This window comes from Phaseolus vulgaris, chromosome 3 (genome assembly GCF_051622355.1).
Source record: "Phaseolus vulgaris cultivar YP4 chromosome 3, ASM5162235v1, whole genome shotgun sequence".
NCBI lineage: Eukaryota > Viridiplantae > Streptophyta > Magnoliopsida > Fabales > Fabaceae > Phaseolus > Phaseolus vulgaris.
Window position 1 is genome coordinate 5,430,708 of NC_143500.1, and position 108,532 is coordinate 5,539,239.

Consider the following 108,532-nt stretch of genomic DNA (forward strand, 5'->3'; position numbering starts at 1 on the left):
TTATATAAAGGTAGAAAAGAATAAAGAAACAGATAAAAGAAGAGAAAAATAATAAATTATATAAAGAAAGAAAAGAATAAAGAAATAGATAAAAGAGGAGAGAAATAAGAAATTATATAACATGAATAAAGAGAGAAAAACTAAAACCTGAATGCGAGTTAACTGATATCTCTAACTTTGTTTCTTGGGAGGAAAGAAATCATCTATTTATAAGATTAGATAATGAGATTAGGATAAATGTTGTTGTTATATGATTTCAAATTTTGATTTAGTTATTTAAATTTATTAAAAGTCCAAGCTATTATTATTAATATAATTATTATTACTAATAATAATGACAATATTATTAATAATATAAATCTATAACAATATATAAAGAATAACTCTCTTTAAATCTATAACAATATATAAAGAATAACTCTCTTTAAATCTATAACAATATATAAAGAATAACTCTCTTTAAATCTATAACAATATATAAATCTATAATAATATATAAATCGTCACCTCAAGCACTATACATTTCATCATAAAAAAATCTCTTTAAAATCAAGAAACACTAACAGATATTATTATATTTAGACTTTAGGGAATTTAGGATTTATTCATCTGTCTCCAAACAAATACAAATTAATTCTAAAATCCAATAAAAAAATTCTCTTTAAAATCAAGAAATACTACCCAACTAATATTATATTTATATTTTTTAGGTTTATTCATTCATTCATCCCAAAACAAACACAAATTAATGTCAGAATTTCAAGAAAAGCAAGAAAAAAAAGGCTTGATATAGAAAAGAATAAAGAAACAGATAAAAGAAGAGAAAATTAATAAATTATATAAAGGAAGAAAATAATAAAGAAATAGATAAAATAAGAGAAAAATAATAAATTATATAACATGAATAAAGAGAGAAAAAATTAAAACCTGAATGCGAGTTAACTGATATCTCTAACTTTGTTTCTTGGGAGGAATGAAACCATCTATTTATAAGATTAGATATAGGATGACAAAAATAAGATTATAAATGTTGTTGTCATATTATTTCAAATTTTGATGTCAATACGTAATTTGTTAGTTATTTAAATTTTAAATGCAGTAAATATTCACCTCAATCAATATACATTTTATTCCATCAAATCAAGAAATACCACCACAGTTAATATTATATTGAGATTTAGGATTTAGAGTTTATTTATTCATATCCAAAAGCAAAGACAAATTAATTATAAAATCCAATTGTTGATTTTATTTAATCAATCACAATATCAAAAAGAGAACCCAATTCTGATTTGGGAAAAGCAAAACAGCAAAAAGGCTTCATAGAGAAAAAAAAATAAAGAAATGGATAAAAGATGAGAAAAATAATAAATTACATAACATTAATAAAGGGAGAGAAAATAAAACTTGGATGTGAGATTCTGATTTTAATTTTCGGTAACTACGAAATCTTTATAACCACCACCAGTGCTTAAAAAAAGTAACTTATTTCTTATTTCTACAATCCAAGCAACACTTACAATGTAGTCTACTCTTCCACTTTGTTCGGAACAACTTCAAAAACCTTCCATCAATGGTTGATACTCAATGACGAAGATGAACCATGACAAAAAAAGTTCACCACATGCCCTTTCTCAAATAATAGGTCAAGGTTAATTTTGGATATTCAAAATTGTGGGATGAAAAAGAAAAACGTGGGGTGCAGGAAGAAGAAGCCAACAATCAAACTTGGTTGGGAGTGCATAAGACCATCAATTTTGAACAAATATTAAGATAACTGCAATTTATATATTATTTAAAATTTTAATACAACATAACTTAAATTTGTAGAATTAGTTGAGATTTATTTATTTCTTCTAATAAAAAATTCTCTCACATCAATCCAATAATAAATTTAAAACAAAAACTAACAATTTAAAAAATAACTAACCATCATTTCATATTCCAAACTTATTTCAATCATTCATTCTCATACTACACTACAGATATCTAGATGGTTTAAAGTTAAAAAAAAAAAATCAATTTTGTCATATATAAAAAAAAAATATATTTAACCCATAAAAATTAGTAAAAATAATATTATTATAATTATTTTAATATTATTATTATTATAATTATTATAATTATTAGTATCATTACTATTATTATAAATATAATAATTTTAAAATATTAATAAATATAACAGTTTTTCAAAGAATACTTAAAAAAAACTTGACTAGTCAATAAATATACCGATTAGAATAATTAATATATTAAAAAATAAAGCTAAAAAAATTGGATTCTCTTGTCTCTAGGAGCATCCATAGTAACAAAACAACATTCGTTTTCCATAATATTATCAAATCCCCATTTTTTTACAGTTTTATCCTTTAGATCACTATATTTTTAAAAAATTCAAATAATTCTTCATAAGAAACAACCTACACAATTACTTTCAATAAAAAAAATTATAATTTAATAATATTTTTATTTTAATAGTTATTGTAATAATAATTTTTTGTCAAAAGAATTTTTTTTATCATATTTAGATTATTCATTATTTAATAAAACAAATAATTTATTTATTTATTTAATGTTATACTTATTGAATAATTTATTTTTATTTTAAAATAATTAAAAACTTATCTTTTTAGAATTAACGTTATATATACTAGCGGAAATGTACGTGTGAATGTATCCACATTTTTTTATTTTTATTATTTACATATATTTATATTTAATATTAAAAATTTAATTAAATAAATATGAATATAAATGAGAAACATATAAATTATCTAAGTGTAGACTATTGATATATTGTGAAAAACATAAACCAAAGAAATAATTATATATAATAAATTTGTGAAAAACATAAACCAAAAAAATAATTATATATAGTAAATTTCCAAATATAATGTAATTTACAAAATGTCATGTAATATGATAATTTACAAATGTGATATCATATGATAAATTTATAAATGTCATGCAATTTACATAACATAGCCAACATAATACTTAATCATGAATCTTAACAAATTTAATAATAAAATATAAACTTTATATAAATGAATTGTGTGAGCTGAGGGATCCAGTCCTACCTACAATGAGATGCACAATTAATAATAACCTCAACATCTATTAAAAAATTAAACAAAAGTGAAGAAATATACTGTTCTTTAGGGTGAAGAAACATCTATTAACTTATTTCATAGAACAAATAAGTTTGAAAAACTTGACGATGCAGTTCTTTAGGGTGCGTTTGTATTTGAGGAGATAAAAGGGAAGATATACTGTTAAACGAAGAAAATGCAAAAATCAAACCAATAAAATAGATTAAAACATAGAAATCGAAAAAGTTTTTACTTTCTAAACTTTCTTCTTACATTTGCGGCGAAGAAAGTTCTATATATCTATATATATTTAATTATTAATTGTAAATTATATTTTTATCCTTTTTATTTTAAACTTAAATTATTTTTATTTTTATTTAAGTAAAATTATAATTTAAATATAAAAAATAATTATTATAAAATAACATAATTAATTATATTATATATATAATAAATTATAAATATAAATAATAATAATAAATATATTTTTAAGAATAAAGAAATAAGTTTATATAATAATTATTAATTACAAAAAATAAAGATAAAAATAATAATTTTATATAATATAAATATGAGTTTTTTTTAAATATTTAAATAATATTTTAATTAAAAATAATTATAATTTATAAATAAATAAATAAAATTAATATTTATTCACAACTAATATTTTTAACCTCCACTCAACATAATTTTAAAATTTCAAAAATATCTTTTATTATAAAAATAAAAATTCGCAATTAAAAATAATACATTCTGGAAGGATAGATATGGAAGAACTTAGATTGTTTATTCCTGCACCTCCATACCTTCTTCTTTCACCTCCATAAGTTTTCAAATTTTCAAAAATGTCCCTTTATAATATTCTGGATTACTTAATCCGGAAGTCATTTTTCAAATTTGTAATTAGTTACCGGATTACATAATCCGGAAGCCATTTTTCAGATGCATGATTATTCTCTGGATTACATAATCTGAAAGTCTTATTTAACTTCTGGATTATGTAATCCGGAAGTCTTTTTTTCAAATGAGTTTCCGAATTACATAATTCAGAAACTACTCTATGAGGGTGACACAAAAAGGACAAAAATGTATTTTCATGTTATGTATGGAGGTGACAGAAGAAAATATGGAGGTGCAGGAACTTATTATGTTTCAGAAATAAAATTCTGAACAAAAAATCATCAAAAAGCCCATTCCAGATAATAAAATCTGTAATAAAAAAATAATACGTTAAGGGCCTTTTTGTCTTTTCCCCTAAAATTGGGGGCAGTGATATTGTATTTTTTTTTTTTTTTAGTTTTGTACCAATTGTACAGGTATCCAATTATATTTGGGTTAGTTTTGGGACTTAAATAGTTATATGTGTTCTAATAAAAAATATACATTTGAATATTTATTGAATTTATTTAGATAAATAAAAAATACAAAAGATACTTCTAAATTAATCTCATCATTTCAAAAAATTCTGAATTTTTTTTTTGTGTGTAATAACTTAATTTAATTTTTGCATAAAATTTCTTTGACACAAAAAAAATTACTTTATAATTTTTAAAAATTTAATTACTTCAAAATTTTGTATTTAAATATAGATAATAGTGACTAAAAATTTAAATATCTAATGATATGATAATTAGAAACTAAAAAATTAATTTTTAATTTTATTATTTTTATTGAAAAAAAAAATACTCTCTAAAATTAATTAAAAAATTATTTTTAATTTTATCTTATATAGATACTAAAAAAAATTGTCTCTAAATAAACGTTTATTTCTCTACCTTTACTAATTACTAAAAATATCATATCTAATTATATTATAAATATTTTATTATTAATAAAATTTATTTTAAATACCAATATTTTTAATTTATAAAGTATTATTTTAATTAATAATTAATTATTTTTAAACTTTAAATTAATTGATATTTAATAATTTTCTTATAATATCATATCATTTACTTAGTATTAACAATTGAAAAATCCGATAAGTAAATCTATTAACAAAAGAACTTATATAACTAAAACAAAGGAACAAAATTGAATACAATGAAATAAATAAGAGTATTAAAAATATATGAAGTCATTTTTATTAAAATTAAGACATTATACATGTACAACATTTCATTTGTTCAACATATACATAAAAAATCTCAATCAACTGCGAATTCTTTGTTGTGTTCCAAGATTGCAGCTCTACGTGGTGATTCAGATTGGGATGCAAGCCATTCTACTTGTTTCTTCATATCTCTGAAAATTGAAGAAAAATATATAGCAAAGAATAAATCTATATGTAAAATTAGAGAAAAAAGAGGGTAGATTATGAGAGGTAAAAGTAACTGACATGCATAGGGAATGAGACATGCTGAAAGATGTATGGTGTTTTAAAAACTCAATGAGGGTTGATGAGAAAATCATATGAACTTAAAAACTTAGGAAGTACCTCACAAAGTTTGTGCTTCTCGCCTTTGGCAAAAGTGTGTGAATTAGCAATGTAACATCTGAAATATACATATGAAAAGCAAATGACGTAAGCCACTTTTAGCAATATGTAATAAAATGTAGTGGGGAAAGAAGACAAGTGTGGAAGCAATACTTATATCTAAATAAGTTTGTATATTGTATTTAAATAAGCACACAAGAAAAGTAGTTTGAAATGATTGAAAATGGAAAAGCAGTTCAAATATTTAGTGTTTAAGGTATCTTCATCCTTCACACTCCTGAAATATCTTGCACTCCCTGCAAAATCATCGCTTCCCACACTCTGTGGATGCAAACATATTGAAGTTGAACTACCATAAAATCTTTTTTGAGAGGTGATATGGTTTGTCCCAGCTATGTATAGGGTGGGAAAAAGAAAATGAGGAAAGATCAGCTGATAAATTTGATACAACATTTCATTCAAACGTGCATAAATGAGATTCACTTATGTAAATATACAAAAGATTCATTTTAAAAGATTTGGCTTAACTTAACTAGAATGTCTTTGGCAATTCATTTTAAAAGATTTACATATCCTATAGACTTTAAAAATCTTTTAGGTATTAATTTTAACATCTTTTCACGGTCTCCTCTAGTACATTATCGTACATGTTACATAAACCAACATATGAATATCTTCTTCACCACCTCGTTTCTTGCAAATACAATATCCAATCCGAAGACAAATAGATCACATGAATGGAAGAATGCATACAAGTAATTAGAAACAAATTTTTTGAAAACACATACCAATATCTCGTGGTAAACCAAGCTACGGAGGGATTCATAATATAATAGTGTAGTTTAAAGTCAATTTGTTCATTGTTAATGTAAGAAAATTCTGTAGGATAATTATGCTTCTCAAAGATGTTAATTTCTCCACTCCAATTTTCTTTTCGATATATAAGACAACCTCACAAAAACCTAACAATTTGAGTCACAAGAGACGAATCAGAAAATATGAACTTTCTAAATTAATACATAAGAATCTAAAAAGGATAATAATTAATAAAGATGAATAGTCTTTATTACCTCCTCTCCTCTATGTCATTACTAAGCATGGTTATGGACAAGTCTTTACACACATTAAACCCACTAGAACAAACAACAGTAATCAAATCAAAAAAGTGACTTTGAAGTTATCTACATACTTATGAAGTATAATACAAGGACATTATTAAATTTATTACTTCTTCACATTTTCTGTTCTTCTTGTCAAGATCTCTCTTGGAAATAGTTGTTCCATTGAATGTGTGTTCTCACCTTGGGCATTCTTATAGCATGTGGCGCAAAAACAATTATGCTTATCCTCTTCTTTTTCTCTTTTACAATAATAATGTGCATGCAACAAAAGCAATAAATTGGCGGGGGACAAAGTGTAGCTTTCGCCATTGAACATAATTGGCATTTGTAAGCATCACTCCTCCCTAATTCTCCCTCCATTATATCCTGACCCTTTTTTGCAACAACAACATCAAGCGTAATGCACATTATTACTGTGAAAGAGAAGAAGATGATACACATAATTGCTTTTGCTCTACAAGCTATAAGAATGGTCTCGGTGAAAACATCATTCAATGACACAACTGACTGTTTCCAAGAGAGATATAGCAGAGAATGTGAAGAAGCAGTAAATTTAATAATCAATCTGTATGTATGTAGATAACTTAGACACTTTTCATTAATGTTGTTTGTTGAAGTGGGTTGAATGTAGTAAATGCAAAAAGTGACAACATCAATGATGTGCGTACCTTTGATACCTTCGATGCTAAAGACTTGTCCAGAACCATGCTTAGTGATCGAGAGACTTTTTAAGTGTCTAGCTAGAGGAGGTAAGAAAGACTATTCATCTTTAACAATTACTATCCTTTTCAAATTCTTATATATTAATTGAGAATGTTCATACATATTCTCTTATTCGTTTCTTGGGACTCAAATTGCTAGGTTTTTGTTAGGGTTGTATTATATGTGGACAAACAAATTGAAGTGAAGAAAAAATTTCTCGACATAATTATCCTACAGAGTTTTCTTACACATCAAAAGTAAGTAAAGTGGTTAACGACTTTAAACTACACTGTTCTATTTTAAAAGAACATTTATTTGTGTTTCAGGTTATTCTTCTGTTTCAAAAGATTGATGGAGTGGGTGTATGCCTCTTTGCAATGTTTGCTCAAGTGTCTGACTCGTAGTTATCAAATAAGCTCTCTTTATATTTCATATCTCCATTGGGTGAAGTATTTAAGACCTGAAAAAAATGATCTCAGCTAAATAATAATCTCTCCGTACCTTCATTTACCACAAGATATTGGTATGTGTTCTTCTTTCTTTCCTCAGATTGGATATCTTGATTTTTGCAGGAAACGAAGTTTTACAACTTGCTATATATGGTCCTGTCCGGGAGAAGATTATATATTCTATTGTCCTGAATTTCAAAAAAACTCCGAAGAAAGATCAACTACGATATTGGTATGTCTTTCTTTCTCCTTCTCCTTGCGTGTGTTTTAGTTTACTACTATAAAACTCTTATGTTATATAAGTAATTTATATTATGTATTTGTTTAATTCATCAGGTATCATTCAGCACTAAGAAAGGCTGGTGAAGAGTTAGTTTAACGATTATTTCTGTACTGATAGGGTAAAACCGAGAGGTTCATGCCGAGAACTACATAGTATAACAATTAAGATGATTAAGTTAAAACCGAGAGGTTTTGACCGAAAGCAATAAAGACAAGAATAAAACAAATATAAAAGTTGTAAAAGCCCAATTAGATAAAAACTTGCAAGAGGGGTGCACAAATAATAAAAAAGGTGCAGAAAGAAAGCCCAAGAGTAAAGGGAAAGCCCATTAAAGAAACTCTATAAATAGGAGTTCAGAGATAGAAAGAGGTAGGAGTGATTTTATCTGATGAACGTTAAACCTTTTCTGACTTTGGCATCGGAGCGACTTGCAGGTACCCCCCACCTGTTGTGAGGAGAAGCCGAGAGCACCTGCCGAGAGGAGAAGCCGAGAGCACCAGCCGAGAGGAGAAGCCGAGAGCACCAGCCGAGAGGAGAAGCAAAGAGTTTCCATCAAGGAGAGGAGTACCCGACCCAAGATAGTATTCAGCCCAAGATTGAAGGATTAGTCTTGATTAACCCATTTCAAGTGTTCTTGGTCCTTGTTGTAAGAACATTTTGGCGCCCACCGTGGGGCCGAGGGTCAATTGAGAAGGGTTAAAGACAAGATGAGTCAAGGAGGAGAACAAGGTGGAGATCGGGAAGACAATGTTAACATGCCAATCCAATTACAAAAAGAATTCGAGATGTTAAAAAAGAATAATGAAGAAGAATTGAGTATGTTAAGAGCCGAAAACGCACACATGAGGAGAAAGTTACAAGAGGAAACGGTTTTGAATTCATCTTTCGAAACTGTCCAACCGGGGATACAAGTGAACGAGAGGATATATAATGAAAATTCTCAAACCAGAAGAAGATGGCTTGAAAACTCTGGGGTTTGTGCAGGAACATCTTCCAGAAAACATCCGTTTTATGATGTTATAGTCGATACTCCGTTGCCTGACAACTGGAAGAACTTAACCATTGACAAATATGATAGAAGTACGGATCCTGATGAGCATATTGCAATATATACTACTCAAATCAGCTTGTATACATGGAATGATGCTGTTATGTGCAGAGTATTTCCTACAACTCTGAAAGGGGTAGCATTGAGCTGGTTTACACGCCTCCCACCTTTGAGTATAGATTGTTTTGATACGTTGATAGAAAAGTTCGGTGCTCAATTTGCAACTAGTCGTCCCCATCATTTAACGTCAATCGCCTTAGTGAACATAAGACAAGAGAAAGGAGAGTCTTTAAGAATGTTCATGGAACGTTTTGGAAAGGTTGCTTTGGGAATCCGAAATCTTAGTCCAGAGGTCACCATGCATCATATGATAACGGCATTAAAACCGGGACCATTTGCCGATAGTCTTTGCAAGAAACCTGCGATCAATCTGGATGAACTAAGGCAACGGGCATCAAAATTTATGCAAATGGAAGAATTAAGGGAGTTTCGAAATCAAGTAAGGGTTGATGGAGGCGAGAAGAGGGTGACAGAAAAAGAACACCCGCCTGTTGCAAGAAGAGCCCGAGAAGAATTCAGAAGTCGAAAATTCCAACAATACACACCTTTGAATGCAAACAGAGCTAGAGTTTTACAAGAAGCTATGGCAACAGAAATAATACCACCACTACGAAAAGCACGAACACCAGAAAGAGCAGATCATACCAAGCATTGCGAGTATCATAAAAATCATGGCCATCATACAGAAGAATGCATCGGGTTGAAGGATAGAATAGAAGAATTAATTCAAGCTGGACAGTTGAAACGCTTCGTCCAAGGAGGAAATGTGAGAATAAGGTTAAGTCCTGAGAGAGGATCGAGAGGGGGAGAAATGGGCCAGAGAAGAGTTGAAAGATTTGAAAGAAGAGATGAAAAAAGAGTTGAAAAAAGAAGTGATAGAAGAGATGGAAGGCTAGAAAGAAGAAGTGATAGGGATCATCAAAACACTCAGTCAGTAAGGCGGAGTAGGGAACGAAGTCTGGGTAGGCCGGTCAGAGGATTTATAAACACAATTTCAGGAGGTTTTTCAGGAAAGGAATCCTCATCAGCAAGAAAACAACATTAGAGAAGCATCAGAACAATTAATCATATTTTCAAAAGAAGAACCTTGCCACCAATGCTTTTCACAGATGAAGATTTTCAAGAGATTGATCCCGATCACGATGACCCTACGGTGATAACGGTAGAAATAGCCGAATATGCTGTTATGAAAACCTTAGTTGATCAGGGGAGTTCAGTTGATATCTTGTTTTGGGATACTTTCAAAAGATTACATTTAAGAGAAGAAGATATAGTACCTTTCCGAGAGCAGATCATTGGCTTTTCGGGAGAGAGAGTTAACACTAAGGGGTACATTGATTTGATGACCACGTTTGGAAGAGGCAATAAAACTAAAAAAATCAAAATCAGATATTTGGTGGTGGATGCTACTACATCATATAATGTGTTATTAGGACGATCCTCTTTGAATAAACTGGGAGCAATAGTTTCAACACCGCATTTGGCTATGAAGTTCCCAACAGAAAAAGGTGAGATAGCAACGGTTTATGTCAATCAAAAGGATGCTCGGGAATGTTATGCAGCAGGCTTAAAGATGAATTTAAGAGCAAACCATGATACTGAAAGAATGGTGGCAATGGCCGACTTGGACCCAAGAATAAATGACGAAAGGATAGAGCCAAAAGAAGAGACCACAGCTGTGGTATTGGGTCAAGACGAGAAGCAATGCACTTATGTAAGTGGAAGTTTGCCCAAAGAGTTGTTAAGTAAATTCATCACAGTGTTACGTAACAACAAGGATTTGTTTGCTTGGAAACCATCTGATATACCTGCGATTGATCCGAAAGTAGTTTGTCATAAATTGTCTGTATGTCAAGAAGCACGACCGGTCTCTCAAAAAAGAAGAAAGTTAGGAGAAGAAAGACGAAAAGCGGCAATAGAAGAAACCGAGAAGTTAATGCAAGCTGGTTTCATAAAAGAGGCTCAATACACAACATGGTTATCCAATGTAGTGCTTGTCAAAAAACCAAATGGAAAGTGGAGAATGTGCACAGACTATACAGACTTAAACAAAGCTTGCCCGAAAGATACATACCCACTACCCAACATAGACCGGCTAGTGGATGGGGCGTCTGGACAAGAGATGATGAGCTTTCTTGATGCCTATTCAGGGTATAATCAAATACAAATGTATGAGCCAGATGTTCCAAAAACGGCTTTCACCACAGACACTGCGAATTATTGTTATAAAGTCATGCCTTTTGGTTTGAAGAATGCTGGAGCAACATATCAAAGGTTGATGGACAAGGTGTTTAAGGATCAGATTGGAAAAAATATGGAGGTGTATGTTGATGATATGGTTGTGAAATCAGGGGAGATAGAGAAACACTTGGAAGACCTTGAGGAGGTGTTTGCACAGATAAGAAAATACGAAATTCGGCTTAATCCAGAAAAATGCGTTTTTGGGGTAAGAGGTGGAAAATTTCTAGGTTTTATGTTGACAAACAGAGGCATTGAAGCAAACCCCGACAAGTGCGAAGCAATAATGAAGATGGGAAGCCCAAAGAATTTGAAGGAGGTACAAAGACTAGTGGGAAAACTCAACTCATTATCAAGATTTCTACCAATTCTTGCCGAAAAAACCAAACCAATAGTAAACTTGCTAAAAAAATCCGAAACCTTTGAGTGGGATGAGCGGTGTGAGCAAGCCTTTTCTCAAATCAAAACTATAGTGGCCGAACCACCAATCTTGGTTAAACCAGTGTCAACCCAACCCATCATAGTCTACCTAGCCACCTCAGCTGAAGCCATAGGAGCAGCCTTGATTCAAGAAACCCCAGAGCAAAAACCAATATATTTTGTGAGTAGATCCCTACAGAGTGCCGAAACTAGATATCCCAAAATTGAAAAAGTAACCTTAACCCTGGTGTATGCTGCGAGACGTCTTCGGCCATATTTTCAGAATCATCAGATAATTGTGAGAACAGATTACCCAATATCCAAAATTTTGAGAAAACCCGAACTTGCAGGTAGGATGGTGACGTGGTCGATGGAGCTATCAGAATATGGAATCAAGTACGAGCCAAGAGGACCTATCAAAGCCTAATCCCTTGCGGATTTCATTATTCAAATGCCGACAGCAACACAGCAGGAGCACTGGACATTGTATGTAGATGGAGCATCAAGCAAAAGAGGCAGCGGAGCAGGAATAGTGCTTGAAGGACCAGATAACTTCCAGGTGGAGATGGCGCTAAGATTTGAGTTCAGAACATCCAACAACCAAGCCGAATATGAAGCTCTTGTTGCAGGGTTACTATTAGCCAGAGACATGGGAGTTGAAAATGTCATTTGCAAAAGTGACTCTCAACTTTCGGTGGGACAGGTGCAGGGACAGTATCAGGTAAAAGATCCATTACTGATGAAATATTGTCATAAAGTGTTAAATATTATGCAATGTTTTAATAAGGCCGAAATGAAGTATATCCCGAGAGAACTAAACATGAAAGCAGACTCATTATCCAAGCTAGCAAGCCAACAACGACAGGGCCAACACAACTCCATCATACAGCAAACTCTTAGTCAGCCGACAGTGAGTATGGAAGAATGCTTGAATATCACAACCTCAAAAGATGAATGGATGAAGACTTACATAGAAGTAATAAAGAGCCAAGAACAAGGAGTTGAACCGGATGCAAGAATGGCAAAGAAAGCAGCTAGTTTTGTGTTGATTGGTGATGAATTATACAAAAGAGGATATTCTGTGCCTTTGTTAAAATGTCTTTCAAATGAACAAGCTGAATATGTAATTAAAGAACTCCATGAAGGAATTTGTGGGCTACATTGCGGAGCTCGAACAATGGCAACAAAGATTTGTAGAGCCGGTTACTATTGGCCAACAATCCGAGAAGATTGTGAATTTTATGTCAGGGCATGCAAAAAATGTCAAGAATTCGGAAGTCTAAATCACATACCAGCACAAGAGTTGCACGAAATTGTTTCCCCATGGCCATTTGCAAAATGGGGAATGGATATACTTGGACCATTCCCACTTGGACGAGGACAAACCAAGTTTATGATAGTAGCTGTTGACTACTTTACAAAGTGGATAGAAGCGGAAGCGTTAACTAAGATAACAGCTCAACAGGTCCAATCGTTTGTATGGAAAAATATAATATGTCGATTCGGAATCCCACACACCATTATAACTGACAATGGCAGACAATTCATTGACAAAAAACTTATGGAATTTTATGCAGATTTGGGGATCAAAGCAACAAGCACGTCAGTTGAGCATCCACAAATAAATGGACAAGCTGAAGCCGCAAACAAAGTTATTCTCGGACAGTTAAAGAAGAGGTTAGGAAGTGCTAAAGGACTATGGGCCGAGAAGTTACCAGAAATATTATGGGCATACATATGCACACCACAAACATCAACAGGAGAAACACCATTCAATCTCACATATGGAACAAATGCAATGTTACCAGTAGAAGTTACTGAACCAACACTACGAAGGCAAATGGAAGATTGGAATATTAATAATGAATGCTTAAGAACTGACCTTGATCTTATTGAAGAACTCAGAGAACGAGCAAAGATAAAGGAAGCAGCAGTAAAAAGAAGAGCAATGAAAAGGTTTAATGCGAAAGTGAAGTTCAGGGATTTTAAGGAAGGGGATTTGGTATGGAGAATGCGTACTGATGCTCGGAAAGATCCACGACATGGAAAGTTGGCAGCCAACTGGGAGGGACCATTCAGGATAATAGAAAACTTACACAACGGAGCTTATAGATTAGAAACTTTAGAAGAAAAAGTGATACCGAATACATGGAATGCGAGTCATTTAAAGTTCTATTTTAGTTGAAACAGAAGATGTAAGCCAGAAGCTTGTATACATACTAGTTATCTAATCAAGAAGAATTATCCAGTAACATCATATTTGACTCATGCTTTTCTTTTCGGTCTTGGATGTTGTCACTACAAGTGAAATCCCTTCCGAAATAATACTACCTTTCGGTCTTGGACGCTTTTCACTTCAGGTGAAATCCCTCCCGAAAAAATTTACATCATTCTTTTCGGGCTTGGATGATTTCACTACAGGTGAAATCCCTCCCGAAAAAATTATTGACATAATTCTTTTTGGTCCTGGATGCTTTCACTCCAGGTGAAATCCCTCCCGAAAAGTAGTCTTCGATTCTTTCTTCAATTAGTTCACGAGACATCTCCAAGCAATAGATATAAAACCGAGAGAATCATAGCGTCTAATTCAAACATTGGCAACTAAAGACAAGAGTTAGATCTACCCGCGCAGGTCTACGTTTTCGGTTACTCTAAAAATAGTACAAACCGAAAGGTAGCAACTATCCCAAGGTAATAAAAAACCGAAAAATAAACTTAATGATTAATGATAATACTCATGTCACGTTTCTAAATTAACATTTAAAAGTGTTTAACTAAAATAATCGAAGGTACAATCCTCACAGCGTTCGACCGAAAGGTTTATCATATAGCCGAGAAGACAAAACCGAGAAGTTCTAAACAATTAGCACAGCCGAAAGTAAGAGTCCACATAATACCAAGTGAATAACATAATAACTAGAGCAATAATATTCTTTAGTTTCTGATAAGATCCCAAGCAGACATTACAAAAAGGATTCAAAACTTACACATAAGTTCAACATTTCAAAACCAAAGCAGCCTCCTCATGTAAACTAAAACTATAAACAACATTAACATCTACATCTTCCTAATTTTCGATATTGATATCTTTGGCGTCATTGTCCGAAATTTCATTAACAGGAATTAATTCACCATTATAAAAGTCCTTTTTAACATCAAAATTCCCTTCATCAATAGGAATCTTATAGAAATATTTTGCTTGTTGAAGAGCCTTCTCGAAACCCAGCTTATGTTGTTCAAAAATAAAGCTTTCGGCTTCAAAAACATTAGTCCTCAGCTGATGTATCTCCTCATCCATAGCTTTGATGGTGTTCTTGTCGGAATCATTCGCAGAAGATAATGCCGATACCTTTTCGTTCAAGCCTTGATTTTCTTTACACAGTCGAACATTCTCTTCGACAGATTTCAAGTTTTCGTTCTCCAAATCAGAAATTTTCTTCCCAAGACCTTCTATTTCAATTTCTCGTTCCTTTTTCTGCTTTTTAATATCTTCTAACTGCACCGATAAAGAGCTCATTTTTTCTTTATACTCATCAAAGTCATTCTTCAATTTGTCAAACTCAGATAACGCCACACAGTTTCCATTCTTCTCCTTCAACATCTTTCCAATCAAAAGATTTCTGCTTGATAATTCAATAACAGAATCTGCCAAAGAAGCAGCATCTATAGTCTTCAGCATGTTATAAGACGATTCACCAAAAGATGTCTGAACAAACTTCGCATATTTCGTTGTAGCACTAAATATCATTTCCGAGAGAGGTTCGGAAGAAACATTTTCACTCTGACGATGCCGCCGAGAGGACGAATGCGACCTCTTGCTATTCCTATCACGCTTTTTCGATTTCTTTGAAGGACCGGCAACCTCAGCATTACTTACTGGTTCAACCACTTCCACATTCACAATGGGTTCCACAACTTCTTCCACCACAGGGTTCACCACATTTTCACGACGGGGAGTTACATCACCCACCTTGTTCAGCAATTTCGAAAAATACGAGCGAGCTTTCGGATTAGTGCTCGCCATCAAAGCTGAAAATCAATAAAACATTTAGCTAAGTTAAATGCTTTATCCTATAAAGAGCAAAAATGTGGAACAACCACGTACCAAACAGGTCTTCTCGAGGATTTGGTGAAGTATACAGTTGTAGCAAGGCGCGAGTGGGAACCTGGTACGAGAGCCGACTAAAAACTTCGATAACATGACGATCGGCCACACCCATTGAATGAAATGAAATAGAGTTAAACTTCACAGGATCTTTTGTCCAGTACAGAGGAAACCTTGGAGAATCTCCATCAAAAAAATACTCTCTTCCTACAGGCTCTATTAAAATCTTAAAAAAACTCCCCTTAAAATCTTTGTATGACGATGTAAAAGGTTTAAGGAAACAAACATTGGATTTACTAATAAGGGATAATCACCCTGGCCGCTTCCCAGGCCGAGAACTATAATAATACAAGAAGGAAGCAGGACTAGGAGAAAGCGATAACAGTTTACACAAAATGCTAAATGCTTGCATCGCAGCCCAACCATTCGGATGAAGCTGAGTAGGTGCGACATTAAGGAATTTAAGGACACCTATTTGAAAGTTGTTCAAAGGCAACCGAATATGAAGATCTCTAAAAAAGCAAGCATAAAAATAAAAAAACTCATAACTATCACCCTCTCGACCATGACAAACATTGTCGGCATCCCCAACACGCCGAAAAGAAATAATATCATTTTCAATGTCAGAATAATAAATTTGAGAATGGGAAAGGAAACTACGAAGTTCGATAGCAGAACGATATTTGGACAAATACTCTCGGACTTTAGGATTAACCCATTGGTAACCTGGACGAAGACTTCTCTGAGGCAATACAATGCCGAATTCTTGAGGAGCATCAACAGCCGGTGCTCCATTTGAATCATTCATACAAGAAGGGGTAGCAGATGAAGACTTCGAGTCTTGGCGATCCTCTTCTCGCACCACTCGCCCAGTTGATTCACCACCCGCGCTTGAAAAATCATCAGAAGCAGAAAAACTTGAAAGAGACATTACCTTTGCACGAACTGGTTACAGATTGAAAGAAAGCTGCTTTTCTCAATACACAACGAAACACATTCGTAAAAATTTAGAAGAAGACCCTATTTATAACCCAAAGTTACACCCTAGAATTTGAAACGTTGCAAGCAATCTGAAACCATTCAAAAAGGTATAATCTAACGGTTGCAACAAGAAGTTCACGTCAAATCAACTTAACTCAGCAAGTTAAGGCACAAAAACCGAGGCATTCAATATCAAATCAAATCAAATGTCAAATATACTATAATTTATTAAGACATGAATATTTTATAAGACCTTAAAATATTTCTGTCTTGGGGGGCTAGTGTACTGATAGGGTAAAACCGAGAGGTTCATGCCGAGAACTACATAGTATAACAATTAAGATGATTAAGTTAAAACCGAGAGGTTTTGACCGAAAGCAATAAAGACAAGAATAAAACAAATATAAAAGTTGTAAAAGCCCAATTAGATAAAAACTTGCAAGAGGGGTGCACAAATAATAAAAAAGGTGCAGAAAGAAAGCCCAAGAGTAAAGGGAAAGCCCATTAAAGAAACTCTATAAATAGGAGTTCAGAGATAGAAAGAGGTAAGAGTGATTTTATCTGATGAACGTTAAACCTTTTCTGACTTTGGCATCGGAGCGACTTGCAGGTACCCCCCACCTGTTGTGAGGAGAAGCCGAGAGCACCTGCCGAGAGGAGAAGTCGAGAGCACCAGCCGAGAGGAGAAGCCGAGAGCACCAGCCGAGAGCACCAGCCGAGAGGAGAAGCCGAGAGCACCAGCCGAGAGGAGAAGCAAAGAGTTTCCATCAAGGAGAGGAGTACCCGGCCCAAGATAGTATTCAGCCCAAGATTGAAGGATTAGTCTTGATTAACCCATTTCAAGTGTTCTTGGTCCTTGTTGTAAAAACAATTTCTTTCTTCATACTGAAAACTGTGAATCCAAGGTAATGACTCGTTTACCTTACTTTGATGGGGACTTTTGGTCTGCTGGTCTGGTGCTGCAAAGCCAGCCAGACTGAATAATGTAAGACTGTGAAAAGATGTTTGAAATTAATACCAACAAAATCTTTTAAAGTCTTAAATATGTAAATCTTTCAAAAGAAACGGTCAAAAACATTCTAATTATGAAGAAGGTATGTTTCTATATTTCATCACTAAATGAATCTCATCTATGCATATTTGAATGAAATGTTGTTCCAAATTTATTAGTTGTTCTTTCTTCCTTTTCTTTTTATACACAGTTGGGACAAACCATAAGGACTGCTTTTACTAAATATTTGGACTGCTTTTCCTTTTCCTTTTCAATCATTTCAAACTACTTTTCTTGTATACTTAATTAAATACAATATACAAACGTATTTAGATATAAGTACTTTTAATATACAAACGTATTTAGATATAAGTATCTTTTGTATTTTCTATTTATCTAAATAAATTCAATAAATATTCAAATGTATTTATTTAATTTTTTTTATTAGAACACCTATAACTACTTAAGTCCCAAAACTAACCCAAATACAATTGTATACTCATACAATTGCTACAAAACTAAAAAGAAAAGAAAAAAAAATCCTACTGTTCTACTGTTCTTCAAAGTATAAATTTGATCATTAAGACATCGTCTTTTTCTATCCTTTTAAGCATGGTTTTTGTGACTCGTAATTTTCATCACCTTTCACCATTGGAAAGAATGAAAAGAAGAGAAAGATTGAGCCGAAAAAGGAACCTTGATGCAGAGGAAGGCCACAAGGTCGGACTTGAGCAGGCGCAAGACGCTGGACCGGATGTAGCGGTCGAGGCGGATCGGGTCGGACAGTAGCCTCTTGAGCTCTTTGGCCAGGAGCCCTTCTTTGTCAATCTCTATTCTTCTTCTTAATGCATCTTTAAATGGATGTTAAAGAATATAGCAATTGCAAGTTTGATTTTGGCTGTCGATCGACTTTAACTCACATGAATGTTTTTGTTATGTTTGATGATCTTGATTTTGAAGGATGCATTAAAAGCAGTTGGATGTACTAATATATTAGTGTTTTTACTTTGAATTTATTTAAATAACATAGTTGTTCGAAGGAGATAGTCTTTTTAGAGTTGACAATGGTTAACTTTAGAGAGTTATGGAAGAAAAAACAACTTTAACTTTTCATCCAAAAAATCATTAATGTGACTTGTGCTTGATAAAATCTTCTTGGCAGACAAAACATATGAACATTCCATACAACATAAAATAAGCATATAAAGGTTCGTGTAGTACGAAGTTAACTTAAATCTATGTACATATCGTTTAAGAATTATCATGTTTTATTAGACGTAAAAGAAGACAACATACTGACAAACAAAATCCTTACGTCTCATCTCAATGATTTGTTGTTGAACTAAAACTATCGTTGACAAACGAAACATGATCATGTTTTACAATTAATTATTTTTAGCACTTAATCAAAATTATGGGTGTTGAATTTTTTCCTAAAAAAATATCTTGAATTGTGCCATTTAAAATACATCTTGAAATCACTCATGAATAAATTTTTGGTTTTAATCTTTGATTCTCATGGTAACAAATGAAAATTTAACATACTTAAGAGTCTCAATTTACAATACAATATATAATATATATAATATGAGTGGCTCACTACGAGTGCATTTTGTATATGAAAATGGTAAGACTATAAGTAAACTTTAGATAGTCTCAATGCCTACGCCACTGTACAACTCTTGCGTGCAAATATTTGATAATCTTCCCCGTGGAAAAATCTTGTAAAGCTTTTTATCTAAAGAGCTGGAAGAGTAGACTCAGAATAAATATTTGTAATTCTCCTGAGATTCCTGCTTCTGGTATTCATCTTGCTTTATATTTTGGAGACTACTTGAGTCAAGAGAATGATTGAATGCTTCTGAAAATTCAAGAATACATTATATTATAAAATTCATAGTTTTGGAAAAGGTAAAACAAAAACAAAACATGATAGCAAAACAAAATCCAAAGTACTAACCAGATGACTTAGAGCCAACTTCCAAATTGCTTCTCGCAACAGAAGTTGCATTGTTGATGCAAGAACAGATCATTTTAGATAAATAAAAAATATATTTAACTCATAAAAAATTAATAATAAAATTATAATTATCATCATAATTATTTTTAATATTATTAAGTATCATTACTATTATTATAAATATAACAGTTTTAAAAATATTAATAAATATAACAGTTTTATAAAGAATACTAGGAAAATTTAACTAGTCAATAAATATATCGATCTTTTGCGGTTTTTAAATTCCTAGATCATACTTTTTTTATTGCTTGAATAATAAATCATACTTTTTTTATTGGTTAACTAATATATCATACTTTTTTTATTGGTTGAATAATAAATCATACTTTTTTTATTGGTTGTTGAATAATAGATCATACTTTTTTTCTATTGGTTGAATAATATATCATTATTTTTAATGAAATTGATTGATTTTTTATTAATATGTATATAGCAAAATAATTTGATTAAATGTAGTATTCAATCAAATAAATACGTTCTATCAAAATTTAACAATTATGTTTAAAATCTTTGTTATTTTATTATTTGTTACCTATTTAAATTATCTACCTTTTTTTAATAAAAAACTATTACAAATGAAAGAAAGCAATGATTTTTTTAAAAGTCAAAACAAATTTATAAAGGATACGAAAAAAAAGTAAAAAAATCCAAAAACAAATATCTTTTTCCTAAGAGATTTTTTGCAAAAACAAATATTACAATTTTGGTAAATATTTCTTACAACCAATCATTTTGAACCTGCACCGAATATAATTTAAAAAATTTAAAAATATCATTTTTTTAAAATAAAAATTCAGAATTGAAATCAACACATTCCAGAAAATTATATCCATTAAAAATTATTGTATTTCGGAAACAAAAATCTGGAAATAAAAATCAAAATTCCATTCTAAATAAAAAATTCTGTAAGATAAAAAAAAATTTAAAAAAATTGGAACATATTCCGAAAAAGGGGTGGAGAATGTATTTTTATATATACTTCCGTTTTATCTAACGACATTTTCATAAATTGGGTGCTTTACTATACATAAGATCTTTTTGCAACTTTCAAATAAAATCACAAGGTCAAAATGAATATTTTAAGTTATGGAATGCAGTTAGAAATTATGGGTGTAGGAAGCAAAAGTCTACATATTGTTGTTGTTATTATTATTTTCAAATTACACTACAAGTTTATGACAAAAAAATCTTAATTTTGCACTGTTTAAATGTTTAAAAGTATATATTATATTACTTTTAATGTATATTATTGAAGTATAAAATAACTTTATATATTAATAAAACATGCAGATATGACTTACATGATAAAACCTTTCAATTAAGGTAGATTTTGAAATGAAATACGAAGATATAAAGTAGTTAGTCTATTTTTATTTTTAATTTCTTTTAATATAATGATTTTAATAAATAATTCTTTTTATCGTCAAATTAAAAGATACAAATAAACAATAATTGTAAAATTGTTAAAAGTAATTTGATTATTCCTTTTAATAAAGAGAATATATCCACAACTTTGCTTCTAAGAGTGTAGGAAAATCCTAAATTCAAACCCAGCCAACATATTTTCTCCGCTGAGTCATGTTGAAATAAGAAGAATAATCTTGAATTTTGAATTTAATTCTTCAAAAGCTATACAAGTTACTTTTATGGCTTTTATTTTGGTTAACAATTTTTTGGAAAAAAAAAATTATATTTGGATAATAAGTAAACATTAGGTTTAAGTTGGGTAAAACTTTACACTGACCCATTTAATCATTCAGGAAATGACTTTATAAGTAATTATTGTAAAATATAATAATTCTATAATTAGATAAGAATTGGGAATGCAGTAAGTAAAAAGTCTTCCTTTTTGCATGTATCACAACAATTATGCATAATCACAAACCTTTTAAGAATATTTTTTATATTATATATTAAACAAGAAAAATTCGTAGAAGAAATTTCTCTAATTATATTTATATTCTCTTAGTAGATCAATTTCATCTGAAACTCTCTAAATTATTCAACTCTTGCTCTAGTTAGTAGGTTTCAGTAGCTTTTCAGTTCTCCACATGAAACTAAATTTAGAAAAAGGTGCAAATAACTAGCATTCTTTAATCTTACAACGTTGCAAGTAGACAAACTTCTGCATGTGGAGTAGATATAAGAAATGCTACTACACCCCTAACGGCATGGTTCCTCAATAAGATTGCAATTGTAAAATGTTGAAAAGCAAGAAATGAAATGGCAAGAAAGATAAAAAACAAGTATAGAGAAATAAGGATGAGCTTTCTAAGATTTTGTTAAATCCTTTTTTCTTCCTTTCATCTTAATATTACAAAGATTGCTACATTGAGGCATACTATGGCCACTTGACCAGGCCAACAACGGGATTTCAAGATCGCTAAAGGTAGCTGCTTTTGGAATGAAAAGAGATTTCAATTGATTCATTTTGTGATGTAGGACAAAATGCACATAGCTAAATCATGTTTACACAACCAGTAATTAATTACATTATCAAGATTGCACAGTGACTTCTGAATATCAAGATTCAATCACCTAGTAGGCAAAGTGGCTGTCTCATGCTAAGCTCCAGTTTAAGTGAAGGAAATTGCTCCAAATCATGGGACGCACTTAAAATTTTCTGCAATCAGTCATTTTTGGACAAATGGAAATTAATTTTGTTATAGTTAAAAGAAAAGAAAAGTATATCACTATAACCAGCTCCAATGAAATATAGCATAAACTAGTTCAGCTGGTAAAACCTTTTATAATGGACAGTGGGACTTGGTAATTGGAATGAACTGAAACCCATGTCGACATAGACCATCAAAGTGATTTTGATGTTTCTTGTTTTAAAAACAAACAGTGCATATTTTCCTTTATTTTCTACTGCTTTAGTGTTTGAGAGAAATAAAATAATTTCTCTTAAAGGAAAGATTTTATGGTGGTTGTTTTTTTTCAAAAGAGAATCTTATTGTTTTCTTTTTGGTGTTAGAGAGAAGGTTTGATGTTTCTTGTTTTAAAAACAAACAGTGCATATTTTCCTTTATTTTCTACTGCTTTAGTGTTTGAGAGAAAAATAAAATAATTTCTCTTAAAGGAAGGATTTTATGGTGGTTGTTTTTTTTCAAAAGAGAATCTTATTGTTTTCTTTTTGGTGTTAGAGAGAAGGGTATCGTAATTTTCTTTTGTAAGATTACATTATTGCTTATTGTTTGTCTTGTTCCTCTTTTCACCTTTTGTTACTGTTGCATAATCAGGAGAATTATGCTATAATTAAGTGCAGATTCCATTTTATATTTATTAGGACAGATTTGTTAGTGATTTGATTTTATTTGATTTGTACAGCTTTAAACACTCATTATTTCTGGCTTTCATTGCCTATTATTTCTTTCTTTAATTAGGTTGTAAAACAGTCTATAAATAGAGACGGTAATCACATTTGTAAGATATCTCAGAAATATATTTCATTTATTTCTTTCCACTTGGTATCAGAGCCATTTCGAGCCTATCCTAGCGAGTATTTGTGTTGGGCCTATCGTGCCACCCGCTATCGGGCCGCTATCGGACCACCCATAATATATAGTCCCACGCACGAGTTGGCAGTCTCGACGTGAGGGGGTGTGTTGGAGATCCCACATCGACTAGAGATTAGAGCCTTTCATAGTATATAAGTGGGTGTAAACCTCACCCCATTGAGCCGGTTTTATGGGATTGAGTTAGGCTTATTACAAAGTGGACTTTAAGCCTAACTCAACCCCATAAAACCGGCTCATGAGGTTGAGGTTTGTCAGTTTGCTAAACACCATCGGACAACTTTTCCTCCCAATGGTAATAAAAGTTCAGATGTATGGGGACCTTCACCTATTCCTAATATCTCGGGTGCAAAATGGTTTGTTTCATTTATTGATGATTGTACTCGGGTTACTTGGATATTCCTCATGAAAGATAAGTTTGAAGTTTTTCACTTGTTTGTAAAGTTTTACAAAATGATTCAAACACAATTTGAAAGTCCAATTAAGAGATTGCGTTCTGATAATGGAAGAGAATATGTGAACCAAAACCTTTCCAAGTTCCTTGAGGAAAATGGAGTTGTTCATGAATTAACCTGTGTGGACACTCCTCAACAAAATGGGGTTGCTGAAAGGAAAAATCGTCATCTCCTTGAGGTTACTCGAACTTTACTTTTCCAAACATCTGTTCCTAGATCTTACTGGGGGAAGCAGTCCTGACTGCCACTTATTTGATTAATAGATTACCCTCTCGGGTTCTAGAGGGTGTTACTCCTATTCAGGTTATGACCACATTCTATCCTTCTATTCCCATGTTGAATAGTCTTCAGAATCGTGTCTTTAGTTGTCCTGCTTTTGTTCATGTTCATAATCCTAATCGGGGTAAGTTAGATCCTCGTGCCATCAAATGTGTCTTCATCGGTTATGCCCCCAACAAAAAGGGGTACAAATGTTATCATCCTCAAAGTCGTAAAGTTTATATTTCCAAAGATGTCACATTCCATGAAACAGAGTCTTTCTTTCCTAGTTCTCAGCTTCAGGGGGAGAGTATTCAAGAAGCTGAGGACCTTGAGTTGCCACCTTTTCCTTTGTTGCAGGATTTCGTTCTTAGGGAGGATGACAAAGACCCTGCACCAACATCATTACCAGAGAAGAATAATGAAGACAAATATTTTGGAAAACAATATCAGCGAAGGCAACAAGAACCCGTCCTGGTCGAACAACAACTTCAATTGTCTGAACCGGAGGTAAGAACTCATACCAGTGAGACTCTTGAGGACACCTTAAATACTGCTTTTGAACCTAACCTAAATGATTTACCTATTGCCTTGATAAAAGAAAAAAGATCTTGTGCCAAATATCCTATATCCCAATTTGTGTCTACAAAAAAACTTTCTATGCAGCACCAGAGTTTTCTTTCAGCTATTGATTCTATCAAAATCCCTACATCGGTACAAGAAGCCTTAAAAGATGAGAACTGGATTCGAGCCATGAATGAAGAAATGAGCGCGTTAGAAAGGAATGAGACTTGGGAGATTGTAAAGAGACCAAAAGATAGGAAAGCAGTGGGTTGTAGGTGGATATACACAGTTAAGTATAAGTCTGATGGCACACTAGATCGGTATAAAGCAAGGTTGGTTGCAAAAGGGTACACTCAAACCTATGGGATCAATTATGAGGAGACTTTTGCTCCAGTGGCAAAAATGAATACCGTCAGGATTATTCTCTCCCTGGCAGCACACTTTGGTTGGGCAATGCATCAATTTGATGTTAAAAATGCCTTCTTGCATGGAAGCTTGGAGGAAGAAGTATACATGGAGATTCCACTTGGTTATGGTATTGTTAATGAAGGGAATAAGGCGTGCAGACTTAAGAAGGCCCTATATGGTCTTAAACAATCACCTCGTGCTTGGTTTGGAAGGTTTACTCAAGCTATGGTATCTTTGGGGTACCGACAAAGCCAAGGTGACCATACTCTGTTTATAAAACATTCTCAGAATGGTAAACTCACTCTACTTTTGGTCTATGTAGATGATATGATTATTACAGGTGATGATGAGATTGAAAAACAAAATTTGAGGGAGAGACTAGCTGCTCAATTTGAAATGAATGATCTTGGGAAGCTGAGGTACTTCCTTGGGATAGAGGTTGCTTACTCGAGACAGGGCATCTTTATTTCTCAAACGAAATACATCCTTGATCTTCTCAAAGAGATTGGTAAGTTGGGTTGTAAGCCCACTGGAGTGCCAATAGAGCAAAATCATAGGATTGGGAATGATGAGGAAAACCCAAAAGTGGAGAAGACACAATATCAAAGACTTATGGGAAAACTCATTTATCTTTCACACACTAGGCCAGATATAGCCTATGCAGTTAGTGTGGTTAGTCAATTTATGCATGATCCAAGAGAAAGACACTTGCAGGCAGTAGATAAAATTATTCAGTACTTAAAAGCCTCTCCAGGAAAAGGATTGCTATTCAAAAAGGGGGAAAACTTATCCATGAAAGTATATACTGATGCTGACTATGCAGGATCGATTGTTGATAGGAGGAGCAAGAAGCAAAATGTAGTTGCAAGATCAAGTGCAGAGGCAGAATTTAGAGCCATGGCTCAAGGGGTGTGTGAACTCTTATGGATGAAGATCATACTTGATGACCTAAAAATAAAATATGAAGCTCCTATGGGTTTGGCATGTGATAATAAGTCCGCTATCAGTATTGCACACAATCCGGTTCAACATGATCGAACAAAGCACGTAGAGATAGACCGACACTTTATTAAAGAGAAGTTGGATGATGATCTTATAGCCACTGAGTACATCCCTTCAAGACTCCAATTGGCAGATATGTTTACTAAGGGACTTCCCACAAAACAATTCGAAGATCTTACTTGCAAGTTGGGAATGATAGATATACATTCACCAACTTGAGGGGGAGTGTTGCATAATCAGGAGAATTATGTTATAATTAAGTGCAGATTCCATTTTATATTTATTAGGACAGATTTGTTAGTGATTTGATTTTATTTGATTTGTACAGCTTTAAACACTCATTATTTATGGCTTTCATTGCCTATTATTTCTTTCTTTAATTAGGTTGTAAAACAGTCTATAAATAGAGACTGTAATCACATTTGTAAGATATCTCAGAAATATATTTCATTTATTTCTTTCCACTGTTACTATGATACCCAATAATGATATCAAAGCTTGGTTCCTAATTCTATTGTTGTTAGAATAGTGTTGTAGAAAACAAAACAAAAAATTGAAGTATGTCATGTGATTGCAGCTAGTCTGATCTTTCACATAAAAAAGAATTATTCTTATTATGCAGAGTGTGGTAGTGTAAAAGTGCATGTTTAGAAAAGTTCTAACAAAGGAAATACATGTTAAGTGTGTTTATTTGTGATCCACCTTTCTTTCTTGGGAACTTACATGGTGTATTGGTTCACAGTCACCAATAGACAATACTATTCATAGTGAAAAGAGCATAAGTTTGCTTTAAAGCCATGACAACAAAATATGAGATAGAGAAGTTCAATGAGAATAATTTCTCATTGTGGAAGACATGTCAGAGTATCTCGTTCCAGTGCAAAAGCTGAATTTCAAGCCCTTCCCCAAGGTGTGTGTGAAGGACTTAGGATGAAGATCATACTTGATGACCTTAAAATAAAGATTAGCATCCATATACAATTGTACTATGATAACAAGTCAGCCATGAGCATTGTCCATAATCTAGTCCAACATGATAGGACCAAACATATTGAAATCAACACGCATTTTATCAAAGATAATCTTGATAGGAGTCTAGTGGCTAACACCCATGTCCCTATAGAATTTCAAATGGCGAACATTTACACTAAAAGACTTTCTTGGGACAAATTCAAGGATTTTGTAAGCAAGTTGGGAATGATTGATATTCATTTACCAACTTGAGTGTTGTAAATAGTAGATTTCAATATTTATGATTAGAAAAAATATCTTTAGAATCCTCCAATTCAGTTTAGAATATTTTTTATTTCCTTATTTTTAAGATTTGACTATTATAAATAGAGAAGAAGAGAATGTAATTAGTTTGATTGTTATACTTGAAACGGATTAATCTGAATGAGAGAAGATTTTATTCAATTGAATAATTTGAAACAGTACTTCAACTTCTATATATAGAGAATTCTAATCCTAAAGTATTGATTATAAAGACATCTCTAGAATCCTCTTACAACTTCTAACAATATACTTAATATCCTATTATTAACAACACTCTCCCTCAAGCTAGTGAATAAATATCTATCATTCCGAGCTTGCATATGAGATTATGAAATCGTTCAATGGGAAGATCTTTTGTAAACAAGTATGCTAACTAAAGCCCAAATGGGACATAAGAATAGTGATAAGGCCACTATCCAATTTTTCTTTTTATAACTGGTTGATCTATATCTATGTGTTTGGTACTATCATGCTGAATTGGATTGTGAGCAATGGGAATAACTAATGTATTATAACAAAAAAGAATAATAGACTTTTCACATGCCACTTTAAGATCATTTAGAATAATTCTCAGCCATAAGAATTCACACACCTCATGTGTCATCACTCGGAATTCAGCCTATGTACTAGACTTTGCAACAACATTTTGTTTCTTACTTCTTCAAGTCACCAAATTTCCACCAAAGAACATGCAATATCCTGAGATGGATTTCCTACCTATGACAAACCCTACATAATTTGCATTAGTATACCTCCAATTTTAATTTTTCATTCGTCTTGAACAAAAATCCCCTTCTTGGACTTGTCTTCATTTATTGAAGGATTTTGTTAATTACTTATGTTTGTCCCTTGGATCATGCATGAACGGACTAACTACTCTCACAACATAGGCTATGTAAGGTTTGGTGTGGGCTAAGTAACCCTTATTCATAGTAGAAAAGCTTTCATTACTCCTAGTTCTATGGTTTTGTTCTATAGAAACTTCAGTGGTCTTGCAATCAATCTTACATGTTTCTTTGAGATGATCAGGAACATACTTTCTTTGGGAGATAAAGATGCCTTTCTTTGAGTAAGCAACTTCTATCCAAGGAAGTACTTTAACTTTTTTAGATCCTTCATCTTAAATTGAGCAACAAGCCTTTCTTTCAAGATTTGTTTTACATGTTCATCATCTCCTGCAACAATCATATCACCAGACTAAGACTAGAGTAAGTTTACCTTCTGGGGAATGCTTGAAGAATAGGGTATGCTCACCTTTACTATGTTGATATCCCATGGAGATCATAAATTGAGTGAGTCTACCAAACCAAACACAGGGTGACTACTTAAGTCCTTACAAGGCTTTCTTCAACCTGCACATCTTCTAAATTTCCATGCATGAATGCATTTTTCACATCAAATTGTTGTAATTCCAACCAAGATAATTTGCCAATGAGAGAATGATTCTAACAGTAGTTATCTGTCATTGGAGCAAATGTCTCCTTATAATCAACACCATAAGTCTTAGTATATGCTTTAGCAACCAACCTTACTTTGTAAGGGTCTAATGTACCATTAGATTTATACTTTACATTATAAACCCATCTGCATCCTATTGCCTTTTTATCGAGTGGGCTGTCAACAATTTCACATGTGTGGTTCTTTTCTAAGGCCCCCATTTCTTCATTCATGGCTTGAACCCAGTTCTCATCCTTTAATGCTTCTTGAACTAATGTGGGAACTCTAATTGTATCAATGGCTGAGAGGAAACTGTAGTGGTACATAGAAAGGTGATTAGTGGTCACAAAATGAGAAACAGGATACTTGGTATAGGACCGAGATCCTTTTCTCAAAGCAATGGGCAGGTCATCAAGAACAAGTTCACAATAATTATTCAAGGAATTTTCCAAAGATTCAAGGGTGTGAGGAGAAAGCACATTTATCCATGACTCAGATGATTGGAGTTGTTCTTGGACCAGGTTAGGTTGTTTTTGTCTCCTCTAATATTGTATATAAAAGAAACTCTCCAAACGACTAATTTCTAGAGCTGGAAACAACAGTTACAGAACCATAAGTTGGGTGCACTTCAAGCAACCTTAAAAAAAAGGAAAAGCAGCTAAGACGGTAGAGAAGAAATGCGGAAGCAAAGCCCCCTAGATTGAGAGCTCTAATACCAACTTGAAAAGGATTAATATGAATGAGAGAAGATTTTATAAAATTGATTAATTTGAAACAGTACATCAGCCTCTATATATAGAGAATTCTAGTCCTAAAGTATTGATTACAAAGAGATCTCTAGATCTTCTAACAGCTTCTAACAGTACACTTAATATCCTATTAACAACAGTTATCAATAAAATAACTCTTTGTTTTCTTACAAATTTCAAGTGTCCTCAGCCTTTGAAAAAGGGTACTTGGGAACTGACAACATGAATTTCGTGACTTTTGTCTAGATGATAAGACAACTTCCCTCAGGGGTGGTAGTGATAGGAATATATTCTTTAAATGGGACAGCCCCATAATGTGAATTCCGGAAGGTCCAAACCAACAAAGACTAGTGATTAGATGGATATGTGGTAGTGGAAGTTAGTCAGAGTAGTGAGAAACAAAACATTTCTATTACATGGGGAAAGAGATAATTGGGGATAATAGAGAATTTGGAAATAAAAATGGAAGTCCAAAGTATCATGCTTTGACTTTGGCGGAGTATTTTTCTCTCTTTTACCTATGCCTCTTATCTCTTTCTGCACTTTCTATTTCTTATTGTCTGGCTATTGGAGAAGATATCTTCAGCCAATTTCAAGTGGTAGTTAGCTCAATGAAAGATTTGCAGTAAGAATTTTTTAGATCAGCAATAAATGATTATTTCTTAAAATTAAGTTTAATGAAACGCACTTCAGCCAAATACTAATTCACTATCTGGACAGCCAGTGCAATTAAAAGTAATAAATCACCACAAATAATTAATAGATAAATCAAGAATAACTATGAGTAGCGGAGGGTGTTATTACCAGTGCAGCAACATGGGCGTCTTGTAAAATATTTCCATCAACTTCCAATCTGGCAATAGGAAACTCAGGAAGATGTCCAGATTGTTTCTTACCAAGCAAGTCACCAGGTCCCCGTAAGAGAAGGTCCATATTAGCAAGATAAAACCCATCTGATGATTGTTCTAGTACCTTCAAACGATTTAAGCTACTGGCTGTTGATGTTACTAATATACATTTTGATTGCTTTGTACCACGTCCTACTCGTCCTCGGAGTTGGTGCAGTTGCGCAATTCCAAACCTCTCAGAGTTCAACACAACCATCATAGATGCATCTGGAACATCAACACCAATCTCAATTACTTGAGTGGCAAGTAGTATATGTATTTCTCCGCTTCTAAACTTTCTCAATGTTTCTTCTTTTTCATCACCTCTCATTCTTCCATGTAATAAGCCACAATTATATCCTTGAAATCGGTGTGATATAACTCCAAAATCTGCAGTGGCAGCACGAAGCTGAGGCAACTGCTCAGAAAGTTCAATAATTGGGTAGACAAGATAAACTTTTCCTCCATCTTCTAACTCATCCAACATCATCTGTATCATAAAAAACATTGTTTACATTCATATCATAAGAAAAAAATTGAAAAAAATAAATCCTTTTTCTAAAACATAGAAAACATCGAAGGCCAAGGTAATCAATTGACATAACATGATATTTCTCTATAAAATACATAAGTTACAATTTAGTCATAACTATTGGTTTATGTTGTGTTTTTTCAATAGAAATGAGAATGCTAAGACATCACTATGTTGGCACCACAAACAATGTCAATCATACACAACACCTCAAAATATCATAAGAAAGAAAATACAAAGAATTGTGGGGTGTCCAAAAGTACACAGTAATCCCTAACCCCATAAAAGGGTAAATCAAATCTATTCCCAAAAATCCTAGGACAAATAAAGCAAGAAACATTATCCCACTAAGTCTAACCTTGAGATCTAGTGCCAAACTCAACAAGTTAGGAATGTAGTTGTTATAATATAATAAACTTGAATTGTGGAGAATAAATTCTAATAAATTTGTAAATATAGTTTTATAATAAAATTCAAATTGGCTTAAAAAATTATAATAAATTATAATATTGGTACTAGAATTAAATATTGGTATTTTTTGTTTGTTAAAAACATATCAAAATAATTAATAGCAAATATTAAATAAAATTGTTGGGGTATTTCATAAAAAAATATTAATTGAATGGTTTAAAAAATTATTAATATAAGTGAAGTTATTCATTATGATAGGTATGTATTGATAAAAAAAAATAAGAGAATAAGTGTGTCATTAGGTTTAAAAGAAAAAGTGTGTAAATTATAATTTTAAAATTCTGGGAATTTTTTTTTGCGGAAATAAGAAGCAAAGGTGAAAATTCGCCAAATTCTCACCATGAACAAAAATGTTGCTATTCAAGAATTAAATCTCAAATGGTGCTATCCAAGGAATTAATTCCCAAAATCGTGCCATTTGCGGAAAAAAGTCCAACCAAGACAGCCCTTTGAAAATCAAGTTTCAATGTGAGTCTTGTTAGTTAGAAAAACACAATCAGCAAATTGCTTACATTTTAACAAAGGGTCTACTGAGACAGCCCTTTGAAAATCAAGTCACCAAGTAGAGCATGATTGATATCTTATCACCAACTTGAAGGGAAGTGTGAATTAATTAGGAATATTAGGATTTTATGATTTAAAATAAGTTATGGAGATATGGATAAATTAAGAATGTTACACATGTCCAGATTTGTAAGAACAAGTTAAGGGGAATAGATCTGAATCACAACAGATCAGACTCACTTTAGAAAGATCTCTGTTTTTTTTTTCCCACCTTATTTATAAGAGATTTGTTTCCAGATAATATGTTATTTATTTTCCTAATTTGTAGCGGATTTGATCTGCACAAACACAAGTTTTACCTTCTGTTTTTTGAATTTATTCAATAAGAGAATATTTCTGTACACATCCACTATTTGTTTCCTTAAGTGTTTCTCAAAAAACATTTTCAGCAAACCTAATTAAAGCCATTATCTAGATTTCATCAAATATATGGTGAAATTATCAATTACTTTTAAGAGAAAGGAAAGAAACTGCATAAAAAAGAATGATAAAGACGTAAAGAAGTACAATTTCAGAAGGTCACCTTGTAGACATCCTCAAATCCTTTGTCATTTCCTTCAATGGTAAAAGTTTGAACAGGAATTCTTCCAGGAGGTAAGTCAGTTATCTGTGTTGGAAGAAAGCATTTGCAACACAAAAAATGATTTTACACATTTAAAGTGTGAAAATGGGTAAAAACAAATCAAAGGGAAAACAGTCAACGTATAATATCAGGCTTCTCTTTTTTACAACATTTTTTTTTAAATAAAATCAAAAAAGAAATACCAGAAAAGCTGGAAGGACAATATAATATCATAAACAAGTATGACTGAGTTTTAGGAGTCCTTTGACCCAGTCAGTATGATATTCCACAGAAACTCTGTTTAGATCCCTCTGCAATTTCAGAAACTGATTAATATTCATAAGAAAAAGGTCAAATCTAACCAAAAGATAAATGTTCGATGAATGTGGACATTTCCCTATTTCCAAAGTACCATATTTCTTTGTCTATTCTAATCAGGTTGTCAGTATATATTTGGACTATACGAATTCCAGGCAGTAGCTATAAATAGTTAATACAATCCCTGAAATATAGAATACTTGCAGTAACCTGTATGGGGTTTGTAATCCAGATCCATCAGAAATAATTTATAAGTCAGTTCATATCTTGACCAAGCCTTCAGGTTTCACATTGGAGAGATCGATGACAACTGTATATTTTTTAATTTTGACTAAGGATACAAGTACATTTAGGTAGAAAATATCAAAATCAAAATTTTCAAAAATCTGATTTGATTAATACTCCTTTATTTTAGAAGATTTGGGTGGTTAAGATAGATATCACATTATTTTAATCTGAGGTGATGATGTTTTAAGAGAAGTCTCAAAAGAAAAGACTTTCAACCAGCTTTCGGCAAAGCTTGAAAGTTGGTACTTGACAAAGTCTCTACATAACTGTTTCTTCTTGAAGATAAAGTTATATGCTATCAAAATGCATGAAGGTGAGTCCAATCACAAACATATTGATAATTTCAACCAAGTTGTTCTTAGTGGACCAACTTGCTGTTCTTTGTAGTTCTTTACCAAAAGTTTATGAAAATTTGTCAATACAACTTTTTATAGAAGTTCACTATCGATGGAGGAAGTTAAAGCAACATTATAATCTTTGGAATTAAAAAGGCATATTATTGATTTATTTAGGGGTACCACCTCAGGTAAGGGTCTAATAATAAAAGGAAAGGAAGAACAAACTTGAGAATATTAACCCTGAGCAGAAGAAAATTGATTCTCAATTAGTACAAGAACTTACATTATATAGAACTCTACCACCCTACAAATAAAAACAATAATTAAAAAAAAATCTATGTATCTCTACAATATCTTTAACGAAATAATTACAATAATTGGTAATATCTTTCTAATTCAACACTTGCCCTCAAATTGGTGAATAAATATCTATCATTCCCAATTTGCATATAACATCATGAAACTGTTCTGTGGGAAGTCCTTTTGCAAACAAACTAGCTGAAATTCGGATGGGATGTAGGAAGTAGTTATGATGCCATTATTTAGTTTTTCTTTAATGAAATGTCAATCTATCTTTACGTGCTTGGCCAGATCATGCTTAATTGGAAAGGAAGCAATACTATCAGCTTAGTTATCATCTCTAAGGAAACTCGTAGGTTATTAACATTTGACTCTAAGATCATTCAAAGCAATTTTTAACCATAATAATTCAAACACACCTTGTGCCATAACACAAAATTCAGCCTTCACACCAGACCTTGCAACTATATTTTGTTTTTCACTCCTCCAACTCAACAAATTTCCACCCAAGAATATGCAATATTCTGAGACAAACCTCCTATTAGTAATAAAACCCAACATACACTGCATTAGTATATATTTTTATATTTAATTTTCCATCCTTTTTTAACAATAATCCCCTTCCTAGCCTTGCCTTCAATATTGAAGGTTTTATTAAAAGCTTGTAAATGTCATTCCATTTGATAATGCATGAATTGATTGACCACGCTGACATCATAAGCTATGTTTGGTCTAGTGCAAGCTAAGTAAATGAGCTTCCCTACAAGTCTTTGATATCGGCCCTTGTTCACTGTAGAACTATCTTTATCATTCCCAATTCTATTGTTTTGTTCTATACGAGCTCTACTAGCCATAAAATCAATCTTTATCAATCTCTCTTAAGATGGTCTAAAACATATCTTATATGGAAGACAAAGATAACCCTTTTTGAGTAGGCAAACTTCTGTCCCAAGGAAGTACTTCTCTACACATGATTTTATACAGGTTCATTCCTATGTTCTTTTTTCTCTACACATGATAAATAGAGCCTAATGAGAGGAAATCATTAATCTAAGTTTACCTAGTGGACCTACTTCCAAAGCTCGTTTCCACATCCCTAACTTCCTATTTATTTCCTCTATTGATTCTCCAACTAAAACTATGGACCTACAAAAAGGCATGCATTGTGATACAAGCTTTTGATAAGCCCAGTCAGCACGTCCAATAGTAAGGTAAAGAATAAGTTGACGTTTGGTTCAGTCCTACAGTTATATAGGAGAATCTACTGTGACACAGTTTTGTATACTCACCATAGTTGTGACCTCCTTTAAATATAAATTAGATGATTGATAATTGTTTCTCCCAAGCAAAGTAGAAATCAATGCACAGGTTGACACAAATTCAAAACATACAAGGAAAAAGAACACATCTAGAAGGAGTTAAAAGTTGTCTAGCATCAAAACCATGGACATGAAAAATTAAGCACCTGTGTCAATGACATGTCACCATATAAAGCAAGTGCAAGTGTTCTTGGGATAGGAGTAGCAGACATTGCAAGAACATGTGGGGCCATAAAAGCATCACTCTTTGATGAATCCTCTGTAACGGTCTCGTCCATGTTTGAATTTGATGATGCATAGTATAACTAGAAGAGAAAAGTTAAGAGACCACATCGAAAACATTACTAAAAACTTCAGATAAAAAAGAGAAAAGAGCAATAATATTTCAGGAATAAAAGATGTAAGCCATATGCAAGTTGCAGGGGCAAGTAACACACAATTTCCACAAAAACATAACATGAATGTACATAGTTACATACACTTCTCTAATCTACCCAACTGTAAAACTCTTGTGAAGATTCATGTATGATCATCAATCGGACTCTCGAGAGTTATTCCAAAAGAACTAAATTTAGTAAATATCTTGTTTAATGGACTACATAATTTAGTTAATCAACATATATCTAATATTTCAAAAAACATATACCTTATTCAAAATATTCAAACAATATAAGTCTTTTGTCATTTGGATTAACCTAATGATGGGTATAATCTATATATTTACTTGACTATGCAAATCCTTCTAGTTAATTATTAATGGGAAAACCAAAATTTTATATCAAGAAAAACTATTTCTCCTAAAAGAGGAATTGCTCTTAAATAGAATAAAAAAAACCTAATAATGGAAATTCCTAATTTATGATAGACATAATCTATCCCTATAATTCAATGTCAATGGTCCTGTACACTAAATATAAAATATATTGTCAGTTTATTAATTCTCCTAATTATCCTCCTAATTATGTAATTAAAATTGTACAAGGAAATATTATCTGCAGCATAAATCAAGGGATTCTGACAACATACATAAATAATCATAATATAACCAACATTGGAAAGGAAGCTACTAACTCAAAACATTCCATATAATTATGCAACTAGAATTGAAATATAGCCACATCAATATTTAATTAATGTAAGGGAATATGCTGCATATTAGATATGCAGAATGGAGTGTGACCTATTGTTATTGCTTTGTTCGATGTAACATCAAATTGTGCACTGCATTCACTCCTTTCTATCAATTAAATTGTTTCATTCTGTTCATCATTTTGATACAGCTCAATGACAAAACCGATGCAAAAGATCACATCTAGTGACATTCACAGTATGATCATTTATGCAGCATAATAAAACCATATTTAGATCTTGAAGAAAAAGCTTTGAATCACCTTACTGTTAAATCTTCCTCTTTGAATCACACCAAAGCGATGTTGTTCATCCACCACAGCAATACGTAAGGCTAAGAATTCCACACTTTCTGCTATCAAACTGTGGGTTCCTATGACCATAGAGATTTCTCCAGTCTGGATACCCTTCACACAGTGACAGATAAAATTAAAAGAATACCACACAAGTTCAAGAACAGAATAATTGGATTCACATCATTTGGACATTTCATTCATTTTAGTAAAGCATACCTTACGAATTATTCGTGATTGTTTTAGTGGGGTTGAACCAGTGAGTAAAGCAACATTTGGCTTGCACATGCCATCATCCAAGTTTTCAAGCAATTTAAGCAAATGATCATAATGCTGGATTGCAAGCAACTCAGTTGGAACCATGAAAGCAGCCTATCATGAGACAAGACAACCTAATATTAGTATAATATAAGAAACTTGAAATGTTGTGGCAAGATCTAGTGCTGAAGCGGAATATATAGAGCAATGACTTCAGCTACTTGTGAGCTTATTTGGCTTAAATAGTTACACAAAGAATTGCAATTTGTAGAAGTCAATCAAATGACACTCATTTGTGATAATCAAGCTGCTCTTTATATTAGCTCAAATTCCGTCTTTCATGAAATGACCAAACATATTGAAATTGATTGTCATTTCATTCTAGAAAAGATTGTGTCTGGAGACATCAAGACTGAATTTGTTAATTCGAATGATCAATTAGTAGATATTTTCACTAAACCTTTACAAGGGCCTAGAATTGATTATATTTGTAACAAGCTTAGTACATATGATTTATATGCACCAGCTTGAAGGGGAGTGTTGAATGTAACAGGCTTAGTCCATAGTTTATATTCTTTTGTTATTACATTATTATTTTCATCTATAAATAAACACCCCTATATGTGTATTTTACACAAGGGATATCAATCCTATATTTATTTTCTTCATTCTTAACAATATTTATATACATATTTCTCGGTTCATAATCATGTACATAATTCATACAATTATGTATTTACAAAATTCACCATTTTAATTACATCATATTTAAGAAATTTGATCCACTAGTATAGTATAAAATGGATTAACATATGTTGTGGTTGTTGGAACAATGAAGGTGATAGTAATTGGCCCTGTGATAGAGATGATGGTAGTGTTAACAAGGATGACCCTTGTCCTTTGAATATCACTTTATTATGTTGTGCATCAACGTAATGTGGCATCTACAAGCCTAACCCCCTAGTGTGTTATGTGCACATGGGGATTATGTAATTATAAATATGAAAATACAAAGATATGGGTTAAGCCTGTTACATCTAATAACGATTAACTATATGAATGGATATTGGGTGGACAATTCCCAATGGGATAGATGTTCATAATTTTTATAATATAAAATAGACGCTAAAACAATTGTGTAATGCATAAAACCCCTAATGATAAGTAATAAACACAATTACCATATGCTAAACATCCAAAAATTAATGAGAAATCAAGGAAATAAAGACACATAAAGGAACCAGAATATGGTAGGCACACCAACCTGATAGCCAGAGCCAATAACCTCCATGCATGCAAGAAAAGCTACAACAGTCTTCCCACATCCAACATCACCCTAAAGAAGTCACAAGATAACATCAGATTGTAACATGTCATGTTGTTTTTCTATTCACCACAACACGTCAATATATAGTGCTTCCATTTTGACAAAATATTAGTCCTTTAGTGAAAAATGAATGTTGGAAAAAAAAAACCACAAATCAAATCAAATTTACAAGAAAATGAGCTATTACTATTTAGAGTACACATTCTATTGTGTAAACTAGTTTAAGAAACAAATGAAGTTCAAAGGCTTCCTTGTCATTTCATTTAATATTCCAATAAATGAAAGAAAGAAATACAGGATGGCCCTAAAGTAGCAATATAAAAGACCCATTTTAATAAACATCTCAACAAACAAACACATACGTGAAAAAAGTAAAATGAATTAGGTAAAATAAATTAATCTTCTCCCTTTAAAATAAAATCATGCACAAGTTAACTTTAGAGAAAATCATGGAGGAGAACCAATCAAACAAATCAAATCAAATTTACAAGAAAATGAGCTATTACTATTTAGAGTACACATTCTATTGTGTAAACTAGTTTAAGAAACAAATGAAGTTCAAAGGCTTCCTTGTCATTTCATTTAATATTCCAATAAATGACAGAAAGAAATACAGGATGGCCCTAAAGTAGCAATATAAAAGACCCATTTTAATAAACATCTCAACAAACAAACACATACGTGAAAAAAGTAAAATGAATTAGGTAAAATAAATTAATCTTCTCCCTTTAAAATAAAATCATGCACAAGTTAACTTTAGAGAAAATCATGGAGGAGAACCAATCAAACAAATCAAATCAAATATACAAGAAAATGAGCTATTACTATTTAGAGTACACATTCTATTGTGTAAACTAGTTTAAGAAACAAATGAAGTTCAAAGGCTTCCTTGTCATTTCATTTAATATTCCAATAAATGAAAGAAAGAAATACAGGATGGCCCTAAAGTAGCAATATAAAAGACCCATTTTAATAAACATCTCAACAAACAAACACATACGTGAAAAAAGTAAAATGAATTAGGTAAAATAAATTAATCTTCTCCCTTTAAAATAAAATCATGCACAAGTTAACTTTAGAGAAAATCATGGAGGATAACCAATCAAACAAATCAAATCAAATTTACAAGAAAATGAGCTATTACTATTTAGAGTACACATTCTATTGTGTAAACTAGTTTAAGAAACAAATGAAGTTCAAAGGCTTCCTTGTCATTTCATTTAATATTCCAATAAATGAAAGAAAGAAATACAGGATGGCCCTAATGTAGCAATATAAAAGACCCATTTTAATAAACATCTCAACAAACAAACACATACGTGAAAAAAGTAAAATGAATTAGGTAAAATAAATTAATCTTCTCCCTTTAAAATAAAATCATGCACAAGTTAACTTTAGAGAAAATCATGGAGGATAACCAATCAAACAAATCAAATCAAATTTACAAGAAAATGAGCTATTACTATTTAGAGTACACATTCTATTGTGTAAACTAGTTTAAGAAACAAATGAAGTTCAAAGGTTTCCTTGTCATTTCATTTAATATTCCAATAAATGAAAGAAAGAAATACAGGATGGCCCTAAAGTAGCAATATAAAAGACCCATTTTAATAAACATCTCAACAAACAAACACATACGTGAAAAAAGTAAAATGAATTAGGTAAAATAAATTAATCTTCTCCCTTTAAAATAAAATCATGCACAAGTTAACTTTAGAGAAAATCATGGAGGAGAACCAATCAAACAAATCAAATCAAATTTACAAGAAAATGAGCTATTACTATTTAGAGTACACATTCTATTGTGTAAACTAGTTTAAGAAATAAATGAAGTTCAAAGGCTTCCTTGTCATTTCATTTAATATTCCAATAAATGAAAGAAAGAAATACAGGATGGCCCTAAAGTAGCAATATAAAAGACCCATTTTAATAAACATCTCAACAAACAAACACATACGTGAAAAAAGTAAAATGAATTAGGTAAAATAAATTAATCTTCTCCCTTTAAAATAAAATCATGCACAAGTTAACTTTAGAGAAAATCATGGAGGAGAACCAATCAACCATATCAGCAAGACTTTAAGAACAAGAATCACAATTAATGACATTAGAATTGATGTTGCAAAAATTGTTGGGGACATGGGAAAGGCGCTCTCAGATAAAATAAATAAATGAGAACGAATCAACAAGTGAAAATAACATTAAGAGATCAGGAGATGATATAACTGCAGATTCAGGTGGAAGAGAAAAATGGTCGAAGCTTGACACTCCAACGTTTCAGGGAGAAGATGTGTTTAGGTGGGTAGCAAAGCTTGAACATGATTTTCGTATACGAGCAGTCGTTCTTCCTGGGATAATGGAGGCAGTTATGGTGGAATTAGAAGGTGATGCATTAGGGTTGGGAAGAATTCAAGGAGGCATCAATTGTGAGATTGCAACCTGCATCTGAGTAACCCCTTCCAATCTTAATTAGCACTTGAGCAAGATAATTTGGTGCAAGAATATGTTACTAAGTTTGATAAATATGTTGGATCTGTTCAAGGTCTGGGAGAGTAGTATTTGCTATAAATATTTATAAATGGGTTGAAAGAAGATGAGTAGAGGTTGTATGAAATTCAGAAACTATGGAAGCTATGAACAAAGCAAGGAGAATTGAATAATTGGGCTTGTAAATAATAGGGAAGAGATTCAAGAAGGAAGAAGCAATGGATCTTTCCAAACCTACCCTAGTGAAAGATTTGTAACAAAAGAATGGGTATCTGCCACACCCAAGAATTTGGAGGCAAGAACTATTGCACCTCAAGCCTTTGTTAATAATAAGACTTTTCTTAACAATGTTAAGGAATCCATATCAAAGGTTGACTCATGCAGAGGTATAAGAAAAAGTGAGAAAGGGGGAATGTTTCCTTTGTGATCAAAATTTCGGGCCTAAACATGAATGTAAGAATAAGTAGCTAAATGTGATGATATTAGGAAGGAGTAGGAAGCAAGGATGTTTGAGGAAGGCATAATAGAAGTAGTTGATGAAGTAGTAAAGGCACACTTGTCCTTGCACAACACAATAGTTTTCACCACTAAGAAATCTTTTAAGTTGTGGGCTAGCTGAGGAATTGTAAGGTGATGGTTCTAATAGATTGCGGTGTTAGCCATAATTTCATTTCAACCAAGGTGGCAGATAAGATGCAATTACTTGTGATAGAAACTTCAAGTTATTCTGTGGAAGTGAGAGATGGACATAAGGTGCATTATAGTGGAGTTTGTAAAGCAGATCAACTGGACTTAAATGGTGTTGAAGTCCAACAAGATGTCTATCCATTTGGATTGGGAGGTGCTGAGGTGGTTTTGGGATTAGAACAGTTGGCCAGGTTAAAAGATGTTGTATTATGTGTACTACTAGAACCTATTAGAACTTGTTAGAAGATTCTAGAGTTCTCTCTATAATTATTAGTACAAGGTAAGAGTTCTCTATATATAGAGGTTGATGTAATGTTTCAAATTAATCAATTGAATGAAAATCTTCTTTCTATCAGATTCATCCTTTCAAGTTGGTATCAAAGCTCCAGATCTTGGGAGCCCAACTTCCGCATCTCTTATTTACCGTCTTAGTTACGATTCTTTTTAGGGTTCCCTAAAGTGCACCCTTTTCCTTTAATTATTGGAGTTACCTGAAGTGCACCCAAATTGTTGACGGTTGCCGCAACTGTTGGAGCCGCCACAATCTGTCATCAAACGGAACCACACTACCACAGTCGTCGCCAAAGGTTTCGTCGAAGTTGTCGTTGAAGCTTAAAGGTAGAACAACTATTCTCCCTCCACCAAGTGAGGAAAGGAAAGTACCATTGTCTACCCTAAATTTTCAGGGATATGTCATGTACTGGTGGACTTTCCTAGAGAGAGAGACGCCTCTACAATGACCCTTCCATCCAATATTGGAATGAACTGAGGAGTGCCATGAGGTGTCACAATGTCTCATCCTTCAATAACTAGGAGCTTATGGATACACTTTAACGACTTCATCAGAAAAACATGAGTGTAGAAAAGCATAGGCAGAAGATGGACTTGTACATGATGAGATTCCAGATCAGGGAAGTAGAGAGTACCATCATTGTTAGGTTCATGAGGTGTCCAACTGTGCATTAGAGTTCAGCAACAAAATTTGAAAAAACGATCAAGCAAAAGGGAAAGTTCATACTCTAGTTCCAAGAGAGGGTGGCTTTTCAAAAGGAAAGTATAAGGAAGAACCCTCTAAGAGCCTAGCAAGAGAGAAAGAGAAAGAAAAAAGATTTGCATTCCTCACTCACTCACACTTGTGACATTAAATGTTTTAAATGTCTAGGCCGAGGTCACATTGCATCCCAATGCCCCACTAAAAAGACCATGATCTTAAGGAGTAAGGACATTTATAGCAACCAGGAATATTCCCACTAAGAAACCAAAACCTGAATCTAAGTTAGGAGACCAAACCAAAACCCACTAAGAAAGCATGTAATGTTGAAGACCATATCTATCTCTACAAAAATTAGAGGAGGCACTAAAGCCACATCAAGAGAACACAAATCCAAACCTGAAGAAGCCGATTCATTGGAACTGGTCGTTTTAGATCCCAAATAATTTCTGAAACAGCATGTTGTTGACTGGTTGTAAGAGTATATGGAAGGACCTCCATAACCCTCTTGGTGAGAGAGGACCATTCCTCAGTGCCCACAGCATTATTTTCTGGTCTTCTATACTTATCAAGCAATCCATCCTTTTCTATTTGTGTACCAAGACTTTCCAGCATTTGGAATAAGCGTCCTAACTGACAAATGACAGTAGAGATGTAGTTAGAAAATTATTGAAGCATTTAAAAAGGGTGATAAAGTATTACAAGAAACCTGATAATAAACCACTTGTGATAAGGTCAAACAGTTACTGCACAATGCACACACCCAGCATTCAAATTTCCAAAAGTAAAACTTAAGCATTTTAGAAATCCGGAACATGTAAAGATAAACTTAGGCTTATAAGAAAAGTTGTCAACTTCATCTAAATTTATATTAAACATCAGTTCAAAATCTAAAACCCAAACAAGCAAACTGACTGAGCTACATCAACCAAAATATACTATGTTAACATGCACAGCATGTATTTAATGTGTTTATTTCTTCTATCCCTTTAATTTAATTTATTCCTTATTGTGATTGATGTGGTGACATTTAGAGTTAGTTGTAATCAGGTTTGACTTGATGCCCATAGAGCATATGATTTTAATGACCAATTGATCAAGGCTGTATGAATATACCCTTTGTACACTGGAAATAAAATTATACTATTTCAATGCCTTTACAAATATTTCAAAATGATATTAATGTTTTTTTATCCTAGTCTTTACTTCTACATGTAAATCCTAACCACCTTAACTGCCACATTTGTGTTTGTCCCCCGTCCATTGTTGTTGGGCTTAACCATCCAACCAGTCTAACACCACTGTCATCAATGGCTTGTAACCTGAAGGGCTGAAAAAGCCCCAAATCATACATCTTTCGAGGCTAGAATCACGCACAATTTTGCTGTTTTGCTGCATTCGGATATGCAAGTCAGTGTAGCCTGAAGGACTGAAGAATAAGCCTCAAATCAGTGTTGTTTTAGGTTTCAAATCTTTCTTTCATTACTCTGGAACCATAACATTCATGTTTCCGCAACATTTCAAGCAGAGCTTCTGATGCTGAAAAAAATCCAGTTCTGCATCCTATTTTCATTCATTTCTTCTTTCTTTTTTGTTCTGTTCAGTTGCAATGGCTTATAACCAACCTCTGCCCCTCAAAATAGTCAGCAAGCAAACTATCGTCCTATTCAGCTACCATTATCCTCTTGTGTATTCATCAAGCCAATTGGCCCTAACTTGCCATGGCTTGGTTGTGAAATGGTCTACATGATGAAAATAATAAGCTTGAATTTACGTAATCCCTTAATTTATGCTGCAAAGAATATTTCCTTGTACAGTTTTAATTACATAATTACGAGACTTAATTACACTCCAGTGACTCCATAAATAGAAGGATAATTAGGAGGATTAATAGGCTGACAATATATTTTATACTTATTGTACAGGGTCATTCATCCTAAATTACAGGGATAGATTGTGTCAGTTGAAAGAAAAAGATTGAATGGATTTCTGAATGTATTTACAAATGTGATTACCGTCTAAATTTATAGACTATTTACAACCTAATTAAGGAAAGAAATAATAGGTAATTAAAGCTATGCAAATCAAATCAAATCACCAAAAGATATCAAATTTGTCCTAATAAATAGAAAACGGAATCTGCACTAATTATGAAATAATTATCTCTTAATTACACAACAGTGTCTATCATAAATTAGGAAGTTTTTGCATTCTATTTAAGATCCATTGCTCTTCTATGAGTATTCTCAGAAACAGTTTGTCTGACATGTAAATATATAAAAAGATGAGTAAAAGTATGTCTCAAAGAGGAAGGTTAAAACCTATGTACCTTATCCTCAAACAAGGTACACTACCCAGGAACAACTTTATGTAAGTTGTACACTATTATAACAAACATAATTTGAACACTCTCCCTCAAGCTAAAGCATATAAATTGTATGCACCAAGTTTGGAACATTAATTGAATTCTAGGCCCTTTCAAGGACTAATTGAGAATATCTGCAAGCTAGTTGTTATAAATCCAGTGTACAGTTCCTCGGAAAGCAGCTTTTCCATGATAAAATGACAATCAATCTCAGGATTAGAAGCAATATGAAGAGCTATTTGATTATCACAATACAACTTCATAAAATTTCAACTCTATACAGAGTTGTTCAATCCACACAAGTTCACAAGTAGCCAGTGCAATTGATCTATATTCAACTTTTGCACTTGATCAGACTATAACATTTTGTTTCTTGCTCTTCCAAGAGATAATATCCCTCAAATGAATACACTATCATATGTTGGATCTTCTGTCAATGAGATAGTCAGCCCAATCTGCATCACAATACCCTATAATTTGAGTATTTCTTTTGTCCTCATACAACAATCCTTTTTTATATATTTGGGAATGCAAAATTTTAACATTCCAATTATTAATGTGAAGATTATGCATGAATTGACTAACAACTCCCATTGCATAAGAAATATTAGGAACTTCCATAGAGGACAAGAAAAAGGTGAGTCCTTAAAAATGGTGACAACAACGGACATGTAGTATCTTTTTGTAGCTGAGAGAGTAGCATTTGTATCCTTTTTTAACGTGAGAATATCCTAGAAAAACACATTTAATAGCCTTTGCAAAGATTTTGTTTAAACATGGAGAGACATTACAAACAAAACAAGTACAACCCTAGGAGAGATATGAGATAAAGAATCATATGGAAAAATAGTACAGTGAGGAATTTGATTTTCAAGAGAGTAAGAATGCTTTCTATTTATCAAAGACAGGCTTGCGAACTGCAACTCCCCAATGATGTACAAGAACATTTGAATTCGACATTACAGAGCATTCAATTTCAATGAGACGTATTCTTCCTCTACCATGCCCTTTTGTTGTGCTGTGTGAGGACAAGTGGACTGGTGTAAATACCTTGCAAGGTTAAGGAAGAAAGTTCAATAGAGAAATATTCTTTAGCATTCTCACTTCGGAAGACTTTTTCCCTTTCTCAATGCAATGAGTAAATTCTTAAAACACTTAACTCCTCACTATTACCTTTAGGACTGCTCACCTCCATGTCAGACAACTTTTCTTGCTCCGAAGTCAAAGTGAGTTGTATTCTTTGAAAAAAAAATCAAAGAATTTGTCTCCTTCTTTACTATCAATTGGTTCTATCCCATTTGTGGTGGCTCACTCACTTGGTTATCTTGCAAAGACAAATATGGTAATGACATAAAGGAGAGTTCCTCCGCTTCAAGTGCTTTCTCCCAACTGATGCGAAGAGCTAACAAAACAGAATGCATATTCAAGAAAAGTGATATTCATTGTGATACAGACATAATTTAAGGGTGATATCCACTTGTACCCCTTTTTGTAAAGGACAACCAATAAAGACACATTTAGGATTATAAGAGTGAACAAAAACAACACAACCAAAGACTCGACGAGCTACACTTAACACTAAGGAGGAAGATGGAACAAAAGACAATAGAGAATCAATAGGACTAATCTCATTTAAGACACGAGAGGAAAATTTGTTGACAAGATTGTGGCAGTTTAACAGTTTCTCCCCAATACGTTTTGGGAATAGACAACACTTTTGACAACAGGCCTAATTCTTTTGATGTCTTTTCCAAATTGATTTTTGACAACACTAAAAAAATTAACAAAAATTTAAAATACCTTATACTTACTTTTCATAACATATGTCCATGTGACATGGGTATAATCGTCAATAAAGGTAAAAAAACATTTTACCCTAGAGAGAGATTCCAAAACAAGTCACCAAACATCAAATTGAATTCAATTAAAGGGGAAATTATTCTTTTTATTTCTCCTTGGATAAGATGCATAGTGCTGCTTTGAGAATTGACGAATGTCACAATTGAAAGACTCAACATACTCTTTTGTAAACAAACAAGGGTACAAAGATTTGATAAGGCTGAATAAGGAATATCCAAATCTTCTATGACGAAGCCATATTTGGGAATTTGCCCGTGGTTTTGTTGTTGCTTATTACATTAAGACTTCCCTTGTTTTGTTTGGACTCTAACACAAACAACCCACTTTACTCCTTAGCAATTAAAATCATCTTCCTCGTGGCAAGGTACTGAAAGACACAGTAAGATGAGAAAAACATTAATGACTTGTTCAAGTCTTTTGTAAGTTTCTGTATAGAGATAAAACTATTGGTCAATTGTGAGAGATAAAAGCATCTTTTAATTCAATAGATGATTCTAACATTATATTTCTAGATCCAAATATGGGTATATTTTATCACCATTTAGAACTGTAATGAGTTGTTCTTTTATTCATTTTAATATATGAATTGAAAAACATAGGAAATGGAGTCATGTGATTTGTTGCTCCTGAATAAAGAATTCAAACATCCTTAGAAACATGCCCAACTATATTGAATGAACTCTTGCCTCTCATGGACAAGGTATACAGTCCAAAGGACATTGATTCAATCCTTGTTGTTCTTAAACAATCAAGTTCCCCCCTATAGCTCTGATATCAAGAAATGGTTAAGGAAGACTACTAGATTGATTTGCTTCTACGTTCTAAGGTAGTATTTATGGGTCATATTCATGGTACAGACCATGTGGAAATTTAAAGATTATTCCTCTTTCAATGGCTTCAGCATGTGACAGCATTTGTTTTGCACATCTTCAAATTTTGGTAATGACCTATTTCAATCCACAACCCATTCAAAAATCCATGATATACCGATATAAAGAGAGAACCTTGTTTGGTATTAAACACCCTCCTTTCACTGTCATAACAAGCAGCAAAATCCTTTTTTAAAAAAAAATGTTATTTTTCTTTAGTAGAGGAATAAAACATAATTTCAACTTATCTCAAGGACCATGGAAAGCCACATCTAGGTCATGATTAGTGAATCTTCATTATTCCAAATCTCAAAAATTAGGGTCATATAACCCAGATCCTCCACCATCAATGTGGTCTAATCTTGACAATCCTTTTAGAATCCTCCAAATGTAGTAGTTACACTGCAATAATTATAGCCATCAAACAAGTAGGCACCCACCAATTTGGAAGATCATTAGGACCTACGTGAGTACATTTCGCGTCAACCATTGAGAAAAATGAAAAGTTTCTGTCCCACCACTACCTTCTAGGGTGGCGGCAACGGGCAAAAAGCGAGCAAAGGGTGGTGGGTGGCAAGTGGCGGGTGGCAGGTGGAGGGTGGTAGTGAGCGAAGGATGGCAAGCAGCAACAGCGGAAGCAGGGGAAGGTCGACAGCGGCAATGAAAACAGAGCCCCAAGGTCGGGAGCTCCGATACCAACTTGAATAATGAAGGAGAAAAGAAATATTTTATTGATTACAATCATAATAATTACATTCTCAACACTATTTGTAACAACCACATTCTCTTAAAAAAGAAAGCAAAAATCAATTAAAATGAATGTGTAGATTCTAGGGATATTGTTTCTAACTACTAGCGATATTAGAATATTTTTACCCTAATAATCCCCTTATTTACAATAGGTTACAAGACAACTTGGGAACATTCTTAGAAAACAAACTTTAAGTCTAAATCAGTTACACAAAACCGACTTGTAAAGTGAGGTTTGCATTAACTTATATACTATAATTTGGCCTACATCTCTAGCCAATATGGGATCTCTAACAAACATGAAAAACATTTTGGAGAGTTATTAAAGGTGAGAGAGAGGTGGATAGATCCCCTTCCAGCTATAGTAGAGAGAGTTCCATCAAGAATTCTGATTTCTTTTATTCTCTGCAGGAGGACTATAAGGAGGTAAACAGTTTTAAGTAATTTGTCATGTGATTAGTTGCTCCTGAGACCATAATCCAAGGATTTTGAGAATTTTTAGGTGGAAAGGGTGGTAATCAAATAAAGACCTTTCGGGACCAAGGAGCAAGAAGAGTTGATTGTCATTATTTGAGAAGATGGTCTGTATAAGTGCTCTAGTTGTTTCTTTGTGAACGGGTTTGTCTTTGAAGTAGATGGAGGCTCTTGAATCACCTTGGAAAGCATGACCACCTCTGGAAACAGTGACCACCTATGTGGAAGATCCTGTCTGAAAATTCAGATAGATTTGTTGCTCTTAAATAGGACACAATGAATCTGCATATTCATCGTTATAAAAAAATATATAATGAATCTGGACAAATTCTTCGACCAGGTTCCACAGAGCCTATACAATTTATTAAATTTTAACAAAAACTTCACCTATAATAATGTTTATAAGAGTGTTAGAGAATGTACTGCTAGTATTTCTCACAATGGAAAAATTTTAGAGTTGTCAATTGATGATACTACAAATAAAATCTGAAATAACTCACCTGCAGGTAAAAAAAATCATCAAATATAAGTCTCTTGCGGGCCAAATCAGCTTCACTTATGTCCTTCGGTTTGTGGATTCCAAAATATGCCTACATGGTTATCATTTAAAAATTTTAAATTTCAGTAAAAATATGCAGACGCGGTTGGGATAAAGTTTCAGAAAAATAGGAATGAAAGAGCATTTTATATCTTAGAGAAAGAGACCACCCATATGGGCATTCCTCAATGTGATCCAACCAAAAAAACCATAACACAGCATATAAAGCACAAAAACTAGTACACAGTTTAACATAGTTATTAGAGAATTTTATCGTAGATTCACAAGTGCAGTTTAAACAGATTGATATAAAAGACTCAAGGCTAAATAACACCGTTAAGCAGGGGCATTGTGGAAGTTAGAAGTCCTTCCTAGGTTCAGGAAAACATGCCTAATTCCAGAGACCTAGGATGAGCATCATGGATTTTCAAACATCATAATTACAATTCCAAAGTCCAATGCTAGTTCCAAGTCCTAATAACCAAGTGAAATAACCAGAAAATAATTATACTAAAATTGCAATTAAATTGTAAAAAAATCATGACATCATAAATGCACACAACCACCAAGTCCAAGCCAACCCGTCTCCTTTATTTGTGCAGTTCTACTTCAAAAATCAACTTTGCACCTCAAAATATAAAGTAGAACACTTCCCCTTAATAAATGCACACATGGGAGAAGGGAACTATCAGAAACAGAGAAATTTTGAAAGAAAAAAGACAAATATATAAAAGATTTAAAATATAGAGCACATAACTGGCCACGGCAAGTTTATTTGCAAGTGTACTCTTTCCTTAATTTTTCAATCCTCTTTCTCTGTAATTATTTCTAACTCAGATACTCACTAAATTTCAAATTCGCCTAACACCCCAACACTTTTGCAGTTCATCAGCAAGCAGTAGGCACTAATGTTTATCGCAGACAAAAAGTCTATACTATCAACATAGGTGACTGCTTCATATGGCAGATAGGCAAATAATTTCATAAATAGAATAAAGAATTCTTAAAGTTAGAGACCCTTACATCATGAAGACTTAGTAGTCCAAATTGTTCAGTGATATCTTTAGGAATTGGATCTACATTACCAGGCAAGGCTTGTAAAGCTCTGAAGAAGATAAAAGAGTAACAAATTAGTATACTGCATTTTGTTTCCTTTGTTTAGACAAGAGGATTGTTATAACCCATACTATTAAGAAAACTGGAACTCAAAATAGAAATAGAAACAAATCCACATGTCATATTTCCAAATAGAGAAAAGTTTTGGATGACATAGTTTCCATATAAGCATAAATAAAACAGGTTGTGTAGAATGCATGTTATGAGAGACACGCTACAACCACTTAGAGATAAGAATTTGAGATCATACCAAATCACAAGTCACATTGTCCAAGTATCTTGATCTACCATACAGAGCAACGGATAAAAAGAGATATGTAAATTATAGGATTCAAGATGGGCAGATGAAATGAAAGAAGTTAAGGTATTGTTTTAGGTGGAAACATGCCCTCATCATGTTTATCAAACTTTAGAATCAACTCATAGACATAGACAAGTTCACGAGTCTATTTGTTGGTTGCAGGTCAACTCGCATGTAAACTTGCTTCTGAGGTAGACTCAAGCTTATTCGGTCAAACTCACGTAGACTTGCAAGTTAGTATCAAAGTCCACGTGAGAAAAAAACTAACAAAACAACACTGTTTCATTTTTGTTGTGGAAGATCATTGGTTTGGGGGACAGCGTTTATTCTCCAGGTGGTTGCATCGGTGATTATGCTTTCACAAGAGGATGGAACTGCATTAAAGCCTTTGCATCACAGCTATACTGAGTTCTCCTCTACGACTTGGCCACTGCATTTTTCCCCTCTGAGAAGAGGTTGATTTGGGAAAGCTCCATTCTCCCTTTGTGTTTGTTCTCCTAGGTTTTCCAGCTGTGCTTCTGACTATGCTACTAGCGACAACTTTGGCAAAGAGAGAGATTGGGCATGAGATTTTTCTGAAAGAAGATTGTGGATAGGTGCCAGCCGATGGGAGCAAGAGGAAAAAAAAGACTAGGACTTCTTACCTCTTTGGGTCAGACTTTACAGTGGGACCAGCACCTTGGATTAGCCACTGTCCAACCCAGACAAAGTTAATTAATCATATATATAAATATTATTTTGCTGGGGAGGTTTTTTTAATGATTAATTATACATGATGTAGTATAGATAAATGTATGACAGATAATATAATAAAATATAAGAATATAGAAACGGGGTATATGTGTGTATATATATAATATACACAAATAAAAATGTAATAATTAAATTATGCTATTGTAATAATAATAAGAAGAAGAAATAAAAAGAATATAAAATATTATTAAACAATTATATATATATATATATAATAATATGATACATGTTAGAGATATAATTTAATTATGTTAGAGATATAATTTAATTATGTTATAGAATTGATTTTATTATATTAAATAGGGAGATATGATATAATTTTATAATGATATATCTTAGCAAATAGTTCTCATTACTAGACATTAATTTTGCTCCTTATTATTGTATCTCTTCTTTATTATAAATAAGAATACTCATGTGTCTATACAATACATGGAATTTATTATATTTCTTCTCAGATTGTGTCTCTTCTCGACATGGTGCCCGAGTGGTATCATCATCCATGACCTATTTTGTCACTAATCCTTTCAACAATATGTAATAATATATATATATATATATAATCTATAATATATATGTATATAAAGAGAGAGACAAGAGTCAAGGTACTCAAAGAATAACTTTGAAAGATGTATTTTGCATTCTTAATTATTTTCTTTTAGAAGACTTGAATTGGTTTGTTCTTTATAATTATAATTATTATTTTTATAATGAAGTAGACCCTTTGGAGTCTACAAAGCTCCCATGTGTCCATGTAGACTCTCCAATCTAATAACCTTGCCCTCATAATCTACAAGGAAAAATTTAGTAATAAGACCACAAAGATGCGAAAATAAAGTAACAACTAAGAACGGAACAAAATTGAGATTTTTGAATTTTATAGTAGGTCTATCTAAGACTAAGGTTTTAAACAGAGGTAGGACAAAGTCAACCCATTGGACAACCTGCACATGTACAAGAGACAACATGGTCCTAAACAATCCCTTTAGGACCCATTTGGTAGCCAAGAAGGATATGATAAGATGATTATCCTAGCTTGTTGTAATTCAATGTTTGTTGTGCTAATAGGATACAATAATGGGTACCTATTCGGGATGCCTCCATTATTCCCTAATGCTTTGTTTTCTGAGTCATTTTTGGCCATGAACAAAGCATCACCACTGCTATAGTAATCATATCCTTTATCTACCTTGTGAACTTTATTGCTGCACATGATTGCAGATCATGAGTTTAAATATGACAACTTTCCCCTTGGTACTCAAAGTCTGAATTGGGTTGAGTTTGACTAAAGATTCAGAAATTTATTCTCATCTCCTCCATTGGTCACTCTCCCGTCATTGCCCTCCTCCTTGTAAAGATCTTAGTCTATTGGCTCTAAATCTTCTTATGGTCAGTACACAAAGTATGATCATATCTTTGGAAGACTATTTGATGCCTTTGGTAGCAGTCTCTTGACTGGACAACTTGACATACCAGGTTTTGTGGCCACCGCAAACCAGTGATCACATCCGTTCGCCCATTATGTTCCACCCTCAACATTTGTTCCCCGTAGTGACTGATGAAATTTGATTTACCTACCATGATTAAACCTGTGCATTTTCACCTACAATCTCTTCCATTTCTCCCTCATTACAATGCCCTGTTTCTATATTTTGCACTGAAGCATAATTGTTTTTTGAAATTTCTGTTTTTGATGGGAAGCAATCCTTTTTTAGTCCTCTGATGCCACTACTTCTGATTTTATATTTGTTTCTGATTCCAGCATATCAGTGGACCCAACATCCTTGACTTTCTCTTACCCTCGATTTCACGCTCCCAAAATTCTACTCCATCTTTTTTAAGACTTCTGCAACCCCTTTTTTTGGTTGGAAAACACAAGATGACATCATCTTTAAAGCTTAGACCAGTGTTATCGATATTGAATAATGGATCATATCGGAGACCCAAGAAATCTTCTATAAAGTTATAACAGAAACCATAACGGGTTATGGTGGAAGCATGGCGGTCGAAAGAAATACAATAAATACATATAGACCATTTTTTTATGTTTTGTTGTTATTTTATGTTTTGAACTTAAAATTTGTGGTGTTTTATTAGGTATAACAGTAGTAACTGTTATTAGGTATAACAGTATCAACTGTATATAACAGTCTTAACTGTTTACATTTACTTTGTATTACTACTGCACTGGGTACTATTAATACCCAGCCTTCCCTGTACATCCTGCACTGAATCATATAATAAAGATTACTCATTCTCTATCTTTCTTCTCTCAATCTCTCCTTCTCTCTATACTCTTATATGGTATCCAGAGCCAAAAATGGCCTCATCATCTACCACTGAACCCAATTCTGAAAATTTTTCCTCCAAGCCCGAGGTTCTTCTCCCTCATATCTTTCATACCCCCATCCCTCTGAAACTGGATCCAGACAATTTCCTTGTCTGGCGGCAGCAGGTTAATGCTACCCTTCGCAGCCTTGACCTTCTTTATTTTCTGGATGGTTCTTGCATTCCTCCGCGCTTCATCTCTGCCGACGAAGACTCTTCCCCAATTGTTAATACAAAATACATCCACTATGATCGTCAAGATCAGGCAATCTTGGCCTGGTTATTGGCATCCATGACTGCAGGTATCCTAACTCAGATGGTTGGACTGGACACTTCAAACCAAGTCTGGGAAAAACTCCAGACCCATTATGCATCTCAAACTCGTGCTCAAATAAAGAAGCACAAACAGCAACTGCGTACACCCAAGAAGGATCGCTCCATCTCTGCCTACCTTCTTGATATCAAGAAAACCGTGGACCAATTGGCTGCTGTGGGTTGTCCAATTTCTCCAGAAGATCACATTGAAGCTGTTCTTGATGGGCTATCTGACAAATACGACCCTTTTATCACCTCTGTCACATCTCGCCTTGACCCATACACAGTAGCAGACATTGAAGCGCTGCTTCTTGCCCAAGAAAATCGTATTGAAAGGAATAAACAATCGGTTGATCACATTTTGCAGGCCAATATTGCTTCTGTCCCACATTCTTTCTCTCATTACAACTCCAGTTCTACAAATTATCCCTCCTCCTTCCGCCCCGCTGCTCCTGCTAAACAACGGTTTTATTCAAAACCACGTTTTACACCATCCAAGAACTTCCCCAAAACACCATCTAATTCTTCTTCAACCCGGGTGCAGTGCCAAATTTGTGGAAAATATGGCCACACTGCTCTTCACTGCTGGCATAGATTTGATTCTTCTACCCAATCTCAAGTTACTGCTAATACTGCCCATTTTTCTAGATCTCTTGGTGATGATGAACCTTCGATCCTCGGAACTCCCAATACTCTCCATGACCCGCTTTGGTATCCTGATAGTGGTGCCTCCCACCATCTCACTGCCAACAGCAACAATCTCTCCACAACCACTCCTTACACAGGTTCGGAAAAGGTGGCTGTAGGTAATGGTTTCCAACTTCCTATTACTTCTATTGGATCTGCCAGTTTTACAGATCTTAATACCCATAATACCTTCTCCTTACAACATCTTATGCATGTGCCTACTATTTCTAAAAATTTGTTAAGTGTTTCTAGGTTTGCAAGTGATAACCACGTTTACTTTGAGTTTCATGCTGATGTTTGCCTTGTTAAACGTCAGGGAACCAACGAAATCCTGCTCCAAGGCAAGCTTAAAGATGGTCTTTATATGTTTCCAAATCTTGTTCAAACTGCACTCTATTCTGCTCACAATACTGCTATTACTACTGGCTCTTCTGCTTATCATTTGTGGCACTCCCGGTTTGGTCATGCCCAACCAAGAGTGATTCACCAAATTATGAAGATTTGTAATATACCTTTTACTGCTAAACGTGCATTCTGTGAGTCCTGTGTTGTTGGCAAGTCCCATCAGCTTCCTTTTAATGCTTCTCAAACTATATACTCTAAACCTTTACAGCTTGTTTTCATTGACATTTGGGGGCCGTCTGCTACCCCTGCAACTAATGGTGCTACTTACTACATCTCTTTTGTGGATGCCTATACTAGATATGTTTGGTTCTACTTAATTCATGCTAAATCTCAAGCCCTTACTGTTTTCAAATCTTTCAAATTATATGTGGAAAAACAAACTGGTTTTCCTCTATTAAGCATTCAAACTGACAATGCAAAAGAATTTCTCTGTTTTAAATCTTTCTTGTTATCTAATGGCATATCTCATCGTCTAACCTGCCCTCACACTCATGAACAAAATGGTTCTGTTGAACGTAAGCATAGGCATATTGTTGATATAGGATTAACTTTACTTGCTTGTTCAAAATTACCCATGCATTTTTGGGGCTATGCTTTCACTACTGCTGTTTCCATTATTAATGTGTTACCCACATCTGTTTTAAACAATCAAAGTCCATATTATCTGTTGTTTAACTCACACCCTGATTATTCTTTTTACAAAACCTTTGGATGTGCGTGTTATCCTCTTCTTCGCCCATATAATAAACATAAAATGAGTTTTCGTTCATCTTTGTGTGTGTTTCTTGGCTATGCCTCCAATCACAAAGGTTACATGTGCCTCTCTCCAACTGGGCGTATGTATATTACTCGTCATGTTACTTTTAATGAATCTGTTTTTCCCTATGCTGTTTCATCTAACCCTTTCTCTTCTGTTTCTTCACCCACTAATAGCCCCCACTCCGATTCTTCCCCCTCTTTAACTGTTTTTCAGCAACCGCCTGTTTCTGTATCTCAAAGAGCACCTCCTGACTCACAACCAACCACCTCAGATTCTTCCCATGCACATCCTGATTCCACTGCTTCTATGTCATCTAACTCTGACTTGTCTTCCACTACTTTCACTCCCCTCAATCCTGCTCCTCAAAACACTCACCCCATGCTTACACGCGCGAAAACTGCTCTACTTGGTCCAAGTGCTTTTACTGCTGCACCTGTTTTGCCTCTTCCCAAATCCACCAAAGAAGCCTTACATCTTCCCCAATGGCTTTCTGCCATGCAGGAAGAGCTTGCTGCTCTAACCACGAACAACACCTGGACCCTCACCACTCTTCCTCCTGGGGTTCAACCCATTGGTTGCAAATGGATTTTCAAAATAAAATACAATGCTGATGGCTCTTTTCAGCGAAATAAAGCTCGCCTCGTCGCCAAAGGTTTTCATCAGCAACAAGGTTTTGACTATTTTGAAACATTCAGTCCTGTTATAAAACCTGTCACCATACGTATTATCCTTACTCTAGCTCTTCAATTAAACTGGTCTGTCAATCAAATTGATATTAATAACGCCTTTTTGTATGGTGATCTTGAGGAATCTGTATACATGGTTCAACCTCCTGGCGTTGAAACTGGTGACTCCAACACTGTTTGCAAACTTAACAAAGCTCTCTATGGGTTGAAACAAGCACCTAGATCCTGGTTTCACAAGCTAAGTACCACTTTAATCTCTCTTGGTTTTCATCCCACTAAAAGTGACACCTCCCTCTTTCTTCACCTCCACAATAACGTTACTCTTTTTGTCCTAATTTATGTTGATGATATTCTAATTACAGGGAATTCTAACACTGCCATTCAGCGTCTGATTTACTCCCTCAGTCAACATTTTGCTCTAAAAGATCTTGGCACTCTCCACTATTTTCTCAGTGTTGAAGCCACTTGGACATTGGATGGAGGCTTACATCTCTCTCAAACCAAATATATTCAAGATCTCCTCCATAAAACCAACATGCTCTCCTCCAAGCCTCAACCAACACCCATGCTCTCCACAACTCGTCTCACAAAAGACGCTACCACTGCTGTAGACGATCCTTCCCTCTATCGCTCAGTGGTAGGCTCGCTTCAATATATACTCATCACTCGTCCAGAACTCGCCTATAGCGTCAACAGAGCGTGCCAGTTCATGAACAACCCTCAACATCACCACTGGAATGCTGTTAAACGTATTCTCCGCTACCTTGCTGGCAGTACCACTCATGGGCTTCATCTTCGGCGCCCATCCCAACTCACGCTAAATGCCTTTGCTGATGCTGATTGGGGTTCTGACCCTGATGACAGGAAATCCACCTCAGGCTTTGTTGTTTATCTTGGATCGAATCCTGTTGCTTGGCTTTCAAAGAAACAAAAGGTTGTTTCTCGCAGCTCCACTGAAGCTGAATATCGCAGCATTGTTGCCACGCTTGCTGAACTCAAGTGGATACAGAATCTGCTCACTGAACTTCGTCTTCCTCCTACTCTTCCCACCATTCGATCTGATAATCTGGGCGCTGTTCTCCTTGCATCCAATCCCATTATGCACTCCAAGACCAAGCACTTTGAACTTGACCTTCATTTTGTTCGTGATGCTATCCAACAAAAGCAGTTACAACTTCTACATGTCCCTGCTACACTACAGATCGCTGATGTCTTTACGAAACCTTTAAGTGTTGGCCCGTTTTCAGCCTTCTCGCATAAATTAATGGTGTATCCTAAACCATCAATTTAAGGGGGGGATATTAGGTATAACAGTAGTAACTGTTATTAGGTATAACAGTATCAACTGTATATAACAGTCTTAACTGTTTACATTTACTTTGTATTACTACTGCACTGGGTACTATTAATACCCAGCCTTCCCTGTACATCCTGCACTGAATCATATAATAAAGATTACTCATTCTCTATCTTTCTTCTCTCAATCTCTCCTTCTCTCTATACTCTTATATGTTTTGATTTTATGTATTTGTTATTTGAATTTTTAGACATAATATAAGCCTTAGAATATTTCAGAATATCCTAGATGATCTCTAAGATTTATTCTTGTTTATATTTTATGATTTGTTTCTTTATTTAATTAGGATATTAGTAATGCATATCTTATTAGAATCATATTTAGAATCTGACATAGAGGCATCTCATGTATATAGCAAAATAAATATCCTATAAGTATCTGTTGTAATCAGCCCACATAAAACGAATTCTGATGTGTAGTGCACACACATGGTCTCAATATTTCTTGCATATATTTCTCTGTTTCAACAGTGAAAGATATAGCATATTCAAACTATATCTTGATAGATTAAAAATAGTATAAATAATTTTGGTAGAAATATCCTAACTTGAGTTTTATAAAAAAAAAAAAAAATCTTGGTAGAAATAGTTCTATATATGAACAACTAAAAAATTAAGCACTTAAAAAAGTGACCCACGCTAAATTCCTTATCATGTTGAGTAATTATCATTCCTAAACAAGACACATTATTCTATAAAAGAAATTACAAATAAGATTCTGACTAACAAGAATTTGGAAGCCACAAACCTTGCAATTGTGTCCCTAAGAAAATTTGGGTTCAAACCCCCTTTTGAAGGATAGATAGGATATGGCCTCTCTTTTGCAAAAAAGGACAAATCTTTTCCATCTTCAAGTACATCAATATTATATTCTCTCATCTCATAGTGGTCTTTAGCACGCATAGTCCTGACCTATTTTAAAAAGCAATAATCATGTGCAATCTTACAAAATTCCAAAATCAAATTAAAACAGAATATTCATGTATATTGTACAAGTGAAGGAATAAGGTTTTATCTTCGTGCAAGTATGCAAATAAGTGAGACAAAAGAAAAATGTACTCAATCATATTAATTAATATAATACAAAGTTAAAAAAAATAAGACAGGTTAGAATATAGATTTATACACATGCACAAGCACACACATACACACACATATATATATTGAACATCTTAGTACAAGAATGATGCATAATAATTAAGGTTACTTGGCAATAATTATTTTTAGGGATCTTATCTTGTTAGAGCTTTACCTTATTCTAGAGAATTTCATTTTATCTTTAATAAGTTATTTATTCTTGTATTTGATCATGGTTCAGAGTCTAGAGTTTAATCTAATTCCTAGTATAAACAGGACTTCATGCTTTGTCTTTCATAACAAATCATGATGCACAAAGCCCATTAATATCCTATTATTTTATATCTAAAAACTATCTTTTCCTTCATCGTTACTTAAACCATTACTAAATTCATCAAGATATTTGAGCATGACCAGGGTATGTCACCCATGCAAGGCAGGGTCAAGGATTCCTTCCAGCTCCCATATTCACATTCCCAATGTTCCCTTATCCCCTATCAGTGTTACTACTCCCCACCTCAAGATAATTCTCCGCCTATCCCCATTTTCAGAATAATAATGAAAAAACTTCAATTAATAAAAAAGGCTGAAATATGTTTCTACACCCTCAGTTTTGGGATAAGTTTGTTTTGGTCCTTCAAAATTAAAATTGAATTTTTTAACTCCTTTAATTTTGACAAAAGAATATTTTAGTCCCTCTACCCAAAACCCTTCCATCTAAACATTATCAAAACAAATACTTTAACGGGTATCAATGGAGAGGGTGTTGAGGGTAAATAAGAAATGATAATTTGTTTTAAGATGAAATCTAATATTAAGGGTTTGTCTGGGTAAACAACTTCATTAAGAAGTTTTTGCTTAAGTACTAATCATGTAAAGACTTATGTATAATTTGTTTTTGTAATCAAAGAGAAAATAGGGTTAAACTATTTTCATATAAGTTGTAAATTGTTTTTTATAAGTTATATAGGATAACTTATTAAAATAAGCTAAAATAACATATTATGACACATCATAAGTTATTTTCGTAAGTTTTCCCACACAATTACACAAGTATTTATGCCACAAAATACGTCCAAAAAGATGGTAAATAAGTCCTTCCAAATAATAAAAGTTTCAAAGCTTTCATCTAAGCAATTTTTTTTTATTTCAAATGAGGTGGTAGGCAACCAAACATGATCAAACATACTCCCACACAAAGAACGGAATATAGATGCTTATACCACATAGTCCATACATCATCACCTTCTTCAACACCCTTATCAATGATATCGGTAAGAAGTTCAGGAATACCATCCCTCAACATATTGAAAACTTGCAATAATAAGAAGATTCTTTTAAAGGAAGTTAACCGGTGGATTAGTGATGCCTAGCATAAGTTTTAACAAAAAAAGAAATAAACTAGATCGGAAAGAGGCAGAGAACAAACTCACCTTGCCACTAACACATACTATGTCTCCCTCTTGATACTTTTCTGCAAGGCTTTGAAGAAAACCTTTGAAGGTAAAACGTGAACCACGAAAAAATTTCTTCAGATGCAAATAAATTGTCTTCTCTTGCACATCGATAGCATCATTGGTCACATGTTCAAAACCACATTCACTTTCAGCAATTTGGCAGCCCACAACCACCTCAAGAAATGAAAATGAATAATTAGCTTTGACTCCCCTGCAAAGGAAGGACTAAAACTTATCAACTTAAAACATTATAAATCCCCACTTGTTTCTAAATGTAATTTTCACATGATAACAAGCAAATGAAGGTCACAAGACTCAGTTCAGTGATGTCATGAGCCCAACGCCTTAGTGCCTCAAAAGCTTAAGTTGCTAGGTGAAGGCACATTAGCAGCATTATGTCATCCTTTACACAGCCCTCACACAAATGCCATTTGGATTTGAAGAATAGACAGTGTGCTAACCAACTTTTTGACAATATACTGAAATTCATTTTTTGTTATTCAGAAGCAGAGCAAGGATTAAAATCTTAATCACTTGGTCAAGGAGGTTGACCTGATACCATGTCATGAACTAACTAAGGTAAAGGCTGCTGAAAGGTTCCATCTCTAACAAAAAAGAATGAAAATAACGATTTATAAGTTTTAACATTTCAAAGTTGCAAAGTATGATTAAGAAACCAGTTTAACTAATTCACTATATGAAGATGCATAAGCCACTTAAGCAGAACAGGAATAAAGCAAGAAGAGGTGATTTAGTGGTTCCCTAGCCTTATGCAGGTGTATATGTGATAAGTAACCATTTTAGAAAGGCATGATAAAACCATATGTTTTAATAGCATATTAGCATCAAATTAAAATCAAGACTTTCATGATCAAGTTACCTATGGTTACTGCAGAATGTTTTAGTCCTATAACAATATCCTAACTACAATCATTGTTTAAGCAGATAAAATGAGGGAAGATGGAACACATGGAATAAAAAGTACTTTATATCAAGTCAACACATTATAAGCATCTGCAAAGACATTAAAACAATTGAATAATGACAAATGTGCGAGCATACATCAGCCACAACAATATTTAATTCAAGTGACAAATCAAGCACCAAGAGAACCCTATACCAAGAGAAAAGGATACAAATTATCATAAATCTTGTCAATGAATGAAATAGAGTCACCTTGAAGCTAAGACTTTTCCAACAAAAATCAAATATTGCCCATCATCAATTTTAGCATGCCCATTCTGCATATCAGCATATGATCGTGGAAAATGGAGCAGCAATTTCCGTAACTACATATAAAGAGAGGCATTGATGTGAATCCAAGCCAGCCTTTCAAAACAGAAAATCCAAAGAACTACACATTTTCCAAAATCCACAGTTTCAGGAACTCACCGTGTGAAACCCACAGTTCTCCAGCTTCTGGTAATGCCTCTTACTTAATCCAGGTATGCAATTTATAGACTTGTCAAGAAATAACTCACTCAGTGTAGGATTTGGCTGTGACTCCATCCCCACTTTCATTTGACAATCTTCCCTGGTTATTTGATCCGATTTATTTGCTTGTATTGAAGGCATTAAATCAGGAAGCAAAGAAGAAGGAAAAGAATTATCTTTTCCTAATGTGGAAGATGCTACAGTAGAATGCTTGACATACAGAGAAGGCCATTCTTCAGAAGCACTTTGCACCCATCTTGCCTCTGAAGAATCAGAAAAACAATTTTCAAAATTTTCTGTTGCTAAAGTGTTCATTGTTTCAAAACATGATGTAGTCCCATCATACAAATCCACTCGAGGAGCACTACCCAAAGTAATTGATGGAAACCTCTTACATATCAAGGACATGTCCACATCATCTAATGCATTTTTCGGACTCATTTCACCACTTCCATTACCAATTAGGTCAGAAAGGTTGTACTCTATAAGAGCAACTACCTGTAAGTATAATTAATTTCAATCAATGGTACATTCATATGGCAGCTATAAGCATTGATAAACAAATTATAAACATATCTTATCAAGTGAGACATTCAAAGTAGTAAACTATCAAATCGGCATAAAAAAAATCCTTAAATGTATTATACGCACGAGGACTTCTTCAGGCATCTCAATGTCAATCAATCAGATAACATCAAATTGAACTTGCATTAACAACAATTCAAAGATAATTTGTATTATAGGTCCTTCAATCTTTGGTCAAAATAGGTTTAATCCCTGTCCTTTAGAAACTATGATTTTAGTCCTCGATTTTAATTATTTTACTTTTTGTAATGTGTGAATTTCCTCCTTCAACCTAATATTCTAGGTTCATAAAGTGAGACAAAATTCAACAATTATAAGAAATCCAAAATCACCATTTTAAAAGTATAATAGAAGCTTAGACCAATTTTAACCGAAGATACAGAGAACTAAAACACATTCTACCAAAATCTACTTACTGGAAACTCAACAGAAAATAATAATAAAATCACTTCAAAATTTCATGAAACACTACATATTGGATAATTCCTACTTTATTCCGCAACTTGGAACCGCTTCCGACACCTCGCACAAACTTCTTCTCTGCGAACTTATGCTTTAGCCGGTAACACATCTTCCAAGGTAGAAAATTACAACACCTGCAACAACAAGGACACATGCCTCAACTTCGGTAACATAAGCCTTTAAAAGGTTAAAATGCGAAGAATAACGCAACGCACCTCATTCTTCTATTGAGGAAAGTGCCTTGAGAGACCACAACAGTTGCGATTTGCTTGCCACAAATACACTGAAAAGACGCAGGAATCAGTGACTTCAGGAACACGATGTAAACGAAGTGTATACCGAAGGTAAATGAAAGAAATAAGAATGCGAAACCAAAAAATTACCATTGCGGTGTTGTCGAAGCCGTCGCGTCCAGCGTCGGACCTGACCGGTGAGGAAGAAATTCAGAAACTAAAACGGAACTGCAAGAAAAACATTGTAGTGTCTGTATATTGTTTAGCTGTTGTGAAACTGAGCGAACGGGAAAACAAATATTAAAAATTATTTTTAAAAGTTTTTTATTTTAAAAAATATAATATTCACACAAAAATTAGACAAATGTTATTAATATTTTATTTTATTAGTTTAAATTTTTTAATTTATATATATATATATTAAGAACAATGTGTTAAAACAAAAATTCTATTGTCATAAAATCTTATCTAACAAGGATAATACTTTTCTTAACAATTTTTTCCGACGTTATGAAAGTATTTTTATTTGGGGATCAACTCTAGGTTATAAAATTAATATTTTAGTCTTATAAGATCTTTTCATTAAAATATGCTAATATGACAAAAAAAAAATTAAGACTATAAGTTATAAAATTAAAATATTATTTTATTATTTTATACATATATTTTTATCAATAGTGAAATAAAATATTAATGAAAGTATGAATTTTTAAGACTTTTGTATTAAAATAAAATTTGTAAAGAAAGTCTTAAAAGTGATATGGCTTTTAAGATATCATTGAATGACTTTTGTAAACAAGTTTTCTCTTTTAAGTTTATCAATCAACATCCAAGTAGCATTCTTATATAAAAAATTAACTCGTTATTATAGTGACAATCTAATTTTGACATTATTTATTGTTCATATCTTAATCATAACTCTTACAAGATTGTCAGAGAAAAGTTCAACTCTTGTAATTTGGTTAAATGCTAAAAATGACAAAGTATAAAACATAATCATGTTTGTGTATAAGATACAAGTGTTTGCTTCGTTAAACCAAGTACTTCTTGGAACTTAACCACTTTGAGATAACAACTCGAGTATTGTTTTAGACCTTAGTCATTCCTTTAAAAATAACATAGAGTATTTTACTCTTGATATTTGTATACTAGTTTTCCTATAAAAGCATATTATGTCAATCAACTGATCGAGTTCCACTAAGTAGACTAATTTCACAAATATGCAAATTGAGTATTGTTTTAGACCTTAGTCACTCATGGTTAAACAACTAAAGTACTTTTTGGAATTTAACCACTCTTGGATAACAATCCAAGTATTATTTTAGACCTTAGTCATTCCTTGTAAAATAACTCAGAGTGTCATTTGGAACAACAATCACTTATAGCTAAGATTGTGTATTCTATATAACACTCTCATTTGACTAAGACTAAATGTATTCACTCCTAGATAAAACTGAGTTTTCTTTGGACGCAACCACTTCTAGCTAAAACACAAAGGTTTTATAAAAAGGTATAGTCTAAAAGGTCATAGGTTTTGCTCACTAGAAAGGTAGATAATGCCTTATGACAAATGTAATGATTGTCTTTAGATTGTTGAATGAACACAAATAGTGTTCTTACAAAACTTAAGGGAAAAGAAGGATTTGAGCACAATAATTTTGCAGTGTTTCGATACTTTGAAAATGCATTTTGATGGAGAACCATTTGTGAGACAATATATTGGGCCTTTGACGAGGTCCATAATAGAAAAAGAAGGACCTTCGAAGAAGTTGACTCTCCTACTTTAGAGTGTAGATTACTGGGATTTCTCTTCTTTCTTTTTTAGTTTGTACAAATTGTATAGGTGTATAAACCCTTGTATTTGTGTAGGATTTGTAGAGACACTAGTGAGCTATAATGGAGGAGCCCTAGCGAAATTAACTAAGTCATGGAGAGGAGGCACATGAAGCATGGAGTCTCGCATCACTTAAGAGAAGCCAAAATTAGGCTTATTTGAGACACTAGTGAGCTATAATGGGACACTCACTTTGTGCATCTTAAGTCCCACCTTTTTTGTGTCAAAGAGTACCAAGGGGCAAGACATCTATAAATAAGATTCATCGGTTCGTGTAACACTTACCTTTGATTGAATAAGAATTAAATTAGCTTTTTTTGCATTCTTCTTATTCTTTTAGGTCAAACATGGGAGTAACCTTGTCTTGATTCTTCTTCAATGATTCTTCCTTATAAGAAGAAGTTTTGTATTTCTTAAGAAACTTCGGGAAAGTTTAAGAATTTTCCACTCTCTAAGATTCTTTTGCTACTTTCCAAAAGTCTTTTGCTGCTCTCCAAGATTCTTTTGTTGTTTGGAGGAGAATGTGTCTTCCACCATTTTAGTATCAAATCCTAGTTGGAGTTCTTCAAGACATCAAATCTTTTTTTTCTTTCTTGTCTTAATTTTCGTCTTGTTCATATTTTCTTTAAGTTTAGGTTAGTTTGTTTTCCTTATATGTTATATTCCTAATTTTGTTCTTAATTTATTCATTTACTTTTTCCAATTTTCTTGAATCAATTGAATATTCTAGGCATTTCTATAACATGTTTTGCTTGAATTTTTTTACCAATTTGGTTTGGTCTTTACAAAGATTTACTTAGCTTTGATTTTTATGAATCTTCTAAGTTATTTAGAGTATTGCTTAGTCCATTTATATGTTTCTTAACTTCATATAAGTAGTCCTAAAAATTTTGCAATTTTTTCTAAGTGCAAATACATAAAAGCCAATACATTAAACAATGATAAAAGTGTACACTATGTCAGGAGAAAATAGCTCGTGTCAGGAGAGTTGGCAGATATTGTAACTTTTGATCGAAACCTAAGAGATATTTGAAAGATGTGTTGCTTTAGTGCGATCCATCTTGATGACAAACATTGAAGACATTCTCTGAATGACATACTTTAAGCTCCAGGAATATTTAGAGTTAAGTCATCTTATAGTCTTAGTCTCTACTTATCGTCTAATATTAATCAATCTTCTATTAGATGCAGTTGGTAGTTTGCTCAATGCTTTGATCATCTGTCAAATGATGCACTTGTATAATCTAATATTTATCTTATTAAATGCAGCTACGTACCTTGTTAGGTTAAGCACTTCATAAAAAATGCAAGGTGTTGAACTTTTGTTCTAACATATTACACAAAAGATTTTATACTAACTCATATCAACAAGATCCTACATCCAGTCTAAAAAATTCAACCTTAAAATTGTTGGTTTCACTAACTTCACAAAGTTATCACAAAAGAATCAACTCCTGGATAATTTCAGAAGGATATCAAACAAAAAACCTTGACATAAGAGGATGTATATTTTATCAACCCTTGATCACCAAGAAAAAACACTAGAACAATCTAGTTACAACAAGAAAATACAAAAAGATATTACCACAATTTCACAGGAAAAGCACATATGATTCAACAATTGTACAATCTTAATTTAAAAATCTTGAAAGCACAAATGAGTATGAGAAAAATGCTTAGAAAACTCAATTAACATTACTTTTGTTCGTAAAAGTGTATATTAAAAATAATAAACCAAGTACTCTATTTATATAATTTTGAAAATACTAATTTAAAATTAAAACTAATGCTTTTAATCAATTGTATAAGTTATTGTTTGATTATCCTTTTGAAAAATAGTTACAATATTTTGTGGTTTAATCGATTAAGACACATTTTAGTTTATGAAACTCTTGATATCAAATTTTCCAACTTTCTACTTTAATCGATTAAACAACAAATAATTGATTATACTATTTTAAACATCATCAAAAATAATTTAATCTAAAAACCTTAATCAATTATTTTGTTCTTAAAACCTTTTAAAACATTTTTTTTTCTATTTTCATAACTCATTTTTAAAATGGTTGTTGATCTTTTGAATATCTTTGTGTGAAAAAATTAAACAATAATTACAGTAAAATTTAAAAAATTCTAAACAAATCTACAACATCTTTATCATCAAAACATCATCACTTAAGACTTAACGCTTTCTTCAAGACCAACATAACTAACATATTCCAAGTTATGTGAGACTTGGAATCACTTGGTTGAAGTACCTACAAAATTTTCTGTCACAACCCAAAAACTCTGTAGCAAAATGCTTCTTCTCCTTGATATTAAGGAAGAGCTATTGCATATTTTTGCATAATTTTGTTCTGCATGATCCTATTCCTGCATAGTTCTATTTCAACACAATTATAGTTCTACACAATTTTGAAGAAGATTCTTGGAAACAATAGTGTGAAGCAAGTTGCGCATTTTTCCTATTAAGTTGAAAAAATATTTGGTTAAATGTCTAAAAACATTAATTTTTCACTAGCATGGTTCACCACCATTATAGTAAGAAGGTAAATAGAATGAGAAGAAGGCTATTCTTCTTCTAGTCCCATTTGTTTTCTTCACGCATTTATACGAGGGTGTTAAAAAAGTTAAAATCATCTATATTTAAATTTTTTTATTTGTTGCATTCTAAAAGAGGCTATAAAGAGGTTATAGATTATACAATTTAAAATATATTTTTAAATATATAAATTTTTATATTGTATAATCCAACATTATTTTGTGGACTATATAATACAAAATTTATTTTTGGAATTCTAAGTTTTCTCAGGCAAATTCTTTCGACGTCTCATATATAAGTTCTTTTTATATCTCTATTTTTTAATTTCAATCTTATCCTTATGAGTGTATGTTAGGGTTTTTGGGAGAGTGTGGTAACTTCTTCATTTTTCAAGTGGTATTAGTTGGTTGTGGTAGTCGATGGTTGGTAGTGGTCAACAGTTGGTGGTTAAGATAAATTTTGTGGTATTTTTAATATTTATTTTTCATACACTTTTTTTGTGTGTGTATACCTCATTGTAAAATTCGTAATATCCTTTACTATAATATGTATTATGGATTGTACAATACGAAATACATTTTAAAATTACATTCTGAATTTTACAATCTAAAATACACATTATAGTAAGAGGATGTTATGAATTGTACAGTCCATGATATATTTATGGATTTGAGAATACATTCTAGATTCTATAATCCATAATGTATTTATTCAAAGGAAAAAGATACTCTAGATTATAGAATCCAAAATATATTTTCAGATCCATAAATACATTTCAGATTCTATAATATGGGAGGTGTAAATAGAAAAAAAAAAATGTTGATTGTAGAATCCTAAATGTATTTTTTAAGGATAAATTGTCTTTTTGCGTAACCTATGGAAGTGCCAATAGGGAGGTGCAGGAACAAACAACCCATTTCTCATTACATAATCTTAAATGCATTTTAAGATTAAATAATTTGAAAACATATAATTGCATTACACAATCTAAAATACATTTTTCAAATTGTAAAATTAGAATTTTTTTCAATCTATAATCTAAAATAAATTTTTAGATTTTACAAATCAAAATATATTTTTGAATTTGAGATTGCATAATATAAAGTTCAAGATTATGCAATTCCTAATATTTTCAATCCATTGACAATTTAATTTTTTTTCACATTTATAATGAGGAAAATGTATTAAGGTGCCAAAAAAATTGACCTAATTGTTTCTATCACTGACGGAATGCAAAGTGTCCAATCTATTAAACCTTAAATTCAAAACATTATCTACTTTGATTTGCAAAAATGGTAGACCATATTTTTACTATAAACTACTTGATAACCCTCTCTAAAAACTAAATGCAATATATACTTGTTATGGAGAAGGGTTTGAGAGCTTAAATGTTCAAAACATTGTGACACTTTTGGGGGCAAATTCTACCTGAACCATATCAATTGAAACCATCCACCCAATTTGTCAATGAAATGACTAAACAACCCCTACAAAATGATGAAAATGACCTTAAATGAAAGAAAGAAAAAAAGTGTGAATAAAAAAAATACTTGCAAAACCCCTTTTTGAGAATACAATTCCAATATATATATATTATAAAAGTTTTTGATAGACATTCCAAAACATATTTCTGAATTTTGAAAATTCTTTTTTCAAAATGTATTTCTAAATATTGTATTCTGGATTTTTTTTTTCCAAAATGTATTTTTTGCATTTTGAATTTACTTTTCCAGAATAAAATTTTGATTTTTAAATTGTATTTTTTGAATTTCAAATTTTCAAATTCGAAATAGAGGATAATTTTGAAAAAATGACAAGGTACAGGTTCGAATTGGTATTGGTATGGTGCAAGAAGAATTTGCCCACTTTTGGTACAGTTGGTTTAACCATAACTCGTTGGCTTTCTTCATGAATGAACTACTCAATTGACCTTTTCGTAATTTGATTGATTAGGAGAGGAGAAAGTCCAAACTCCCAAAACGAATATTAAAGCAGAAAAACTCTCCAAAACAACACCAAAATTATAGACACTAAACAAGAAAGCTAAACCAAATCAGTACTAAATTGGAACATGGCTACCAAAACCAGTACCCTACACCTAAACCAGAACATTAAACCAATCTAAACACCAAAACTAACCTAAACAGTACTAGTTTATGCCATAACCAAATCTTACATTATGTACAAAGTAGAAATCATAAAACCACTGGTAATACCTTGACACTTAGTCACGAACACTATTCTGCCGCACGATACTTCCTACTTTATTGAACAATTATTCTATACACATTCACAATCCTCCTTGCAGCAAGGTTTAAAATAGAAATTAGGCATTTGCACATAGCTTATTATTACAAGAAGGCAAGTACCTAATAGACAGTTCTAACTATCATCCCCCTTTACAAATAGCTGAGTGCTATCGAAACTCTGAAATTAGATAAGAAAATGGATTGAACTACAATGCACACTCATAACATTCACCACTTTGTTGATTTACATTTGCCAGATATTGCACTCCCTTGAAAGTAAGGCTTGAAGGTTCTTATAACCTCTTCGTAGGTTGGTCTCTTGTAGTCGACTGCCTGTAATCAGTTATCAGTAGTTAGTTTTTCAAAATGAAGAAAAATTATACCTATTTCAAATCTAGCTTTTTTCTAACCAACCTGCTCAATAACTTCTTCAGGGTCTGCCCATTTCCACTCTGCAAATTCAGGTTCTGCTTCCCCATTGGCCAAGTTGACCTCACTGTCATCTTTTGTTAATCTCATAAGAAACCTATCCAATGTTCATAACCAATGTCAGAAAAAGAATAATTTTGAAAGGATATATGCATTGAAACACTCAACTGAAGAACCAATAGAAAGTACTGGTTTTCAGAAGTTAGCACTGAACTAAGCACATGAAATAAGTAAAATGAAATACACACCACTTTTGCGCCTGTCCATGCCATTCACCTCCCCAAAGGCGATTGACTTTAGCCTTCACAGCAGGAGGGAAGTCATATGTCAACCATTTCTGAACCTGCAATGCACAAGCTAGGTCAATTGCAAGGAAAAATTAAATTCACCCAGTTATCAAAATGATGGGTGTTTAAATTGAATTGTTTCATGCTTTAACAGACATTGTTTTTGTTCATTTTGTTACACAATGGTAAAACTGCATTCAACTCAATTAATTGAACGTTCTAAGATATCACTGACCTATACATAAAGCTTAGGTAATATATGAATTGATGCTTTTGCAGAAAAAACTAAATCCAAATGAGGAAAGGAAAGATTTTGCACAAACCTCAGCAATGATCTCAGCAGATACTATGCCAGTTTCTTCTCGAAGCTCCCTAATGGCAGCAGATTTGGGCTCCTCGCCTTCTTCAATTCCCCCCTAAGAACCCCAAAGACAGTCAATTATGACTGAAAATTTTAATACCATAAAGTGATAGAAAATGATTTATTTATTACAAGCAGTAGAAAGGTCCTTTTTTAATAATCCTGCAAAGATTAAAAATTTCCACATAGAATCCACTAGACTATGATTTTGAATTCCGGTTAATGGTGCCAAAACCAAAAAATTTAGAGCACTTAAGTTTTTAACCTTATTGGGCTGGGTTTATACAGTAGTACATGGCATAATTATTAGTAATAAGTTAAAGGGCATCATATCAACCTAATATAAAAAATTGAGAAAACTATTTAGTCTCCCTTTACTCTTTTACTCTAATTTATCCTCCGAAATTCTATAATTTCAATAATAGTACAATACAAGTTCTTTCTGGAAGCAAGATTTTCAGTATACTGCATAGCCAAGATAAACCTAGATACATAAGGAGTTTTTTTGTATCGTGAAAAATGGATGGTGACTGATAATGATAATGCATTTAAGTATTTTTTTTTTTTTATGTAAGCAATATGACAGCACATATAGAAAGATTCCTTTATGGTAAAGAGATATGGGAATGTGACACAACAGTGTCTTTAGCATTGTAAACATTGCTATGTTGTCAACTTCAACAGGAGAGAGACAGGGATATTAATGAGAAGCACTAGCAAGCTCTCACCACTAAGGTAACAGTAATGATTGCTCGCAACAGTACTCATCTACTAAAAAACCAGCATGACCAGACTAGTATATATGTGAAAATAAAAACTACACGATGCTCCCCCCAAAAAAATAAGGTTCTGCACTACACAATGCCTTCTCATCAAAGATCTTTCTTCAAGTTATACAAATCACACGAATTAATGTTAAGGAAAAAAAAATGTTAGGCAAAGGAAAAAGAATGTATAGTACATAACCTAAGCTCACCTGAGGCATTTGCCATGCTCCTGGGACATTCAACCTAGAAGCCACAAAAATCTGAAAAACAAAAACAAAACATCAATTCCCCTTGCTCACACACACAACCATCACGTAACAAAATTGCTGAACACAATGTTGGAAAGGAAACAAAGTATTTTACTTTCAAAACATTCTTGTCTCCGACTCACTGAACAAGCTAAAATCATACAGTATAATAAACCCTGAAGGCAAAATCTCTAAATACACAAAACCCAAAAAGGTACAATAAAAACCCACAAAAACATCAAATCCAAAATCCCAGTTCACTTGCTCATTTTAAAAATGCTCATCAGACAAGGAAAGGGTGTGAATGAAAACAGAACAAAGCAAAGGATCTTAGTTCCTCCAAGGAATAACTCAAAAATTTTCAAATCTAGAAAACGAAAACACTTTGCTTAAAAAATTTAAAAATAAAAACAAATCAACCGGAGAGTGTTTCTCTAAGATATTAATCTAACTTGGGTCCTTCTTTACGGTAGACGAATTAAATTACACAAATTAACATCAGAACAAAAGATCCTTTTTTAGAAAAAGCAAAAATTTAACTCTTCCAGCTCTTAAACCGCTAATTTAAATCCACATAAAAAAAAACCCACATGAACATAACACAAATTTAAGATCAGAAACACACCACTGTCTCCCACAACTAAGAAACGATATTTTTTTTTTCTGTAGACAAGCTTTCTCCATAACCGAAGGTTATGACACTAATCTCCATAGACCGTAGAGATCACCGAAACAGGAGATTTAACAACCAAAACAAATTAACGGAATGCATTAATATTTGGCAAAAAAAAAAAACACAATGAAAAAAAGGGGATAGAAACCTGGTCATCGGAGTTGATGAGACAGACACCAACGTTGGGACGGTAGCCTTGTGGAAGACCCTCCATGGCTTGGGGTTGGAAGATGGTGGAAGGAAGAGAAGAGTAACTAACCTTTTGTATTTTATTGATTTTTGTTGGGGAGTGTGTGTGAGAGAGTGAGAAGAGAGAGAGAGAAGTGAGAGTGGTGGTGTGCGCGTTGAGGAAATGGGAGTGAAAAGAATAATGATAAGAAGTGAGAGAGTGGTATGAGAAAAGGGGAAAGTGGAGTTTTGCAATTCTCACCAAATCCCTCATTTTATTATTCTCTCTCCTATGTGCTCTTCCCAATTATACCATGCTTCAATCCCTTTTTTTACCCTAGAATAATTTTAAAAATTAATTATTAAAATTATTAGAATGGATAAATTGTGTCACGTTAAAAAAAAATAAAAATCATTCACATAATTTAAGTGTATTTGAATTAATAGAAATTGTATTATCTTAATTTACTTCGATATTAATTAAGATCTGATTAGACGGATGATGATGTAATACAATTTTCTCATTTTAATAATTTTTTAAAATTTTATTTATTAAAGTTCAGAATAAAAAATAATTTTATATCTAAGTTTTTAAAAAATATTGTTAAAATAGAATTTAATAAAATTGTTACTTTGAAAGTTACCAAAAAATATTAAAAAGAATGTAATAATGAAACTACAAAATAAATTAAAATATCATATAATTACTCTTGTAATAGAAATGATACGAGAGTCAAAATTTATCCATGTGAATATTCTCTTTAAATCACAATTTAAAAGAATTGGTGAAAATTTTATTTATAAACATAATAAATAATTCACTGGTAATATATAATAATTTTATATTTTTTCATTAAAAAATTATGATGAATAATACATTTGTTGACTTTATTAAAAGGTATCTTAAAACGTATATAAATTATTATTTTTAATAATTGAAAATAATTGGTTTATATTATTAGTGCATAATTATTTTATGATCAAACATGTAAGTAAAATACATTGTATTGTCAACTATAATCACTTGCAGAATCAATTTCATTCAAAATGGTTTTTAACCTTCTTTTAAAATGTAATGATTGTGATTTGGATATCTAGAATATGCTGTAAAATATACTAGTAAATTGCATTATTTTTAATTTTGTAAAAAGAACAATGACAAACAAAAAGTTAGTTATTAAGAGAAATTTGATGTGTGTTTGGATTTGAGTTAAAGAATTAAATTAAGTTAACTCAACTAGTTGAAAAGAAGAACATCATTTATTGAAATGAAATATCATTTTTAAGTAAAATGGAGTTTAAAATGAATATTGCTTCTAATTATATATATGTATGAACAAAAGTAATAGAATATAAAAGTTAGTTTAAATATATCAACTTAAAATTCAAAACATTTTCTTATTCTTAAAATTTTACCTTTTAATTATGTGAATGATTAAGGAGGGTGAAAAACTTGTGAAAAATGAGAAAGTCTTATTATAACCCGTCTTTAGGATCCAAACTTGTGAAAGGATTTTGGCTTCCTATGGATAGTTATAAAAAAAAAACTTGATTTGAGAGTTGTTTTTGTTTTTTAAAAAAGAGAAGGGGACGACAAATCATACTTAATTTGAAGATTTAATTATTTTAAATGGATAAAAGGGTAAAATAAATAATATTTGTGGATGATGAAATAATGAGTCTTGGTATTAATATTTTTTTATTAAAAATAAAAATGATTTATTTTGCTTCAATCACTTTATATATGTTTAAATACTCGTCACCTAAATGTGTTCCACAACATAAAAGAAATTAGTGTTTATAGCTTGTGCATATTGTCACTTATTTGACCTGATTTTGTGATTTGTTGAAAACATATGGCCAAAACACATAAATAGATAGTTACATCCTTAACTTGGATTAAATAATCATATTAATTTGTGTAATTTTATCAAAATACAGGAGAATTGTTTTTTTTTTATACTTTAAAAACATCTCTTGTGTTTAAGGGATTAAACAAGTCACTTTATGATCTAGGATTTATGAGATTTAGGAGAACAAATAGTAAAAAATAAGTAAAAAAATTTAGATGAGTAATGAAGATTGTTAGGAAAAATATAAATTTAAAAAATAAATAATGTATTGGTCGGATGAGATGAACCGATTAATACTTGGTATCAAAGTCAGTTAATGTAAGTACATAAAAAAAAGGATATGCAACAAATCAAGTAATTCTATTTTATGATGAAACACATTAAATGAAAGTGTATTACAAACTATATAAATAAGCATGATATACAAGAACGAATGTACATCTTTATTACTACATTAGTTGCACCTAAATATCGAACCCACTTTAGTGTCGGAGAATATTTTGCAGGTTGAAGACCTGAACCCAAGAAGAAGAAGAAGAAAAACACGACCAAAGGAGAAGAACCAATTATCCCATCATTAATAGGTACCGTCTAGGACCTTTACAAGTACAAATAAAATTGGTTAAGATCTAAGATAATAAAAATATTTGTATTACCTAATATTAAAATACATGGAGCATTTAGTCACCATCTGTATATTTAACCGTGTACATTTATGATATATGTCGCTAGTAATAAAAATTAACTTACCTGATTAATGTAAAACCCAGTAACTAAATACTATACATGCCTATAAATACCTTCAAAAAATATTCTTATTGTTTAATTACTTTTTCACTAACTTATATTTATATTCGATTACCTTATAACTCTTAATTCTTGATTAGTAAAAAAAAAATGTACTACTACTCAATTTATAACCATAAAACTCAGCAATTCTTTATAGAAAAAATTGTACAATCCGCATACTCCAAGTTATATTCGGTAAGAATAATCTTAATTAACTAAAATAGTAAAGATATTTTTTCCTAGAACAATTATTTATTTATTTATATTTAAGAAATAGCTGAAAAAATATAAACACTTAAACGAAAAAGATGATCTAAGTTTTTGAATGGAGAAGAAAAAAGTTGGAAGATAGAAAAAGGATAATTTGAAAGGGGGAAGTGATTAGGGATAAAATAAGGTGGAGTGCAGGTTATGAAAGTGGGGCGGAAGATAGCAAAAAGTGCGCCGATGGTGACACAGTCAATGAGAAGAACACGCGGAGAGAGCACTGAGGAAGAAAAGCAGTGGGGACCACCACTGAACCCGTTGACTTTCTGTGGATCCAACCATCATTTCTTCATTTTTTTTATTTTATCTTTCCAATGCAATAAAGCTTTATTAAGTAAGGTCCAAAGGTGGGAATACCAACAAATTTCACTTCAACTCTCGCGCGTAAACCACACGTCATCATCTTACATGTTTTATACGAAATTACCCTCCAAATGCCCTTTTGCTTCTTCCAAGTCCCACACATTTCATCAAATTTGTTTTCGAAATTAATAAAAATGTTTATTTATACTCTATATCATGTATTTCTTAAAATTATAATGAGCATTTAAATTATTTCTTGTTTGACTAGATTACCTACTTGTTTGCTTTAAGTATTAGTTAAAACATTACATTCAATAACAATACAATTATTCCGACTTTAATTTCGTTGATATATCATTGTTATTGTCTATTTTAGAGTTCATATTTTCATTACGATTTTGTTTTTAAAAGATGTCTCAGAGAATTAAGAGAGGAAGATATACTAATTAGTTAATAATTTTAGAATATAAATTAGTTGATAGCTAATTAGACACTAATTTAGAAACTAATTTATACATTTTATTAATAATAGAAACTACTTTTAGATATCAATAATTTTTTTAATCTCTAAAATAGTATCTAAGTTAATCAATATAATGAATAATTATTTTTTTTGTCTCTAAAGTTAGTTTTATTTAATGATTTTCTTGTAGTGTGTTAATGGTCTGATCTCAAATCTGTTGAGATGTCATCACTAGGGTCAATCACCACATCTGAAGTATTGTCTGCTTTGGAACTTTGTCATGATTTAGTCCTTAAAAGGCGGCTTAGAGGGTTAAAGGAGAAATGTATATTTAAATTGCCCTTAACCTCAACTCCTAAGCAATGTGAGACTATTTGACGTACTAGAACATGCCCCCTAATCGAGGTCTGAGGGAAACATATTCTCCTAAACGAAGTCAGAGGAACGAGATTTCATCTTCGGAACCTTGTTTCGAATCTCACGGAAAATGTCAATATTTCGACATCAAATCCATTAAGATGACATCATTAGCAATCACTTCAAATCTTTTGGACAAGAAAAAAAAATATAGGGATAAAGATATTACACAATATCTTTTAAACTAGTTAAGATATCTTTGATTCAACATCTAATAACAATCACTCAACTTTAGAATGATTGCTTTCACTATTAAGAAATATTAATATTACAACTACAACACAATTGTGAAACATGCAAGCAAACTCCCAATAATGAAACTAACAACCTCTTGAACAACCATTAAGAGATACTATATACCTTGTGCATAAACTTATTAGAAACACAACAATACAAGTGAAATACAAATCAATAAAAGAAACTAGAAAGATATCACTTGTTTGTGATTAGTACTAAGGTTTGAATCAACTGAGTCTAAGAAAAATATTGAATCCACAACCCTTTCAAGAGTTTTTCAATTATTTATTAGAAAATGATGTTCTTGAAGCTTTTCTTAACAATGTTTATGAATATCTCAAAGTGTATGAGCTTTGAAAAATATTTCTTGTCCAAAGGCAATCTTAAAAGCTATCTATAAAGACATTTTAATTTTGACTTAATCGACTATGCTAAGTGATAATCTATTATTTTGTTCTTCGCTTGATCTAGAAATAAGATTTGAACAAAATAATTGATTATGTTCCTTCCCAATTGATTAAATGCACAAGAAAAGTTTTTCTACTTTCAAAAGAATAATCAATTATGTTAAGTGATAATCCATTAAACGTGCAACCAATATAAATTTGTTAGAAATGTAGGCTGAGTCCAAGAGGGGGGGGGGTGAATTGAAATTTTTAAATTTTCTTTAAAATATGAACTAAAATGAGAATCTTATGAAAAATCAATACAATAAATTGAAAATATTTTTAACCAATAAAAATTAGAAATTTTAATTAATTACTTTTTATCATATTATTCAATTAATCAATTAAATTTATTAACACACAAGAAACACTTAAAATTTGATTACATGAATGTAAAGAGAGAGAGCATGAGAAACACACACAAATTTTTATATTGGTTCACTCTTCCTCAAAAGTTACATCCAGTCTCTTAGCCACATGAGTTGAGATATCACTATAAAAAAAGTATTTACAACAAGCAACAAAGAAACCCTATCCAATTTCTATACAAAATTCTCATAAACAATTGAATTAAAGAACAACTACACTTGAATTACAACAAATAAAGTCAGGTTCTGAAAATTCATGTAAATTTTCTACAATCAAGGAAAGTAACCAAAGAAAGCTCCAATAATAAAAAATATCCACTCAAAGTAAATTGTGCTATCAAAAAATTAATTTTCTCTCTTTATGAAAATTTAAAAGATTCTTTTTAGAAAAGTTTTTAACATACATTTTATAATCCTCATAGAAAAATATTTTAAAACTATATTTTGCTGTTTTTAATGATTAAAAACTCGATTCAATTGTTTGATTTCACTTAAGTGAAAACAATGGATTAATTCAAAAATTTAATATATTAAAAACATAAAAGATAACAACATCTTTAAAATAAAGAGATTTCAACCAGTTAAATAAAAAGTTTTAATAGATTAAAGATCTCTACAATTTTTTTTAAAGAGATTTCAACCAGTTAAATAAAAAGTTTTAATAGATTAAAGATCTCTAAATTTTTTTTTTTGAGGTTTTAAGTAATTTTAACATATTAAAACAAAATTCAAATCCATACCAACACTAAATTCTGAACAGTTAAAAAATATATTTCAAAATATAATTCTTGGATTTTCATAGATTATTTACCTTGATAAACATAAATAGACATATACAAAAGTACAAAAACACATATAAGAACATCTTCTCTAAAAGATTGATCTTTATTCTTCAAGTGAGTTGGATTCATCAAATGCAAGCTTCAGCTTCAACTATCCAACAAAATCAACACTTAATTAAAACTATCCAACAAAATCAACACTTAATTAATTATTTAGAAAGATAATCAATTATGTAATAAAAGTATGGTTTTGAAATAACTTGTGTTGACTTATCCATAATCAATTAATATTAATGATAATTGATTATCATCATGATGATAATTAGTATTACACATCATATTTGCTTATTTTTTTTTAAAAATTGCAAATCACTTGAGGTTGTTTCATTTTTCCTTTCTAGAACTTAAATTCATACATTTTCTACATGCAACACACACTTAAGGACTGCAATTTTAACATACAATAGAAGATTTTCAATAGTATCAAGATTCATCATCAAAACATCTTCAATAATTCAACCCACTTGATCTTGATTATCTTGATCAACCTCCTATTTTCAACACAATTGTGAGCGTGAGTCTCTCATTATGTAGAAATAGGAAGTGTGAAAAGGAATATGTTGTGAAGTTCACTTGTCTGACTAGTTTGTATCCTTTGGTGCAAATTTGACCAATATTACTCTCACTTGAATTACCAACATTACATATATTAAAACATATCTGTTTTATTAATCTCAAATTATTACATGGCGTAGAATTGATTTTTTTTTATCAAATACAATAATTAATGTTTTAATGTAACTAGTCATACAAATTATATGATAAGATTGATTAGATAAGTCTTAAGTTTTTAGTTTTTAAGTAAATTCAACACTAATGAGTCATGAATAAATTCTTATAAAAGACTACGACCTCTAATAAAGACATTAAAATAATGAGTTTAAGATTATTTTTTTTCTTTATATATTGTTTATCTTATTTATTTACACTGTAAGATTTCCATCTCCCACTTAAAAGTCTTAAACTAAATTAGAATTTTTCATTCTTTTAAAGACCAAGTTCTCGAGTCTTACTTCACAAAGAGTTTATATGGTGTTCCTACAAGTGTCCAAGTTTAGTTGTGACATGTTCAACGTTTGTCATGGCTTGCACAAAGTCAATCGGGTAATTTATCTAGTTTTTGGTTGAGCCACATAGATTAGTTAAAGGTTTCTAATACTTCAATCTGTATCGTTCTAATTTTAATTTATACTGCTATGCTTCAACTATGTGGTTTAATAGTTATAAAAAATCTGAGATTATCCAATTGTCAACCCACAAAACATTAAAGTACTATGAGACATTGATACAATGAGAAGGAGACAAGAATATGACCAAATTTAAAAATGACAAGACACTACTCAACTACGACAAAACATAGAAAATTAATCCAAAATTCAAAGATTGCAGAATTTGTGCAATTCAAGTAGGACCTATTCCTGTTCTTTTCACATCCCAATGCACGATTTTCAAAGAAGTAAAATGAAATGAAAGAGTAAACACACAAGTCAAATCTGTATATATTTGAGGATGCAACTAAATTTATGCTGCTTTAACCTGAAAAAGTTTCACTGGTTATCAAAGCTGGTTACATGAGGTTTACAAGTCAAAAGAGCAAAATGTTACAGCTACAGTGTTTCTCACGTGCAGGGTTAAAAATCACATAAGGAAAGAAAAGGGAAAACGAAGTAACAATCATCAATCTAAAATCCTTCTGAAAATGATTTGCGCACCATTCTGAGGCTGCAAAGTGATAAAAAGTACAGGAGCATGCACATAGTTTGGAGATAGCACAAAACTGTAATTTTGAATGATCAAAGAAAGAGCAATCTTTGCCTCAACCATTGCCAAATTTTGCCCAACACAGGTTCGAGGGCCTAATCCGAAAGGAAAGTATGCAGCTAAATGTTTCCGAGGCTCACTAAATCTTGTTGGATTGAAGTTATGGCAATCTTCACCCCAGATTTCTCTGTCATGATGAACAGCAGTCAATGCCAAGTAGAGTTGCGTCTTGGCAGGAACATTAATGCTTCCAAGCATCACCTCTTTAGAGGCTTGCCTCATCAGCATCACTGCTGGAGGATAGAGCCGAAGTGTTTCATTAATTATCATGCTAACCTGTTGGGAAATGTCAACCAACAATAATCAATGAAAATGGATCAGAATTTTGCTCTCAAGGATACCAATTATCCCATGATCTTAATTGTTTGGTTCATTCTGTTTCCAGCAATATACTACACTATTTTGCAGATCTTAGCTACATTCCTAATTGATTGCACTCAAATCATATATTTTCATTTTATGTTTCTTTTTGTTTCTATCTCCATGGCCAAACTTTTCTGCATCTCTGGTTCAGTTTATAATGCTTATGTAGCATCTAGATTGAAACTTGACTGTAGATCAGTTGACTAAAGAGCAACCATCTATGATTTAACCAGTATTTAACAGAGTAAATGCATTATAATATTCTTTTTAACAATAAAGAGATGCATTGTACTGATTCTCTAGAAGGCAAGTGAAACAAAAGATGAACTTACAATCTTAAGGTCGCTTAAATTGTCTGCAACAGGAAGTTGATTGTGTCCGATGACACGAAGAACTTCTTCACGTGCCTTACTTTGCCATTCTTGATGTTTTGCTAATAGAAGAAGTGTCCAAGTTAACAAGTTAGCTGTAGTTTCCTTTCCAGCAAAGTAGATGGTTTTACATTCATCTATAATTTCTTCCACCCGTAACTTTTCTTCTCCACCAACATCATTCTTGTAGGAACACATCAAAGAACTCAGTACATTTCTTGCATTTTCTCTCGTATTGTTCTTGGTCTCAATAAGCTTGAGAATTGATTCACGTGTTTCTTTTTCTAGTCTCCACCTCTCCCTGTTCTTCCTAGTTGGCAAATACCTATTGTCAAACACTTAAACTCAATGATTATGTCTGAAGAGGGAAAAATACCAGCTACAACATAAACTTCATTTTGGAGGCATCTGTAACGAAATTGTGTTTTCAAATATTTATGGCGTGGAACAAATAAATTTATATGCAGTTTTTTCTCATCTTAAATTCAGCTAAAGCAAGCTTTTAAATGGAACAACTTAAAAATTGTGTTGGAGATCCCAAAAGATAATTGAAAGTAATTTTCATCTTACAAGCATATATATATATATATAATTAAAGTGTTGGGAAAGTAACCTGAATCCAGGGATATAGACACTTCTAACTGCCTGTGAAAAAAGGTGCATTTGTTGCTCCTGTAAGTTGAAAATATGCCTACCCTCTTCATAACTGCTGCCAAAAGCAGTCCTTGATATAACATCAGCAGAAAGATCAAGAAGGTCTCTGTGCACCTCTATCTCAAATTCATCTCTTCCCCCTCTTTGCTCCTCCCATTTCTCCATCATTTTTCTCACACTTGCCACAATATCTGGCACCCATCCCTGCAACAGTTTCATCATTCACTCTTTAATTAATATTCTCCTTTTTCATGATTCATCACTTCAAACTACTTATTATTCCCTACACTGAACTGTTTTCTCCTTTTTTTCATAATCACCAAAAACCAAAGTACAGTTATATACACACACATACCCACACTTTTGACATTATTATTCTATCACTGATGCGTGTTAATTTTTAATAATGTAAGTTAGCAGCAAAACTCTAAATTTAATTGGAAATGAAGGAGAAAAGTATTTATAGTATTTCACATATGTTTAGTTTAGGACTAATGCTCCATGCTTTGTAATTCACATAATATTTGTCTTAATTGGAAAATCAGGTTTAGAATTAATCATATTTTCCGTGAAGGAAATACGTGAGAATCATTTTATTGGTATAATAGGTTTTTATCTAATATGTTATTAGAATTCTTTATAAATAGGTATAGTATACCTATGTATCGTTTTTATTAACATATGGATTTTGGTATAGTCTCTCAATATTTTTTTTTATATTTTTTTTAATAATACTTTTTTCATGTTGAATGTTGAAAAAATCTAAAATATTCATATTATCTATAATATATTTTTAGATATGAAGATAGAATCCAAATAATGTAAAATAAAAATAAATTTTAAATTATATAATTCAAAATATGTTACAAATTTTAAAAAATATATTTTAAGTTTTTAGATTAGAGATCCAAAATATATTTCAGGTTAATAATCGAAAAATACATTCTTATTGTATAATTCAAAATGGATTCAGCCGTAAAATATATTTTGAATTGTATAGCATAGAATATATTTTTAAATTTTAAATTAAATAATTCAAAATAAATATCTGAATTATACAATTAAAATGTTTATAATCTATGAGCAATTTAACCTTTTTCAATTTATAAATATCTAAAAATAGGTATGGAAGTGGCCGAAGAATAATAAGTTACCTTAACAAGCTCAACGTTAAAGGCCAGGTTTATAATCCTTCTATGCAAAGCCCATTGTTGACCCTCCAGGCCCACAAGGCCCTGTCCAAAGAGCAACTTCGACTGAGGGTTGAACGGAACTTTCTCATACTCACCGCGCGTATTGGTGAGCACCTCCTTAACCATGTCCGGTTCAGTTATCGCCAACCGGGGCGTTGAACCGAACCAGTACAAGAAAGTTTTCCCGTGCGCGCGAGACCACCTTTCGTAAAATGGAACCACGCGTCTCAAGATGTTATCGTGCTCGAACGAAGGGGTCGCCTCTGACTTCGCTTCCTCGTAGAGCCGCCGGATCTCCGATGAGTTCCCCACGATCGGACGGTAGCCAGGGCCTCCTATCCCTTGCCTCTTGAAGTGACGCTCCGTTCGCCGTGGGACCCACAAATTTGTGTAGAGAAATTTCAGCGTGTAGAAAACGAGGAGAGCTACAGCACCGGGTAAAAGATTCATGTTCGTCTAATCTAGCACTGAAAGTGAAGCGCGAAAAGAGGTTAGAAAAAAAGAAAGAGAGTGAATAAGAGGAAAAGGGCGTTGACTTTTAATGCTGAGATTGATTTGAGAGTAAGAGGAAGAAAAGGTATTGCAGTTTGTGTTGTTTGCATCTATGAATAAGAGAAAGAGGATTCAGAATGCAAATAGGGTTAACGATGAAACCATTGTTTTTTAGTTATTCATTTTTATCATTTTGTTATTAAATAAATCTTTTGGCTACCTTATTATATGACAGTTTGGTTGTCTTCATCTTCTTGATTATACTTTAAAGTCAGAAAACCAATTCCCCTTCTATAATGGCTATGTAATTTGTTTCGGTTGTTTGACAAAAATACTATTGTTTGTAGATTGACTTTTAGACCATAAGCATCAAATACAGTTAGTAAGAGACTTTCTAGGATTAAACATTTAGTAAAGTTTGAGTCAACAAAAATTTCTATTGGAAATTCTTTAATTTTGTGACATAAACCAAGACTCTTCTTAGTGACACTTCAAACAATTTAAGATCCAATTAAGAGCTTGTTAATATGCTCTTATAAAAGGTTAAACATAAATATGCTTATAACATTCACAACACTTTAGGGTGTGTGCAAACCATAACATATATAATACAACCAACAATATGCTACAACCAACGAAATTAACATAAGAAGACCTTCTATATATAGTATTGTTCCTACATCGTTTTAGGAGACCGTTCACTACTTAGTTTGTAGTGAGAAGCAACTAATGTAAAAATATGTTTTAAGTTTGTCATGTTAAACTTATCAACGATTTTTCTAAGATAGCTCTCCTGAGACAAGCTCAAATAAGTCACGTCATTTGTGATTTTAATTCCTAATATCTTCGTAACAACTCCTAGATTCTTCATTTCAAACTTGTTATTAACTTAGTTTTAATCTTTTGTACCTCAAACTTATTATTACTTGCTATCCGAATATCGTTTACATATAATAATAATAATATAACATCCGCTATAAACTTGAAATAGACACAAGTATTATATTTATTACATTGTCTTGAGGATTGTTTTAGACCATACAAAGATTTGTTTAGGTTCCCATCAAGACCCTTATTCATGAAAAGTCTGCAAAATATTTTAAAACTATTTAACTTCCATTTCTAAAGTTAGCGTATTTCTTTATACAGGTTAATAATCCTTCATCTATTTAACTCCTTCCATCACACATCAACCTTTGTAAATATAAAAAAGTTAAAATATTTTTTATTTTAGTCTCCACAAATAGCATCCAATCTTATAAATATACCACTTTCTTAATTTAATCATTAATGACTACATATATCCATACCACAATTTTCAAAGCATCATCATTAATGAGACACTTTCATAACATCATTAATAAGATAATTTTCTGGACATGTTATATAATTATTGATCATGATCACATAATGAAAGCTAAGTTTATAAAAAAAATAGAAGAATAAGGTTGTGTTTAGATTGGAAAGGAGAGATAATGAAAGCTAAGTTTATAAGAAAATAGAAGAATAAGATTGTGTTTAAATTGGAAAGGAGATGTACGAAGATTTAAAGAGGTAGGTCTGTAAGGATTTAAGAGAAAAGTACGAAGAAAATGAATGTATTTAAATTGGAGTATGCTAAACTGGATTTGTGAGAAAAAATTATTAAAGTTTATCAGTAATGTGATAATTTTGAAGGATTTTTTAAACTTTTTTAAAAAAAATAAAATGTAAGTTTACAAATTTATTCTTATATTTAAAAAAATTTAAATAGTAGAATATAAGTTTTTTTGGTGTAGATTTGACAAATCCGAAACAACATATAAAGTAGGAACTAAAGTCAAGATACCTATATTATGGAGACTAACTAAGAATTTAATTAAGCCAAATAATAAGCTTATCAACTAAAGTTACATTTTATGATCCAGAAACTGAAAATTGAGCTCTGCCTCACAGGGAAGCACGTTTGAAGCAGGAATAGTAGGAAAGTTTTCACGTCTCAAATATAGGAAGAAGAAAAGTGAGCCCAAATGTATTGAGAATTCAGAATGTGTATCTGTTCTTCTTTTTTAAATTATCAACAATGTGCAGATACGAATTTTAAAGTGGCTACATGGGTAAGGAGTAACTTACATACAGCTGCTATCAAACTAATGCCAACAGAAAAATTCCATGTTTATATTCCTTTGAAGTTTTCCAAAAGTCAGTATAAAAGTTAATTGTTCTAATCCGAAGAAGCAACAGCTTAAAAGTTAATTTCCCGTCTCTCAGCAAAAAACTTTCCCATGAATGTTTGGACAGAAAGAAGGGCAAGCCACACTCCAGTATCAGCCCCTTCCTCAACAGTGTTATTCCCTGCATAACCTGTAAGAGCTGTCTTCACCCAACCTGGGCAATAACTATTAATATAAATCTTCTGACCTTCTGGTCTCTCAGAAAGCTTCCTGGCCATAAGCCTTGTATAGGCATTAACAGCCAGTTTGGACACTGAGTAATCGGTATACACTTGAGGCCACCCACTTGTAGTCCATGTTCCATCCTCAACTTGTTGTAGAAAAGTAGATAGAGCCCTGTCAATAAGCTCATCTGAAAGGGATTCCACATCATTCAACTCCTCCCTTAAGGCTACATTGCTGATTCTCTGTCACTCAACCAAACATTATCAAATTTATATCCAAAAGAAGTCATACAGGGCGCATTTGTCCATTACAATTTCAGAGATAAAAAGAGAAATATTTTACCACAAACATAAGTTGTTTATGGCAACAAGGATTGCAGCAATTCAAAGTATTTTTCATTTTTTATTAATAAGGAAGGATATATAGGTCTGATCACAGGAATTTTGATCCAAAATATGCAATTCACACTTCAGTTCAGCTACTGTAACCAACAACTTAAACAACAATTAAGCAATTTATGTCAGCAGGCAATCTTGATTAATACCCCAGAAGGAATACATAGCGCATTTTATATTTCAGAACATGATTTATGTGTGAAAATCATGGAAAGATTTTAACCCCAATAAGAAGACATGAGAGTACTAGAAAGGGAGAGAATCTAAGATAAAAAAAAGCCTTTTTTTTAGCAAACAGTATAAATAAAGAGCTTTACTTACATTCCGTCTTCCATTTAGTCGACCAAGACGTGAGCTTACATTTACAATGCGAGCACCAGCAAGGGATGGCTTCATCAATGGAATAATAGCTTCAATCGTGTGCTTGATGCCGTAATAATTTGTTTCAATAACCTTATGAGCATTTTCGACTGAGTTATCAGACCCAAGATTAAAATTAACACCAGCATTGTTTACCTACAGGTCAATGATATTGTTTAGAAGCATAAATAAGAATGTGTTAAACTACATGCGTATTTCCTTGTAAAGTTTTAACCATCTTATTGTGTTTAATTTCATGTTTAGCATATTTAGATCTACAATGAACAAAATCTGAAACAAAAATAATTTGATAATATAAACAGTAAAGATAAGCGCAGGAAGATGCAACAGCAGGATAGATCCCAACAGAACATGCTAATTTAGTTAAAATCAGACCAACTATATTGAAAGCACATGCCACAAACTGACCAGAATATCTAAACCACCATAATTTTCCCGCAACCACTGCACAAATTGGTTGATGGATGAATGGTCCGTTACGTCAAGCTGATGATAAACCACACTAAGACCGCCTTCTTGCAAAGATTGAATAGATTCAATACCAGCACTAGAGTCTCTTGATGTCAGTATGACAGTCAATCCATGAACGGCAAGTTGTCTACAAATCTCAAACCCAATTCCTCTATTTCCACCGGTAACAACAGCAACAGTTTCCTTAGACCACCACCTATGAAAACTCAAATAAACAACAATTAGAACAAGCTATGGAGATCAGAAGAATATCTGTAATTCCATAAACTATGGATGGTTAAAGGCTGAAACAACAATTTGTCATCAAAACACATGCTGAGGGTTAAATGCTTGCCAAGTGGCAACACTCTCAGGTTGTGTTCGTTTATCTAACATTTGGACCTGCACTTGTAGCCAAAGACCAGTTTTTCTCCTCACTGGTCTGAAGGTGCATGAAAATGAAGACATGGATGAAGGGGTCTGTGCAAAGGTCATCTAGACATATTGGCATGCACCAAAACATTGAAAAAAGCATCAACTTTTGTATTCGTAACTAGTCCTCTGGAACACTATCAACACATTTTTCTAGCACCAAATTTATTATTTAGTGAAATACACTTATTAGTGTATGTTCTACCCCCATTTAGTGAGATTGACTTGTTATAGCACCAAACAATAAAGAGCAGAGTAAATTACACCAACCACTTTAGAGTAGAGAGATCCTGAAATTATACAAACTCTCTTTTCTTTTTTTACATTAACAACAAATTTCCTTATAGAGCTCAGTGTAATATTTTTATAAAGATAAGGGGTTAGCGTAAGACATAAGGAGGAGTCCATGTAATGTTTTCAAACAATTAAGGAGATAGGGTACTGTTACACCTTCTCTTTTTTCTAAAATTACAACTAAATATTCTAAGTTTTATCTTTTGCACTCTTTTAATTCATACATGATTTCACTACCAAGTGACAGACCTATATATTGATATAAGAGTATGCAAACTCATGTTATGAAATAATAATATTTATTATTTTTTAAATGATTGTTCCCACTGATCTTGAGTCTTAGATTGCCACTCCCTGTAAGGGTAGAAAATGTTGAGTTCTTTTGAGGGGATACTCTATCTAGGCTAATACTCCTTGTTATGTTCTTTCGCGAATAAACCATGATTAAACCCATATAAGAAGCATAACAATACCTTCAATATAGGACTCTAACTCATACTTGGATCCCGTAGAAAGAAAGTGCATGAGAAATTTGTGCAATTCACAAAATTTCAAAAGTAGTAGGTATAGTTTACTCTAAAGCTACTGTTTTTTCTATTCATGGTTCCCCTCAAGATTAAGGTGTCGCCATAGATGGTGCACAAACACAATTATGATAAAAAAAAGTTGAGTTGGATGCAAAATGGTTTTTCAACATTTGAAGAATGGTTAGGAGTAGTCAAAATTGTAGGATAAGTTACATTTCAGTTCAATAAAATAAAGAGAAGCAAATAAAATGCACATCAAAACCAAAAACAAAACGGGTTCTGTTTGCAGAAATGAAGTGAGCTAGTAGCGTAAGACAAGCGAGTTGATACTAAATTTGTGGGTTTCAAAATCCAAAACAAAAAAGAGAAAGACAATTGCAAAATAGAAAAATGAAAAACGAGGAAAAGAAAAGGAAAAATGAACCTCTGATGATCAGAATAGGGAATGGTCATCTGAAGGCGTATCTCTTGCAATCGCTTTTCTCTTCGTTCCTTAGCTTTTTCTTTGTTTCCCATTTCTCTCTCTCTCTCTGCGGCTATGGCGATTATGCAGCAGCTGTGTCCAATTCTAACTTCATCAGGTGCTGGAGCACGAAGAGAGTAATGAAGGTGATTTGATTTACAATTTGCTTAATTAATTACTCTGTGGTTTGGTTCATCTAGTTACAATATTTTTTTTTATTAATCTGAGATATTATTTTTATTCCATTTTATTCTCATTTACAATAATATAAGTAAAGATTAAAAGAGTTAAAAAAGAGAGTACAAAACTAACATACTTTATTATAGGTATAGTTGGTATTTAAAAAAAAAAAAATCGAAATTTTTTCTTTTTCATAATTTGTATTTTATTAAATGATTCACATATTATTGATATTAAACATTAAATTTGATAAAAAAATAACACCAGTTTAATTTATAACAGAATATGTTAGTTTTGCCTTCTAAATTTTTTGTGGAAATGTTAAAAAGAAAATTAATTATAAGAATTAAAATAATAAAATTGTTAACTATATACAAGTTAATAATTAAAGCTAATTAATTTTAAAATAAAGAATAATCAATATTTACTTTATAATGAAGATGATTTTATACTATTAATTAGTTAAAATATTTTTTAAATATATGTAAAGTAATTTATGTTGGGTTTTAAATTGTTTTTAACATAAAATTTACTAATAATACATATATATTTAATTTAGGCTAAATTTAAATTGTTGTATCTGACTAATATTATATTTTTATTTTAACTTTCGTAATTGATTGAAGAAGAAAAATAGAAACGACACTTTCTATAACCATTTTGTTTGATTCAAAATTTTAGGATGCCACCTATTTAGCCCATATATATATTGAAAGTTATTTTTTAGAAAAAAGAATTTATACAATAAATTTGATTTTTAGAAAATTATTGTATTTATCCTTCTTAAAATTGTGTTAGAACCATGATAAAATTATCAAAAATCCAACAAATATTTTTTGAATTAAATACTTTACCAATAAATGTCTTACAAGTATCATACAAATATAGACACTGATACGTATGTCCATCACAAACATACCATTTAAGAACAAACATACCATTTAAGAACAATCTGAATATTATATCATCACAAACACACCATTTAAGAACAATCTGAATATTATAGGATGCCACTAATATTTGGAAGACCGGGCCCATGAATACGTTTTTCTTCTTCCAAATATACCAATTTAAATAAAAATTATCTAAATAATTTTTTATTCAAAATATTTGTCTAATCTTGATTATTGAGATAGATTTTCTCATCATTCTTAATTAGTCAACGTTATTTTCAAAGTGGTGTACTTAGTATCCATTGGTTTTATGTTGAAATCTCACAATTAAGAGAGTCAAATGCAGCCAAAGAAATGGACTCCCTACATCATTAATTCAACTACAACACAATTTGAATCTTTTTAACTTAAAATCTCTTAATATTTCTTAAAATATTAAAGAAAAATAAAACTGCAGAATGAAAAAAAAAAGTTTTCTAGGAAGTTAAGAACATTGAAGAACAAAAGCCATATGAGCAAATACATCAACACTACCATTCAAAAGCCATAAACTGATAAAACAAAATCTACACCCCTTAATTACCATGACTTCTGAAAACATGAACAACTAGTGTTGCATCTTTTCTATTGACTAGCTCAAAGACACAAATATCTCCAGGTTTCAGGTTGTTTTCTCTTGCAAATAAGGCCCAACCAGCACTGAACTTAGCTGAAGATGAAGAATTACACACAAACTTCACAGGCCACAATTTGTTTCTAAACTGTATCATCATCACATTCTGATTAAACTTTATAAGATACTTCCTTGCAAAGTAGATAGGCACACACTGCATCAAGTCAAGTATATAGATGTAGACCACTATTAGAACAAAATCAAAATGTTCATGAAAGAATAATAACACTTGCTAGCTAGTATTATATAAAAAACTTTACACCTGTTCACATATTTAGGTGCCTAACTTACCAGGTATCTGGTTGTGTTTTCCTTTGATGGTAAAGTAACCATGAAAAAAGGATTTTCTGATTTGAATTTGCTAGCTTCTTTATGAGCTCTGGTTAAGATCTTTGACTTGAAGTCACTTTCCAACTGAAAATCTTTGACTAGAACTTCCACATGTCAAGTTAGTTCTTGAAGGATTACACTAAGCAGCATTGTGAAAGATCAGTTTTAGCTGTTTTCAGAGATAAATAATAACTGCTACCTAAGAAATAGATTCAACTTAGAGGATTCTCTTTTTCAACCAATCATTTAAAGGAACGGATTATAAATAATGAAAAATAGTCAATAACTCATATTTTTACCATTCTGATGTAATCTCACTTTTTAATTAACAAAATGGATAAAACTTTAAAAATTATCAAAATGCATAAGTCGTTCAGTATGAAGAAGTGGTGTTCAGTATGAAGAAGTGATGTCAAAGTGACATGACTTTTAAATCATTTCAGTACCTTGTGAAATTGCATCAGAATTGTAAACTCCCTAATAACTCTTCACTTTAAAGTAAAAGTAAAAAAACTATGAATCCCTCATGAATGATGAGTTAAGTCTAAAGTCTCATTGTGAAGATAAATAAAAATGGATTATTACCTTGTGAAATGGGGAAACTTGGTTCCTCTGCACCTCGAAAGATTGAAACTATGAAAGCAAGGCCTTGGATCCTCTTGATCATCTCAAAAACACAAACATCCCCCACATTCAAATTGTTTTCTGATGCAAATTTCTTCCATCCCCCACTAATTCTAGGAGCAGAATAAATAACAGGCCATGTTCTCCCATCCAATACCTCAAGGTTGACAACTTCACGTGTGTTCTTCAAATATTTTTCTACAAAATGTGGTGGTATTTTCTGGAAGTTTTTTACAATGTAAAAAAGAACAAGAACTGCAGGTTACACTTCTGCTGCAACATCCTTATGAAAGAAGATAACTCATAACAAAGCACATATTTAATAAGATGCTCACCAGGTAATATCTTTTAATCAATGACTCCTTCATGACAAGCAGGAAAAAGGGGTGTTCAGGTCTGAAAGTTATGGCTTTCTTTAAAGCCGTAGATGTTAACTGCTCCACTTTTGAGCATTCACTGTTAAAAGCGTGTTTACCTTCAACTTCTGAAAGATTTAACATGGTATAAGCAATGAAAAAATAGGTCTCCAAAATTTATTGGATTCACAAAATGATCTGATCATGAACTACATACCATGTAATTTTTGCTTTATAGATTTTTCCTCTTGAATGCTAGGACTTTTAGTTTGGACATGCTGATGCAAATGTACCAAGTTGGGGCTTCTCACAACATTTGTAGTTATGCTATTTTTCATTTTCTTACAAGGTTGGGGAGAAGACAGAGTTGGCTTCACTCTAGTATTTTGACATGATAATTGCTCCAACAAAAGTTCATTAGAATCATCAGAAATGTGGACAAGATTTTCCTTTCTACAATGAGTAGTGTGGGAAGGATAGTCTATTTCAAGGGCACTATTGTCAAATATGTGTACTTGAAAATGAGTAGTTCCCTGGTATTCAAAGAACAGCAAATGGCCATGATCTAGAGAATAGTATGTGGCAAACTCCTTCCATCCATTTTGAAACCAAATCTCACCATCACTCCTGACCCAGTATATTTTCCATTCAGTACCATCAGGAGATCTAAGAAACACAGGATTTGACATTCCATCTCCATGTTTTCTAGTGAACATTTTTGGGAGATTCTGCAAAAAGATTGTGTTGTTAGCATGTATAATAAAATTGACAACCTCAACAAAGAAACACAAACTCCAAATAGTTTTCTTATCAATTCACACATATGATTAATGGAGAAGTTTGTATATATCCACGATGCAGAGATACAAAAGTGGTAGTTTCAAATTAGTTTTTACCTATTACAACAATAGGCTAATTAGGTGTTTGTCAAAGCTTTAGTTTTTCATACTCCAAAAGCAAAATATTTCTTTTTAGTCTCTCATTTCTAGAAATCTATCAAAAATGGTCCCTGTATCCATAGAGGAGAAATCTTGTGAAAGATGAAGAGCACAAATAGTACATTTCCATGCACAGGATAAAAAGAGATGATTTAGTTTGTAAAAACTAATAACAAATATTATCTTATTTGAAGCAACTACATACATTTAACCCCATAGTGTTCATGAAAATCAGCTAGGGATACTAAGGTAGAATCATTTGATGGTGCTAAACTTGAACCATTACAAGTTAACTCAAAAGAGAAGTTTGAAAGTAGTGATGCTTACAAGTATTCCATGTGCAAGGTTTGGTCTGAGGATAATCTTACAGAAATGAACTACAGTGGAAGAGAGGTTAGTTGGTGAAGTCATAGATGTTGAAATGTCATCACAGAGTGAAGAAGGGATTTTTAAGGCTTTGAAATTTACTAGCATGGAGCAGGTTGAGGTATTTGTCTTGTGGCTATCTAATCATGTGGCTAGGCTGATTGATGAATTAGACTTCTGCTTCTGTCTGCTCTAAAGTACAGATTTCAGTGACTACCTTCAACAATGACTTGATAATTTAATTATTATATATATAATATAAACTAGTTTAATCCAAAAAAAACTAGTCAAGTTTTAAATTTAAAAAATGTAACATAATTATCATAAAAAGGCTAATCATATTCCCTGTTTTTTAAAATAACAATATTATCTTTTTATATATCTAAATTTTATAAATTATTACTGTGTTGATTATAAATTATTATATATAAATTAAAATTATTAATATTTAGTTTATCAATAATAAGATTAAATTAAGTAAGTAAAAAAACTAGAGTTTAAGTAAGTCTTAAAAAATTAAAAATATTTATCTTTTTTAAAGACTGTTGCAAGTTTAAGGTTACTCCACATTTGTTCATTTTTTATATCCTGACTAATTAGGAAAGAAATAAGAAAAAGTAAAACTAAAAAATAATAATCTTATTTTTTAAATTATTTCAAGCTATAAAATTAAAATTAATTCCTTTTTATTTTTCACCCCTCCCCTTTCTTCAGATTGTAGATACGAATGTTGAAACAAATTAAACAAAAAATAATAATTAATTGAAGTTAATTAAACTATAAATTTTTCTACTATGGAGATGAAACCTGAAGAAGTGTTGAAGGTTTCGTCTTCTTCTTTTCTTTGGGCAGATTGTTAGGATTTTGCTGTGATCCTTCTGGTCTTCGCATTACTCCTTCGGCTCTCAGTCTCGGACGAATGCCAAATGGGGGAGGTACGTGCAGAAGGCACTCTGATGCTTAAGTTAGTAAAGAAGGTGTTCGACACTCTGGTGTGTAAAGTGATAATGTAATACCTTATTCTTTGAAATATGTGTTATTTATATTATTTTAATAAACTTACCTTATTGAGCCTGATTAGTGGAACTTATGGTTGCATTACCTAATTCTTAATGGTAATTTAGCTTCACTGACCTGGTTTGAGCGTTAATGATTAAATGTGTCAGTCGATCAAGTTGTCCATGAGAATCTCGATCATATCGGCTAGGAAGGTCGAGTCTCGATCATCTCGATCTCGTCCCAGTACAATAAAAATTGAAGTGTTTTTATTAAAAATAAACTAAACTTTTATTGTAATCATTATTACCCATTTTTAAGTCACCAATTCTTTTAAATAACTTAAAGACTATGAGCTGGCATAAATTCAAAAAATATTAAACCCATAACCTTGAGTTTCTAAAGATATGACCAAATTTAATACGAAAAATGTAATTTGTAAAAAAAATGTTCATTACTTCTAAATGTGAACCTGCATGCTCATGTATCGAATACATTCAAAGCAGGTCATAAACATAGACAACTAACATAATACTACAAATTTATGATAATTCATTTTTTAAAAAAAAACTTTCTATAACATAACCAACTTGTATATAATCATTTCATTATACACATACATTACATTCACATTATTATTATATATATATATATATATATATATATATATATTCAGATCATACATGAGTCCACATAAATATATAAACATACAACTTTCGGAAAACACATTAAACATTAAACAAATTCTATCAAAGACTAAACACATTTATCAGCTAAGCATAATTGAACTTTATGAGTTCAAAATAAGTTTAAAACATTCAAAATCTAGAACTCATGACATAAGTTGGGTTTTATAATATTAATAATCCTTTATAAAATTATAATTATTTTCTAGTATACAAATTTAGTCGTTTTTAAAAAAAATATTATATACACTTTTATGTCCATTAAAAATTATAATAAATAATTGCTAAATTAATTCTGTAGGTATTTGTAGTATCACTTTCTATTATACAAATTTGGTACTTTTTCAAAAAATATTATATATACTTTTATGTCCATTAATAAATTATAAAAATAATTGCTAATATTAATTTTATAGGTTTTTGTAGTATACTAGCTTGATAGTCTTTTTCAAAAAATTGTTATAGAACACTTTTATGTCAATTAATGAATTATAAAAAAATAACTTCTATTATTATTTTTGTTATTCTTTATAGTATACTAGTTTGGTAGTTTTTAAAAAAATGGATATCCCCTTTTATGTTTATTAATAAATTATAAAAATAATTGTTAATATGAATTTAATAAATATATTATATACTCAATAAATATCAATTAAAAATTTATGTAATTATTGATATTATTTTGAATAGAATAAAGAATAAAAATCTAATTTAGATTTATAAAATTTTAAATCTTTATTTATTTAAAAATTATCTTAAAATAATTCAGGCTTTATAATACTAATCGTTATTTATTGTAATCTTGTAATTATTTTTAGTATAAAAGATTGGTATTTTTTTTCAGAAAATATAACATATACTTTTATGTCCATTAATAAATCATAAAAAATAATTGTTAATGGTTGGAGATTCCATATCGACTACTGAAAACATTTAATTATATATAAATGAGTGCAAACTTCACCTCATAAGCTGATTTTATGAGATTGAGTTAGGCTTAAAATTCATTTCATAATATGTATCAAAGTCTTTTAAAGTCAATCCTAACAATTTGTTGGACTTATCAGAGCCTTCTTTAATGTGTTAGAGATCTCATATCAAATTAAAAAAACTATTATATGCACCTTTATGTTTATTAATAAATTAATTATAAAAATTAACTGCTAATGTTACATTTAATAAATATATTATATACCCAATAAATATTAATTAAAAATTATGTAAATTATGGATATTATTATTTATAATTAATATATTATATTATCTCGCTTATTCTTCTATGTTATAATATGATCGAATAACCACGGGCTTGAGAAGAGTTTAGAATAAAGAATTACATAGAGATATAATTCTAAATCAAAATAAAAAAATAAATATGTAATTTATATTTATATACTTTCAAATATTATTCATTTAAAAATTATCTTAAAATAATTTAGGTTTTAATAATATTAATCATCTTTTATCATCTTGTTATTTTCTTAGGATTTTTTCAAAAAATATTATATACACTTTTATACTCATTAATAAATTATAAAAAATAATTTTTAATATTAATTTTGTAATTATTTTTATTATAATAGGTTTGTAGTTTTTTTATAAATATCATGCAAAACTTTCATGTCCAATAATAAATTATAATATTAATTTTGTAATTATTTATAGTATGCAAAGTTTGAAACTTTGTTTTAAATATTATAAACACTTTTATGTCTATTAATAAATTATAAAAAATAATTTGTAATATTACATTTAACAAAATATAATTCTAAATACAATAAAAGTAAACATCTAATTTATATTTATAAACTTTTAAATCTTTATTTATTTAAAAAATATCTTAAAATAACTCACGTTTTAGAATATGAATCATCTTTATCATCTTGCGATTTTCTATTATACAAATTAGGAAGTTTTTCAAAAAAATATTATATACACTTTTACATTCTTTAATTTTGTAATTACTTGTGATATACTAATTTGGTAGTTTTTTTTTAAAATATTATGTAATACTTTTCTGTCCATTAATAAATTATATAAAAAAAATTTAATACTAATTTTTGTAATTATTTATAGTGTGCAAGTTTAGAAATGTTTAACTATTATATACAAAATTTATGAAAATAATAAATTATAAAAAATATGTGAATAAATACATTATATACTTAATCAATGTAAATAAAAATTATGTATAATTATTGATATTATTGCCTATTAATATATGATATTATACTCAATAAATGTTAATTAATAAATTACAAATGATATTCTTATAAAGAGAGACAAATTTAATATGAAAACATATATTACAAATAGAGAGATAGATAACACAAAAGTTTAAACCCTAAACCCATACACAAGATTCAGACTTCTACAGATACAAGAATGGTTCGTTCAAATCTCTCAGATGGTTCTACTAAATCTGATCCTTGCAGCTATGTTCATTGTTTTATTTTCATCTGGTATGAACACAAAAAAATTAAAAAAATGAATTTATTTGTACAATAGTTTGAATTTGATTTGTATTTATTGTTCATAATTTCAAGTTTTGATTATAAGGCTGGTCATTGCCAAAGTTTAGGTTTTAAGAAAGGATGTTGTTGTTTCAACGCAGTTTTGAAATCATTTAACAATAATATATGTACCAAATATTGATAGTTAAAATTTTGGTTGTTAATTAGTAGTAATTTAGAAACTTTTTAACAATAATAGAAACTAATTTAGAAACCAAATTTTTTTTTGTCTCTAAAATTGTCTCTAATTTAGTCACTATAGCAACTAATTATTTTTTGTTTCTAAAATTGGTTTTTATTTCATGATTTTCTTGTAGTGATGACTCAAGCAGCAAAAAAAAAGACTTTTGCAAAAGCCTTAATGTGTTATCCCTCTTTTTGCCTTCTCCTTACATTAAGGAATGTTTGATATATATTCAGATTGATAAAGATATGTATCTCGCAGGTCCTGAAGATTGTAAAAATCACATTCATGGAAGAATAGTACTATTTAAAGACGAAAAATCTCTTACTCATATGGACGTGTGCAAAAAGCTGGATCTTGCCTAAAAATCTCTTGGATCGTGGAAAGCAATTCCTCTATGAAAATGATTTTACGAATGTCTTTTTTTCTTTACTCTAAGATATGAGAAGAGTCATAACACTAGGGTCTTGGAATCTCAATCCGGTATCTTTAGTATTTTCTTAGACTAAAGACTTTGTGTCATCTTTCATTTTTTTTTATCAACAATAAAAAATGAATAAATGGGAAACACTTCAGAGTGATCCAACCCTTATAGAAAAAAAGAAACACCTTACCATACTCCTACCTAGAAATACCTACCACTTTGTGTCATCTTTCATGAAGCTCACCAAAGCTCCATGTTAGGTTAGGATCCACGATTCCTATGCAACATTAGCAACCAAAAGTAATTTTCTCTATAGAGAAAGGGATTGATACTCCTCTTTCTCTGGATGACTGGACCATATGTATAAATCTATATGTTTTTATAAAAAATTTACCTTATAAAAAAATTACCGTGACAAACCTCTTATAAAAAAATTACCTTGACAAAGTTTTTGTCTAACATCGTTAATATTTTGGATAACTTGCCATTGAATAGAATTACAAGTAAACATCTAGTTTATATTTGTTAAAAATTATCTTAAAATAACTCACTTTGGAGAATATTAAGCATCTTTTATCATCTTGCCATTTTCTATAATACAAATTAGGAAGTTTAAAAAAAAATATTAAATACACGTTTATATCCATTAGTAAATTATAAAGAATAATTGCTAATATTAATTTTGTAATTACTTGTGATGATATACTAATTTGGTAGTTTTTAAAAAAAAAAAAATATGTAATGCTTTTATGTCCATTAATAAATTATTAAAAAAAACAATTGTTAATATTAATTTTTGTAATTATTTATAGTGTGCAAGTTTAGAAATTTGTAACTATTATATACAATTTTATGTCAATTAATAAATTATAAAAACTAATTGGTAACGTTACATTTAATAAATAAGTTATATATTTAATCAATATAAATGAAAATTATATATATTATTATTGCTTTTTAATAAATATATTATATTAAGTAAATGTTAATTAATAAATTACAAATGATATTCTTATAAATATAGGCATATTCATGAAACATATATTACAAAATAAAGATAGATCATAAAAAGTTTAAACCCTAAACCCATACACAAGATTCAGAATTCTACATATACAAAAAATGGCTCGTTCAATTCTCTCAGTGATTCTGCTAAATCTTATCCTTGCAGCCATGTTCATTGTTTTATTTTCATCTGGTATGAACAAAAACAACTTTCAGAAACTGAATTTATTTGTACAATAGTTTGAATTTGATTTGCATTTATTGTTCATAATTCCAAGTTCTGATAATAATGCAGGTGTTAGCAGCAAACCCTCTTGTCAAGGAGCATGCACTCAATTTCCTGACTGTGCTGGCCATTGCCAAAGTTTAGGTTACAAGACAGGACTATGCACTATAGATGTATGCTGCTGTTCCAACTCAGGTTCACTTTTTGTGTGAATGCAAATAAACAATGCATTCTTTCTATGAATTCTAAGTATTATTGAATAAATATTAGCTTAATTGCTAAAGAATTTGTGAGAAATTGAGTTTTCTCTATTTTACTGTGTTGTCTTTACTGATATATTAAATTACATTATCCAATTTAATGGTTTTTAAATTACTAACATCAACTATATATTGTTGTGCATTTCAAAAAATTTAAAAACAATAATCAGACTTTGGTTTTTAAATTTTGCCTTAGATTTTTTTCTCTAATAGAGAAAGTTTGAACAAACTAAGTTTGAGGTTTTGAACAAAGTAACTTTAAAATTTGTATATTTCATTAAAAAATTTCATGTAGGCATTTTTTACTACAAACTATTTCATTTGATTGTTTTTCTGTCCAATCAACACTATCTATTTTGATTATTTAATTAGTAAAGATGTATGAAAGATTTGAGGTTTTAAATAACAAAATTGATTACAAAGTTACATATTCAAAATAAAATAAATTAATGATATTAATATATAATATAATTCAAATTTATAACAGATTTAAATTTAAAAATTGTGCAATCTACCCTAATTTCATAAATAAATGGGTAATTTTTAATTTAATATATATATATATATGTGTGTGTGTGTATTTGTTTAAATATAACTAAATATTAATTGGTTTTTAAAAAATATGGAACTTAAACTATACAATACATCAAAACAAGAAAAAATAATGAATTAAAATTAATAAATTGTGAAAATATTCTAGAAAAAATTAGTGAATATATATTTACTTATTTAATACCTTTAAGTTAAATTAAATAATACAAACAGTAAAATACATTTAATTCATTCAAACATATGATAATATAAAAGAATAATATTGTTGAATAATACGAAACATTTATGAGACTTTATTATTGTATATCTTCTTGTATGTTTCCCTTAATTTCATTAAATATTAGTTTTCATTTTTTTATTTAATGATTTAACAAAATTATAAGACTAAGTGCAACTTTTTTTTTTAACTTTTAGTTCATTAAAATACCCCGTTATATTCTCTAGACACTTAAATATCTAGGAAACAATAAGAGTATTTTTTGGTGCGCTTAAATATAAATAAGTTTTGAATTTCTTAAATCATATTTATTGTTACGGTTTAAAAATATACTTATCGTTAAATATAATCAATTTCTCAATAAGTGTAATTTGACGATAATTTTAAAAAAATATTTATGCTATAAAAATAAAAAATATCAATTAGATAAACTTAACTATTAATCTTTAATCAATGCTAAAATAATATAGTTTAGGAATGAAGATAATTATTAGTTAAGGTAATTATAAACAATAATATAATTTCTATTAATTAAATATTTCAAAAAATAATGTAATTACATTTAGGGTATAGGGTTTATGTTTTAGATGGATTGAGGAACACACAATTCAACATAATATGAAAAATCACTTAAATCAATTTAGGAGAATAATGCGTGGGGTGTATGTGAATAACAATTGTGGTGGAAATTTGGAAATAGGAGAATAACATCATTTTTAATAATATATAGTAGAGTTGATTCAATGGAGATGTTCGCTATAACACAATTGAAATCATGATCTTGGATTACCAAAAATGGAAAGGGGTTACCATTTGAGTATTCTAGCTGGTGTTTGGACCCAATAAGCTATTTGAAAACTATTAAGAAGAAATCGGGCGGTTCTTAAAACTCACTTGCTTAGGACGGTACAAAGAGGTAGATTTGTGATGATTTTGTTATGTTTTGATTGAGTATGGTACATGGTAATATAGCTGGGAAAGGTATTTGGTCCAACGTGTGCAGGTGAAAAAATAACTTACTGAACTAGTACGAGGATGGAATTGGCTACACAAGCGATGGAAAGTGAAAAAAAATAGACAAAAAGGGGCACGGTAACATAAAACGTAGAGAAAGACAATTTGACGAAATAAAGATGTATAATTGTATAGGACTATGCTATGGCAGAGCACACTACAATTAATTTTATATGTTAATTTGAGTGTTGTAATAGATAGTCCGAAGAATGGAGAAATTGGATTACGCACACACTAATATATGTAATTATCATTAGGAAGAAAAACTATGTATGTATTATGGGTAACACCAGATATAACAGGTGTAGGTATTCTTTTATATGGATGACATGTAATTTATAATAAGGTTGAAATATCCCTGAAATACTCATTTATTAATTTTTTACTTGTTGTAATTACCTTTGTTAGAACTTGGATTAGTAGTTTTGGATAATTATCCTAAATTTCAATAATAAATAATATAAAACTAATAATCCAGTAAACTAATTTAATGTATATATTTCACATCCATCTTAAAAAGCTGACTTGAGTAATATAAACGTCATGTGTTAAGTTGTGAACTTACATTATAATCGTCGATGGACATGCCTTTCCAGTTTAATGGTAGGATTTTTTCCATTTTTCCATCCACAAAAAGAGGTCGTAGGATCCTCCTAAGTACAAAGAGGTGTGGGCTTAAGTTTAGATATATGTGATTCAACTTCTTTTAGTGTTATTCCAGGGGATGAATGGAGGCATTCAAGAATAATTAGGCGCATCTTTGTCCATCTTTTAAAGGTTCTTAGTACAGGTTTTGGAGGTTTCTTCTAGCTTCCTCCTCATTTGTGTATTTTCTTCCATAAACATGTTCATCTCTTTGTTGCTTCACTTCTTTATAGTGAGTTCCTTTTCGAGTTTGGTAAGTAATATCATTTCATTTGTATGGTTGTTTTGTGTTTTTGATGTTGATCATTATTGATCATATTCCTTGTCAAACGTCATGTAGTCTTTTAAAGTTCAATTTAGACTTACGATGAAAAATGTTGACACTATAGTAGATTGATAAGTAAATCTTCAAAGGGTGTACATGTCATAAGCAAATCTAGAGAAGAAGTTTCGCAAGCACATTTGTATATTCTGAATAACACTGATGAGGTGTTACCATACTTAGATGCACACAAAGACATTGTCAAATATAAGAATCCAAGACAATAAGAAAAATGGGTGTTAATTGAGCATAACATAACTTTCATGTCATGGTTTAAGCATCAAATCATGAATGATCCATCAACATATGAAACATTAACATGGCTTGCAAACAGTCTCAAGTTTGATGTTTTATGTTGTTCTGGCTATGAAGTAAATGGTTGCTTGTTTTACATAAAGTCTCAAGATGATATGAGTACAATGCAAAATAGTGGAGTCACTTTGGAGGAAGAGTTTATGCAGTTTTCAACTTAAAAGAATGAAAGTCCTGTTGTAGGATCAATGCCTTATTACAGTGTCATTGTAGAGATTTGGGAAGTTAATTATACCAAGTTTATTGTACCTGTTTTCAAATGCAAGTGGGTTGACAATAAAATTGATGTTAAAGTTGATGAATCAGGAATGACTCTGGTTGACTTTCGAAAGATAGGTTATCATGAGGAACCATTCATAATGGCATATCAAGCTTCCTAAGTTTTCTATATCCAAGATCCTACGTCCTAACACTGGTTTGTTGTGCTACATGGAAAAAAGCAACATAATGACCCAGAAGATGAAGATACAAACAATGACATTTGTTAGATTGAATCATTTACAAGAACGACGATCAATAAAGAGTACGAGGGTGTTGTTGATGTTGTACATGCAACTCGAAATGATCATGACGAAGGAATATATATTTGTATGCGCATGTGTTTCATATTTAGTTTTAGAATATATAATTTTTATTATATTTCATATTCTTGATGCTTATCATATTTGTTTAATAACAGGAACATGGCAGGTGACGAAGGTCCTCGTTCAAGAACGGGTAGAGGACCTACAAGATTGAAGAGTATGTCTAAGAAGATAAATAGAGGTGAAAAAATATCATTGCCTATTGATGTTAACATTGGTGTGGACTGGGCCATATGCAAAGAATTTTAGCAGTTATCTTAGAGTAGTTGCTTGTGAAAGGATCTTTATCTTAACTGATTCTTGGGATCACGTCAACGAGAGAAACATGATTTGGCAAGATATTCTGGTTTGTAATTATTTTTACTTTGTTCAATCTGAAGTTTGTTTGTTTGTTGTTGATGAGTAGCAGAAACCTAAGACAAAACTACCTCTGCAAAAGAAGAAAAAAAATTCTCCATTGATGATTCTTTGGCAGCATTGGTGAAAGTTGCTACAACTTTAGATACAACCGTCGTAGAGGTTCCATGGGATGCCAATGTTTTTGGAAGGCGTAGTGATGTATCCTTGTACTTTCACATGTCTGATTTGTTGGACCTTGCATCCGGAAAAATCATAAGATTAACATAACAATTTTGCAATTATGGATAATGTAAGTTCAATTATTAAAATCTTTATACTTTTGATTTATTATATATATTAGTACTAACATATTGAAATTTACGTATATTTGTGGATTATGCTATTCAATAAGGGGAAACAAGATATATATGGGTTTTTAGACCCTCAACTCATTCAATCACTTGGAAACAAGAAGTCAGAAACACAATACATCACCATTGTCTTAAAGAATGGAGGAAAATGAATTTATTTTGCTCCGTATATTCATTAGTAAGTCCATATTTATTAAATAAGTTATACTAAATTATTGAAATAAGAGAAACTAATTGATTTGTTATATAGGCGTCATTGGCCACTATTGATCATATTTGTTCAAGGTCATACCGCTGCATGGTTTTGCTCATTGCATAAGAAATCCCCTAACTATTTTAAACATATTATAGATAGGTACGACAATTTCATTTTACATTTATTATTACTTATACATTATAATAATGTTATGTGTTCAAACAAGAAATCTTATTATTTCAAAGCTTACTCTGGATATAACATGTTGAGTGGGAAGGGAAGTGCAAACGCAAAAAGACTCACTTGGATGCACCTTAAGGTATTTAAAGTATATTTGTTCACTCACTTTAATGTGTCTCATTCATTCATTTGATAACATTTATTTTCACATGCAATGTAATAGGCAATCTGGAAGTTATGAGTGTGATTATTATGTTATGCAGTGGATGTCAACTATTATGCAAGTTGAAACTGATAGAGGTTGGGATCAATTAATACTTCAATACAAAAAACACTTTAAAATTTGGGATTTATTATTCATGCACTAATTCAAAAAAAATTCAAATGTACACAGTTTTTCAATGACCCACAATCGCTAAATTCACAAGCATTAGAGCATGTGAGGACAGCATGGTCAAAATATTTTGTAACCATGTATAACACTTTAAGATTGATAAATTATTAGAATGACATAAAACTTTTTCATATATTAGCAAAACTTTTTGTAGAGTTTTATATGTACTTAATTTGTTGTATATATTTTTCATATTTAAATTATGATATTAAATACTTTTATTTTTTGGAGATTAGATATTTTATGCAAGTTTGAGGTGTATATATATAAAATAAAACATTTTGTTTTAAAAAAAATCGACATATAATGATGGTTCCATCTGAACCGTCTTTACATATAATTTTTTTAAATTAAACACATGCACACACTTATAACGACGATTCCATGAAAAATCATCTTTAAAAATAATTTTTTTTAAATTTTCGTTATTTTCCAATTAAAATAACGACAGTTAGTTACACGTGATAATTCATTTCTAACAACATCCAAAATAATGATGTGCTCTTTTTAACGGTGGTTAATGTACTATTTTACTAATGTTATTTATATTATTTTAATTAAGTTTTAACTATATAAATAGCTTAATTCAATCCAATAACCATAAAATCTAATTAAGCCTTATTAAGTATTTACCATTTTACAATGTAATAATGTTTTATGTGATTTCAATGCCCAGTTGTATATAAGAAAAATATTACCTTATACTTAACTGTTAATCTTAATCAACGAGGAACTAATTAATTGGATATGAAAATAGTATATTTTTAATAAATTTAACATTTTAAGTATAATATAATTATATATTTTAATTCAAATAAGTTAAAATTTGAATGACCAGGACAACTATTTTAAATTTTAATAATATGTAATATAAATTATATATTTTAACTGTGATGTGAAGTTTATTTACATGTTATATAATTTATTTACATATAAAATATTAAGTATAAACAAATCTATATGTTTCTATAAAAAAATTACCCAATAAAAAATTTACCGTGACAAAGCTTTTGTCTAACATCTTTAATCATTATGGATAACTTGCCATCAAAGAGAAGTACAAGTAATCATCTAGTTTATATTTATAAATATTTATTTATTTAAAAATTATCTTAAAATAACTCACTTTTGAGAATATTAAGCATCTTTTATCATCTTGTCATTTTCTATAATACAAATTAGGAAGCTTTTCAAAATATATTATTTACACGTTTATATCCATTAATAAATTATAAAGAATAATTGCTAATATTAATTTTGTAATTACTTGTGATGATATACTAATTTGGTAGTTTTTAAAAAAAAAACATATGTAATGCTTTTATGTCCATTAATAAATTATAAAAAAAAACAATTGTTAATATTAATTTTTGTAATTATTTATAGCGTGCAAGTTTAGAAAATTTTAACTATTATATACAATTTTATGTCAATTAATAAATTACAAAAACTAATTGGTAATATTACATTTAATAAATATATTATATATTTAATCAATGCAAATGAAAAATATGTATATTATTATTGCTTTTTAATAAATATATTATATTATACAGTAAATGTTAATTAATAAATTACAAATGATATTCTTATAAATAGAGACAAATTCATATGAAAACATATATTACAAAAGTTTAAACTCTAAACCCATACACAAGATTCAGAGTTCTACATATACAAAAATGGCTCGTTCAAATCTCTCAGTGATTCTGCTAAATCTTATCCTTGCAGCTATGTTCATTGTTTTATTTTCATCTGGTATGAACAAAAACAACTCTCAGAAACTGAATTTATTTGTACAATAATTTGAATTTGATTTGTATTTATTGTTCATAATTCCAAGTTCTGATTATAATGCAGGTGTTAGCAGCACACCCTCTTGTCATGGAGCATGCTCTCAGTTTCCTGACTGTGCTGGCCATTGCCAAAGTTTAGGTTATAAGACAGGGCTATGCACTATAGATGTATGCTGCTGTTCTAACTCAGGTTCACTTTTTGTGTGAATGCAATAAACAGTGCATTCTTTGTATGAATTCTAAGTATTATTGAATGAATATTAGCTTAATTGCTAAAGAATTGTGAGAAATTGAGTTTTCTCTTTGCTATGTTGGCTTTTAAATTACATTATCAAATATAAGGATGGTTTTTAAATTACTAACATCAATTATATACTGTTGTGCATTTCAAAAAATTAAGAAACAATAATCAGATTTGGTTTTTAAATTTTGCCTGAGGTTTTTATCTCTAATAGAGAAGTTTGAACAAACTAAGTTTAATGTTTTTATATTTCATTAAATTTTTTTCATGTAGGCATTTTTCACTACAAAATATTTTATTTGCTTGTTTTTCTGTCCAATCAACACCATCTATTTTGATTATTTAATTAATAAAGATGTACGAAAGATTAGAAGTTTTAAATAACAAATTTGTACATCATAATATCAACCTATTTACGATATTTTAATTAGATTTTAACTATATGAATAACTTAATTCAATCCAATAACATTAGCATCTAATCAAGCCTTAACACAGTGTAATATTGTTTTATGTCATTTTACTGACTATTAGTATATAAGAAAAATATTTCCTTATGCTTAACTGTTAATCTTAATCAATGAGAAATTAATTAATTCAACTAATAATTAGATATAAAAATAGTATAATTTTTATAAAATTGAACATTTTTAAGTATAATATATATGATTATATATTTTAATTCAAATATTTTAAAATTTGAATGACTAGTATTGAATAACTATTTTAAATTTTAATAATAACATGTAATATAAATTTATATATTTTAATTGTGATGTGAAGTTTATGTACATGTTATATAATTAATTTATTCACATATAAAATATTAAGTATAAACAAATCTATATTTCTATACAAAAATTTACCGCGTAAGGGAGAGAGTTCAATTGTGATTTTATTGAATTTTAATAATCTTTGCAATAGCTCCATTAATGAAGTTAAGATGAAGATTTGGTGTGCCAAAAATCAAACTCAAAATCTTTTATCTACCATGTCATATTAGATGTAATTGACTAATTCAAAAGAATAATGTATTTTATTTCATTTACTCATATTCTATTTGAAGACCAAACTATGATTCACATGTCTGATACATTACTCTAGAGGCAAGTTTGATCTAACTCCACATATGCAAGTTTGATATATGATGATTCATTAAAAAATAAACATAAGAAAATACATTTTTCTAAAAGTTTTTCAAGAGTTACGTCTGGTTAAGCATAAAAATATTTTTCTCAAATAATCATATAATACATGCCTATGATAGACTTGTTAGGATTAAATACTTATAATCTCCTATTTTCTCTAGTATAAAAGGTCACATCAGATATACATATTTGCATCTAACTAACCAGTTCATAACCAAACCAAATACCAAGTTTTAAGAGTATTTTGTTCAAATCATATTTGATATTTACTCACATATTACACTATAAGAAAATCATGAAATAGAAACCAATTTGTAAAAACCAAAATAATTTTAGTTGTAACAGTAACTAAATTAGAGACCATTTTAGAAATTAAAAAGAAATTTGGTTTCTAAATTAGTTTATATTATTTTTTATTATTGTTAAATAGTTTCTAAATTGGTATCTAATTAGCAACTAAGGTTTTAACTACCAATTATTTAGTTTCTAAATTTGGTAGCAAAAACCTGGTTGCTAATTAGATAGCAATTTAGAAACTATTTAACAATAATAGAAAATAATAGAAACTAATTTAGAAACCAATTTTTTTTTTAGTTCCTATTGTAACTAATTATTTTGGTCTCTAAAAATTGGTTTT

At 31.2% G+C, this 108,532-nt stretch overlaps 6 protein-coding genes and 1 long non-coding RNA gene across 11 annotated transcripts; 2 read left to right on the top strand and 5 right to left on the bottom strand.

Moving 5' to 3' along the window:
• The first annotated feature begins 8,791 nt into the window (after positions 1-8,791).
• On the top strand, positions 8,792-12,277 carry LOC137808829 (uncharacterized). Its single transcript, XM_090300845.1, has 2 exons — positions 8,792-10,193; positions 10,302-12,277. Exons 1-2 carry the CDS (start codon positions 8,792-8,794, stop codon positions 12,275-12,277), a joined length of 3,378 nt encoding a protein of 1,125 aa, XP_090156971.1.
• Positions 12,278-22,196: 9,919 nt separating this feature from the next.
• LOC137806294 (DEAD/DEAH box RNA helicase family protein) lies at positions 22,197-63,461 on the bottom strand. Of its 5 annotated transcripts, XM_068606319.2 has the most exons (18): positions 63,325-63,461; positions 63,157-63,224; positions 62,970-63,075; positions 61,853-62,392; positions 61,637-61,749; positions 60,437-60,671; positions 58,675-58,838; positions 50,243-50,324; positions 49,182-49,271; positions 42,763-42,996; positions 38,136-38,207; positions 36,833-36,985; positions 36,584-36,727; positions 35,339-35,497; positions 32,591-32,674; positions 30,825-30,990; positions 30,418-30,728; positions 22,197-22,570 (listed from the first exon to the last, which is right to left on the bottom strand). In XM_068606319.2, the coding sequence occupies exons 1-18, from the start codon at positions 63,325-63,327 to the stop codon at positions 22,478-22,480; spliced, it is 2,817 nt and encodes a 938-aa protein (XP_068462420.1). In that variant the 5' UTR covers positions 63,328-63,461; the 3' UTR covers positions 22,197-22,477. The 5 variants fall into 5 exon arrangements, 4 of the variants coding, with proteins under 4 accessions (XP_068462420.1, XP_068462419.1, XP_090156334.1 ...); XM_068606318.2 differs by having other exon boundaries at positions 30,418-30,990; XR_016519446.1 differs by lacking the exons at positions 22,197-22,570; positions 30,418-30,728; positions 30,825-30,990; ... (1 more) ...; positions 35,339-35,497; positions 36,584-36,727 and adding an exon at positions 48,738-48,916.
• Positions 63,462-69,793: 6,332 nt separating this feature from the next.
• On the bottom strand, positions 69,794-73,009 carry NUDX25 (nudix hydrolase homolog 25). The gene is made up of 6 exons (XM_068606321.1): positions 72,713-73,009; positions 71,853-71,903; positions 70,839-70,931; positions 70,477-70,571; positions 70,214-70,325; positions 69,794-70,132 (listed from the first exon to the last, which is right to left on the bottom strand). Exons 1-6 carry the CDS (start codon positions 73,004-73,006, stop codon positions 70,028-70,030), a joined length of 750 nt encoding a protein of 249 aa, XP_068462422.1. The 5' UTR covers positions 73,007-73,009; the 3' UTR covers positions 69,794-70,027.
• A 7,183-nt stretch (positions 73,010-80,192) lies between these two features.
• CYP721A1 (cytochrome P450, family 721, subfamily A, polypeptide 1) lies at positions 80,193-85,028 on the bottom strand. The gene is made up of 4 exons (XM_068606322.2): positions 83,081-85,028; positions 81,886-82,130; positions 81,234-81,597; positions 80,193-80,814 (listed from the first exon to the last, which is right to left on the bottom strand). The coding sequence occupies exons 1-4, from the start codon at positions 83,567-83,569 to the stop codon at positions 80,395-80,397; spliced, it is 1,518 nt and encodes a 505-aa protein (XP_068462423.1). The 5' UTR covers positions 83,570-85,028; the 3' UTR covers positions 80,193-80,394.
• Positions 85,029-85,596: 568 nt separating this feature from the next.
• On the bottom strand, positions 85,597-89,099 carry LOC137806297 (short-chain dehydrogenase/reductase 2). Its single transcript, XM_068606323.1, has 4 exons — positions 88,893-89,099; positions 87,174-87,432; positions 86,706-86,900; positions 85,597-86,231 (listed from the first exon to the last, which is right to left on the bottom strand). The coding sequence occupies exons 1-4, from the start codon at positions 88,982-88,984 to the stop codon at positions 85,836-85,838; spliced, it is 942 nt and encodes a 313-aa protein (XP_068462424.1). The 5' UTR covers positions 88,985-89,099; the 3' UTR covers positions 85,597-85,835.
• A 1,419-nt stretch (positions 89,100-90,518) lies between these two features.
• On the bottom strand, positions 90,519-93,465 carry LOC137805759 (B3 domain-containing transcription factor VRN1). The gene is made up of 6 exons (XM_068605684.2): positions 93,253-93,465; positions 92,205-92,715; positions 91,967-92,115; positions 91,593-91,851; positions 90,969-91,105; positions 90,519-90,831 (listed from the first exon to the last, which is right to left on the bottom strand). The coding sequence occupies exons 1-6, from the start codon at positions 93,397-93,399 to the stop codon at positions 90,580-90,582; spliced, it is 1,455 nt and encodes a 484-aa protein (XP_068461785.1). The 5' UTR covers positions 93,400-93,465; the 3' UTR covers positions 90,519-90,579.
• Positions 93,466-99,166: 5,701 nt separating this feature from the next.
• On the top strand, positions 99,167-99,622 carry LOC137805760 (uncharacterized). Its single transcript, XR_011080234.1, has 2 exons — positions 99,167-99,292; positions 99,395-99,622. It is a non-coding gene; the product is annotated as an uncharacterized LOC137805760 (long non-coding RNA).
• Positions 99,623-108,532: the final 8,910 nt, after the last annotated feature.

Excerpts from the sequence above, each read along its gene's own strand:
- LOC137806294 (XM_068606318.2), bottom strand. Across the intron at positions 50,325-58,674 it reads CTTAGGGACACAATTGCAAG|AGCTTTACAAGCCTTGCCTG; the intron begins GTTTGTGGCTTC and ends TATCTTCTTCAG. Across the intron at positions 32,675-35,338 it reads GTGACATGTCATTGACACAG|ATAACTGACTTACCTCCTGG; the intron begins GTGCTTAATTTT and ends CTTCCAACACAG.
- LOC137805759 (XM_068605684.2), bottom strand. The coding sequence starts at position 93,399 with ATGCTAGTAAATTTCAAAGCCTTAAAAATCCCTTCTTCACTCTGTGAT. Across the intron at positions 91,106-91,592 it reads AAGTTTCCCCATTTCACAAG|TCAAAGATTTTCAGTTGGAA; the intron begins GTAATAATCCAT and ends TGGAAGTTCTAG. Across the intron at positions 90,832-90,968 it reads AAAACACAACCAGATACCTG|TGTGTGCCTATCTACTTTGC; the intron begins GTAAGTTAGGCA and ends GACTTGATGCAG.
- LOC137808829 (XM_090300845.1), top strand. The coding sequence starts at position 8,792 with ATGAGTCAAGGAGGAGAACAAGGTGGAGATCGGGAAGACAATGTTAAC. Across the intron at positions 10,194-10,301 it reads TATAAACACAATTTCAGGAG|ATGAAGATTTTCAAGAGATT; the intron begins GTTTTTCAGGAA and ends TGCTTTTCACAG.
- LOC137806297 (XM_068606323.1), bottom strand. The coding sequence starts at position 88,984 with ATGGGAAACAAAGAAAAAGCTAAGGAACGAAGAGAAAAGCGATTGCAA. Across the intron at positions 87,433-88,892 it reads CCCTATTCTGATCATCAGAG|GTGGTGGTCTAAGGAAACTG; the intron begins GTTCATTTTTCC and ends GAGTTTTCATAG. Across the intron at positions 86,232-86,705 it reads GACTAAATGGAAGACGGAAT|AGAATCAGCAATGTAGCCTT; the intron begins GTAAGTAAAGCT and ends GTTGAGTGACAG.
- CYP721A1 (XM_068606322.2), bottom strand. The coding sequence starts at position 83,569 with ATGAATCTTTTACCCGGTGCTGTAGCTCTCCTCGTTTTCTACACGCTG. Across the intron at positions 82,131-83,080 it reads TTAACGTTGAGCTTGTTAAG|GGATGGGTGCCAGATATTGT; the intron begins GTAACTTATTAT and ends AAACTGTTGCAG. Across the intron at positions 81,598-81,885 it reads GTCTATATCCCTGGATTCAG|GTATTTGCCAACTAGGAAGA; the intron begins GTTACTTTCCCA and ends GTTTGACAATAG.
- NUDX25 (XM_068606321.1), bottom strand. The coding sequence starts at position 73,006 with ATGAGGGATTTGGTGAGAATTGCAAAACTCCACTTTCCCCTTTTCTCA. Across the intron at positions 70,572-70,838 it reads CTGCTGAGATCATTGCTGAG|GTTCAGAAATGGTTGACATA; the intron begins GTTTGTGCAAAA and ends TGTGCATTGCAG. Across the intron at positions 70,326-70,476 it reads CATGGACAGGCGCAAAAGTG|GTTTCTTATGAGATTAACAA; the intron begins GTGTGTATTTCA and ends AACATTGGATAG.